At 37.3% G+C, this 130,941-nt stretch overlaps 2 protein-coding genes across 2 annotated transcripts; both read left to right on the top strand.

The window, feature by feature from the left end:
* The first annotated feature begins 13,055 nt into the window (after window positions 1–13,055).
* RAB32 (RAB32, member RAS oncogene family) lies at window positions 13,056–32,937 on the top strand. The gene is made up of 3 exons (XM_070952033.1): window positions 13,056–13,481; window positions 27,900–28,183; window positions 31,493–32,937. The coding sequence occupies exons 1-3, from the start codon at window positions 13,247–13,249 to the stop codon at window positions 31,640–31,642; spliced, it is 669 nt and encodes a 222-aa protein (XP_070808134.1). The 5' UTR covers window positions 13,056–13,246; the 3' UTR covers window positions 31,643–32,937.
* Window positions 32,938–38,059: 5,122 nt separating this feature from the next.
* On the top strand, window positions 38,060–126,945 carry ADGB (androglobin). The gene is made up of 35 exons (XM_070952022.1): window positions 38,060–38,133; window positions 44,811–44,988; window positions 47,213–47,305; window positions 47,885–47,956; window positions 52,750–52,968; window positions 55,068–55,207; window positions 56,480–56,566; window positions 57,560–57,759; window positions 59,520–59,648; window positions 61,408–61,502; window positions 62,144–62,318; window positions 64,506–64,596; window positions 67,048–67,177; window positions 72,890–72,935; window positions 77,841–78,009; window positions 79,149–79,212; window positions 79,564–79,666; window positions 86,451–86,595; window positions 92,292–92,406; window positions 92,881–93,048; window positions 94,735–94,870; window positions 96,602–96,733; window positions 98,298–98,391; window positions 98,656–98,790; window positions 99,479–99,632; window positions 99,974–100,161; window positions 101,644–101,828; window positions 106,615–106,808; window positions 107,673–107,784; window positions 112,653–112,837; window positions 115,283–115,438; window positions 121,143–121,245; window positions 123,972–124,050; window positions 124,780–124,963; window positions 126,706–126,945. The coding sequence occupies exons 1-35, from the start codon at window positions 38,060–38,062 to the stop codon at window positions 126,895–126,897; spliced, it is 4,722 nt and encodes a 1,573-aa protein (XP_070808123.1). The 3' UTR covers window positions 126,898–126,945.
* The last annotated feature ends 3,996 nt before the right edge of the window (window positions 126,946–130,941 follow it).

Raw genomic sequence — 130,941 nt, 5'->3', positions numbered from 1 at the left:
GCAGTGCTTTACAGACAATAGCAGCAGTTTACAGTCAACAAATTGGCCCCAACAATCTGGCTTATTTTACCAACCTTTGGAAGGATGGAAGGTTGAGTTGACCTTGAGTCGGTAGGTATCAAATCCCTGGCAGTTGGCAGAATTAGCCTGCAATACTGCATTCTAACCACCGCACCACCATGGCTCTAAGTGGATTGCCTTGATGATCTCTGGAAGGATAGATGCCGGACCAGCAGGTCCCCAGAAAAAGGAGATCACCTCACACTACTTCACAGGGCATTGCTTGCTGTTTCCTTCACTTCCTTACTGAAGATAAAAAAGAATGATTCCTAGTTCTGGAATACAGGCAACAGTATGGTGGCTTGCAAAACAGCCTCTAGATTAGAGATCTTATCTTGCACAGAATAGAGCAGGCATGATGGGGATAGAATTAGACTTTGGTTGCCCTTGTGGCAAAGGGAATGAGAAAGATCCAAGAAGTCCTGGTTGGATGTATGGATAGGTTCCTCATAAGAGAAAAGTGAGAAGTTTAAAGGATGTTTGTATGCACTAGAAAAGTCTAATGATTGATGATGGTTTAAACTAATTGTAACTATTTTTTTCCATCTCATGTCTTTAACATATTTCTATTACTCCGGTTTTGTATGCTGCATAACACCAAAGGGAATAGGATGATAAATATAAATGTCATATTCGTTTCAACAAAGCTAACTTTGAAGGAAGACAAATCTAGATATATTTTTTTCCTTCAAATTCCATGTTCAGTCCTTTGAATGGCATTCTGTATAGAATACAGCCATCCCTGCTTTCTTCAAAATGGGATGAAGCAGTCAAAATCCTTACGGGGACCCTGCAATGAAAGCCGAGATCTGATCCCTAGCATGCACTCAGACTTAAGACACTATCCTTTGGAGTCCAGTACAATTTTCCAGGTCTATAGTTATTCCAGACTTATACAAATAGAGCTCTTTATTAAAGACTTATCATCATCAGTTAAAACTATAATTGTGGAGTCCCAGAGTAATGCTTTGCATTGTGTTAAACATTCACAAAAGTGTGTCTGCTTTGGAATGTGTGTCTGCTTTGCTTTGGGGGGCACTTACCTTTCTTTTAGCTTCATCAATGCAGTAAATACTCCATGCTTACCTGAATGTGTGCAAAACATAGTTTTAAAATTCCAAATGAGGACACTTATTTCAAAATGTTGGGGTTTCATTGTCTAACTTGTGTTCATGCAGCCACATTACAAAGAGAAAAGTGAATCTCAAAATCACAAAAAGTTTTATATTTTTACCAAGGGTACGCAATTTTGAATGTTGTAAAAGCATTATCCCCCAGAAAAAAAACTGTTGAACAGATTGTAAACAGATTGTATGTTAAGATATTAATCATATTAATCTTCATCAATTTTTATGAAGAGACACTTATGATTTCAGATTACCAAGGAACCTTTATTTTATTTAATCAAAGTAAAATGTGGAATGTCTCAATTTGTCTTTTGATTCTGCCAGCATTTATTGTCCTATAGGAATTAAGAAAAGGAAATTGTTCATCATAGGATGATTTGGCAGTGTTCATTTGTGCCTTTTTTTGGTCATCAGAATTAATCAAATAAGACAGCCCTGACACGTTGCTTCTATCACATCCATCATGAAAGCTGAACAACTTAATAGGACATTATCTGATAGGCTTCCTGTGCTGAGCTACAGGAAATCCTCAGAAAGGCATCTTTGTAGACTTTCAGTATATTTAAGTTTTGTTTTTGTCCTAAATAAAATAGGAAAAGAAAAGGGCATGTTAGATGTTTAGTTCCAAAATACCCAGTAACAAAACTGACAATCAAAAACTGCAAAACATTAGCTTTCCAGACGGATTAAACTGAAGTGGTTGTAATCAAATTGAGGCATATCTGGTGGCAAATGTCAGTTTAGTTAACTGAAACATTAGAAAAGTTTTGAGGAAAATAGAAACATTTCAGAATATTCTTATATCACAATTCTGTTATTTGATCATTTTCCTCCAAGATGAATACAATGGTGCAGTGGGAAAAAAGTAATTCAATTTTTTGTTATGAACTATCAGATTTATTATAGCTGAGGTACATCTTTAGCTGGAATAGTGATATTTAAACAAATTGGAAACTGCACTCCTCCTCTTCTTCCTCCCAGGTTTCCTGCAAATGCAGGGTCCATTTTTTGGATCAGAAGCATCATCTTGTTGCAATCAAATGCAGCACCTGAAACCTGAGCTGGCAAAACAATTTAGAAAACAGTCCAGAATTGTAGTTAGGAATACGTTGATTTCATTTTAACTCAATTCAAAGAAGTTATATTAAAAACATAATGCATAATAGATCAATCCCATATTAGACAGAAATATTAAAAATGGATGTTCAGTATTTATTCTGTCTCCTTAAGTTTACCAATGTATTAACACACAATGTGGAGTTATTTTTTAAAAATTAATATTTGACAGACATGTGAAACATGTTGAGGGGAAAATATCACTGTGGCTTAATTAATGTATTCATTTTCAGATTAGCACCACATAAATTGTAATAGCATTGTGTGGTCTCTGCCCATCTGTCCTCTACTTGCAGCCTTATTTGCTCAGGGTTGAGATTTACTCTTATGATAAGGTGAAGTTCCTTGACTTTTAGGATTCAACAAAGTTTAATTCCCAACTTCGGACACCTTGAAAAGACTGAGATGCAAAACTGAAGGCTGCAGATTCCCTTTATTTGTGCTATGCTTTTCAAATCAAACAAGAAATGTGGCAATAACAGTTTGACATGGAAATTAGTTCACAACGTACCTGAAAACCAATTCCATGTCAATGTTTTTGCTACAATTCTTCTAATACGCCACATAGTTTTGAAACATATAAACATTAATTAGGTAAACTGTCTCATGCTTATGACAATTAATTTAATGAGAAGTAAACTATTTGTGAACCAATAGGTCTTAAACACTGAAGAAATTGTTTGGAGCAGCCCAAACTTTAGTTTTTATTATAATTTATGAAATCCACATTCTTTTGAGTCTGTACTATTTACCAAACAAAAACAGCTTTGGGGAACTTTAGAAAACTTGCAAAAAAAGGAAACTTGAACATAGGGGTATTTTTTATACAACTTTTATAATGTACATCAGTAGAAATTGGGAACTGTGCCCAATTTGGAGATCACTGAAAATGGCAAATGAGCTTTATCAACAGTAAATGACAATTCAGAAATACAAATTATGTTTCCCATTGATCTTCTCTGGTAATAACAATTATGATGTGTCACATTCAACTTTTGCATTGAGGGAATCTGTAGGAATCTCTTTGGGATAATATGAAGCCTGACACATTTTATATAAGTGAGTGGTTTTAGTCTTGGAATCAATTTCCCCCCCCCCCCATAAAATTGATAATAACTGGTCTATATTTTGACAGAAATGGAAAAACATCTATAATGATTGTTCATTCTTAATCGATCAAGTCTGCCATATTTCAACCTATAGGGTTTCTTTTACAATTAGTGGGTTTCTGAAAAAGGACACTATTATTATTATTATTATTTCATTGTTCATTAAATATGTCACAGAAGTGCATCTAAAGAAGCCTTGAACAATTTCAGAAGTGAGAAAGACGTGATTCATCAATTCCAATTTTCCATGTTTTTGTTTTTGTGGGGGAGGGAGTTTTATGAAAGTATCATAAAGTAAGAAATTGATAGCATCTCCTATGTATTGGAGCAGTTATGATGGATGGAATTAAGTTTCTGTTGATTTTAGCTAGCACAATAGGCAAAATATGTTCAGTTGCATAGAATGATTCTCGTTTCCTACTACTTTCTAAACAAAAAGGAAAGTTTAGAATGCTTCATTCTGCACAAGAATGGTTATAGAGGTTAAAAGATTAAAGTCAGTTTTAATTGATACTATATTACTTACTGGCCTACAAAGGAGGATCTGATACCTTAAGATGATGGAAGGCACATCTGGAATGGAGCCATTTCATTATATTGGAGTAGGATTTTATACTAAATATGTCCCCCAAACCAAGTTTCTTGCTTAAATAATTATTTACAAGATGTAATTACCCAGCAACCCATGCTGATTCTATGATAGCCATTCACTATTTGTGCCAGAGATGTTGAAATATTCTCCCAATTATCTTGAAAACAGCTCTTTCCCCCTCCCAATGCTGGGATTTAGGTTGACTTACAGGTGAAATTTTAACTCTAAGTGACAACACATAAACACTAGTTCATTTTCTCCTGTCTTTCTAGTTCCCTAAAATAAACATTTGCTAAGTCAATCACTGTAGAAGCAATGGGACTACATAGAGTGCAGAGCTGTTATTTTGGAGTTTACAAACAGGCCCGTTTTTCACAAAAACAGGATGTGCAGAGGGTTTGGGAGGCCTGCAGAGTGCTCCTGGGGACCGGGGAGCGCAAAAACATTTTTTTTCTTGTTTACCTCTTCAAAATCTTGGTGCGTCTTATACTCCAGTGTGTCTTATAGTCTGAAAAATATGGTAAATGACCCTGTCAAGTCATGTCCAACTCTATCGGGGGATGCTCATCTCTGTTTCTTGGCGAGGAAGGCACCACTGTCCGAAGATATTTCCTTGGTCATGTGGCCAGTATGACTATATACTGAGGCGTGCGTAATATTGTTACCTTCCCATCAAAATGGTACCTATTTATCTACTCATATTTGATGCTTTTGAACTGCTTAGGTGCATAGGAGCTGGAGCAAGAACTGGAACTCACATTGTCACCTGACATTCGGGTCTCAAACCTTGTCTGTCAGCTTTCCAACTGACAAACTCAGTGTCTTTAACTGCTATAGGGAAATATTCATGTAAGGGCTAGGATTGAAACACTACTATAAAAGTTTTCCTTAACTTTTATATCTCCCCAAAAGCACAAAAGTTGGAGAGGTTTGATAAATTCATTCACTGTGTACTTAGAAACTAGACTTGCCCCTCCTATCTCCTTATAGGCTTCTTTCACTGCAATCTGGACTGAAAAAAATTTACTCCAAAAATGAGATTATAAAGATTCAGTATTTATTGGAAGGAAGAATGCTCCATTGAATCCATTCAGATGAACTACCTACTCTGGTAATCCCTGACGTATGACCACAATTGGGACCAGAATTTCCACTGCTAAGCAAAGTGGTTGTTAAGTGAATGGTGTCCAATTTACCACCTTTTTGTCATAGTTAAGCAAATAACTAAAATTGTTTAGTGAATCATGTGGTCATTAAACAAATCCAGCTCTCCCCATTAACTTTGCTTGTTGGAAGCTAGCTGGGAAGATTGCAAATACAAACACATGACCCCAGGATGCTGCAACCATCATAAATACATGCTGGTTTCCAAGAGTTCAAATTTTGATCACATGACAGTGAGGATGCTGTGATGGTCATAAGCGCAAGGATCAGTCGTAAGTCATATTTTTCAGTGCTGTTGTAATTTTGAATAGTTGCTAAACGAATGGTTGTAAGTCAAGGACTCCCTATATACAGACAATTTAGTGGTGCAAAATTCAAGCCCATTTTTGCCTGTTATTTGTACAGAAAGGACTAGACATATGCATTCATTCATACATACATACATGCATACACAAACTCACTTTATGTGAAAGACAGCAGCCTCCATCTGCTCAGAGTTTTAATATCTGTCAGCTTTATTCATGTGACAAGTTATTTTCACACCTCCGTTCTTGTCCCACAGCTTCTACTGAGATGTGGGAAGACAATACTGATTTTTGAAGGCACACAGATTGCTTTTCTGTATCCCTTCACATCTTTACGCCACTGACATAACTTTGAGAAGAGTTCACATTTGATTCAATCTGCTTCAGATGAGCCCAGATTCAATTTGGATATGCTTCAAACTTTTCCAAATCATCAAAATTTTATTTTCCCAATTTGTTGGACTGATACACATTACTTATAATTGGATTCCTTCCCATCCTATGTTTTGCATCTGGCTCCACCCCAGGCAATATTTTGCACTCAACTGCTTTAGTTAAAACACAAAGTAGGTATCATAACCTTTCAATTTGCTTATATCCAATCTACAATTTATCAGTGATCCCTGAGCTTGTCAGTATGTTTTAAAGTCATTTCGAAGAATTAATCAAGTAAATTTACAGTGAAAACAAGGACAACTATTCTTCATGCAGCTTTTTTAAAAAACAGAAAAGATGGAAAGATCCTGCATCCCTGCATAATCCCAGGAATGGTTAAAATATTTTTCCACCTCCTCCTTCTCTAGTGCCTCATTATTTGCTATTAAGCCAATGTAAATTCTCAGCAACAAACAGCAGACTTCTCCAGAATTATCTATTCCGATTCTGGCTGTTCAGACCTTCAATGATACACTATCACCATTTTTGGATGCATCTACTTCACTGTGGATGCTCTTTTCCTTCTGTCTCTTTCCACCTTCCTCAATGCTATAGACTTCTCAAGAGAGCAGTGTCTAATAACGTATACAAAATATAATAATTTGAGCCTTATGTTTTATCTCTCACATGAGAACACTGGATTGATTTTTTCTAGAAGGCATTTGTTTGTTTTCTTGGCTATCCTATGAGATTTCTCTAACATAAAAGTTGGTGTTTTGAATAGATGTCAGTACTCTTATTATTTTTCAATAGCTTCAGTAGCTTCTGTAAAGCCAAAGAGGAAGTGAAGACACATCCTTTACAGTGGTGGGATCCAAAATTTTTTACTACCGGTTCTGTGGGCGTGGCTTGGTGGATGTGGCATGGCTTGGTGGGCGTGGCAGGGGAAGGATACTGTAAAAACTCCATTCGGTAAAATCTCCACACTCGGGAGGCAGAGAATAGATGGGGGTAGGGCCAGTCAGAGGTGGTATTTACCGGTTCTCCGAACTACTCAAAATTTCCGCTACAGGTTCTCCAGAACTGGTCAGAACCCTCAGAGTACTAATGACCAGATGACTGCAAAGAATATAAATCCTTCCATTCCCTACCAGTCAGTTAGAACTGAAGAAGCTTCTTGGATGAGAAGTGAAATGTTTTCAAAGAAAAAAAAAGAAAGTCCAGTTGCCTTTTGTAAAAAAAGGCATCTTTGGGACAACTATGACCCGGATGAATGAGAATTTCCAGACATTCCACATGGTTATTTTGTACGATATACGGAGAATGACATCCATAGTGCTTATTTTCTTACTCCTATTTATCCACTATATTATTTGTATCATTAAACTCAGGACACCTCTTATTTTTTTTTCGTGACACTTTCATGTTCCTGGGTAGCAAACTAAATGTACTACTGGTAGAATCTTCTGAAGTTCAGAATTAATTCTAAGAGCTTGGGAAATTGATATTCAGAACAGAACTTCAAAGCTTTTAAGTATTAGGAATGCAGCATATTAATCTCCAAAGTGACATAATCCATCTCACCTTATGTTATCAAGCAAATAGCTCTAATTAAGAATGCCAAGTTCTTTTTTTTTATTTCTTCTGAAGTATAGAACTTTACCACTGTGAAACCACTGTTTACCTTGCACAGAAATATGGTTGTTCTGCATTTAATTGTTAAAATCAATTGATGCTTTTTGACTCAGGATTTTAAGTTACTTTTTAAACATAGTCCTTGGAAGCTTGGAAATATTTCCAATGCCCTTCCTAATATTTCATCTGTCTTGCTTTCTTGAGTTCCAAGACCATCTAAGTATAGGTGGCTTCATAAAGTTAAAAAAAAAATAGCATTTTATATATAACAATCGTTATCTAAAAGGGAGCAACATACTATCTATCCTTCTACACCATACACACCAAAATTTAAAATGGCCCATCCAACCATCCCAATCCATGCTCTGAGGAAAAGCCTGGTTAGAAAGTGAGAACCATACCAATTTCTAAAATATGCTGTTCCAAAGAAAATTACAACAACATAGAGGCCCTACCTCCTGGGATGACACTACTTAATTGACAGAACCCAAAGCAAGCCAACTTCCGCAGAGGAGCACATAAGATGGGCAAGCACTTTGGAAGATGCATCCTCTAATTGTTAGGCCCTTGGCCATGTAAGAGTTTAGCAATTCAGCAGCTTGAAAGGTATCTATAACTATTTATTTTTATTTTATTTTATTTATTTTATTTCATCAAGCATGTATTTTATGACAGATACAAGTGTAAACATAATTATAAATACATGAAAAGAGTAAGAGTAAAAAGGAATATTAGGACAGGGACGGTAGGCACGCTGGTGTGCTTATGCACGCCTCTTACAGACCTCTTAGGAATTGGGTGAGGTCTATAGTAGACAGTCTAAGGTTAAAGTTTTGGGGATTTGGGGAAGAAACCACAGAGTCAGGTAGTGCATTCCAGGCGCTGACACTTCTGTTACTGAAGTCGTATTTTCTGCAGTCTAGTTTGGATCGGTTTACCATGAGTTTGTATTGTATTGTTTTGATTGAAGCTAACTGACAATTGGTGTCATTCACAGTGCAGAGGTATTTTATGGCCACAGGAAGGCTTGTGCTTCACTACTTCTGCCGCTGCATTCCAGCGGCAGAAGTAGTGAAGCACTACTATAGCTTCTGAGAGCTACAAGGGTCTTCAAGGGCAGCAATAAGGCCACCTCTTGCAAAGTGACCAGGGAATGAATGTCTATGAGAAGGACCTCATCCTAACCCTAACCCTAACCCTATTCATTCAGGCCCCAACAGCCTCAAGGAACTGGGAGAAGACCTTAGCTGCACTGGTTGGTCAGCTAGGCGTCAGGATGTACAACACAGTGTCATCCACATACTAGTCATACATGACCCTAAATATGACCAATAGATGATCTTCCCCAGAAGCCTCGTGTAGAGGAGAAATAAGAGATCAAATCCTAAGGAACCCCACAATTTTTTGAAATAATTAACACTTCCACATACTTCCTGCTTGTTTTTGGACTTAAGCCATGTTGTTCTCATCAATGCCATCTTCTTTACTTTTTATTTACTTTCATATCTCCTGACAGCATGCTTGATAGTGAAGGTAGACAGAAGACAGTTTACAGGATTACTTTATGTCTATTCTTTACAGACAGTCTAGAACTTAGTGGAATGGCCATGAAGGTCTTTTCTTTAATCAAATAAGTCAATTTCACTATCTCCCCCAACTCCATTAACTTCACCATCAATTCATCCACCTATGATTCTCATTGAGAGTTAGGTGACAGGTACAGACAGAATATTCCATAAAAAAGAACAACATATTTTACACTATTTGGATGGGTCTATCCAGTGCTTCCCGTGGTATCATGAAAAAAAGCAGGCTGCTCAGCAAATACAACCTCCACAAGGCAAAGGCAGCTGAACAATTGAAAGGAACAGCAATAAGTACCTGACCAAACTTTCCTGACAAAAGGGAAAACCACGAAATCTTTTTCAATTCTGTAATACTATCAAAAGTTGAGCTTAGTTTCAGGGCTTCTGTATTATCTTTTTCTATACCATACTTTATTTTGCAAGTAGTCCTCAACTTACCATTGCAATTGAGCTTGCAGTCATTAAACAGGTTATCATGTCACTGCATTGGATTTTACAATATCCTTTTTGCAGCAGTCAGAAAGCTAATTCACTGGTGTTTGCAGTTTACAGTTAAGTAAACCCATTGTTTGTTATGAATATTTTTTGTCAGAATACGGGTTCCCGGCAAAAACATCGTAAATTGTGTGACTGCAGGACTCTGCAAAAGGCCAGAAATGCAGGCCAACTGCCGAGCACCCAAAATGTAGTCACATGACCTGGGGGAGGTGGGCAACCGTAAGAACTTTGAATTTGGGCGATAAGTACCTTTTGGGGGGTAACTTTAAATGGTTGCTAAGTTTGAAAGGTTGTAAATCAAGGACTACCTGTACTTATAACTTTTTTTTAGGAATAAACAAAGCATTCCATGTACACACTATCTCCATACCCAGAACTGCCATAGAACACAGAATAAGGGTTGGAGGGGACCTTGGAGGTCTTCTAGTCCAACCGTCTGGCCTGTTTGAGCATGAGACCCCAGCGGTGAAATCCGGCCGGATCTATCCAGCTCACGCGAACCGGTAGCACCAGCGGCAGGAGGCTCTGCCCACCCACCAGGATGACATTACGTCTCATTTTTTAGCCTCTGCGCATGCGCAGAAGAGGCAAGCACGAACGTAGCATAGCGTGCGTGTGCTCATGATCCCAAACCAGTAGCGAAGATAAGTGCATTTCACCGCTGATGAGACCCCATACCAGGGGTAGGTTCTACTTACCTTTACTACCAGTTTGTAACAGGTTCACGCACGCACATGAGCAAAGTGAGCATGCGCACCTTGCTTCTGTGCATGCACAGCTTCTGCGCATGCGCAGATCGCTGATGACATCATCCGGGGCAATGGGCGGCCTCCCACCAGTTTTACTACCGGTTCTTGTGAACCAGTCTGAACCGGGGGCAACCCACCACTGCCCCATACCATTCCAGACAAATGGTTGTCCAATCTCCTCTTGAAAGCCAAGTTCAGGCAGCCTATATTCAGACCAACACTTACACATATGATCCAAGCACAGGCTCAGAATACATGCATTCCAGGCACACATTTCCTAGAGACAGAGACAGCAGTACAATGCCATCTGGCATGAGTGCAAGAAGGGAAAGGGGGAATTAGAACACAGGGGAAAAGGAACTGCACCAGATGAGTTATATCATTGCACTTGAATTTAAGCCGGAGGGGAAGGAAGAATTGAGAATATTAAATTTAGTTAATAATTAAATGGATGACACTAAAATGATCGTCTTGGTTACTCCCACAAGCAGAGGGAGTGCCAACTACACTATAGCAGATGGCCTTTCACTTGTTCGGCAAAGAGCATCTTCAGAAAGGCCTCTCCTGTAGATCCTTAATAGCTTCATAACAAGAACCCACCTGGTGCAAAAATGTAAACGAGAGGACTTGTGGAGTGTTTGGAAGCGTGGATTAAATTTGTAGTATTTCCTGGACGAAGAGTACATGCAGAAGCCCTTGTTTATTCCTTTCTCTTACTATTCACAGAAGCACCACCAGCAGCAGCAAAGTGTGTAATTTTGCACAGTGCCCATCAAAGAATAAGGGGGTAAATGGGAAGAAGTGACAATTAAAACTATGACAATGCCTCCAGTGCAGGGGCGTCAAACTCAATTTCATTGAGGGCCGCATCAGGATTCTGTTTGACTTTGGGGGGCCGGGGTGGACGTGGCCAGGCTGAGTGTGGCCAGCTCAACATCACTCGTGTTGGGGGCACCTGTGGTGGCCCGAGTGCTCTGCCAGCAAAAACAGGCTTCTGAGCTCCATTTTCGGCTGCGACAGCCTCCTGCAACCTTCTGCCAGCAAAAATGGAGCTTGGATGGTCCGCCCATGACCGTCGCGAGTTCCATTTTTGCCAGTCCTTTGCATGTTTTTTTCAGTGTGGCTGGAATCCAGCCACCACACCGAAAAAAACATGCAGCGGCTGCAGGCTTCTTGCAGCGAAAATTACCGAGCATCCACTCCACTTCTCTGACACAGTGCCGACCTGTTCTATGTGCCAGCCGTGCAGGTGCACCCCATTGCCTGCTGCCGCTGTGCTGGAGGGACTTGCCCAGCGGACCAAAAAACCCATGTGGCAGCTGCAGGCATCTTGCGATAAGGGAGGTAAGATGCGGGCTGGCGGGGAGCCCAGCAGCGATGACAGCTCAGCCCTGGCTTGCCTTACCTGGGACGCAGCCATGGGACAAGGAAAGAGACAGTCGTGGGGGAGGAAGTGGGGAGATTAAGGGCCAGGAGGGGAAAAGGGAGGAGAAACAGGGTGACATGGGCGACTGAGAGTGGACGGCATGCAGGATTAGGCTAGATCTTTGACAGATTAGACCAGGCCTGGGCAGAAAATGGGTAGATAGGTAGAAATTCAATTTTATTCCTACCGGGTTCTGTGGGCGTGGCTTGGCGGGGGGGGGGCATGTGACTGAGTGAGCATGAGTAACATCAAGTTGGACACCTCCAGTCACATGACCACCGCCCCCACCAAGCCACGTCCACAAAACCAGTAGGGGAAAAAATTGAATACCACCACTGGATTGGACAATCATTTGTCTGAAATGGCATAGGGTTTCCTACCTGAGCAGGGGGTTGGACTAGAAGACCTTAGAGACTTAGAATAACTTTATTGTCAATCTTAAATGGTACATTAATCAGCATAAATGGTACATTAATCAGGAAGAGCCAGAGGTGGCGCAGTGGTTAGAGTGCAACACTGCAGGCTACTTCAGCTGACTGCTAGCTGCAGTTCAACAGTTCAAATCTCACTGGCTCAAGGTTGACTCAGCCTTCCATCCTTCCGAGGTGGAAGCACTATGAAACCGTATATAAGTCTTAAGTGCTATTGCTATAGATTAAAATGGAATTTCGTTGCATACAGTTCTCAAAGGGTCACCATCTCCAATATACACTACATAAGCATGACTAAAATAAATAAATCAATAACAAAACTATGCGCATATATTATACGACACAGAGAAACAACACAGTCTGATTCGGATGTACACATACACGAACATGGCGAGGGACATCCAAGGTCCTTCCCAGCTCTGTTAATTCCCAATTCTGTTAATGCAAAAGGCGAATTTCCTAAGGCGGGCGATTCCATCCTACAGTGTAGCAACCGAGCTACTAGAGACAACCGCTCTTCCTTTCGTTTTCCTCCATCCGCCTCGCCGGAGGGATTTTTGCTCCATCCATACCTTCCGCCTACAGCGAACATCCGAGAGAAGGCGGCTCGCTACGCCTTTCTCCCGCTTGGCTGAGGTATCTCCGCGCAGAAAACGCAGCTCTCCCTCCCCCCCTTTTCCTTTCAAAATAAAAGCCGCCGAGAGAAATGCACTTTTTGCCTAAGTTTCCTCCCCTAGCGAAGAAGCGTCTCTGAAAGGCGGGGAGCGAACAGCCTCTCCGCCCCCTTTCACAAGTTTTATAACTCGCCGGGTTTCCGCGTCCTGTGACTCCAGTCAGGTGGTTCCCGCCTTCTTTTTTTTTTCCCCCTCCGTGTCTGCCGGCCGTCGGGAACGTCTCTTCCCGCCAAGGAAGCGGCGTTGGACAAAGAAAGCTCCCGGAGTCGGGGGCGGGTGGGAAATCCACGCGAGAGGGAGCGCTCCCGTCTTTCCTTTCGTGCTCCCGCCGCTGCTGGGTTTTCGCACGAGCGCGGGTCGTGGAAGGGTTGCAAGCCGGCTTAAGTTGGCGAAGCCGGAATGGCTGGAGCAGAGAGAGGCGGAGGCGTCGTCGGAGTGCCTGAGAACCGGGAACATCTCTTTAAGGTTTTAGTCATCGGGGAGCTGGGTGTCGGCAAAACAAGTATCATCAAGCGCTACGTCCACCAGCTCTTCTCTCAGCACTACCGGGCTACCATCGGGGTGGATTTCGCTCTCAAAGTCCTCAATTGGGACACCAGGACTCTGGTCAGGTTGCAGCTCTGGGACATCGCAGGTGAGAAGAGGGCAGGAGAAATTGGGCTTCTGGAAAATGGACAATCCGGCCAGACTGGATTTCTTCAGCTGGAAGGGGGGAAAGTCCCTTTGCCCCCCTTTTGCATATTCTGAGACCTTGTGAGCAAGTTGCAACTGGTTTCCTTCCATAAGATAAAAGACCACGGGGCATAGTGCCTTGAGTTTCCCTGAAAAGAATTGGGGAGGCTTCGACTTATTATTAGTTCGATTTATATGCCGGAGACTCAGGGCGGCTTACAATGCATTAAGCAACAGCCTTCATACTTTTGTATATACCTGCTTAGTAGGGCTTTCGGCCCCCCCTAAGCGGTGTTCTTTTTTATACAAAGTCAGCTTATTGCACCCACAATCCGGGTCCTCATTTTACCTACCTCGAAAGGATGGAAGGCTGAGTCAACCTTCAGCCTGGTGAGATTTGAACTTGCAGTAATTGCAGGCAGCTGGCAATTTCAGGTCCCTTACTCAATTTCTAAAATCCGTCTCTTGCTCCTTTCTATATAGCTCGAGAGAAAGTATGAGAATAAATTGTGCTAGGTTGAATTGTACTATACTGGAGGTGGGGGAAGCTTGTTAAGGATTCTGGGAGTATGTATGTTTGCTCTAACTTGGAAGAATCTTATTTGTTTTGAATATACTTACTAGTATCTTTGATCCTGTGTAAATTTACATCGTTATGTTCACTGGCATACATAGGAGTTTTCTTTTTTTAGTTTACCTACTTCCTTTTGTTCTATGAAGAAGGTGTAATTCATTCAGGAAAAATGCCAGAGGTTAATAAACCTTCACACAAATTTTAAAGACGGGCAAATATATAAGGTTTTTGTTACATTTCCAGCTTTAAACAACCCTCCTTCCCTCTGGCCAAGTGCTTTCTGAACAGCTGTTTGATAGCAGCATTTCAAAAGATTAAAACTTTTTTTTCATGCTGATGATGGGAAAGCTTCATCTGTTTGATGGTGACAGCTATGGCATGGCTTAGGGAAGCACACATACTTTGGTGTTGCATTTATAATTTTCAAGATAGTCTTGAGAAGAACTGGAAGAGATTTCTTTGTTTTACCGGTGGTCACTTTGAAAATAGTAAATATCTGAAAAGCAGTTGTGAGATTTATAACATTTGCTCTCCTAGTCAGTAAACAGTGAGACTTTTTTTCAGCTTGCTTTTTTTTCATTGCTTAAAGTTCTGGAAGTGGTAAATTGCAGAGAACTTTAGTATGAAGTTTTATATTGCTTTGTTTTGTGTGATCTTATGGATAAGTCAAATTAAATTACTTGTCTCTTAGATATTTGTCAGATTCTGCCTTTAAACCTTTTTACAGAGCTAAATGAAAGACATATTCTAGACTCTAATCTTGCTCCTAAAACTAGGTGTAAGTAGATTGTTTGGGACCTGTTTGGGATCGTTGGGGACAATGAGGGGGTTACAGCTAGATATTATTAGAGTTGATATTTTTTAGAGTAATGCATTTTATAAAAGGCATGTGCTTTTGTGAACTACTGATCATTATATAAGTGGAGTGGCTAAAGCAGCATTTCTCAATCTTGACTATTTTAAGATGTGAGGAATTCAACTCCTAGAATTCCCTAGCCAACATGCAACAAACATTTTGCAGCCTTTACAAATCCTCCTTTCAATTGAGGTTTTAATTTTTGAAGCTTAAAAATCTATTTAGTTAAACTATTAGATAATGTATCCCAATGGTAGGAAATAAACCTTTGAGGAAAAAATGGAAAATAATGCTATATCTTTTTACATCTATGAAATCTTTGTTCAAAGATGTGTTTGCATATTATGAGTATTGTTCTGGAAAACTTGGTATTGTTTGCAGATTGCTTGCAAAATCATTCATCAGATTTTGTAAGCAATAGAGAAATACTTCCCCATGATCCAGCTAGGCCCCTTCTACTCCTATTTCAATTTCAAGGGAATAAGAATGCTAATAGTTGCCACATGAATATATTTAATAGTTTAGTTATTGCTTTAATTTATCTGAATAACAATTGTGTGTATATATATATATGTAATATATAAAAAAGACAGTTGATGTAGCATAGGATTTACAGATGGCATTTTGTTAGCAGTATTGAATGTTATCATGAGCCAAATGTAGTTCTCCACAAATTGCTTTTTTTTTTCTTTTTTCTTTTGTAAAAGGGTGTGACTCCGGTTGCAACATGTGATAGTCATTCTGCACAACTCCTCTGTCTTTGTCAAACCCATATATTGCAATACTTGAGATACAAAGACAAATTTTCAGCTAGTACACCATCAAAACTTTGAGGCACATAGAAGAGTATGGTTAAGTATTGGAGAATAACTTGTTTAAAGCTGATTTCTAAAACATTAAAAATAAACTGTCCAGTGAAAGAAGCTGACTAAACTAGTTCAGACTATAATTCCCATTATAGAAATCAAGTAACATGAGATTGTTCATTTAAATCCTCTTTAATCCATATCAGGCCAATACATTTATTAAAGCAACTCAAAAGAGCATAATAGCGTGTAAGCCTTCTAGGTTCAACAAGAAGATACTAAATAAAACTGAAAAGTACTAGTAAAATTTTTCACTTCATGTGTCTATATGTAATTACAGTCTGCTTTATTTACAGCCTTAAACTATAAATCTTTTGAACTTAAAATTCTGCACAAATGAGAAATCTTTTTACTATCGTTAATAAATTTTAGGACATCACAAAAGCACATGAATTTGCTTTATTTTTCTTTAGATATGGTGTTAAAAATAGGATGAGACACTACAAGGAGAAAATATTTTAGCATGAAGTCTGCAGCCCAAAGTCCATCTTAAAGTCAGTGCCACAGGTAGTCCTTATTTAATGATCATTCAATGACCAAAATTATGAAGGTGCTGAACAAAGGAATTTCCAAACCCATGACCGAAAATATGGCCATTGCAGCACTCCATGGTTATGTGATTGGAATTTGGGCACCTGGCAACCCATTCACAATTATGGCTGAATTGCCAAATGCCATTGGCAATCTTTTCCTGCCAGCTTCCCCAGAAAGTCAATGGGGACGCTATCATGGAAGATTGCAAGCCAATGCCACCTGCTGAGAGGAGTCTCCCCCCTTTAAATGAAAAGGTCTGTCCCCAAATCCAAGCAACATTTTTCAGCCACAGAAGATTTACAACTCCAGAGCAGAGAGGCAGTGTGGTAAGGTAAGGTAAGAGTACAGAGAGCCTTAAGGCAGGGGAGGCCCGTGTGAGTGTTTCCCTGCTTAGGGACTGAAAATCCTGCTTGGGTTTTGGCAAGGAGGATTTACAGCTTCTGAGCGGAGTGGCAGCATAATAAAGTACAGCAAGCAATGTGGAGTGCCTTGCGGTGACGAAGACCCAACACAGGGCAAATGTGGGTATCTCTTTTTTCAGGGGTTGAAAACCCTGCTTGGAATCTGACAGGATTTTCAGCTCCTGAGCCAAGAGACACTCACATACAGTCTGTGCTGGGGCTCCTCCAATCCCTTGAGGCACCCCATGTCCCTTACTTGGGATTCCACTTAATGATCCATCAGATTGCTTTACAAGCACAACTAGGAGTGCTGAGTGTGGTTATTAAGTGAAATGGTCACATCGCATCTTGATTAATGACCACTTTGTTCCTTAAGCAGGGGCTACCTGAAGTATTATTAAAATGAGGTTACACCTAACCTTCAAAGTCAGAATGATTTCCTCTAGGATAGAAAATCACATTAGTTCTTCATTGACATGCTGGGATAATTGTATGGCAAAGAAAAGGACATGTTAGCATCCCCCACCTATTCATGAGTGATGCTTCCTATTTGTAAATGGGAGTAGAGATAATGTGATATATAGCACAACAGTTTTCCTGGAATATATAAGAATGTAAGAAATTAATTAGTCAGTGCCTAGTAGATGCTATGCTACTTTTTGTGGTTTGCTCGCTTCTTACAGAGTAGCCAATCCACAACAGGTTTAGTTGGTTTTATATTGGGTTTTCAGAAATGCCTTTCACACTTTTTTCAAACTTCACCAATGGCATCTTTTCAAAACTTCAACACAACTGAATTATTAGCGTGTTGGGTGCTTCCAGGCAATCTGCCAATAAAGCTTACCAGCAATACTGCTCCTTTAGGAGACCTCTGCCTTCTGTCTAATTACTTCTTGCTGGTGGCCTTTGGCTGGGATGGACTATAAATCCATCCTAACTTTTGGCCATGCTGGCTAAGCAGATTTATGCGGAAGGGGAAGAGACTAGGATTGGGAATTCCTTGTCTGCAAAACAGGCAAATTGAGGAGAGAGCTTGTTCGGTTTGGCTACATTCCTGAAACACATTTTACCTGGTTACTTAATTAACTGATTTTCTGTATTTGCACAGCTCAGCCATAAATTAGCCTAACAGGCTGGATCACACAACATCTTTGCACAAAATAGAAAATAAGTGCCCCTTAATCAAAGTTAACACATATCAACCTAGTACCTGTTGCTCAAATTCATCTGCTAGATTTTATTCAGGTTAAGAGATTGGGCATATACAGTGTATATATATTCTGTCTTGTGGTCTCAAAAAGTGCCCTTCTATAAGCTTTATTGCACTATTCTTGTTAGCCAACTTGAGTACTTATATAAGCAGAAATGAAAGGTTTATAAGCAGGGTGGATAAAAATCAATGATTTTTTTAAAAAAATCAAAAAAATCGGATTTTTTTTTATTTAAATTGGATTTTTTGATTTAAATCAGATTTTTTTGATTTTTATTGAATTTATTTTAATAAAAAACTTTTGGGGTAAAAATCTGTCGTAAGATAGTTTTCTATTTAAGATACATAAATAATTTAGTTTATTCAGCATGAAATGGAGCTTAAGTTATGTAGCACAAGGCTGTATATTCTGCAACACTGGGACTATTGGTGAGTCAACACCGGTCAAAGGAGTAGCAGAGATGACAGTTGCTCTTTAAAAATTATGATTTAAATCGAGTTGATTTAAATCAAGTCTTTTTACTAGTGATTTAAATCATGATTTAAATCATGATTTAAATCGACTCGATTTAAATCAAATCCACCCTGTTTATAAGTACATTACTGTTCAATATAAATCAAATTCCCTTAATTGAAATACTTGTATATTGTTCCAAGGTGGGGAAAGAACACATGTTTTCATTGTAACACATATGAGTGTGTTAGTGTGTGCAGTGTGTGTATAAGCCATAGTGGCCAAGGTTTATACAGTGTTAGGCCAGTTTTATAAACCATAAGTATAAGCCTTGATTTGTAGTTAAAGCTAAGGCAAAGAGAAGGAAACCATATTATGTCTATAGAGGTTGTCAATCATCCAGGTCATGGTTGTTCCAAAGATGCTTTTCCAAAAGGCAACTGGACTTTCTTGGTTTTTTTCTTTGAAAATGTTTTGCTTCTCATCCAAGTTAAATTGAAGAAGCTTCTTTGATGAGAAACAGTGTTTTCAAAAAGCAAACAAACAAACACCAAGAAAGTCTAGCTGCCTTTGTAAAAGCACCTTTGGGAAAACCATATCATGGTTTGTATAATGTACAGATTCTGCCAGTGGCTTTATTTTTAAATGATTGTGGAAAGCACTGCTAAAACAATGCTAATGTAACCAAACCCAGTTTCTTCCATTTTAAAGCTTGTAGAGAAAAATGGTACACACATGGGTGTACCATTTAAATATAAAGAGGAAAGTCATATGGGTGGGGGGGGTTAAAATAAACCCTAGATAGAAGTTAAAAGTGTATGCAGTAGGGAGATCATGATCTTTATAGAGGAACATTAGCCATCCCCAACCTAGTGTTTTCTAAATCTGTTAGATTTCTAGTTCTCCTAATCCCTGGCCAGTAAATTCAGTCACTTCTAACTGGCGATTATAAGTTTGAAAGATACTGTTTGGAGAAGATTGAGTTCACACTGCAGTTCAAAGAGTACAACTACCCCATACAAATGGAAAAGTACTGAAATTAAGGAGACATACTAATTCTTATGCAAATAGGGTCTTTTTTTCTTTTCCCCTGTTAACAAAGGCCTAGATTTTTAATCTAATTTGTACTATTTTTAATAGACATTACCAGTCTCTAACCTCCCAAATTTATAGTGGGTTGTAAATTAATACATCTTTGTTTACTGAAAAAATTACTTGGGAACGAGATTGATAATGGTGTTGAACCACATCTTTTAATCAATTTCTTGCTATAACACTTCAGCCTCCCCCCCCCTTGCTTCATCCAGTAAAATTCAGTGAATGCCTTTCTAAAGTGGGATCATGGTTCAGATCATGTTGGGCTCTATGCTTTGATACAACTTGAGAGTCAGCTGTTGAGAGAAGCTATTTCTGGGGACGTGCCAATACCCAAGTATGTCTAAAGTAGCTTTTTTGATCTTGGTCCAAATAATTTGCCTGCTTAACTTACATTAGTGGATTCTGCAAAAGCAGATTGTATTTGAGCTGCTCTCCCAATGGGGGCTGAGTACTACAGACGACCTCAGGAATACATGGCTAAGAAGTGCTTGATGCATGAAGGAATTCCTGTGGCTTGTTGCTTTAGTTTTATGTTGTGGAAGGACATAGTAAAATACGGAAGTGACTGCTCATTCCATTATCACATGAGGAAACCCTTGTGAATGGAAATCCTCTAGCCTTAATTTTAGCACATTTTCAGATTGCTTCTAAGGAAGCAAGTTTTTTTTTTTAAATAAAAACCTTTTTCTTTGTCAATGTACTAGAAATTTGAGTCCTTTAAAATAAAGAACAAATGTTCAATGTATGAGTAGAGAGGATTTTTCAGAAGTGAATTATACATCTGGGAAAATAAACTATAGACACTATAAATAAACAATAAAAGCCTATATTAAATCTTCATCCTGTGTGGAAAGGCTTTTTTCTGCATGCAGTGTATGTGATTTAACTAGGTTTGAAGATGATTTAACAGAGAAGATAGGGAGAGTTGTGTGGTTTTATAACAGCCTTGTTCATCTTGGCTTCTTCCAAAGTTCATCTTAACTCGTGATTGTAGGAATTTTAATGCAGTACATCTGGCAACAAATTCTGTTCTACAAAAATCCTGCCTTTTTCACCATCATACAGTTAGCTTTTGCAAATGCATCAGTGTCAGTTACTGGCTGCTGAGTAGAATTTTTCTGCTGCTTCAGCTTCAGATAATTTATACATTTGGTGGTTACTGAAAAATTGAAGCCATAGAAATGAGTTCTTGATGTGCAGTGTTTTTATCTGTTCATCTGTCATTATTTTCTCAGTTGTACAACAAAGCATGTTTCTTGTTTTCAGATCTGCGAAGAAATTTGGTGATCATATTATACACAATAAGGAAAAAGAAGCAAAATCAATAGTGCAATCAAAAAAATACAAAATAAAATAGCTTAATGTAAATTCTGAGTATTCTGTACAATGGAACTCAGATGCTTGGGCAAATAGAAAGATCACTTGGATCACAAAATAAGATTTTATCACACAAATATTCAGCAATAATAGCAAATGTAGGCTTGAGTAGATGCCAGTTGGTGGTGTGGTTAAGGCACCAGGCTACAAACTGGGACCCTGTGAGTTCTAGTCCCTCCTTAGGCACAAAGCCTTTGGACCAGTCACTCACTCTTTCAACCCTAGGAAGGAGTCAATGGGAAACCACTTCTGAAATTTTCCCAAGAAAACTGCAACAAAAGAGACATAGATGTCCAGGCATTCCATCAGAGTTAACACTGACTGGAAGAAACACAGACACAGGCTTGGAGACACTTAGGTGCAATTCCCCCATTTGGTTATAATGGCTGTCTGGTCATTTTACGCTACTGCTGTTAGAGGAATGAATATAAAATGGAATGAAATTTATTGTATACATTACCATTAATTTTTTTGGAAGAAAATACGCACAATATCAATCAAAGGCTACTACTTTCCTTAATTGCTGTTCTTTTTTCTTTAGAAAATAATTTAGTTCTTGGAAAGAAATTAAACAGCAGAAGCCAATATCTGAGAAGCTGCAATCCCAAAATGTAAATATAATGCTTTTGAATTACACTGGTGATACATAGATTTATACTGAAGACTAGGACATGTCATATAGAATTACTTTGTGGTTTTGATTCAGTTCTGAACATTTTTTTAATGCAAATGTTGTGAGTATGCAATTGCAAATTTGCATTATTTATTAAAACATTTTAAGCATTATGCAGCTGCTGCAAGTATAAACAGAATTCCAGAGAATCCTGGGATAATTTACAAGTAAAAGGTAAAGGTAAAGGTTCCCCTTGCACATATGTGCTAGTCATTCCCGACTCTAGGGGGCGGTGCTCATTTCCGTTTCAAAGCCAAAGACTGTCCAAAGACGTCTCCGTGGTCATGTGGTCATTTACTTGTAACTATGTTTACTTAAAACATATAGTTAAGTAAACTATGTTTACAAGTAAACATAGTTAAATCTAAGAATTATAATAATGCCACTGTATTATCTAAAAATTGTGAAAAATTCACTTATTCTGATAACTCAATGCCTTGAAATTTTACAACATGTTGCAACTGATATAAAGACATAAGTTTTTTCCCTCATAATTGTGCAATTTCCTGATGGATTGAATGCGGAAGCAGATGTGTAAGCTGCTTTGGCAAACAATTAAGTGACAGCTCTGATGCAGAAAATTATTTCCCCCCTTCTTCTTTCCTGTAACATGCAGGCATTCTAATAGCTTTTGGAATGGAGTAAAAAACTGTTCAATCTCTTTAAAGGAACTAGGAGGAAGCGCACACCAGAGGTTACAACTGCCTCTGCTATAAATTGGGTCATTCCTCTAACTGTTGTAGCTGGTCTTTCCCTGTTGCTTAAGAACTTCAATGTCATTTTACATTTCATAAAAGAAAAAGAGCTGTAGCAGATCCGTCACTTTGAGGCTTACGTTTTTAAACCTATCGTACCAGATATTTTATGGAAATCCTACTTTATAACGAACTAGAATAACAAGAATACTTCTTCACTATGGGTTCTAAAATCTCCCACATTATTGTATACAGATGTTAACTTCAGTTTGCAGTCTTTACCAAGGTAAATTTTGAAAGAGAATAGAATAGAATTCTTTATTGGCGAAGTGTGATAGGACACACAAGGAATTTGTCTTTGGTGTATATGCTCTCAGTGTATATAAGGAGAATAAAATACATTCATCGAGAATAAAAAGATACAACACTTAGTGATAGTCAAGATTACTAATAAGCTATCAAATCATACTAGGAAACAAATAAAAACAATATAAATTTAAAGATACAAGAAACATGGTTATAGCAATAAGTGGGAAGAGATAGATACTAATAAGGAAGAGAAGAAGAATAGTAGTACAGTCTTAGTAAATTATTTGACAGTGTTGTGGGAATTAATTTTTAAGCAGAGTAATGGCATTCGGGAAAAAACTGTCCTTGTGTCTAGTTGTTCTGGTGGGCAGCTGGAGAAAAGGAATATCATGGGAAGAAATGACACTAGAATCACCTAGACTTTATAAGTGTAGAGTTGTAACTTTGTTTTTAGGAATTAGCTATGAGAGTTCTGCAAATCATTTGAAAAAAAATGTGCTTTTGAACAGACAGGAACATGTACAAAGCATTCCTTTGGAACTGTTAAAGCTGCCGTGCTCTTTTCCAGGCTCACAAAACTACTATTTTCAGACATCGTTCAGCTGGAGCAGGTGATAAAGCAATATTACTATTTCATTAATTAGGTTCAACAAAACAAAATAGGTTACTCTCTCTTACAAAATGAAAGAAAATGTTCAGTATTTCAGGAGCATGCTTGTGTGTTTTTAAAGATCATGTAGACTACTGCTATTGTTGCTACAAGCATAAATACTGTGTGTGTAAATAGGAGAAGTGAAGCCACATAAAATTTGATATTGACACCAGTGCATAGATGTACAAGAGGCAAAATTAACACTGTTCACATATCAGTGTTAATATATGCATGGAGCAAAGAAACTGTTTGAAGGTTGAGCGCATATGCTTCAGGACCTTACAGCCATCTGTGTACATGTGTAGAAGATACTACTACAGGGATAGCTGGTGAAACTAGCTATTAAATAATTTACACTGCCCTTGGGGCCTCATGCCAAAAACCTAGAATTGGTTGTATTTTCAGGAAAGGAAAATGAATAAGTATGATTGTGAGGATCATTAAATAGATTCATACAGCATATGTACTATAGTTTATAAACTTTAATTAAGCCATCCAGTTTTATGTACCGAGTGATCCCTGCAGCGCCACTAAGCTTGGCAGTGGTTGCCACGGGCTTTTTAACATTTTTCTTTTTAAATTCTTATGTCATCTGGTGGCAACTTAATTATTAAATGGAGGATTCAGCTGTGGGTTCTCTTAGGTTTGTTTCTGTAGTTACTGTTTTTCAACGGGACAAAAAACATGTTCAAGTCTTTATTCAGGAAGGAATAAGTTGGCAGTAACTACTTATATCTGTACTTTACCTTGACTGAATTAGGGTTAAGAGATAGTTGCACAGAGACTTTTTACAAGTCGAGATTTGCCTTTTGCCTAAACAATCTCTTAATTATAGTCCATATTTGCTTTCTCAGCCTTGCATAGGTTTCTACTGTGGTTGTTTAGGCATTGAAACCTTGAGAATTCACTAAGTTCGCTTCACAGTTGCTGAACCTATGTATTATAATATTGCAACTCACGGTAAAACAGACAAATGGGGAGAAGGTTGGGTTGTCTGTTAAAATCAAATGTCCATTAAATGACAAATGGCTTTTTTCAGCTTCTCAAAACACTCTTGTATGAGGAAAATATGCTTTATTGATTATAATAATTGTAATAATCCCCCCAAACTGTAGATTGTTAGTGTGGACTCAGAATATATTAAATCTAAGTCAGAGGTACTGCTGAGTTTTTTCCCTCCCAATTCAATGGGTTTTAAAGAAAAAAGAGGATAATATAGAATAGTGAACATCTGATTTGAGGGAAACAGTGTCCAAACCTATTCATCAAACAATGGATTTTAACTGTTGTTTGGAGAAAATTCCATTGATTTCTGAAATGTGGACAAAATTCCAAAAGATTTTTTTTTATTGACTTTATGGCTCAATCTTTGTTGTGATTCATCTGTATTATTATGTAATCATACAGTGGTGTTTGTGACCAGAGCAGAGATGATATATTCTGTTTCAGCAGAAGCAGAAAACTGAGTACATTACAGGATATCTGTTGTTATAAAGTTGATCTTACAAACCCAGATGCCTGACATACATCCCATATACTTGTGACCCATAGGTATTCAAATCCTATCACTGTTTTTTCTGTTGTAAGAAATATAACACATTCTCAGTGTATCTTACAATTTGTTTACTTGAGCATGAACTATTACTATTGTAAATGAAGGCCCAGAGTAAAATTAATCCAATTATTTTGGATTCCAGAAAGAAATTCTTAGATTTCATTAATGAATATATGAAGAACATTTTATTTCCTTCTCATTTTTCTGGAAACATGAAGGGCTTAAATGGTTTCCTTTTATTGATACTCATGATACTGAACACTTAAAATATCTGGTTTAGCACCTCAACACATATATTTATTTCTCTGGTAATTTACTGAATTCAACCGTCGTAGTAAATATCTGGGTGTTAACGCAAGCAATCCAACTCTTTTTTATGAAGTATTACATGAAGATCATGACTATATAATTAAAATTATACGCAACTATAATTTTCTGTCATGAATGATTATATTTGTTTGGATTTATTCTCAACTGATTTTTCCATAAACAGTTACATTGTTGTTAAATTGACAGCAGATTTAAGTGGAACTAATTTTAGACCTGGCAAGGGATTTTTTAAATTCCACTTGGTTCTCAAATGTCAGGCATGAAAAACCAGATTCACATGTGAAAGTTTTACTTAATTGTTTATTACTATAGTCTATGCACAGGAATCTGCTCAGACTAATGTTTAGTACCTGGACAGAACTAGATAAGCATTAATGGCATTCAAAGGGGGATGATCTCTGGAGGGCTCGGGACAGGGGTTGTTCCTCTGTTCTGGTCCTATTAGATCTCTCAGCGGTTTTTGATACCATCCACCATGGTATCATGCTGCACCGGCTGGAGGGATTGGGGGTGGGAGGCACCGTGTTGCGGTGGTTCTCCTCCTATCTCTCTGACCGGTAGCAGTCTGTGTTGGCAGGGGGGCAGAGGTCGACCTCGAAGCGCCTTGTTTGTGGGGTGCCACAAGGGTCGGTCCTCTCACCACTCCTGTTCAACATTTATGTGAAGCCGCTGGGTGAGATCATCCGTGGATTTGGGGTGCGATGCCATCTGTACGCTGATGACACTCAGCTGTACATCTCCACCCCAAACCACCCCAAAGATGCCCTTGAAGTGATGTCCCAGTGTCTGGAGGCCGTGCGGGTCTGTTCGACTCAACCCTTCCAAGACCGAGTGGCTGTGGATGCCGGCATCCCGATATAGCCAGCTGGTGCCATCACTGGCTATTGGGGGCGAGTCATTGACCCCCACAGAGGGGGCTCGCAACTTGGGCATCCTCCTGGACACACGGCTGTCTTTAGAAGAGCACATGACAGCCGTGGCCAGGGGGGCTTTTTATCAGGTTCCCCTGATACGCCAGTTGCGCCCCTTTCTGAGTCAGGATTCCTTATGCACAGTCACTCATGCTCTCATCACTTCTCGCCTAGACTACGCCAACACTCTCTACATGGGGCTCCCCTTGAGGAGCACCCGGAGGCTCCAACTGGTCCAGAATGCGGCCACGCGGGTGATTACGGGAGCGACATGGCGCTCCCATATAACACCTCTCCTGCGCGAGCTGCACTGGCTCCCGGTGGTCTTCCGGGTGCGCTTCAAGGTGTTGGTTCTCACCTTTAAAGCGCTCCATGGCTTAGGGCCAGAGTATTTACGAGATCGCCTTCTGCTACCGATAACCTCCCACCGGCCAATACACTCTCACAGAGAGGGCCTTCTTAGGGTGCCGTCGGTCAAGCAATGTCGACTGGCTGCCCCCAGGGGGAGAGCCTTCTCTGTGGGAGTACCCGCCCTCTGGAATGAGCTACCTCCCGGAATACAGCTGATTCCGGATCTCCGCACTTTCCGTAAGGCCCAGAAGACGTTTTTATTTCAGCAAGCCGGCCTGGCCAGAATAGGTTTTATGGGTTAGTTTTTTATTGTATAGTTAGGGGTTTTAAATTGGGGTGGCCGTTTAATTTAATTTATTTTTAATTATCTTAACTTTTATATTGTATGTGATTTTAATTCTCGGCTGTTCACCGCCCTGAGTCCCTTCGGGGAGAAGGGCGGGATATAAATTTAATAAATAAATAAATAAATAAACAAACAAACTTCGTTCTTTTGTGGCTATGTAACAATTCTAAACTGATGCCTTGTTTAACTTTTCCCCCTGGCTCTGCCACGTCTCCTACAAAAATAGGTTTAATTTCATCCATAGATCTCTAAGACTGGTGGGTCCTAAATATATCAATGTTTTTTCTGTGTATATCTCTACCTTTGCATAATTGTGTACGTCACATGTCTAGGACAATGTACATATTCAAATTTAGACAGAACAAATTATATTCTATTCTTTTCTCAGTCCTTAAATGTGAATAAAATTTCATTTATATTTTGAACTGATAAACATTAAATATTTTACCTACTATTCACTCTTAATTTATAGTACTTACATTTAATCTTTGTTTTGCCATGCTTTGCCATAGTTATTTAGGAAAACTCCGATTTAGTGCCTTCCACTTCTCCAAGTATTTTGATTATTACAATTTCCAATATTCTGCTCAATTTCAAATATTCTCCCTCAGCCTCTTTAAGGAAGCAATATTTAATACTACCTGTGTTTCCCCGAAAATAAGACCCTGTGTTATTTTTTTTTTGCCACCAAAAAAGGCATCAGGTCTTATTTTCAGGGGGATGTCGTCCACTGACTCACCTCACTTGCGCATGTCGCCTCCGACCTCCTTTTTGCTGTCAGAGGCCTTCAGGAACGTCTTCGACCAGCAAGGCCAGCAAGGCTTTCCTGAAGGCCTCTGCAGCTGAAAACAGAGCTCCGGATTGATCCAGAGTTCTGTTATTGGCTACAGAAGCGTTCAGGAAAGCCTTGCCAGCTCAGAAGAAATGGGCCAAGCTATGCGAGGCCTGGCTGCAACTATCCGAAGGTAAGCAGTAGGGCAGCTCCGCCCCACTCACCCCTGTCCCCACCCTAGCTTAATTTTTATCTGTGCACCCTGGAGTGGGCGGGATCTTAATTAGGGCTTATTTTGGGAGTAGGGCTTATATTGGGCGCATGTGTAAAAATCAAACTAGGACTTACTTTCTGAGTAGGTCGTATTTTCGGGGAAACGCAGTATATTCTATAATACTTGCCCATTTATCTTTTAGGTCAAGAACGCTTTGGAAATATGACCAGAGTATACTATAAGGAAGCTGTGGGAGCTTTTGTAGTTTTCGATGTCACCAGAGGATCAACATTTGAGGCAGTTTCCAAGTGGAAACATGACTTGGACAGTAAAGTAGTGCTCCCCAATGGCAGCCCAATCCCAACCATTCTACTTGCCAATAAATGTGACCAGAAGAAAGACAGTAGCCAAAATCCTTCTCCTTCTCAGATGAATCAGTTCTGCAAAGAGGGGGGCTTTGCTGGATGGTTTGAAACTTCTGCTAAGGTAAGGCTATTCCTAAAAGAAGGACCTCTCTCTTTGTTCAGAACTGGCCTGCTGACCTAACCCAGTCTTGTAGTTTGGTTCTGCTAATTCAGAATTCCACAACTTGTTGCTTTCTGGATTTCTAGATACTATTGGTTACAATGATCTCAAAGAATCAAGAAGAACTTTAATGAAGAAATTAAAATGGTTTGGGCAAACGGATCAGTCGGCAGAGATTTGTAACTGGATATTGCCAGCAATATTTTCCTCCATTTTCCAGCAAAAGGAGAGCTAAAAAAAGAGCTAAAAACTTACACAGCTACATTCCTCCCCTGTTCTTTTGAAAACCTACATTTTCTGATAATGTAATAGCCCCAATGTTTGCAGTTATGTTGACCTGCACATGTATTATAATTCTTTTTCAGTCTTCATCCAGTGTAATTCATGTAATTCATGTAAACTTAAAAATGATAATGAGCTTGTAGAATTCTATATTTTCCATCTTCTATCTTTTATAACTTGATAGCTAACCATGAAATAGGAATAAATTCTCTATAAGGTCTATAACAACAATGAAAATAAATAATTAAGGGCTTGATAATCATTATATAATCCTTTTTTCTTTTCTTCAAATTTGTCAGAGTAGTTAGATCAAAGTGGTTTAAAAATGTTGCCAACATCAAATGATTTGTTATTGCCTATATTTATTTAATGATGTTTGGCATGCATGCAAAGAAAAATTTTGCCAGCTGCTGAACACAGCAGGATAATCCCTTCGAGTCATATTTTAACTTTGCATTCATTCATTTAGTTCTTTTATGGTGCACATAAATGATCTGGGTCCTTAATTTTTGGATTTTTAATGCTCATGGGAAGAAAGTAGAACAAAAGAAAACTCAAACTCAGGCTGGTCTTTTAATAAAAGAACACAACAACCTGGGACAGTGATTGCTGGCAGAAAGCTCAGATGCATATGGTCTAAAACAGCGGTCACCAACCAGTCGTTCATGGACCACTTGTGGTCCACAAGAAAATTTTGGTGGTCCGAAGAAAAATTATTTGCATTTTTTATATTGCACTAAATCAGAGACCCTCGAACTATGCCCCCTGGGACAGATACGTGCAATGAACATTTGTGTTGCTACAGAGAATCTCCCCCTTTGGGGTCTTTTTGTGTGGGTTGAAGGGGGGCAGAAATTCCAACTTGGGGTCTACTTCAGCCTCCTGGTGTGGGGCTTTGGGCGAAGGCTGGAAGGAAGTGCTGTTGGTGGCGAAGAGCCAGAGGGCCTTATTCCAGTGAGACTGCATCATGGCCTGGAACTGGCTGACCATCTCAGCCTGCTGAACTCCAGGGGCCGGTACCTGGCCATGCACTCCCGCAGGTCTTCCCTCTGCTTGGAAAGCCTATGCTTGTAGTCCTCAGTGAGGTGCTTCTGCTGAGCCTCCTTCTTGGCCAGATCCAATTTGAACTGAGCCAGCTTTAGCTGGCTGCTAAACTGGCTGCTTAGCTCCAACAACTGCTTCCTGTTGGGGCTGTAAGGAGCCTGGGAAGGTGAGGAGTGGCTGGGAGGGGAGGGGCAAGTAGAGGCTGGCAAGGCACCCCTCCATGTGAGTGACATCGAGTTGGCCATACCCACCCAATCAAATGACCACCTAGCCTGCCCATCCAGCCAGTCATTAGGCAGATCATATTAGTGGTCCGCAGGGTTTCGTGGGTCTGAAAGGTTGGTGACCCCTGGTCTAAAAAAGAAAGCAGCAGCCACCATTCCTTGCTCTGAACAAGCATTTAAATACCTACTTGTGAATCTGTTACTTATGATAAAACAAGTAAAAAGTATAAATTCAGAAATGGAAAATTTGATATTTGATTAAAATCTAGATATTCTTTCTGGGGTCTGTTCTTGAGAAAAGGTTGTAAAGTTCAGTGGCTAAATACTTCCTCAGTACAGTGAAGAGTTTTCTTTTGGGCTATGTTCTCACAACTTGGCAAGCAATAACATAATTTATTTCTTTGTGATTTAGTGGGCTGTATGAACATAACAGTTTTATTAACTGTACATTATTGGTTAATATATTGTATGAATCAAAACCATCATGGTTGATTGATTTAATGTATATTATGACTCTGTTTGTTGGCTGAATACGACCTTAAACCAGGGGTGAAATGCTCCCGGTTCGGACCGGATCACCCGATCTGGTAGTGATGGCGGCGGGTGGTTCGGAGAACTGGTAACAAAAATCCCTGCACCCTTCCCCCCATGCCCAGCTGAGCTGTGTGATCATCAGAGGCTGTTTTTTTTTTACTTTTAAAAGCATTTTTTCTACAATCTCTTCGACCGAAAAAATGCTTTTAAAAGTAAAAAAAAGCCTCTGATGATCACGCAGCTCAGCTGGGATCGTCAGAGGCTTTTAAAAGCATTTTTTCTACAACCTCTTCGGCCAAAGAAGTTGTAGAAAAAATGCTTTTAAAAGTTAAAAAAAAAAGTTGGCCACACCCACCCAGTCACATTACCCCCCACCGTGCCACACCCACAGAACCGGTAGTAACAAACTGCCTTAAACTCTAGTCTTCCAAGTGAAGAGAACTTGCATAATTTGGTCTGGAATGACTATATTTTTACTTCATCTATCCCAGCCGTGTCAAACCTTAGCAACTAAGATTTGTGGATTTCAACTCCCATGCTGGCACAAGTCTTAAAGTTGCCAAAGTTGGACACCCCTGATTTAGCCACAGCTTGCTACCTAATTAGGAGAAAATGTGCTTGAGGCATCACGTTTTCTTATTGAAAAGGATACATTCAGATTTGGACTCAGTAACACATTGTACATTCAGATCCAAATAGGCAATTTTATTCTGCCCCAATTTCTTTCATATACCAGTAGTTATATAAGCCAGGATGACTGTCTTCGCCTTTTACCATAGTGAATCAAGAAAGAAGTAGCCCAGCAGCTGTCAATTCTTTCTCTCAGTTCAAATAAACCACTTTATGGATCCCAATGTCATGTTTGAACATATACAATGTTTAGTGCCTGTTTGGCAGGGCTGATGCAATGAAGAAAATCTAAGAAAAGATGCTACACCAATACATAGTGTATGTTGAAAACATAAATTCAGTTTTCTCCAACTGTAAATTTGTTGCATTCCTACAAAGGTCGTCTACAATGTAAAATAAGACAAGTTCTAAGGACAGCAACATGTTTTATTAACAAATTATTTCCAACATTCTCTCTAAAAGCAGAGATCTAGATACCGTATTTATACTGAAGCATTATGTACCCTCTTGATCCTTGTATGCAGGAAAGCATTAACTTGTCTCCTGGTCTCCTTAGGATAACATCAACATTGATGAAGCTGCTCGGTTCTTGGTGGAAAACATCCTTGCCAACCTGAAAGCCTTCCCAAATGAAGAGAATGACGTTGATAAATTAAAACTGGACCTGGATCCCCTAAAAGCAGAAAGTAAATCCCAGTGCTGCTAGATATATGTCTTGCATCAATACATCATGAGAGCAGGATGTTTGTCTTTCTCATGTTGGACAGCTGCTGTGGTGCTTAATCACAACTATCTTGTGGGGTATTAAGTTCTTCACATTCCATGGTGTTTACATTTTTAAAAAATCAAATAAGACTTAAGAGTTACACGTATGCTATTTTCTTACTGGTAAGCTATTTAGTATAGTCACAAGCTGGCATCCCTCTTAAAAACAGGTAGGATCTGGGTGAAAGATTTGGCTTCAATTCCTGGTTAAAATGGTGTGATTGCAGAACTAGAGTAGAAAAGGCAGTTCAGTTGGAATTACTCATTTTATTAAGGACTATAAATTTCCTTTTTTTTTTTTAAATATAGGTCAGATTTCTTTATCTCCTTGCTCTAATGTTGCTTGTCTTCTGTTTAACACTAGGACTCTGAAACAAAAAGACTTCCAAGCCATAAAGTGCTTGGGAGCCATAAATAATTCTGAGGCAGGACTGAGCAGAGATTCCTCATTTATAATGTGCCTTAAAGTATGTAAGAATCTAATGCTTGGAATATAAGTGTAGTTGGCTAGTGTGAAAGAACTAAGAATATATTTGTGCAATCTGACAAATAAATGAATAACAATTCATTCTGAGTGTTTGGGAAGAGGCATTCTCTGGTATATTTTCACATGTTAACTAAAATTATGTACAATGAAATTTGAAAAATGAGTGATCCCTTACTGTACAAGGACAGTTCTTTTCAAAAAGATATCATGATGTCTGGGCTGAAAATGAATAATGTTTAAGCTTTATTTTTATGAAAACATTTGTTAACAAAAAACTATCTTTTAATTTAGAGATGATTTAACCTACATATAGTCTTTTTTAAAAGCAGGCTATTTTTTTTATAGATATAATATTTCGCCAATTAACTATTTAACACAGGGAATTAAGAATTGATAATGGGGCATACTTTCATGCACAAGAATAATTTGCAAATGTACAATACAATATACACTTGTGTCTTAAGAAACTCATTGTTATTCGTGATGATGTTTGTGAATGTTTGGAGAAAAGACTACAAAGAAATACTTTCACCAATTGCAGTTAATATTTACAACTGTGGGTTCTACTCTGTTTTCTGTATATTACAGTGGTCAAATGTAACCTGTTACCTGCTGCAAACTGTAAAGTACTTTGGACTACAGTAACACTCTTCAGATTTAGACTGGGTCATATATGTATTTTTGTGTATCTGATGCTGTATTTAATATTAATGCAAGCTATATAATAAAAGTACTTAAGATTTTTATAAGATAGTGTCAGGTACATTGCCACTTGTACAAACAGAAGAATGCAAAGGACATGTCTCAGGTTGAAAATCTTATATTCTAGGCCTATGCTAGCTTTGTGGAAATGTATATGAAGTCAGCTATGTTTTAAATCTTGGTTTGTCAAAATATTCTTTGTTCCTATAGTTTTCTACTTAAATGCTGAATGTTCTTGAATATATTAGATTCAAATTCTAAAACGAGCAAATCAGTTTAAACAAAAAGTCAATGTGCTCTATAAAGTATAATAGACACCGTAAAATTACAAAAAGTTCCAAAAGCCTTTTGTACAACTGATTTGGAAAATACATGTTCATTCATCTCAATCTTTGTTCTTGAAACCCAAATATAGTAACTTTATACAGAATGATTTTCAGCAGGCTTTCAAGATGTTACTTTAAGTATAACCCTCAGGACAGAAAACACCTGCACTTGCATAGATTCAAATAATGCTGAATATGAGATTTATAGTGTTTAGATAAGATAAGTTAAGATAATAGTTTTGTGTCCTTCACTTAGATCATCTTCAGTGAAAAAATATACCTTCTTTTTGTAATATGAAAATCAGCTGCTTTGCTAGAATAATATCACATCATTTTAAAAACCAGATTGTTTATTTTTTCAATTTTGTATTTCCCTTCTTTAAACACTAGCAACATGTTTAACTTTATTATGTTATATTATGTATCTTAATGGTTGACCAAGCATATTCTGAGAACTATGGAATTACTGACTTGAAGTGCTGAACAATTTAGTTTTGCATTACAAAGTTTAATAGGTCTGTGATTCAAGAAATAAATACGCTAAGAATTTTAGAAGGGGAGACAATGCTTGTTCCCAACTTTCAGATGACTGGGATCATTTCCCCATTTTATATCATCTAGTCCTGAACATTTTAATACTATTATACAAAACAAATGCAGTTGGCAGAATATTACATTAACAAAGAATGGACACATGATGTCATTTGTGTGTTTATATTATGAAATGTAATGTATTCATTTGAAATGCACCAAATGGGGAGCAAAGCAACTATTCTTTCAGTAATAACAAGATTACTAAGTCATATTCAGTCATTTGAGTAATTATTCAAAATACCTTTCTATGAGAACTTTTGAGATACATGAAAAGCATCTGGAAGCTCCAGTTGGTGCAAAATGCAGCAGCACGCATGGTTTTGTGCAGACCTCTCTACACATATGTCACTTCTCCTGGGAGAGCTGCATTAGTTGACAATTTGCTTCTGTATGCAATTCAGGGTGCTGGTTTTCACCTTTAAAGCCCTTCGTGGCTTGGGACCAGATTATGTGAGAGACCATCTGTTGCCGGTCACATCCACCTGACGTACTAGAGTGAGAAGGCAAGGAAAGTTGCAGGTCCCGTCCCCTAAGGAGGTACATCTGGCAGGACTCAGAAGAATGGCCTTCTCCATGGTGACTTCCTCCCTCTGGAACATCATCCCTCCAGAAAATAGACTGGCCCCTACTCTTGACATTCTTTCAGAAACCCTGAAGATATTCTGCCAGTGGGCCTGGGGAATCCAGAGAAGGATGGAGTCCATTAAATGGCTGGTATGAGTGTGTGTTGTCGCAGGAGTGGGGGGTTGTTATTTTATTATTTTTATTTCTTTGATAGTGTTTTTATTTCCTGTAAGCCGCCTTGAGTCACCATGAGCAAGTAGGTGGCAATATAAATTTCCAAAAATAAATAAGATCTCATGAGAAAACCATGTTGTTTTCAGACAAGCATGATAAAGATTGCCCTAATGGCCTATGCTGATAGACAAATCTCTTAATGTGAAAAATAGTTGCACAATTTAGCATAAGCTTAAAAACCGGAGATCTTAACAGTTCTACATTCTGTGCAACTTCTTATAACTAACAGAATAAGATAAGTAGTAGAGCTTTCCAGGGGGATAGGTGTGTTAGTCTATGCCAACAAAATGACAAATATTTGTGACTCCTTAACAGTATAATAATTTATTTTTATAGCTTTTATAAAAAAAAAAAGCTGTTATAGCTTTTACAAAATATTATAAAAATTACTTCAAAGCTTTTGTGCATCTGATGGATGTATATATAATGTAGTCCATAGAAATTTGAACCATAACGAATGTGTTAATCTAATATCCAAGAGACTCATTATTTATACTAGTTCAAGTTATCAACAGCAACATTCCTTTTTAGGGCCATTGTAAATCCTCATTTAGTGTATTTAAATCATATTTCCTGTCCTAGGTGAGGAACTGAAAAGAGAATAAAAAATACAGATCCTAAAAGTTGAAGATACACTTATTGCTAGAGGCAAATAATTTGTGAAACACTAAAATTGTTCCTCTGCAAATTTGACTGTTATGTGGTGGTGTATGACTTTAAACCAGTCTTCTTCCATCTGGATATATATCCATTATGGATATATTTTACTGTCAGATCATGAGAACAAGAGTACAATACACATGATAAGCAGTTTGGAGAAACTGATGAGTTCAGTGAAACATTTTTGTATTCAAGAAGTTAGCTATAGAATCATGGTAGGCTGACATTTTAAAAAGATGCCCGTGTTCTTTATTACTCTCGGTATTTATAAGGGGCATATATCAAATGGTTAAAAAGGGTACTAATATTTCATTTACATAAAACACTCCTGGAAAAAGTGAAGAAAATAATCCAGCAACGGAAAGTCTAGTTCAAGTCTAGATAATCTTATGACACTGGTTTGAGAGCAATTATTAAACTTGGAGGAATTAATTCCTAGGCAACATTCTTAAAATAACCCTGCAAAAGCTATGGTTAAGATGTAAGCAATGCATAGCAATAGAGTAATAGGAAACAAGTGGGGAGGCTAAGTTTAAATTTATCCTCGACAGAATTCATTTCATGTCTTTGTTTCAGTCATTTTCTATTAATAAAACCAATTGTTAATAGGGATTGTTGTGAGGATGAAATAAATGGAGATTCCCATGCAAGACATCTTGAATGTTTAGATAAAAGGTAGAATAGAAACATACAATCACAATTTTCAGATTTATCACTTGGTGCTTAATGTGGCGGTTTTTCAGAATTTATTCCAACAAGATGTTTTTTAAAAAAACCCAATATACATGTGAGCATATGTCAGGACATCATCTCCATGTAGGAATAGCTGTTTTTCTGTAAAGAATTTGCTTTCTGATTATTGGTCCTCACATAGATACAAAACCAATTTACCTATTTTTCCTTTGTTCATCTGACTCCATTTACATTTTAAACAACACATATCTCCACTAGTCTACTCAGAAGAAAGGCCCATGGAGTTCAGTTTGAGTTACAAATGTTTGTATAGATTGTACCAAAATTATACTTGGTGATGCTCAAAAATTTATAAGTGACTTACTGCTATTAAAAAGATTTTTTTTCCTCTAAATTACATAGATGTGTGAATAGAAAAAAATATATACAATGGGAATAGTTGAATTTTCTCTACCCTAGCTAGATTTTCTACATTGTATTTCCTACCTCATGCTGAATATTTCCTAGTTATCAAATCACACATTAGGGCTCAGTTTCTGAATAACTTCCTATGGTCATGATTATTCAGAAGCAAAATAATGTATTTCACATACTGTGGACATAATCCTAAATTTAATGATGATGTGAAAAACTCAACAGCACAATGCATCCTACAAATGCATGCCTGAAAAGTGCCCTTATGGGATTAAACTTCATTCAACCAAGTGTCTGCAAAAAAAAAAAAAAAAAAACCCAGGCTTATTGCACTCTTTACAAACACATCTGCATTTTCATCCCTCGCTGAAGATGTAAATGCTGGCAAATTGAACAGAAATTCGGCGAAATGTGTCACAATTCCTTTTGAAGTAATGCGATATCATTCCATCTTTGTCACTTATTCGGTTCAAAGCTCTCTGCTTCGCTTTGGAAGCGGCGGCAGTGCAGAGCAACGCACTCGGCTTCAGGTCCCGTCGGGTTCTATTGCTGCTAACTGTGGACGTGTCCAGCTAGGGTGGTTTTCTTGTCATTTCTTTTCGGCCCTGGCATTCACACCAAAATCGCGTTGCCAATGCCGCCTTCTGTGATGTTTTTCAGCTCCTTGGGACAAAATTGCAGTCTCGAGTTTGCTGGAGTCTCTGTCTGTCTGTGTGGGTAGGTGGGTGTCAGAGCGAGCGAGAGCGAAAGAGCTGGGGTGAGAGACGGGGGGCGGAGAAGGGTTGTTAGATAAGACAAAAGATATCCAGAGTTTAACTTGATTATTTTAATTGTTCGTTTGTGTTAATTTAGAGGGGGGAGGGGTTGTTAGATGGACAGACAAAGATACCCAGTTAAATTGGATTATTTTAATTGTTCGTTTGTGTTAATTGAGAGAGAGAGAGAGAGAGAGAGAGAGAGAGAGAGAGGAGTTATTAGATACCCAAAATTAAATTAGATTATTTTAATTGTTCGTTTGTGTTAATTTAGAGAGGGGGGGAAGTTATTAGATACCTAAAGTTAAATTAGATTATTTTAATTGTTCGTTTGTGTTAATTTAGAGGGGGGAGGAGTTATTAGATACCCAAAGTTAAATTAGATTATTTTAATTGTTCGTTTGTATTAATTTAGAGAGAGAGAGAGAGAGAGAGAGAGAGAGAGAGAGAGAGATGGAGGGTGGGAGGGTGGGAGAGAGAAGGGGAAGTTATTAGATACCCAAAATTAAATTGGATTAATTTAACTTAATTTAATTTAATTTAATTTAATTTAATTTTATATGCCGCCCCTCTCCGAAGACTCAGGGCGGCTCACAATACATTTAAAAAATCATTATAAAATGATTAATTAATTGTTTGTTTGTGTTAATTTAGAGAGAGAGAGAAAGGAGGGGAAGTTATTAAATACCCAAAGTTAAATTAGATTATTTTAATTGTTCGTTTGTGTTAATTTAGAGAGAGAGAGAGAGAGAGAGAGAGAGGGAGGGAGGAGAGGGAGAGGGAGAGGGAGAGGCAGAGAGAGAATCTATATGCGTAGCTCTACCTACCGGAAGTTGTTTCAGGTCTCTTTTCTTTCTTCCGGTGTAGAGCACAAGGCCGCGGGCGTCTCTTAGCAACCAAGCAGACGCTGAGGCAGCGCCGGGAGAGCCATGTCGAAGTTCGGCAAAAAGAAGGAGGGGGTGAAATCCAACAATGTTCTCCAGTCAAATCTGCCCGCGAAAGAGTAAGACCTGCCTTTTTCGCCGGAGGAACTTTCTCCCCTTCTTCAGTCCTCTCCGCCCCGCTTACCGCGGGCGAGACGAGGCAGTGTGTCACCTTAGAGAGGGGGAATCGTCTACTTCCCCCCACTCCACCCCCCTTTTCCTTGGGGAGACCCCCAGTTGCTCTTCCCTTTGAAATAAAGCGGGTTGTCAGTTACCCTCGATCGTGCGGAATAATAAGAACGACAAGGATGTCTGACTATCACCTTGGCTTACGTTTAGATCAGGGGTCTCCAACCTTGGCAACTTTAAGACTTGTGGACTTCAACTCCCAGAATTCCTCAGCCAGCTTTGCTGGCTGAGGAATTCTGGGAGTTGAAGTCCACAAGTTTTAAAGTTGCCAAGGTTGGAGACCCCTGGTTTAGATTGTTTTAAGTTATCAAAGTGCCCGGACTCTACATCAATTGGGATAGTATAAACAAACCATATTATGTTGCCTTGGGCTTCTTAGAGAAGGGATAGAGTAAATGACACACTGCATCTTCTTTAAAGATCCTTACTTTGGGGTGGTTGTGTGCAGCATGGACATTTGTGGTAGATTCTGCTGCTGCTGCTGCTCCCCCTTTTTATTATTTACTTATGAAGCCAGAAACGGATTAATTATTATTAAATGTTTATTTCACCCTTTTTTTTTTTTTGTATATAACTCAAAGCTGCAAGCCATACCTAATTCATCTGCTTCCTACTTTTCCCACAACAACCACCACCCTGTAAGGTAGGTAGGGCCGAGAAAACACCCACCTTAGCCATTGTACTAAACTGGCTCCTGGTGATGGCAGAAGCCTTCTATCCACTCCTCAGATCATTTCTGCCCATTTTCCGCAGCATCTGTCATGGAGATAGAAATGGGAAAACAGAGGCAGTGTTTGTAGGGACACCCTAAAATGAGGGATCCTTGGTGCTCTCTGAGCTGGCTTGTTTTCTTGCAGACGTTTCATTACCCGAATTAGGTTAACATCATCAGTACTAGTGATGATGTTACCTAGTCTGGGTAATGAAGCATCTGCAACAAAACAAGCAAGTTTAGAGAGCACCAAGAACTCTCATTTCAGCCTTGAGCTACAAATATTCTCTTTATTGGTAAAGTAAAGTATTGATCTGAGAAAAGGTAAAGATTAGTTCAGTATCTGGCCTCAGCTGACTAAGGTGGGTTGTTTTCACTCCAAATAAAACTGGTTCTTGATCTAACATCTTCAGAGTTCATTTGTTGTGAATCAAATAATTAACTCAAGATATAAAACAGGCTGTCCCCTGAGATGAGGGTCCTACGGTACCCATCTTGGACGTCCAGAAAGCTATGAAACCCTGCCTTTCTTGCCAGCACTGGACTGGGATGATGGATGATCCCAATATAGGTGTGGATTCTGTTGAGAGTTTGCTATATGATGCTCAGCTAGTAAACAATGATTATAATTCTGTTTTTTGTTTTGCTTGGAAGGGTGTTACTATATTTTTCTGTGTATGGATGAATGTTAGCTACCCAGATTTTGTACATAAAGAGAGGTGCCCATATAAGTTGTCTAAATAAATAAATAAGAGCTAAAGTATAAGAAAGTATTGTTGTAGAAACATGAATTAGCATGAAATAAAAGAGAAGTAAATAAACTAGTTGCCCGTGAAATGAAGAGAAAGGTGATTTTAATGGTATTAATGGATCAGATTGAAAGAAGTGGCTTGGGAGGTGACGCACAACTTGTTTAAAATGGGTGTGAAGATTGCATTTGCATCTGGCAGTTGGAACAATGCTGTAATTCTTTTCTAATCTAAGTGAAAGATAGCAAAATTGAATATAAAACCACAGGCAGTTAGCTTGCTAAATCAACTTAGGAAGCTGTTCGGCAGAATTCTGATCAAAAAAATACAGGAAATGATAAAGATCATACTTCTTCCCTGCTGACATTCTGCTCTGTGGTGCCTTCTATAGCCACTATCAAATCATCCTTTTCCTTTCAATCTTTTATCTACTTTGTTCTTCTCTGGATACTGTCATGACCTTTAAAGTGTCCAAAATATTTTAAAAGGATAAACATACTTGAAAAATTAGGGAAAGGAGTGGGCTCATCTTTTCACTTAAAACACAAAAAAATATGTATCTTCATGACAGCTTGTACAAAATACAAGAAAAAACAGATTTCTGAGCAGCCCCATGTCATGCTGCCTCAGCTGCCACAGCATCAAAGCCTGCTCTAAGAGAGAGGAAGAGCCTCACCCAGAAATAAAAAGAAACATATTTAGCCCTCCTTAACACCTCAGATTTTATTCAATAATAGAATAGAATAGAATTCTTTATTAGCCAAGTGTGATTGGACACAGAAGGAATTTGTCTTGGTGCATATGCTCTCAGTGTACATAAAAAAAAGATACTTCGTCAAGAATCATAAGGTACAACACTTAATGATAGCCATAGGGTACAAATAAGCAATCAAATCATATTAGGAAACAGTATTAATTGCACTGTTACCACAGTCATCTTTGTCCATTCATAATAAAAACATTATAGGAGATTCAGCTATTGGATAGGATGATAGTATTCCTTTCCCACTACCTAGACAAATTTGACAGCAAAATAATGGATTATCTTGCAAGATCAGAATGACTTACAGTTTTTTAACCATTAACCAACTTTTCACAGCAAGTATATAATGCGAGTATGATAGACTTTCTGCATTCATTCACAGGTTAACTTTGGGGGGAGGGGGAAATAAGTGTTCAGAAAATCAGAAAAAATAACAATTTTTAGAGGTAGATTCCAAGTATTACTATCTGTATTTGTGTCAGAAGCTAAACTAACCAAAGGGGGCTTCTGGATTGAAAGGATTTGCCAATAACAACACTGTTGCCCAGGGATGCCTGATTACCAAAAGTAATGCAACCTTCAGAGGGGCTCCTTTCATGTTCCCCACTATTACTGTAAACTTTTTTTTTGTCTTTGGTAGACAATCACAGCTATATACATGTATTCTGAATTTCTGATTTTTTTAATGACAGCAATCACTTGCCAGTTGTAGGTTTTTTTAAAACTGAATTTGGAGTTCATTTAGACAGAATATGTATCAATCATGTTTGTGATCTTTCTTTCATTAAAAATGCCAGAAAGCAGAAAAAGCAGAATATTAGACATGTGTTGCTTTATATCTTAGGTTCCAGAATGGCTGGAGATTAGCTAGTTTTAAAATAAAAACTGAATTTTTTTTTAAAAAAACCTCTACTGGGGCAACCGCAGGAAAAGCTGAATAAACTGATTGAACTCCACCAGTCAGAATTCTTTGGCTGATGGGGTCTTCAGCATATCTCCCCTGCCCAATTAGGTGGGACTGGGCGATGTGATAGAGCTAAGATGGTTCCATAGATAACCTACCCCCCTGCCATATATGGCTTTTAAAAGTCATAACCAAAACCTTGAATTGGACATGGAAACAAACTGGCACCCAATGCAGCTTGCACAGCAGCAGCAGCAGTATTACAGTTCCCATTCTTTGGGGACCCAAAATTGCCTCCATGGCCGCTTTCTGTACCAGCTGAAGCATCCCGATACTTTTCAAGGATAGTTCCATGTAGAGCACAATGCATCTCCAAACAGGAGATGACCAGGGCATGAAAGATTGAACAGAGAGCTTCTCTATTCCTAACTGGTGCAGAATATGATATTGAGCAAAGGTCCTCCTAGCAACAGCTGCTACCTGCTTTTTGAGCAGGAGCCATGATCCAGGAGGTCCTCCAGATTATTTGTTTGGGGTAGTGCAACCCCATCTAAGACCAAATATGATAAACTTCCAGATCCAGAGGGGTCCATCCACAGCCACCCCATCATATCAGTTGAAGCCTATTCTTGCCCATCCAGGCTCCCACAGCCTCCAGGGGCCACGAAAAAATATCCACAACATCACTTACTCACCTGGGATGAAGATATATAAATGGGTATCATCAGCATACTGGCGATAATTCATGCCATGGTGACTGTGATCTCACCCGGCCATTTCATGTAGATGTTTAAAAAGAGCAGAGAAAACACCATGCCCTGCAGCATCCTATAAAATAGGAACCATGAGCTGGACTTCTTGCTCCCTATTGACACTGATTGAGTCCAGCCTCAGAGGAAGGAGGTAAACCAGCACAGAACTGTGCCACCCACCCCCAACTCCCTAAGTCAGCCCCAAAAGATACCACCGTCAATGGTATCAAAAGCTGCCAAGAAATCAAGAAGAACAAGGATGGGTGCAGTGGCTAGATCCTTTTCTTATGTTTAATTATGACTATAGCCTACTGTAGTTGGTATATGAATTAAACTCATGTTTGGCATTTTGCATTTAAAATCAGATATATATATCTATATATCTACAGACAGACACACGCACACTACTTTTTAACATATAGAGTGAGTAAAAGCATTGCATAAGGCTTCAGTTTAGAAAATATCACAAGTGATCATTTTCTCATTCAGTGTCATTCATATACCCATCTTGCATGGGAAGTCCATTTAAAACATAAATTGTGATTTTCCTAACTTAAAAAAGCATGGCTTTTAGAACAAAATTAGATTTATTTGTCATACGGTTTGTTTTGGCATGACCTTTTCAAAAATCAAAAATGATGTTCAGATTGGGATTGCAATCTGGATGGAGATGGGCTATTAAATCCTTTACACTTACTATTGCACTTGGAGGAAAGCTCCCATTGGCACTAAACAGCTGTTTGCCTCCCTTTAATATTAAGTGCTGAGGGCCTTGATTCCCACTGGGCCCATTTCAAAAGCAAAATTCAAAAACCTTGACCCTTTTATATCATAGACAAGTTCAAATTACGGTATTCATTTTTAAAATTAATGCTAAGCTAATTCAAAAAATAAAAAATAGATATGTACCCTGTTTTCCCAAAAATAAGACATCCTCTGATAATAAGCCCAATCAGGCTTTTGAGCGCATGCACTAAAATAAGCCTTCCCTCCCCCCCCCGAAAATATTTAAACACAGAGCTGGAAATCAGGTAAATCGGCAAGAGGGGTCCCATCTTGCTCCATGTGCCTCAAAATAATAAGACCTCCCCAAAAGTAAAGCCAAGTGCTTATTTCGGGGTTCAAAAAAATATAAGACAGGGTCTTATTTTCGAGGAAACATGGTAATAGATATTTTGATGCCTGGATTTGATCAGATGGAAACACTTGTGTGTTTGCCTATGACAAAATAGTCACATTTGTCTTGAACAAAATAATCATGTTTTCCTACAAAATTAAAATGCAAAAAGAAAGTTTTATACATTTTGTTATGTTGCATGCCACCTGTTCTCATTTTCTTCATTCTCTCATTTGATGTATTATAAGTGATTCCTCTGCATTTAAAAGTCCCCATTTGTATCTCTTTTAGCAAAACCTATTACTAATAAGGACAAAGAATTGAAAAGGTTTAGCTACCATTATTTTTGCTCTCCAAATAATATATATTATCAACATCAATCAAATTAAAGTAATAAAAATTATGCTATCATTGTGATCATTTGAAATCTGTGCCTAGAAAATTGACTTGGAATAATAGGCTGGGAGTGCCAATTATACATTTCATAAGGATAAGCAATGTCATTTGGAGAGAGAAAAATATCAGAACTGTTTGATATTTTAGTTTTTTTAAAATCTTAATAAATGTGTATGCATATAGGATGTTACAAAATCTACTCATTATTTTGACAAAGAGCAAGTGTTAGCTAATTTATGACTCCAGAAATATTGTACTTTAATCTGAGAATGCAATGATGCAGACTTAATTTTTATACAACCCTATGCTACTCTGCTGCTTTTATAAAATTGAAGCACAGAATTATTTTTTGCTTCACATTTGCAGTGAACAACGTCTTGATAGGTTTTGTGCAACTCAGTTTGATTTTCTACCCCAGTGTCTGTGTAACCAGATACTGCTTCCTTTGCAGTCAGCCTTTACTGATTAATTGGGGAGGGGGCTTTCTCATGGATAAATTAAATGATATCAGGAATCCCAGTCTAATAACGAAACACAATACAGGTAATCCTCAACTTACAACCACAATGCAGCCCCAAATTTATGTTGCTAAGTGAAACATTTGTTAAATGAATTTTGCCCCATTTTACGATCTTTCTTGCCACAGTTGAAAAGTGAAACACTGCAGTTGTTAAGTAAGTATCTGTTGTTGTTAAGAAAATCTGGCTTCCCCATTGCTTTTGCTTGCCCAAAGGTCGCAAAAGTTGATCACATTACCCTGGGTCACTGGAACCGTCTTAAGCATGAGTCAGTTGCCAAGCTTCTGAATATTGATCACGTGACCATGGAGATGCTGCAACGGTCGTAAGAGTGAAAAAAGGTCATAAGCCCCTGTTTTCAGTGCCATTGTAACTTTGAACAGTGACTAAATAAACTGTTGTAAGTCGAGGGCTACCTGTATAACTGCATGATTTCAGGAAGCACTTTTTTTTTTGAATGTCATCCAATATGGCAGTTTGCTGAAGTGAAGTACAAATTAACAATATTCCCATTTTTCTGGTTAGTTTTACTTGTATTAGCAACTATTTGGACTTAGGAGCATCTTAAAAATTGAAAACAAATATGAAAATATTTGTCACGTAAAAATAAAATACCATGTTAGCAGAATATAGTAAACTTTTCGTATTATATTTCAGCACCTGGTTTCTTTCGGGATCAGCTTCTACTGTAAATCCTCAAGGTACTTCACCTGAGTCAAAGAAAGGAAGATTTCCTATCTGGCCAGAATGGAGTGAAGCAGACATCAATGTAGAAAAGTGGGATGCTGGAAAAGGTGGAAAGGAAAAAGATAAATCTGGAAGAAGCCCTATTCTGGTATGTTTCCTAAATTTATCTTTTTTTTCCTAATATATAGAAATTTATTCTTATTGCATTTTTCTTACCTATTAAACTTTGAAATTTAGTTGGGTGCTAATCTAGAATGTTGGCATCTCATCTGTGATACATGAGAAGAATTGGGGAGGGGGGAAATTGTTACTATGTTTATTTTGATATTTTAATCACTGTATGCAGTGCTGAAATCAAAGTGATTAAATCACCAATGATCTGTTTGCTGGCTAGTTGAACTAGCTGGTGTTTGAGTTATAAAAATACTCAGTTTCATCATAACTCATGGGAGAGAGGATATCATTGGGGAATGATGTTTCTGCCTTTTATTTTCAGTTTGATGATTGCAAGAGATGGGGAGACTTGTGGTAACTCTACGTTTTCCACATGTTGGTTGACAACAATGACTCGACTTTACCAATGTGATGTGGACCTTTGACTGTGCATATGTGTATTTCATGACCATTATTTCATTGTTTGCATATTTGGATTGCCGCACTAGTTTCAGTGTGTCATAGTTTTGACACACGGACCTGAATCTGCTCCTAAGATTTGAGGAGACAATTTGGAATTTGATCAGGGACAACTTTTTGTCTGTTTGTTCTATAAGTGAAAAAACAGCGAGTGAAGAACAGCAGAATGCTCCTTTCGACTCTCTGTTGCTTTTTTTAGCATTATAGTTGGGTTTCTCCCTGTGAAGCTTGCTAGACTGGTGGAGTTGCAACCTTGAAATTTCTCTGTCGATGGCTTCCTTGTTCTTTGCAATAGAGAGTTGTCAAGTGATAATGGTGAGAAAACTCTTCAGCAAGATTTAGATATGAGGAAAACCAAAAGTTTACCAGCATTACAAAAGACTAAGTATAGACCCTTTACAATAAATTTAAGATTTAAAGTTTCTGAAGTCGACTTTTCATTATTTAGAATATCTCAGGACTATAATTAAAAATTGTTGTTTGTGTTTTATATTAAAATAAAATCAGTAAGCATTAAAATCCAGTTTCCAAAAATTTGAGATAGCTCTTATTATCATGGACAAAGCCATAGTCATCAGAACAATATACATCCCCAATGGAGACTTGTCTCTCAGCTTTCTTTGCTTCTGAAACAGAATGGTCAGAAATGATTTTCTGCACTCCCCACGATCAGGTTTGCAGCAGAAAAGGGTGTGAGGAATTTTACACCATGCAACAAATTTAATCTTTTTTCCAATTCCAATGGAAATTTGCTTTGATTTTTCATATGAATAACAAAGCCATATATATCCAGCCCTACTCCAGATTGGGTTCTTTTCCATGTGAAATATGTGCAGAGCCAAAAGGGGGGGTGTAGAAAGGCTCCTCAGAACTTTGTTAATGGAAATTGTGAAATTTTGAATTTATTTGGATCATACATAGAATTTATCTCTGTGTTTTTCAATTACTCTGCTCATTTTACTGTAATATTAATAATACATTTTTTAAAAAAACTGCTATCTTTAGACTGTATTAAACAGTTTATATTCTTGAGTTTTTGAGAATTAGTTACATATAAAATAAGAGTCTTCATAGTAACATATGAAGAAAAAAATGCATTAACAACTTAAAATAATTATTCTGTGTATCCTGTTATTAAAAATGAGAGTGGTGGCAGAGGGCTGATAGATGGTGAAGAAGCTGTTTTGTCTTCTAACAACCTGCCTAATATGTAGATACTGTAGTATCTATACATGTAGTATGTCAGTGCCTTCATTGCCTGTCATGGACAACGAAGGTGTTCTCTACTTAAGATTTGTACTTGTTATGATATATTAGACATGGTTATAAAAAATAATCACATCACAATTCATCAAATTAATCCCAAAATTGTGTGTCATAATTAGGAAAAAAATATTTTTACAGAGTCAATATACAGAATAGTTTATATATTTTATTTTAAACTCCCACCCATAGGCCAAAAAGAAATAGATGCAAAATGTTGGGGCTATTTCCTCTGGTGACATTACTTACATTACTCAGAATCATAGAAATTTTACCAATTCTGCAAAAAAGAGTCAGCTATTAGGATTTGCTTTAAATATAATAATACTTAGATTAACTCAGATCAATTCATTAAATTAACAGTCAGACTCAACTGAACAGATAACATCAAAGTCCTACTACATTCAGTTAGTGTGGTCTAGATATAACTAAATAAGAATTCAACTAATTTTTCTTTCAATTAATGTTGCACACAGCATGTCTTTGAAGATCCAGAAGGAAAACTCGAACTTCCCTCTTCACTGAAAGTGAGTTTTTGGAAAAGGCCTCAAGAAATTTTAACCAATAAGGTAAGATGCACCTAATTTCTGTTTATCTATTTAAAATTTTGATGTTCTTTTTTTAAAAAGTTTATTTTTTAACTTGGATAATGCACAATAATATGCAAAAAAGAATTGGAGTATCCTTTATTGCAAAACCAATGTTTATTAGAAATGTGAAATGTATTTCTTATAATTTAAAAGCTCATATTGAGCTCCAGAATTGTGAAAATCAGAATTCAAGAATTTGGAATTTCTATTCATTCAATAGTTTTTATAGTTGTTCCATGGTCATCTTTGTTCAGAGATTTTGAAGGGTTTTCAGGTTTTTCTCAAATATACGAATAAGGAGAAAAACAGAATATGTCACCATGGAAGGCATTATTACCCCTTCATATGTTTTTGACCATTTCATATTAACAGTATTCTGGATACCTGATTTATTACCAACAAAGTATATATTGCTCAACATATTCTTAATCAGTGTACAAATCTTTTGAGATACATTTTGATATATAACTTTGAGCCATGAAATATATGGATTTTCATTCTAATATTAATAATTTATGTATATGTTAATAGAATAATTAAATTTCTTATTACTTTTAGGTTCCTGTAGTAGTAAAAAATGAAAGTTGGTTTGATCTTTTTTCACCAAATGAACATTTAATGGGCAGTGAGGTATGGAATAATCATCCTTTATAAGTTTAAATGCTTCCCATCTCCCCAACTGGGCAACTTCCATTAATTGTGTCTGATGGCATACTTAGTGTATGTTTATGAAAAGTCAGTATAGAGCTATTTAGTTAAAATATTATGTTTTCATTAGAAAATTGAAACAGGGTTTAGAATAGGGATGTTCTAGCATTTTGTTCATTTCACATTTTTAAGCAAACTACCAGATTCATAGTTTTGCAGGCTTTTACAGATAGAAACTTCATTCATATACATTCATTCTTAGTTGGAAATCTTTCAAAATTTCAAAAGTATTGGGCAAATAATAGAGCAAATCAGACTCTGCATAAGACCTGTCGAAATGACATAACCAAACATAGTCAAATCTACCTACTCTGGATGTTTGGATAAAAACCAAATTACTCAGTAGAGTTTCTTTCTTATGCTATATCTGCAATCCACATCTGACAACTTAATTATAATATAAGCACAACTCATTTAAGATCACAGTCATAAAAAAGAAAATGTATATATTTATGTGTAACTACAGCTCACAAACACCCCTTAAAATACCCCTTAATACTTCATAACTAAATTGAAAATATGTGATATGATTTCTATTGTAACCTTACTAGGAACTAGAAATGAATATCATTCTCTAAACACTTTATACTGTATATCAGAGCTGCTTGTTATGAAACTCAGTGAACATTTTGTTTAAAGCTATGGTTTTCATTCAGCCTGTATGAGTTATAGTATCTTCTTCTCTTCCATATAGGGATTATCAACATTTATTTCCAATTTGAAGGAAACTACAATTTTCATTAGTGTCCAAAATTAAGTAACTGTGATTTGTTTAAATAGTTGATTAACAAATTCCAGGATTGCATTTTCATTTGTTGTTATCCCCCAAGTTTAGGCATCAGAGGGTAAGTGGAACCCTGTATATTTTTTCCCTCTCAGGGCCATTTTTCTGTGGGGTTCCAACATTTGCAGTCTAGATACATAGCTTTACATAACTATAGCAGCTATCCAGATCAGCAATATTGCAGGAATATAAGATAGATAAGATAACCTTTATTGTCATTTTTTACTGTGGAGTAACTATTGGCACACATTAAAAATGAAATTCTATTGCCTGCTTTCAAAAGAAAGTATATATAACTTTCCATACACATAACATACATATACACATGCTATATACATACATACATACATATGTGTGTGTGTGTATATATATACAGGTGAAACTTGAAAAATTAGAATATCGTGCAAAAGTTCATTTATTTCAGTAATGCAACTTAAAAGGTGAAACTAATATATGAGATAGACTCATTACATGCAAAGCGAGATAGTTCAAGCCTTGATTTGCCATACTTTTGATGATTATGGCTTACAGCTCATAATTCACAATCTCAGAAAATTAGAATATTGTGAAAAGGTTCAATATTCTAGGCTCAAAGTGTCCCACTCTAATCAGTTGATTAAGCCATAACACCTGCAAAGGGTTCCTGAGCCTTTAAATGGTCTCTCAGTCTGGTTCAGTAGGAAGCACAATCATGGGAAACACTGCTGACCTGACAGTTGTGCAGAAAACCATCATTGACACCCTCCATAAGGAGGGAAAGCCTCAAAAGGTAATTGCAAAAGAAGTTGGATGTTCCCAAAGTGCTGTATTAAAGCACATTAATAGAAAGTTATGTGGAAGGGAAAAGTGTGGAAGAAAAAGGTGCAAAAGCAGCAGGGATGACCGCAGCCTGGAGAGGATTGTCAGGAAAAAGCCATTCAAAAGTGTTGGGGACTTTCACAAGGAGTGGACTGAGGCTGGAGTCAGTGCATCAAGAGCCACCACACACAGACGGATCCTGGACATGGACTTCAAATGTCGTATCCTTTTGTCAAGCTGCTCCTGAACAACAAACAACGTCAGAAGCGTCTTATCTGGGCTAAAGAAAAAAAGAACTGATCTGTTGCTCAGTGATCCAAAGTCCTCTTTTCTGATGAGAGCAACTTTTACATCTCATTTGGAAACCAAGGACCCAGAGTCTAGAGGAAGAATGGAGAGGCACACACTGCAAGATGCTTGAAGTCCAGTGTGAAGTTTCCACAGTCTGTGTTGATTTGGGGAGTCATGTCATCTGCTGGTGTTGGTCCACTGTGCTTCATTAAGTCCAGGGTCAACGCAGCCGTCTACCAGGAGATTTTGGAGCACTTCATGCTTCCTTCCACAGATGAGCTTTATGGGGATGCTGACTTCATTTTCCAGCAGGACTTGGCACCTGCCCACACTGCCAAAAGTACCAAAACCTGGTTCAATGACCATGGGATTACCAGAAAACTCACCTGACCTGAACCCCATAGAGAATCTATAGGGCATTGCCAAGAGAAAGATGAGAGACATGAGACCAAACAATGCAGAAGAGCTGAAGGCCGCTATTGAAGCATCCTGGTCTTCCATAACACCTCATCCATGCCACACTGCATTGAGGCAGTAATTGATGCAAAAGGGGCCCAAACCAAGTACTGAGTACATATGCATGCTTATACTTTTCAGAGGTCCGATATTGTTCTATGTACAATCCTTGTTTTATTGATTTCATGTAATATTCTAATTTTCTGAGATTGTGAATTTGGGGTTTTCATGAGCTGTAAGCCATAATCATCAAAAGTATGACAAATCAAGTCTTGAACTATCTCGCTTTGCATGTAATGAGTCTATCTCATATATTAGTTTCACCTCTTAAGTTGCATTACTGAAATAAATGACCTTTTGCACAATATTCTAATTTTTCGAGTTTCACTTGTATATATATAAAGAAACAGACATTCTGCGAACTCCGGAACTAAAATAATAATTATTTTTTTTTAATTTGATTTATATGCTGCCCTTCTCCGGAGATTCAGGGTGGCTTACAATGCGTTAAGCAATAGCCTTCATACTTTTGTATATTTTAAACAAAGTCAGCTTATTGCCCCCACAAACCGAGTCCTCATTTTACCTACCTTAGAAAGGATGGAAGGCTGAGTCAACCTTGAGCCTGGTGAGAATTGAACTCGAAGTAATTGCAGGCAGCTGGAAGCTAAATACTACCTTTAACAGTAGCATTAGTCTGCTGCGCCACTCAGGCTCCTGAGTGGCGCAGAATTTTATTCTACTAAGCTTTCGTCAGTCATCTGATGACATGGTCAGAGTATTAAACTACCATTTCAGAGATCTCTGCCTTGTAGTTTAATACTCTGACTCTGACAATATCAGCAGATGGCTGACAAAAGCTTAGTAGAATAAAATTTTAATTATTTTAGTTCCGGAATTCGCAGAATGTCTGTTTCTTTCTTTACAAGTATACCTGAAACTCCAGGGGTGAAATGCTCCCAGTTCAGACTGGATCACCCAATCCGGTAGCGATGGAGGCGGGTGGGTCGGAGAACCGGTAGCAAACATCCCTGCCCCCCCCATGCCCAGCTGAGCCGCACAATCATCAGAGGCTTTTTGTTTTACTTTTAAAAGCATTTTTTCTACAACCTCTTCAGCCAAAAAATGCTTTTAAAAGTAAAAAAAAAAAAAAGCCTCTCATGATCGTGCAGCTCAGCTGGGATTGTCAAAGGCTTTTAAAAGAAAAAAAAAACCTTTTTTTTTTCTTTTAAATGCTTCTGACGATCCAAACTGACTTGCCTGATTGGCAGAGGCTTTTTAAAAAACTCAGCTTGGATCGTCAGAGGCATTTAAAAGAAAAAAACCCTATTTTTCTTTTAAATGCCTCTGACGATCCCAGCTGAGTTGCCTGATCGGCAGCCTCTGCCGATCAGGCAACTCAGCTGGGATTGTCAGAGACTTTTGAAAGCATTTTTTAATAACCTCTTCGCCAAAGAGGTTGTAGAAAAAATGGTTTTAAAAGTAAAAAAAAAATAATTCCCCATGCCCACCCAGTCACATTACCCCCACCACCACCAAGCCACGCCCACAGAACCGGTAGTTACAAATTTTAGATTTCACCACTGTGGAACTCATATTTTTATAATAGTTTGTAATATACATACATACATACATACATACATACATACATATACACACACACATACATACATACATACATATGTGTACATATATGTATTAATCACTGTCCATTTTGAATACATAGAGGAAAGAGGAAGTGTGAGAGTTCACAAGGTTGATGCTATATGGAACAAAACTGTGACTGAATCTAGATGTTCTGCTTTGGGTACCATGAAGCCTCCTCCCAGAAGGTAACAAGGAAAATAGGTCATGAAGAGGATGTGTAGTGTAGATATAGTATAGATACTTATATTTATATAGTGTAGATACTATACTATAGTGTAAACAGAGGTGGGATTCAGCCGGTTTGGACCAGTTTGGGTGAATCAGTAGCTCCGATGATCAGCTGAGAGTGAACCGGTTTGCTCCGACGATCAGCTGGGCTTGCCCGCCCGCCCTGCGCTATACCAACCTATATTTCCTTTGTTTGAAGCCCAGCTGATAGGCGCGGCAGAGCGGATTGCCGCACCTCATCTGTTTTACTCACCGGGGCTGCAGTAGACGGTAAGTTTTAGAGCCGTTTTCAAATGCACTGTGCACGCGCAAAGCATGCACTCAGCGAACCAGTTGTTATACCGGTTGAATCCCACCACTGAGGATAGACACTATATACCTATAGTGTAGATACCTAAAGAATGTATCAGAATGGTTAGTCCACTTTCATTTATTCATGGAAAGAATTTGAATGCCAGAGCTCAGCTAACTTTCCTTATTTCCTCTATATCCTCTTCACATCTTGCTTCAGTTGATGAGATGGATAATAAGTGAAATATATGCAGTTTGGAAGTTGCAAAATACAACTGCTTTAAGTGTTGAAGCTAAAACTAATGCTAATGAAGTACCTCCAGTACCTCCAGTATTGTGGAAGCCATGGGAACATATCTACTCATTATGCAAAGCAATCAAAGGTCATATGCCATTGTATAATAGCTATGGAAAATATGTGGTAAAACTCTTCTGGATGGTAAGTGATCATCTATCTGTATATTATATATTATAATATACTTTTTCTAGTTTATTATAATATTTTTTTCTACAGTTTCTTAAATGAATTTTGTTGCTTATTTAACTATCCATAGAAAAGGAACAATTGGGAACAGGGACTGCTATTAAGAAATCACACTACTATTTAACTATTATTGTATATCTTACTGTGTATCTTTTATTGCATAAGAGCTGAATATAACACACAAAGTCTTTGTGTTATTACACATTCATATAATCCAGAATGAATGAAAATATCAAAGTCTAGATATACTGTATATTTTAGGTATGATTGTTTAACTTTGATCACTTTACAATAAACCTTAAATACATGCGTTTAAAAGTGTTACCTCAAATGCATGGCACAGCTGTCTTGTGGGTTTGAAAAGGCAGGAAGTATTCTTCCCTTCTGAATGTTTTGCACACCCCTACTTCACAGTGTTTGCTAGAATGCATCAGAGCCATACACATTTACATATTTCAGGAAATCATGAGGAGTCCAGTAGTCTGTTATCACACGTCCCTGTAATCAGAAAGATAGTTGTAGCATATTCAATATGGAAAAAGCATCACAGATATATTCAGTCTAAAACCCTAGAGTCTTTTGAAATAGTCTTCCACCTACAGCCTCCTTATTTTAGCCTCTCTTAAATGTTTTAACAATTATTTTTCTTATACTATTTTATTGTACTACATTTGGCGTAGGGAAATATCAACTGTGTAACATACCATTTCTCAATCTTTTTTTGTCCTGGAGAAACCACTGAAATAATTTTCAATCTTAGGGAACCCCCCTTCATAAACAATTATTATCTATTATATTATTATATTATATCAATTATTATATTATATAATATACAATTAATATATTATATTTTTCTCAAATATATGAAAACCTCACAGTATAATTCAATTCTCACACAATTCATGTTTTACAATGTATAGAACAATAGCAAATGAGCAGGCCACCTGAGTCCTGGTGCTCAAAAGTTTTTTATTATTATTATTTTTTAAATTTGATTTATATGCCGCCCTTCTCTGGAGATTCAGGGCGGCTTACAATGCGCTAAGCAATAAGCAATAGCCTTCATACTTTTGTATATTTTATACAAAGTCAGCTTATTGCCCCCACAATCTGGGTCCTCATTTTACCTACCTTAGAAAGGATGGAAGGCTGAGTCAACCTTGAGCCTGGTGAGATTTGAACTTGCAGTAATTGCAGGCAGCTGATGTTAATAACAGTGCTTTAGTCTGCTGCGCTACCAGGGCTCCATAGTTTCCACCACTATAAGCACTAACAATGTTCAAAAAATGCTAGTTATGTTTTCTTTAATCATGATCTCTTCTCTGGAACTTTGGTTGAGAAAAGCTTTGTTTAACATGTGGCAATGCCTGAATATAGTGAATGCAGATTCAGATTATTTCTTGCCATTGAGACATATTTGTGAAAATAATGTTGTTGTAAAAAAAGGATCTTATTGCCTAGAAATATAGGGAGAGGCTAAGTAGAAAGGGCAATTGTCACAATACCAGTAAGGTTGGGAAAAAGCCAGCACCGAGTTTGTTGAATAATGTTCACAAGTTGCACTCTTGGTAATTTTCCATCTACTTCCTTTAGCACACATACAAGTAATCGAGCAGTCATCTTGTGCTTTAGTCATCCATCATTGCCTTTCCTGTGTTCAGTTAAATTAATTTACACTGATAAATCCATGCTGCCACCATATTTCGGTTGTCATAAAAAATGATGGCAAGCTATTCGTTTGTTATGGTTTCTAACAAGAGAACGTGCTGTCTAGTAATATATAAAAGCATAAAAGCATATTTTTGCCCTGGTAAAATACACAAGAATATGACCAGTTGAGGATAGCTCATCAGTACCCTCCTAGAGACGATTTTTAAAAATTACTAGCTGTACTATACATCTGTTTTATACATGGATCTCACTGAATTTTCATATTGTTCTTTCTGTTTAATGAAATTATAATGAGTGTCAACCTTTGAGAAGGTCACACTGATTTTTATAATGAGTTAATTTCTCATTACCACCCCATAATGCTTGATTTCTTTTTTTTCTAGGGATGTTGGAGAAAGATCATTGTGGATGACAGCATACCCTTCAGCGAAGACAATATCATGCTGCTTCCCACCACAACATGTGAAATTGAACTTTGGCCACTGATATTATCCAAAGCCATCATTAAATTAGCAAACAATGAGTATGTTTTCCTGTTTTGCGATTTAAAAAAGAAGCAAAGCCAGAACCTAATACAGAGAGGATGCTTGTTTGTTCTGAATTAATCAACTAATTGTCTTCTTGAACCTTTTGTTAACCCCTGGAACCTTCCCAGCTTCAGTAGAAGGCTGCCTTCTACTGGCAGAAGGTATTTTAGTATTACTGTACAACAACATCAAAGTCTTAGAGGAACTCTTCAAATTTTCTATTCTATCACTGAAGCATATTTGGAGCACCCCTCAAATACTAGTACAGTCATACTTCAGCACTCGACTGCTTCAAAACTGGTTGAATTTGGTAATCAACATGTTTTGAAGCACGAATCTTGTCCCAGTGTTCATCTTTCTCCCAGCAATCAAGATGCAAGGTAGAAAGTGATGCAGATGTCAGCTGCCTTGTGACTTGCTATTTCTTCCAGCCAAAATAGCAGATCACGTGGTAAGTCACGTGGTTTTCTCGGTACCCATTGGTTTTAGTATCTGGCACATCTTGTAGAATGAATTACCAACAAGATAGTAAATTATCATCGAGGCAGTAAATTACCATCGAGGTAGTAAGTTTTTTGCAATGCACAGGATGATAAAGAAGGAGAAAATTTCTGTTCATCCAGTTGCAGTTTAAATTTCAAACCTTCTTCTAAAAGTACTAAAACAATGCTAGTGCAAGTTACGGTTATATCTGTATAACCCAAATTATGCTAGGTACTATAGTTACATAACAAGCATGTAAAAGAGTGTGATCCATACAAATGTAAAAGGCTCCAATGAAAAACAGTTGCTACATTGTCAGGGTGGTGGCATGTATGTTTACTTCGCAAAAAACTATTTTACATTCTAGCATATTTATTTACATGCATTTTTTAAAGCACAATTTATATGCCCAAAACAATTTGTTGTTTTGGTAAAAATAATAATTAGGTCATCTCCCAGATTTTTTTCTTAGCAACATGTGCTAAAATTTAATCTTAAATTTTAAGATTAAAGTTCCTTGTTCTTTTTTCTGTTCTGATTTATTTAGACCTATGAGAATCTGAGTTATTCAGCAATGTAGATGTGTGATATGTTAGAAGATTTAACCTAGATATTTAACTTTTTATAACTACAGTATGCAAGAAATAATTTTTTGTTGGTTGTAAATTTTCTGGGGCTAAAGATTGTATATGAAACATGGAAAATTGTGCTTGTCTCAGAACATGATGTGATACAGGCAGAATATAATATTCATATGTTTATAGTCATATTTTTATTTTTCATAGTATAAATGACATTGGAAAAAGAGAACTAGGAGAATTTACAGTTCTGCATGCACTTACTGGATGGATACCAGAAATTATTCCTCTTCAGTAAGTTCTACTTTTTATAACATATACTTTTTAATTATTGCACGTGCTGTCTATAGTTATTTTGTATTTGGATCATTGGGCCTTTGCGTAAAAATACCATCATCCCGCAAGTTTTGATAGAATTGGCATGTTCTGAGTCTCATAATTAAATAGTATCATTTTATAGGAGTCAGCAGACATACTTTCTCTGTTGCAGCAGCTGTCCTTGGGAACCATGCCCTTTCCCAAGAATCAGAGGATCTTGACACTGTGAGCCTTTAGAAGGCCTTAAAAACTGGTGTAGGTCCATTGTAATTATATAAGGTCTGTGTTTTATGCCCAGGATAGTGTGTTTTATTCTTTTATTTTATCTTATTTTTATATTGTGAGTTTTTAATATTTGTTAACCAACTTCGGTCACATGGCAGATGGGTGACCATATAAAAGGAATGAATGAATAAATGAATGAGAAAAAAGACAATATATAAAAGTCCATATTTTTAATATACGTTCCTCATATTTTGAAATTTGTAATATGAGTTCCTAAAAGTTAGAGAAGAACTATTGTTGTCAAATTATTCTGAGTATGACTAACTAGATTCCAGTCCTCCACAGTGTTTGTCTTCTCTGGAGTATAATGTGAAGCTTCACTATTGTTATTTATATAATATTTAATATATAAAAAAATTAAAAAATACATATGCACACATTTTATTTGTTAAATAATGGTAAGTTGAATCAATTTGAAATTAATTTATAGTTGTATGTAACTGTATTTATATGTAGAGAGAAACTATATTGTATGTATTGTTTATTTTATATATGTCTGAATTTTAATCAGTTCTGTTCATTTGATCATTTTCTTAATTTTTAGCTAAATAGAATGCTTTTCTTTTTTCAGTATTTAAAAACAGGTTATCAGATTCCCCAAGATCAAAAAGATCAAGCTGCCATGCATTTGTAACAATATTATTTCAATATTTCAAATATATATTGTATTTATTATTTTTAAAGATCTGGATATTTGGATAAAATTTGGGAATTCATAAGAGATATTGTGCCAGAATTTAAGTTACCAGAAGAATCACTTCCTGAACCCAAACTATCACTTCAAGATGCAAAAAAGGATTTGAAAGCATCTGACATAAAAAATGATACTACGCCTATTGTTAAGCAACAAGAAAAACCAGAAAAAGCCGAGAAAGCTGGGAAAGGTATGTTTTAAATTGTCCACACTATCAGACACACAATGAAAGAGTACCGGAAGAATAACAAGGTTATATTGCCAAGAGATAAAATAGGTACAACAGAATTACACTCATCTTTCCCACAAGTCACTCTTCAGGATTACCATAGCCAATTCTGTTCCTAATTCAAATCTGAATTGCAAAAGCTCAGGATAATCAGTGTTTTCCAAAATGCCAGGTATACATATGCCAGCCGTTCAATTATATTGCCCAAAACATTATCTAAACTATTTTGATGCCCCCAAAAATCTCATCTTTGTTGTTTGCCATCCTAGCTTTGGCCTTCCTGTCCTTTTGTATTGTGCTATTATTTTCTTTTCCATTTAAGAGCAGCAATATAATATTTTGCTAACAGCATAATGCATACATTTAGCTCTGGAGAAAAAAAATAGCTCATTCTTGTTTCTATCTACATTAAGCATATGCATGTATTTATGCCCAAAGATCATGGAAACTACCAGCTGTGCTCTTTCCTAGAGTAGAGGAAGCTTATCATCCCCTCAGCTGAATGTAGAGTTCTCTTTGAAAAATGTTTAGAATGCAAGAAGTGACATTTTCAATTGAAGATATCCCTTAAATTAAGGGATTTTGCAGATATATCATCTTCAGTTGCTTCTAACTTGTTTGTCATTCCAAAATATTTTTTACTTGTTATTTTTTTAAAACATTAAAGGGTTGAGACCTGGTACTTGAAATATAACTTTTTCCTTCATTTTTCTCTCTCATTCATTATCTCATTGAGATAATGAATGAGAGAGAGAAATGAAGGAAAAATACATTACATTGAGATAATGTAATGTATTTGGGTAGGGTATAGACAAATCTATCAGCAAAGATTTATTAACAATCTAATTGCTTGAAAACAGAATCTTGTTTTACTGTACTGAAAAAAATGACATATGGCTGTTTTTCATACTTATGACTGTTGCAGCATTCCCCATGGTTACCTGATCAAAATTTGGAGGTTGGCAACCAGCTCATAATTATGACAGTTTCAGTGTTCCAGGCTCATGTGATTACTTCTTGTGACCTTCTGACATGCAAAGTCAATGGGGAAACCAGATTCATTTAACAATTGTGTTATTAACTTAACAATTGTAGTGATTCACTTAACAACTGGGGCAAGAAATGTCATAAAATGGGGCAAAACTCACATAACAACTGTCTTGCTTAGCAACAGAAAGTTTGGGCTCCATTGTGGTCTTAGGTGAGGGCTACCTTAGGCAGGGTAGTCCTCACTTAACAAGCAGTTGATTAGCAACTGTTCAAAATTACGATGGACCCCCCACAAAAGCTACAGATTCCAATGGCTGCGCATATCTCCATGGTCATATGACTGCCTTTCAGGTACTTGGAAACCAGTTTCCGGTATAAAATGTCCATAGAAATAAAGGGATTCATTTAATGACCATGGCATTCATTTAACTGCTGCAAAAAAAAAAAAAAAAAAAAGACATGAAATCAGATCTGGTCACTTTGGAACCAGAATTTATGATCACCATGACTTAGGACAGAAATTCTGTCCTAACTGTAATTCCATTACAGTCATATGTTGAGGACTACCTGTATGTCCTTAACCCTTGGCTTTTCAGAAATAGGAACAGAATTTTGGGTAGCTGAGACCATTGTCTTCAATACTGTTGGTTGCTTGAGACAAGATCTGCTTTATAATCTGGGACAAAGTACTGTAGTATTTGTTAGTGTACTGATTTTTTTTTTTTTTTTAGAAAAGCCGGATCAAAAAGAAGTTGGAAAAAAGAGAAGCAAAGATGGTGAAAAGGATAAACTGAAGCCAGCTTCTCATTCTGCACGAATGTCTGCTGACTATCAAAGTTCTCTTCAGATATTTCTGGATGGTAAGATTATAAAAAATCTTAAGACATATGTGCATTGACCACCAAAGCTTTAGTGAGATCATTAAATATGTGATCTTATAAATTAGCAGGTGCATTTATAATTGAAATCTGAGCTCTAATTCCAAATCTCTACAAGTGTACTTTTCATAATTCTAACTCATATTCATGGTTAAAAGCCTTGGTTACTGGTTCCTTCTTAGCAATAATGATACCCTACCAATAAGATGCATTTATTTATTAGTTATTTGTTTATATCACAAGGATAAAATATGAAGAATTCTGTCACAAGAATATAATATGAAGACTCTCGCTCCATATTATCAGTCACGACAGCCACACCATTAGTGAGATTCTGTGGGCTGCACTGCTTTCTCTACATCACTGCAAAATCAATCAGCCAGAGTCCTAGCCTAACCGTTTCCTATCCTCAAACTAAAGCAGGGAAGGGGTTTTTGTTTTGTTTTGTTTTTTGTTTCTGTTTCGCATTTTGGGAGATTTTAAGGGGCAAAAGTGTTTCTGCCAGCTTTGCAGAGGCTGTAGACTACAAAAAAGGCACAGTGGTTTGCTCCTATCCTAAACTGTGGTAAATGGCTGGTTGATAATGGACTGGAATATTTTTTTCAAAATTATATCGGAGAAATGAATGTCAAAAGCCAAACAAAGGTACTTCACAGTTTGTTTCAACATTATACAATCTGATACTGACCCAGATTTCATTTTACATGGTGTTCTGAAGAATACTTCTACTTCAGAAATGCAGCAGGTCCACTGCACTTTTAAAACTGTCAATATAGTTTAGAATTTAGAATAGAATAGAGCTAGAAGTCCAGCTCCCTGCTCAAGCAGGAGATCCTATACCATTTCAAACAGGTGGCTGTCCAGTCTCTTCTTAAAAACCTCCAGTGATGAGTTAATTGCTGATTCACGTGCTATTCTTATGGTGAACATCTGTGAGGTTGGATCCTGTAGGCCGTAGGTCTCCAACCTTGGCAACTTTAAGACTTGTAGACTTCAACTTCCAGAGTTCCTCAGCCAGCTTTGCTTGGCTAACCCTAATCCTAACCCTAACCCTGCTGTAGGCCATCTCCTTTTTCAATATTGGAGATTTATTTTCCATTCAATCTTGTTCCTACTTAGCTAAGTTGTCTCCCCAGCATGGTCTCGCTTTGCTTGTTGTGATTAAAGTTGTTGGTTATTTGTTACTCTCTTTGTGTCACTTTTCTCTACTCTTCAGCCTTTGATCTGCTTAGAAAGTTATGAAGGAAACCAATGGTACTAGGTGTTTTAAATAGCCAATAATTTTCAATTATTCACAAAATATAATTTAATAGAAATTGGACAAAAATAAACAAAAAATTCTTTATACTGTATATTTCAGGAAATGCACATATTTTATTTTTAAAATCCCAAATAATATGTGTTGATTTTAGGTAGTTACATTAGGTCTAAATAATGTATGTGTATTGATTTTAGGTAGTTACGTTGGTCGATTACATCAGATAATTGTATCTCTCTTTGAATAAAGTAGAAACAATTTAAATATAAAACTCTAACAGATTATGTAGACTTTAAAACTACTTATTTTTAACTAGCTTCTTTGGTATTTTTCAGAATAAGTTACCTAATTGAAATCCCATTTCTTAAATTCTATTCTTGCATTTATAGCACCATGTTTAACATGGGATATTATCATATTGTTACCTACAGCTTTATTTCTTTTCTATTATACTGTTTAATAGATTCAATGGGTTCTTTGTAGGTTCTGCAACACCATTGCAGCCACAGATGGTGGTGTATGCTTGCTACATGCCTCTTTATGTACCTGAAAAAAAGATCTTCGTATTAGAGAAAATGGTAAGGATTTATATACTTTTCCTTTTATGAATAAATTAACAACAGTAATTCTAATAAACAACAAAATAACAGTTGGAACAGTTGGAGGTCTTCTAGTCTAACCCCCTGCTCAAGCAAGAGACCCTATACCATTTCAGACAAATGGCTGTCCAGTCTGTTCTTAAAAGCTTCCAGTGATGGAGCTCCCACTACTTCTGAAGGCAAGCTGTTCCACTGTTAGCAAATTTCTCCTTAGTTCAAGTTTGCTTCTCTCCTTGTTTAGTTTCCATCCATTGTTTCTTATCCTGTCTTCAGGTGTTTTGGAAAACAGGTTGTCACCCTCCTTCCTTGTGGCAGCCTCTCAAATGATGGAGAATTCACTGGAGGTTTTTAAGAAGAGAATTGACTGGAAAACCTCCAAGCTCCCTTCCAACCCTATTATTTTGTAATTCTATTATTCTGTTAATATTAATAAGATGTTACCTTGCTTCAGATTTAAATCTTAGCACAAATTTTTACTCGTTCTACAGAATATTCTACAGAATGTAAGTTCAGTCACTTTGTATCTAACAAAGTCTTATAACAGAATCAATATTAAAATGTTCCTTGTGAATATATATTTGTATTTTGCATATAACCCAGTTGCTTTTATCATATTGCAGGCTGATTCTTCTGAAAAGTTACGACAATATGGTCTTTCCCACATCTATAGCCATCCTGCACTGATAACTAGAACAAGGTCAGGTCCCTTAGTGGCCCCACCAAAACCACCACTTGTACCTCGGTGGAAACTTATACGCCAGAAAAAGGAAACAATTGTGACAGATGAACCCCAAGGTTTGTCATTTCAGCCTTTGAGTTTTATTTCTAATTAAGAATAAATCCAGATATATAGTATTTGGATTTTTTTTCTCATGGTTTCACAAAGATTTCCTTTTGAGAATCAAAATGGTTGTTTGTAAAAATGAAAAATGTATTTTGATTGCTGCTTTAGGGGTTTAAAAGTGATTTAAAACCATTCTATATTTTTCATTTAATGTTCTCCAAGGCCAGATCAATTGTCCTGAGCTAAAAAAAAAAACCAAATCTAACATGTGATACCCCCCCCCCCTTATATGTGTTGGGCCTTCTGTTATTTGGGACAGAGCAATGATTGCTGTGGAGGCCACGAACTCCTGAGTTACCCTAAATTCAATGTCAAAAGTAGCAGGTTAATGTCCACAAGAAACATCAGCCTTAGGAACTCTAGTACCTACCTACTAACCATGGAGTCCATCAGTTCAAAACAGGGATGATGCGAAGCTGCAAGGAGGACAGTAGCCTCAGTTCTGTTTCCATGGGCCCTACTTCACATTTATCTATCCATGGAGTAGATCCTCTAAAGCCCTCAATAACTCGTGAAGGACAATAACCGCCATCACCCCTTTTTCCTCTGGGATCTTGGCTGATACAAAGCCTGGAAACCAGGTAAGAATCTCCCTAGGATGACCCCCTCCCCCTCCAGGCCATCTAGGTTTAACTTATGCACACTAAGTCAGTGCCATCTTCTATAATCAAATTGTGGATGAGGGCAGATTTTGTACACACCAATCTGGCATTCAGAAGCAGTAACTGGAGGCTGGGGCCACTAGGGATCTATTGACCTGGCCCTAAGGGGGAACCCTGAGGTCAAAATAAATAGTAATAGAATGATTATATCATTAGATATAAATAACATATCTAAGAAGACATATCTGTCTTCTTTTAGTAACATTTAGTTCAAGAGAAAATATTATTTTTGTGTTTGCATTTTTCTGATCCCTTCATATGGCAGGCTGTGGAGCAGAAAGGGAATTGGAAAGAAAACATTAACCAATCAGTAACCTTGAGTTTGTTTCTACAAGCTTGGAAGAGGTTGAGCAACCAATGTGACAATTATATTACTAAGAAAGAAATCCCTACTGCAGTTCTTTTAATTCACATTGCCATTCTTATTCCACCCTCTACCACAGAGGATCAAATATGTTGAAGATTAGAAAATTGTTCACAAGAACAGTACTGATATAATACATAAGCATGCAAAAATGAGAAATATTTGACTTTGCATGATTGCTCCCATATGTGTGATTTGCATAGTAAATTTATTTGAAATATATTTCATGTGTATATATTAGGTAATGTACAGAGCAAGAAAAATTAATGGATCTCAAATAATAATAAATATATTATCATAAAGGCTCTGATGGGAAAAATCTAATTATGGGATTTCTACAAATATTCTAATTTGCCTACATTGTCCTTGAAAGCAGTTTAAAAATTACATTTAGTTCAGAATAGAACTGCTGCATTGCTAACTGGAATCAGTCATGACAGATGGTATTCAGTTAGGTGCTCCTGTTAATGGAATGGGTTTCCTAAAATGAGTGGACAGGTGAATAATTCCCTTCCCTGCCTGAAGTTTCCTTTCCACCATCAAAAATGAATTTTTAGGATTGAATGATTCTGTACAGATTAGCCTGCTGAAGTGGTGCTGTAAGAATGCTTCAACCATAGAAGCAGGTTTACGAACTTTGGCTTGAATCTGTAAATTTTATGCAGAATAGGTTTGTCCTTATGTAGCAGTTTTCCTCTTGAATCTATAAATTTACACAGCCTGCTCTAACTTCACTAGTCCCATAGTATATGGGTAGTCCTCAGCTTACAACATTTCGCTTAGTGACCATTTGAACGGTCATCCAATGCAAATGAAGTTTAAAGATAACAGTCATTTAGTAAATATGTACAGTAAAGAGTCTTGAAATTACCCATCAAAAGCCAAAACCTGAACAATAGACTGAAGATATGTTACAATATTTTGCAGTATGCTAATTATATGTTGTACTTGTATTGAATTTAAAGAAACAATTTCTTATACTCCTTAAATGAAATAGGAATGGCTGCCCTAATATTATAAAAGTATTGACCTTTCAGAGAACAGGTTTGAGTCTCTTGTCTTTGTATAGGATTCTTATTTCTTGCATTTCACTGGTTGTTGTTTCTTTTCAGAAATTGTAATTAAAAAACCCGAACAATTTATTGAGCTTGCTAGTCCTTTTCTGAACTTCAGAGTTCCTGCTATACCTATACCAAGAGACACGTAAGTAGATCGCTCAGTGAGCTTCACTGAGTATAACTCAGTACTGTGTAGTGGCAAGAAATACAATTAAAATTATTTTAATTATAGTACGCCACTGAGAAGCATGGGAACAAACTACAGAAATGAAAAGGGTCTGTTTCAGGGTAATTTTATTCTTATAAAAATGTAAACATTATTGTAAAAGTTAAATTTCAAAAATCTTATATAGAAATGTAAAATTTTCTAGATTTCCAAAATATTGAAGTGTGCTTGAACTAATGTTATGCTTCAGTATTATTTCAATATAGCAACATAATGCTGTCATAATATCATGAGTATATTTTTTTAAAATAGGTATGCTGTTGTAGCTGCTCCTATATGTGGAACTTTTCAATTTCTGTTACATATTGATATAATTTTTCATTTTTTAGCAATAGCAATAGCAGTAGCAATAGACTTATATTCCACTCCATAGTACTTTAGTGCACTCTCTGGCAGTTTATAATGTCAGCATATTGTACCCAACAATCTGGGTTCTCATTTTACCAACTTCGGAAGGATAGAAGGCTGAGTCAATTTTGAGCCCATCAGGATTGAACTCCAGGCTGTGGGCAGAGTTAGCCTGCAATACTGCATTCTAACCACTGTGCCACCAGGGCTTCTCGTTTTAAAAATGTATTTTTCAATAATATGCCGTTGGCTGGAAAAAATGCAAATGATATGCAGGCTCTAGTAATCCAAATCAAGGAACACAATGGAGACTAAGATTAAAGAAGAGTTTAATCTTAGGTACAGCAGCTAACCTTAGAATTGACATAAATATTGAAATGGTGGATAGCTTCTACTTTTTAGGATCGACTGTCAACAGTAAAGAAACCATCTGTCAAGAAATATGCTACATACTAGCACTTGGTAGGATAGCGATGAAGTCCTTGGAACAGCTAGCCAGATGCTTGAGATATATATAGCAATAGCACTTAGACTTATATACCACTTTACAGTGCCTTACAGCACTCTCTAAGTGATTTACAGAATCAACATATTGCCCCTAACAAAGATCAGTACAGGTAATCCTTGATTTACAACGGTTCATTTAGTGACTGTTCATAGTTACAACAGCACTGAAAAAATGACTTGTGATGATTTTTCACACTTATGAACATTGCAGCATCCCCATGGTCATGTGATCAAAATTCACATGCTTGGCAACTGACTCATATTTATGATGGTTGCAATGTCCTGGGATTCACCTTTTGCAACCTTCTAACAAGCAAAGTCACCAGATTAATTTAACAACCGTTTTATTTATTTAACAACTATAGTGCTTCACTTAACAACTGTGGCAAGAAGGTCATGAAATGGAGCAAAATTCACTTAACAACTGTCTCACTTAGGCTCAATTGTGTTTTGGGCTCAATTGTGGTCATAAGTCGAGTACTACCTCTACTAATCAGGCAGTGGTTTTACCTGTGATAACAGGATTCAAAGAATATTGATACTTTTAAATGTTGCTATTGAAAACTCTTGAGAATAGCCTGGAAAGCCAAGGAAACAAATGAATCATAAAACAAATCAATCCAGAGTTCTCATTTGACGTATGAATGATCAAGCTCAAATTATAGTATTATGCAAAGATCTAGCTTTCAAGAGAAGGCTCTAATGCTGGGAAATCTGAAAGGAAAGGAAAAAAGAGGATGATCACCAGCAAATGGATGGACTCAGTTAAGTTCTAAAAAACCTGAAGAGCCAGGTTGAGGACATACCATCCTGAAAAGGTCAATCTATGTGATTGCTGAGAGTTGACAAATAATCAATTTTCAACAAGACATCTCCAAAAGAAAGAACTATACCATGACATATATCAAAACTTCCCTTGGATTGACATTGCGTTAGAGTTTGAGGGATATTTTTGAAGCACAATAGAACATTATTTCTACAGTTAATTGTATTCAGGATGTTTTAATATTTTAAGGCCTTTTAATATTATGTGCTACACTCTTCTGTTATACTTTATGTACCATGGATCACATAATATATAAATAGAAATACAATTTCAAATCTTCCTTGTTTATAGAAAATCATTTCACTGATTGTGGGATACAGATCTTGCCAGATGTGTAGCAATTCCTATTAATTGTTTGGTTTAACATGAGGAACTAAGGGAACAGGGGGAGGGGAATTAACAAGTATAGAGTTATTGCAACAGGAGAAAGTTTGGGTGTATGATTGAAGACTAGAATTTGACAGCAATTTCCAGGGGAAAATGGATGTGTACATAAATATTTATTTATTTCATTTATATTCCAAGGCAGCGATTCAGTAGAGAAATCAAGGTTTCAGGATATCTGGAAATGGTGAGAGATATATTTAGTCCATGTATCAAAATTAGGGAGATAAAAATATTCAGAACAAGATGATGAGGATTTAGTTTGCTTTTATTTTTAAGAGAAATGTTTATTTGTATCTTTTTAGCCACTTTCCACCATCCACTTTTAAAAAGGGATCTCTTCCAGCATCCAGCCTTCCTTCTGTCACTGAAAGTGATGAAAGTGCATTTGACAGTTCTGGAGATACGAATATCAGTTTAGAAGAAAACTCTCAGGTTAAGATGTTATTATTTATTTATTTATTTATTTACTTATTTATTTATTTATTTATTTATTTATTTATTTAGTATTTATTTATCCATCCATTCCAATTTCTGTAGTTGCCCAACTCAGCTAAGTGACTCTGGGTGGCTTACAATTCTAAAATTCTAAAACATCCACAAAATAAATAACTATAAAGAGCAATCATGATGATTAATCAACTAATAGCTAGATTAAAGCTAACTAGCTTTAATCTTAATAGATTCAGAGCCCCAGGCCTGGACACATTGCCAAGTTTTTAAAGCTTTGCAAAAGGCCAACAAGGTTCCAATCATTCAAATCTCCAAGGGGAGAATATTCCATAGGGCAGGGGCTAAAAGCCTGTCTTCTAAAATCCTTGTTTGCTTTTTGGTTTATGAAGGATTTCCAAGGAACAAAAACAATCAAAGAGAGATATAGAGCAGCGGAAGAGAAAGACCTAAAGTAAATTTCGCAAACCTAAAAAGAGCTCACACTTGAATCTACACCATGACAATATGGGCAGCAAACCATCCAATTTTCTGTTCTTATTGCAACTGTGCTTCAATGGCCCTATCCCCTCTTATAAGGAATGAGGCAGTGGTGAAATCCAATTTTTTTTTTACTACTGGTTGTGTGGGCATGGCTTGTGGGCGTGGTGTGGCTTGGTGGGTGTGGCTTGGTGGGCATGGCAGGGAAAGGATACTGCAAAATTTCCATTCCCACCCTACTCCAGGGGAAGGATAGTGCAAAATCCCCATTCCCTCCCCACTCCTGGGGGAAGGATATTGCAAAATCTCCATTCCCACCCCACTCTGGGGCCAGCCAGAGGTGGTATTTGCCGGTTCTCCAAACTACTTAAAAATTCCACTACTGGTTCTCAGAACTGCTCAAAATTTCCGCTACTGGTTCTCCAGAACCTGTCAGAACCTGCTGGATTTCACCCCTGGAATGAGGGCAAGAAGGCTCTCATTTCACTAACATTAGGCTACATTTGTCTTACATTTCACTAGTACAGTTGTTCAGATAAAATCTTGTCTACATTCCGCATGGGCAAATATATAAAAAGATAACTGAGCTAGGGTTCTTAAAGATTATTTGGGAATAATTTTGGTTTGTTAGCTCTGAGAAAGTGGATATAAAATTATACGGTATTATTAGCCCTACCCCTTGTAAACTGCATCCTTACCCCAGCTGACTCTTTCAAGAGTCAGCTGGGGCATGATCAACTGGATCTGAGAGAGAGTCAGTGGGAAGAAGTAATGTTGGTTCTCTTGAAAATAACATCTTAAGTAACAATCAAAGACATTTCTTCCTCACGAAAAGGTTTTTCGTGGTTCCAGCTATTTTGGACCAGTTTCACTAAGTCTTTTACTTTCCCTTTTTAGGAAATATTGTTGAGAAAGTGGTGAGATTACAGTTAGAAAAAATAGTTTCTCTAGCTCACTTTCAGTTTGTTTCAGATCCTGGATGATTGTTGTAGTTGATAACTTTAATTAAGACTTGATTGGGGACAGGTTCTTCCTGATCTTTCCTGTCAGTAGTCTTTATTACCATTAATTATCATATTTGTATGGGCTCCTTATAAAAGTTGAAATTTGATGGCATTGGGTTTTTGTGTTTTCACTCCTGGAATGGACAGACCCATTCAGTAGTTGAGGAAAAGGAGAGATTAGTCTGGTGGCTGCTAACATATATCATGCTATAGGGTTCAGCTTTCTCTTTCTTGTGTTTTTAAACATTCATGTGAAGGCTCTGTAAAAGGTAAATCTGCCAATTTGTTCTGAAGTCTCATCAGTATGCATCTCCACTTGGAGCTAGTCTGGAGATCCTATGGAAGTCAATCTGGTATCGAAGCTCTGAGAGAGCTATCCTCAAATATCCAAACGGCACTCTCCCTGAGATCAAACTGTTGTATAAAGCTCTTAATCTATAATGTTTACTGTAAAGCTGTTGCCAGTTCACAGACACTGGGATAGATAGATAGTCTATGGATTTTATGTTACATACTGCTTTATTGTATACCATTGGGAATATATATTAATACCATAAATATCATAAGAAGCATTAAAAAGTAAAAAAGATTTACATTCCATGTAAAAGTAATGTATCCTTAAATAAGGAGGTTGTTACCAACTAATAAAAAGTCTACAGGAAAGCTAAAACTCTGTTTTCCAAAAGCTGAATTTAAGTGAGGCCATTAAGAAGGCAACTTGTCTTGTTATATCATTTGAAAGATAGTAAAGAGCATCTTTATTTGATTTTTGAATATAAAATTGAAGCCTTTTAATGCTTTAGGATCATCACTAATCCTATCATTGTAACCAGAAATGAATTAGTTATCATGCTGCCTATGAATAGCTATCATCAGAATGCCCATTCTAGACCAAATCTTTAGTCTTTAAAGATTCTTCAAACTTGTTGCAAATAAAACACATTGTATAATGCTATCTAGATTCAACTGGACTTTTGAAACCAAGGCATGTTTCAATATGGCTAAATCTAATTTATTTAGGAACAGAAACCATCACACCCCTGTTTGTTATAGATATCCAAACTGTTCTAAAAGAGGTTGTGTAAAACAATAAATATCTCTTCAAGTTCTGATTAGAGCACCCAGGTGGCTACATCTCTCAAATTGGCAAGACTGAACCTATTTGAACTTTGATCTCTGAAAGAGGCTTTGAACCGCTTTCCAACGGCATTTATCTTAGCACTCAGAATAGTACCGTAGTCTCAAAGCAGTGATTTGCATAGTTTTATTCTTTATATTGTGCCTCCAGGTACAAAGCTGAATCTAAAGCATACAGTATTTATGTGTAATTTATGTGTAAACCAGGGGTGGGTTCTAAAATTTTTTACTACTGGTTCTGTGGGCGTGGCTTATTTTGTGGGCATGGCTTGTGGGGGGTTAATGTGATGGTGGGTGTGGCCAAATTCCTTTTTTTTTTTTTACTTTTAAAAGCATTTTTTCTACAACCTTAAGAGGTTGCAGAAAAAAATGCTTTTAGAAGCCTCTGATGATCAGGCAACTCAGCTGGGATAGCCAGAGGCTCTTAAAGGCATTTTTTTTCCTACAACCTCTTCGGCTGAAGAGGTTGTAGAAAAAAATGCTTTTAGAAGCTTCTGACGATCAGGCAAGTCAGCGGGGATCTCCAGAGGCTCTTAAAGGCATTTTTTTCCCTACAACCTCTTCGGCCAAAGAGGTTGTAGAAAAAATGCTTTTAAAAGCCTCTGAGATCCCAGCTGAGCTGCGCGATCAGAGGCTTTTTTTTAACTTTTAAAAGCATTTTTTCAGCTGAAGAGGGTTGTAGAAAAAATGCTTTTAAAAGTTTTTTTTTTTTTTTTTAAAAAGCCTCTGATGAGGTGGGCCGGGTAAGCGAGCGGCGACCGGGCTGGAGACCGGTTCGGGGGCATGGCCAGCCAATGTTATTACTGGTTCTCTGAACTACTGAAAAATTTTACTACTGGTTCTTGCGAACCGGGAGCAACCCACCACTGGTGTAAACATATAGTTAAGATTAAACCTCAGTTTATTAGCACATTTGCAACCTCTTACTGCTATCAATTATTGGTTTAAAATATTAACTTCTCTAGTTGAAATCTAAATTTGATTTCTTTTTCAGAGGCAGATTCTGAACTTAATTACAACCATTAAAAATGGAGAATTTAATACAAAATCAGTTTCCATTCAAATATGTGCTTGCAATCTTGCAGAATATCTGAATAGTTTTAATATCTGTTAAAAATGAGTTTGGAGAGGATTTTCCTTACTACTCTTCTTTTTATATATTGATTTAAATGATTTATTGATAGCTTGAGAAAGGAAAAATGTCGTTCTCCTAAATTAGCCAAAATGGGCCTCCTTTTTATGCAGACATTGCTGCTTGCTGTCACAAACTGATTATGACTTTCAGTGACGGCACCATGAGCTAAATATCCTTGAAATAGCAGGGATGGCATTCATGGCAGAGATTGGCAGCTAGATGCTCAATTGTGGCTCACAAAATATCTCTGGAGAAAGAAGACATGTACTCTGGAACCTCATTTCTTAATCGCATTTGAAATTTTTTAAACTGCTTTTAAACTATTAACCTTTGGAATAGCAAGCTTTTATCACTGGGTGAGTCCCTTTCTCCTTAGCAAAAGCATTTTTAGTTCAAGAATCCCAAAAAACATTTTTTTTTAGAATAAACAGCAAAAGGTTTAATTAAGAGTATTGATTTTGGAAAGTTAAAAACAGGCTAAAGGTCCATATGGATTTGAAAGAAGACTTTGAAATTAATTGTAAGAATCCTTCCCATAGGAAATTGCTATTCTTTGGATTCCTTAAGGAAAAATATGATAGGATGGGACTTTAAGTGTTGGACATTAGAGCAGTGGCCCTCAATCTTTTGAGCTCTAGGGACCAGTTTTGTGGAGAGACATTTTTCCATGGACCAGAGGGGGGGGTGGTTTTATGTGCTGCCAGCATCCCACAGATGGGACTTCATTTGTTTGCATGGCCCAGTTTCTGGCATGCTGCAGCCCAGTGCCGGTCCATGGACTGTGGGTTGGGTACTAGAGGTACCCAGAAGAAACTAAAGGTACAGCTGGAGGAGAAATATATTTAAAATCAGTTATTTAATTCAGAATGGAGCAAAATACTTTTAGCATTGGATGTTTTCAAGGATATTTGTGAACAGTGGGCTCAGATGTTAATTTGTCTCATAATACATAGATGGTACCATATTTCCCCAAAAATAAGACCCTGTCTTATATTTTTTTGAACCCCAAAACCTTATTATTTTGGGGCTTGTAGATGATAAGATGAAACCAATTATATTGAAGAAGGTTGTGAATGATAATCATTCCTTATTTCCTATATATTCAGTTCTCAAAATGTTACTAATTTGGAATTTCAAATTACAAATAATGGTATAATATAAACATGTAAAGGGAAGTCTACTTATCTTTTAACTTGACAAGCATATACAAAAATCTGCTCTGGTTTTCTTTGCAAATCCATTTGAAGCTGCTTTTACTAGATTGTATTAAATCTATCAAGTTATATAAATAATGCAATTTTTCTTACATATAATAAAAAGAGTATTTAAAATGTTTTCAGACTAGCTTCATCATAATGAGAATCTTCTCTAATTAATGAGTTGATTCTCACACTGATAATGAGGCTAGGAGTTGTTCTGTAAACAATATTGGGAGTAGCTCACGGGAATATTTGTGTGTTGGGCTTAACCCTTTTCTTAATAAATCTTATTCAGCAAAATGCATAAATATCGAATGTTAGAGTTCTGGTATTAACAAAAGAGAGGAGCAGAATTAATTATATTGGAAGATGCCTATGGAGATTCTCAATCATCCAGGTCCTGGTTGTCCCAAAGGTGCTTTTTCAAAAGGCAACTGGACTTTTTTTTTTTGGTGTTTTTTTTTTCCTTGAAAGCATTGCATTTCTCATCCAAGAAGTTTCAATCAGAACTGAAGAAGCTTCTTGGATGAGAAGTGAAGCATTTTTAAGGAAAAAAACAAGAAAGTCCAATTGCTTTTTGAAAAAGCACATTGGAGACAATTGAATTGGAATTATTCACAAGTAAAATATGTGTAGTGCACAGAGTCTTGAGTTGCCACACACCTTATAACTTCTTAAATAATGTTACATGATTATATTGCTATAATAAAGTCATTTTAAATACGTGTTTTTTACTCTATAGGAATCTGGTGTAGTTGCACCACACACTGTTGAAGGATCCACTAAAGGTAAACATAGTGTCTGTGTGTGTATGTGAGTGTGTGTGTGAGTGTATCTATATCTATATGTCTATATCTCTATCTATCTATGTATCTATCTATCTATCTATCTATCTAGTCAGTTTAAAAATGAAAAAAACCATAATTTTACATCCAATTTATTTACCTTAGTTTCAAGCCTAAATTGTTAATTAAAAATGGGAGAAACAAAGATTATTGCAACGATTGCACAGAAAAACAGTATAAAAATAGACTAAATGCTGCTGATGAAAAAAGGATCCTTTTGATGAAACTCATTGTTATCCATTTATCAGCAAATTAGGACCTTTGGACCAAATTTAGGCATGAGAAGCGAAGATGTAAGATATGCTCTATTGTATGATTGGAAGTCCTGTAGCAGAATGTTAGGTGTCACCTGCTGATATTAAAAGCATAAAAGAACAGGACAGACTTCCAAAAGGTTTCAAGTACACATTTGAGCACAGAATTGCCATTTCCTACTATTATATAACACTTTTCTTAAGTGTCACAACATAACTATCAACAAATTCCCCATTCCAAATTTTACCTCTGCAGTGAGCTCACTAGGTGACATTAAGCAAACCAGTCTTAGTTTCAGTCTGCCATAGGGCTGATATGTAACTAGATCACACTTGTGAAGTTTTTGAGCACTACTTAGATGTTAGTAATAATTAATAATAATTATTATTATTAAAAACAAAATTCATAAGCAGCCATTGAACAAAGGAGTCTATAGAAGGAAAGCAAAAGGAACAAATGGTTCACATTGCTGTCCAGACTCCTCCCCTATGTAATTGTGTGCAATGTCACAATGTAAGTCCAAAAGATAGGACTAGTTGCATCATAATGTCACAATGCACACATTATCCCTTTGGATCTTCATGTCTTATTACAAACTACTGTTGACTACAGGAAGCTGAATGAGAAAGTTTCTTGAGATTTGAAAATTCACCACTGGATTAGTATATCTATAAACCATTATTTGGTGCTTTTGAAATTAACTCAGTATTTATGCTTCCCTTCTGCTTTTTTGTTCCATTTCCAGTGCAATATTTTAAAAAATGTAAGGCATACTTTAACAGCTTGGATACGTTAAATATTAATTATTATTAACAACCATTAAAGTCTAGCTATTCCAGTAGATCTTGGGGGTGGATATGATGTGAGCTTGTCTCGCCTGCAGTGAGAGTATCTTTTATAAGAGTTCTGTGGTTTTCTTGTACATGAAATGGATGTTGTTGTAAATTGATCTCTTCTTTAATTTCAGTTTTGATTGTTTTGCTTGCACATGTTAGACATATAAGCCGTTCAGATCGGAGTGGTCAGCCAAATAAAGTGAAGTAGAATTCACAAACAAAAGGAAATACTGTGTTTCCCTGAAAATAAGATCCTGCCTTAACTTTTTTGAACCCTGAAATAAGTGCTTGGCCTTATTTTCGGGGAGGTCATATTATTTTGTGGCGCGTAGAGCAAGATGGGGCTCCTCTTGCCGTCTTACCTGATTTCCAGCTCTGTCTACCTAACTCTAACCAGAAGAAATGGCGGGGACCGGCTGTGCATGCGTTTAAATATTTTCAGGGAGGGCTTATTGGGGGGGGGTATTTTAACGCATGCACTCAAAAGCCCGATTGGGCTTACCGTGTTTCCTCAAAAATAGGACATGTCCCAAAAATAAGGCCAAACCTGATTTTTGGGGTGGGCATAAATATACTCAGGCCCTCCCCTGAAAATAAGCCCTAGTGAAGGGGTGGGCATGGCCAGCACAGGAGGCAGCCCTTCCCTTCCCAGGTCACCACCTGGAGGTTCAGCCCCTTAATTGCTGCCCACTGATCAGCTGAGCCAGCGAGGGCTGTGCAACTCAGCCCAGATCTCCAGAGCACCTCCCCAGCTGCTGGCCTCCTCCCTCTTTTCCTGCCGATCTTTCTTTACTTGAGATTGCAGCACAGACACACATCCCCAAAATGCTCCATCTGAAGCCTTTAGCCTTGCGGTCTTGGAAGGGGCATCTGTGTTGCGATTCCAAAAAAAGAACTGTGTGTGTGTGTGTGTGTGTGTGTGTGTGAGAGAGAGAGAGAGAGAGAGAGAGAGAGAGAAAGAGAGAGAGAGATCCGATCCAACCTCAGAGTTATCCAGAGCTGGCAACAATGTTCTCTCCACCACCACCCCACTCTCTCTCTCACAAAAACACATAGAGGTCCCTCACCCTCCAACCCTCCCAAGGCAGCCACATCTCTTCATTAACCTGCTTTCCAGCTCCATTCTCCACTGTCACATGCAGGGCAAGAAAATTAGTCTGTGGGACTATAGTAAAAGCACCTTCCAACTTCGCGAAATTTTTTTTTCTTCACGATAAGTTGGAAAGTCTGAACTACTGGTATTATTTTTTTACCGTAGTCCAACAGACTAAGCGCAGCAGAGAACGGAGCTGAAAAGCAGGTTAGTGAAGGGATGCGGCTGCCCTGCGGGGGTGGGGAGGGTTTGGCATGGGTGGCCTGGCTGAAGGGCCTTCAGGTAAGCCAATACAGGGCCTTGGGGCAGCTCCACAGCCCCTGCCTTGCTTTGTCCTCCACCACCACCACCATCTTGCTTCATTATTCTTTACAACATGCAGCCTTGGGCCAGGTAGGCAGTGACCAAAAGCGGCGAGGCTCTGGATGGGTTCGGCTCGCTGCTGTGAGCAAATTTGTGCACGCCTCTTGGCCGGTTTAGCTCGAGGGGTGGAGAGGCTGTGCCAGCGGGGCGCTTGGAGAGGGGCGGCTGAAGGGGAGCGTGGGCAGGTAGGTGGGCTAGGGGAAGTGTCACGCTGGGCCTTTAAGTGGGACGAGCCTTCGGGGAGGAGGAGGATGAAGCCACCACTCTGCCTGCCAAGGACAGTCTCCCTGCTCGGAAGTGGAGGGCAGGGAGGGCCCGGTGTCCAGTGACCAGGAAAGGCTCGCACTCGGGAAACTATGCCCGCCTCGGCCAACCATGCGATGCAGGCTCAGCTGCCTCTGCACAGCAGGTAATTCCATCTGGTGCTTCACTTGTGGTAGGCAATGGCTGCCTCCCTCACCGCCTAGCATCTCATCTAACCAATCTTCCTGGTTCCCCTCCACCGTTTCTCTTTTTTTCTCTCTCTGTTGCTCATACACACAGACAGAGAGAGGGAGATGAAGCAGGTGAAAAGCACTATGATTCTTGCCGGCCCTTCTCTCGCTGGCATGGCAGGGCTTCCTGCCCCTTGCTTCTCCCCCTCCCCATCCTTCCCCACCTGCCACCCCCAAATTGTGCCCCAAAATAATAAGACCTCCCCAAAATAAGGCCAAGCCCTTATTTCGGGCTTCAAAAAAAAATAAGACAGGGTCTTATTTTCGGGGAAACACAGTATTATCAGGGATGTCTTATTTTCGGGGAAACAAGGTAAGTGTGTGAAATCGCAGAAATTCCATAAATACCAAACCATTTCATCTGATTTCTAGAATTCTATCCTACATAAAAATTCAATGAAAAAAATACCATATTATGTGAGAGAAAAGATGTTAGACAAACTACACGGACTACCAAATTTCAAATATCATTTTGATACAATGATATTTATATAACAGTTTCTTTTTTTTAATAGTTTATTTATACATTTTCACTTTACATGCATAAGTGCTTAGTGAATAGCGTATTGTCTGGATCATTTTGCTGATATAATAACACTTTTCCCGCTCCTAATTTCTACCTCTATTATCCAACCATTTGTAAAACAAGTCCCATGTTCGAAAATACTCAGTATCTTCTTTTTCTTTTATCTTTAATATCAATCAGTCAATTTCTGCACAATCTATTTTTTTAAAAATTACATCTTCTTCTGTAGGTGTTTCCTCATTTTTTCAGTACTGTGCAAATACAATTCTTGCTGCTGTCAATCCCTGTAATATTAAATATATATTCCTTTTATCATACTTTTCTGGTTCTATGCCTAAGAAAAATATTTCTGGCTTATAATCTATGTGCTGCTTTAACATTTTTTCTGCATGTCCACCACATGTGATAATATGTGCCTGGTGCCTGGTTACATTTCCAACATCTGGCAGACATGTTTTTAAACATTTTTGCTAATCTCGCCAGTGGTAACTGCCATCTATAAAACATTTTATATAGATTTTCCTTATAAGTAGTTGCCATTGTCAATTTACAGTTTTTTCCCCAATGTTTTTACCATTTGTCTAATTCTATAGTGTATCCAAAAAAATTTGCCCATTTATATTTATATAATAATTTCTTAATATTCCATTAATTAGATGCCTTAGAACAGTGCTTCCCTTGGCATACTACCCAAAATTGAGTAAAGCCCATTACCCACAGCAGGGATATTTAAATTAGGACTTTCTGGTAAGCAGTAAAAAAGACTTTATAATAAAGAAAAATGTTTGGGAAAGTTTTATTGAATATAGACAAGAAAAAGGATGGCTATTCTATCAATATTAATTACAGTGTTGGATAGTAATATTACAAACAATTATCTGGCTTTTTTCAAAATTAAATACAACATTGGAAATGAAATTTAAAAAATGAAGGAAGAGTATATATACCAAGGTATTTATTTTAGAATAAAGATTTTGATCTTAAACTAAATTGCTTGAGAATAAAATCTCCATTATATTTCCAGATGATGACATTGAGACAGATGTGATTACCACAAGAACATTTTTATCAGCTTGTTTTGAAGTTTTGAATTTGTACTTTGAATTGGATTATAGCTCAATCCAACAGATATACTGTCCTAACTTTATTAAGATAGTAGAAGCATCAAGAGTTGCCCTATACATATTTTCTAGTTCATCAGCAAACCATCATCTTTTCTTTTTCAGAAACATAGGCTTAATCTGAGGTAAAATTCTATATTTTTTTTTCTTATTCATATAGGTGAATCTACAGAAAAAGTAAGTAGTGAACTAGCTCAGGTACCAGAATCAGCAGATGCTGCTTTCAACAACCAATTAGTAAATAAATCTCTTGAAGAAATTGAACTTGAAAAGAACATTAATTCCAAGGAAATATGGATGGACTATGAAGATTTCTGTATTTGCTTTCAGTAAGAAGCAGTGAGGTTGTTTTTTTTAGTTGTAACCCTATATTTCTGAAAACATAATGTGTTCTTGTATTGAAAACATTGTTTTGAATATAGCAAATAAGTTGCATTTAGACCCAAACAAGAAGGCAAGCAGTTGCCAAGGTTACATGCACGATCATTGGAGTCCTTTTTGAAAGGGACATCATGAGAACTATACAGAAATTATTCTTTCTGTCAAGTTCTCCCATTTCTATGGTTCTGTATTCTCCAGAATTTTACCAATGATTTTAATTGCGAACCAGAACTACAGAATTCTTACATTTAAAGCAGTGGTGAAATCCGAACTGGTTTGCTACTGGTTCACTGGCCGTGCATGCGCGCTATGCCCCAAATGCGCGCTGTGTGCATGCACACACATATGCAGTACGTGCCAAAAGGAGGCTTGGGAAGGTAAGTAGAAGCAAGGAGGGATCAGCTGTGCTGCGCGATTTAGCTTCGCTACAAAGCAGGATTTCCTGCTTTCTAGCAAAGCTAAACCCTGCAGCACAGCTGATTCCCCCCCCCCATCTACTTATCTTCCCAAGCCTCCTTTTGGCACATGCACACATGTGTAGTACACACCAAAAAGAGGCTTGGGAAAGTAAGTAGAACAGTGGGGGGAATCAGCTGTGCTGCGCGATTTAGCTTTGCTAGAAAACAGGATTTCCTGCTTTCTAGCAAAGCTAAACCCCGTAGCACAGCTGATCGTCGGAAATACCGGTAGCTTTTTTTAACTTCTGGTTTGCCCGAATCGGTAGCTAACTACAGGTTCGCCCGAACTGGTAGCTTTTTAAACTGCCAATTCAACCGAACTGGTAGCCTTTTTTTTTCACCAGCAGTTTGCCCGAACCAGTAGTTTTTATCACTACCGGTTTGCGCAAACCGGAGCAAACCGGTAGCATGTCACCCTGATATAAAGGCTATAAATAATTTCTGTCAATCAATAGTAATATTTTTCAGTTTGGGCTCTACAAAATACTGGGAATGAATTTTTACTATTACTATTATTCTGTCTTCTTTAATTGAAAAGTTAAGAATATTTTTTAATTTAGTAAAGATTGACATCGCTTGAGGGATTTTTATATAACCTATGCTAAAATAATCACATTCATTTTTCTTAGGAATTTATATGTTTTCCACAAACCAAGTACCTATGCCTATAACTATCAGAAGTCAGATTTTAGGGTAAGTTTGTTGACAATATAATTTGTTTATATCTCAGTATGTTTCAGTTTGTATTGATGAAACATAGTTATCAAATAAAGTTTTAGATAGATAGATAGATAGATAGATAGATAGATAGATAGATAGATAGATAAAACCCTTCATACAAAACAGTGTAAACTCTTTGTCAGTTGGTTAAAACAGCACCAATAGTTATGGGAAAACAATATTCATGACTCTGATAAAACGGGTTGACACTTTCGGTTCTGTATCTAATACCATACTTCGAAATATAACAGAAATGCTATCAATTGTTAGTTGCTACAATATTTGATGATAGAATTTAAACAGAAAGATCTTTTCTCCTTGCAGATGGTAGATGATCGAGTCTTGTATTATATGTGTGTGGACAGCTTGAAGCCCATTGATATTCTAGTTAGCTTTTCCGCATTAGTACATTGGGGAGAGACTGGAGGTAAGATTAATACAAAGCACAAGAATAAGATTAATATTGTTCTCTTGGATTTTTTCTGAGAGATATTCAGAAATAGAAGTAAAGCAGCTAAATCAGTAATATTCACCCTGTATGCATTTTTCCTTATTTTTAGTGTTCTGTGAAAAGTACCATGTTAATAGTTTTAGGTCAAGGATATTCAGTTGAAATACATATGTAACTAAAGTCCATTTTGCAGCTTTTATTATTTATTTTTTATTATTGTAGCATGCTCATTATAAAAATGAAGAATGGTTAATAACATAAATCAACCAACAATAAAATATCAGTAAAATCAATAAAGTCAAGAGAAGAGGTACAGGGAAAACTACTGCAATGCTCTCTACATGGGGCTCCCCTTGGGGTGCACCCGGAGGCTCCAGCTGGTCCAGAATGCGGCCGCGCGGGGGATTATGGGAGCGACGGGGCGCTCCCATGTGACACCTCTCCTGCGCGAGCTGCACTGGCTCCCGGTGGTCTTCCGGGTGCGCTTCAAGGTGTCGGTGACCACCTTTAAAGCGCTACATGGCTTAGGGCCGGGGTATTTACGAGACCGCCTTCTGCCACCAATAGCCTCCCACCGGCCAGTACGCTCGCACAGAGAGGGCCTCCTCAGGGTGCTGTCCGCCAAACAGTGTCGGCTGGCAACCCCCAGGGGGAGAGCCTTCTCTGTGGTGGCGCCCGCCCTCTGGAACAACCTCCCCCCAGAGATACATACAATACCAGACCTCCAGACTTTTCGTCGGGCCCTAAAAACTTATTTATTTCACCTAGCCGGGCTGGCTTGACCCCATAGTTTTTGGTTAATTTTAAATTGATTTTAATTGGGTTTGTTTTAAATTGCGGCCAAAAATATTTAATTATTTTTAAACTGTTTTTAAATTTTGTATGTTCTGTTTTATTCTGGCTGTTCACCGCCCTGAGTCCTGTTGGAGAAGGGCGGTATACAAATTTAAATAATAAATAAATAAATAAATAAATAAATAAATAAATAAATAAATAAATAAATAAATAAATAAATAAATAAATAAATAAATAAAAATCCCTACTACTGTACTATGACTTACCTGTAATTTTTCAGAATAGCTCAGTGAAACAGGTCTATTAATAGTGACTTATTCAGACTTATATATATCCATACAACTGTCATTCAATACACTTTGCTAAAAAGGACATTTCACATTAAGAGTTCCAAACCCTCAAATTATATTAATGCACGAAGGGAATTAAAGTTCGATGTTGACAGAAGACAATCCATTGCAAGTGTTTGTATGTTAATATGCAATAAAAATATTATCTAGTCTACCATGTTTTGTAACTGAAAATCTGCAAGCTGAATTCAAACTGTGACAATTCAACTTTGTAAGGACAACCACTACCAAAATGTGGCCAACTTCATACTGTCCATCCTTTTCACAATCATGTTTGTTTGTTGTTTGTTTGGTTACTGTCCATCTTATATATATAACTCTAGGTGGTTTACAATAAAGTAGACAAAATAAAGAATAAAAATACATGGCAGCCAAGCATCATATAAACAACCATCAACAAAGCTCCATGATATATTGGGCCCCATGATATATCAGGGACCCCAGGTGTGGATAGAAGACCACGTTTTGAGGGCCTTATGTAGGGCTAACAGGATTGGGGCTAGACTAATCTCATATGGAATGATGAATGTAACTATCAGCATCTTGAATTATCCTCAGAAGCACATTGGAAACCAATGTATCACATGTGCTCAGTAACTGATGCCATTGGTTGCCCACACACTACATTTCCCAAAATCTTGCCATGTGTAGTAGTTTTTCATACTCTTCATTCTAATCACAATGTGTGCCCCCCAAAATTGAATTTCTACTTGTTAATCATTGTTTCGAAGAAGCAGTTAGATTTTATTAGTCTACAATTGACTGATTATTTTAGCCTCTGGTACTCTTAGTAACTCTCTCTAGATTAATTGAATTTAATGTTTATCCTTCCCCCTTCTTAAGTTTTTTCTTCTTCTGTTCAAGTCTGATCTTTGCAGGGTGCCTGAAGAAGAGCCTACAGTTTTCTTGGCAAGGTTTTTGAGAAATGTTTGCCATTGCCTCCTTCTGAGAGCTCAGAGATAGTGAGTGGTTCAAGGCCACCCAGCTGGCTTTGTGCCTAAGGCAGAATTAGAACTCACGGTCTCCCAGTTTTTAGCTTGATGCATTAACCACTACACCAAACTGGCTTTCTATTCTTATATTACTAATGGCGGGGGGGGGGGGGGAAATCCATATCTTTGGTATCATAAAAAAGTCCTTACCCTTCACTTTCTTATCTAAATCTATCATTCTCTTTTGCCTTCACATTGATCTTTTTATTTCTCCAGTGCGTTGTCCTACTTTACCCTTTCTTGAGCAAATAAAACTATTACTCCTCAATAAGTCTTCCCTAGATCCAGACTCACTTAATAACTATCGTCCCGTCTTCAACCTTCGCTTCATCGCGAAGGTTGTTGAGACTGTAGTGGCTCAACAGCTCCCACAATTCCTGGAGGAAACGGAATATCTTGACCCATACCAATCAGGCTTCCGACACAGTCACAGCACGGAAACGGCATTGGTCGCTCTGGTGAATGATCTCTGGCGGGCTCGGGATGGGGGTTGTTCCTCCATCCTGGTCCTACTTGACCTCTCAGCGGCTTTTGATACCATCGACCATGGTATCCTACTGCAGCGACTTGTGGGGTTAGGGGTGGGAGGCACTGTCTTACGGTGGTTTTCCTCCTACCTCTCGGGTCGCTTTCAGTTTGTATGGGCGGGAGGGCAGAGGTCCACCCCGAGGCCCCTTAATTGTGGGGTGCCTCAGGGGTCGGTTCTCTCCCCCCTGCTCTTTAACATCTATATGAAACCACTGTGTGAGATCATTCGTGGCTTTGGGGTGAGATATCATCAATATGCTGATGATACCCAATTATACATCTCCACCCCAAACCACCCCAGAGATGCCCTTTCCGTGATGTCCTGTTGCCTGGAGGAGGTACGAGCCTGGATGGGCAGAAATGGACTCAAACTCAATCCCTCTAAGACTGAGTGGCTGTGGATGCCGGCATCTCGGGTTTCAGAGGCTCCATTACTTTTGATAGATGGGGAAAAACTTGCACCCGTTGATAGGGCTCGCAACTTGGGTGTCCTCCTGGATGCTCGGCTATCCCTAGAGGACCATCTAACGGCCGTGACCAGGGGGGGCCTTCACACAGGTTCGCCTGGTGCGCCAGTTGCGCCCTTTCCTGGACCGAGATGACCTTCGCACAGTCACTCATGCCCTGGTTACTTCCCGCTTGGATTACTGCAATTCCCTCTACATGGGCCTGCCCCTGAGATGCACCCGGAGACTCCAGCTGATCCAGAATGCAGCTGCACGGGTTGTTATGGGAGCCCCTCATTACTCCCATATAACACCCCTCCTGCGTGAGCTGCACTGGTTACCAGTGGTTCTCTGGGTCCGCTTCAAGGTGCTAGTCCTCACCTATAAAGCCCTTCATGACTTAGGTCCGGGATATTTGCATGACCTTCTGCCTGCCTGCCTCTCACCGTCCTGTTCGCTCACATAGGGCCGCTCTCCTCAGGGTTCTGACGGCGCCAATGTCACCTTGCTGTGCCTAGGGGGAGGGCGTTCTCTGTGGGTGCTCCCACCCTCTGGAATGAATTACCTACTGAGCTCCGGACGGCTCCTGATCTCCGCTCCTTCCGTCGGGACTTGAAGATTTGGCTTTTCAAACAAATAGGCTGAGACTGATTCCAGGCTTTATTATTTACTACTATTTAATTATTTGGATTAAATTATGATTTTATTGTACTTGTTTCTTAACTTGTGTTCGCCGCCCTGAGTCCTTCGGGAGAATGGCGGCATATAAATACATGTAATAAATAAATAAATAAATAATATTAACTACCCTCACTTGCCATTCACTAAGCACAATGGTTGAAATTACCTTTGTCTTCTTAATATTTAACATTAATGTAGATATTCCTATATTAATTAAACATTAAAGCAAAATATTCCTTCAATAGTGACTCCATCAATAATCAGGTTTCCTTTATTTTTTAATAATTTTTAAGCTTTTAAGCAAGTAGACAAAATAAGACAAACTAACAGACAGTAAGCAGGGGAAAAGAAAAAGAAATCAAGAAAGTTGCCTGAAAGTTGCTGAGTTGCCTGATCGCCAGAGGCTTTTTTTCTTTTAAAATCCTCTGACGATCCCAGCTGAGTTGCCTGATCGTCAGAGGCATTTAAAAGAAAAAAAGCCTTTTTTTCTTTTAAATGCCTCTGATGATACAAGCTGAGTTGCCTGATCGTCAGAGGCTTTTTTTCTTTTAAAATCCTCTGACGATCCAAGCTGAATTACATGATCGTCAGAGGCATTTTGAACACATTTTTTTACAACCTCTTTGCGGAAGAGGTTGTAGAAAAAATGGTTTTAAACGTAAAAAAAAAAATTGGCCACGCTCACCAGTCACATTACCCACCACCACCAAGCCACACCCACAGAACCGGTAGTAACAAATTTTAGATTTCACCACTGTGTCAAACTCAATGTTACTGACCTTGGGGGCTGGGTGGGCATGGCCAGCTCGACATCACTTGTGTTGGGAGCGCCTCCTGCATGGCCCTCCCGAGCTCCGTTTTCACTGGCAGAGGGTTGCAGGAGGCCGTCTCAGCCTCCCGAGCTCTGTTTTTGCTGGCAGAGGCACCACGGGCAAGTCCTTTGCTGTTTCCAGGGTGGCCCCACGGGCCAGATCTAAGCACCTCGTGGGCTGGATCCAGCCTGCGGGCCTCAGTCTAGATGAAGCAGAAAGCATTTCAAAGAGAGTCACACTGGCTTTCAGTTTCCTTTGAAGAAATGTAAAGTTGGCACGCAAGAATTCATGACTAAATTCTCCTATGTCACAATGTTAAGAGTAATTATTAAATATGTATCAGTGTGCAGACTATCTAAGTAGTGTATGAATATAGGCAGCATGTGCACCAGACAGGCAAATTACCATGCGGTCTATGAGCACTTCAGAAAATGAAATGATTAATTCATTTAGTTCTTACTGCAAGAAGTTTCCTATTCATCATACTAGAAATGCATCACATCATTTTTCTTTTCTTTGGTGTAATATGCACCTCTAACCTAAAATATTATTTTCTATGCATAAAAAGGAGCTGTCATCTTGGCAATGGGAAGCTGTTATATTCCTCAAGACTTCATCTGCAAATTTTTCTATCTGAAAAATTGGATTCTCTGTGTTAGCAAACTTTGCTCTAGGGAAGACGCTTGATCCCCATGGAAATACAACCAGTGGCATCATGTGTACATCTGCAAATTCTATCTGATGGTTTTATGGTTTCCATTCTGCAAACTGCAAACCATGTTTAGCTATGTTTTGCCTCTTTTCTCCATAATAGCTTGAATGCATTTTTCTGCTTTCTAATTCCTGTTTTCAAATCAGGTTAACTGACTTTGCCCAAACCAATGAATGTTTTCACGATCGTATTTCCAGTTTCCATATTTCCTTGGTACATTTTCAGTTGTCTTATTTTTCTACCACATTTAAACTTTATGTAGAAAAATTAAAAATTAAGATGACTTAATAACCCATCTAGCAAAATAACTGGGCTGTAAATCAGATGTAAGTAGAAGCCAAAGAGAATGCACCCAATAAAATTGACAAATTCAAGAAGTGGCTGTCTGTCATCATCAGAATATTTAGGATTGTTGGAAATTTCAAGATAATTTACAACTTCTACTGAATTTTAATGTCAACATAATCACTGTCACTGCAATCCCATATCAACCTACTTAGGCATATACTGTAGTTCTAATGCATTCATACAGAAATGTGTACATGCACAAACACAGAGAGAGAGAGAGATAATAAGAGGACAGAGTTGAAAGGGACCTTGGAGGTCTTCTAGTCCAACCCCCTACACAAGCAGGAGACCCTATGCCATTCCAGACAAATATAATCTCAAACACAGTAGAAATTTATTCTCAAGCAAGTTGTTTCTGGGGTGTGCTGGTGGGCTGGATGAAGAAAAATTTTCCAAAGCATATATAGAAGTAAAACAGCACTTACAAAAAATAAATTTGCTCCCTTTTATGTGTCTGTGTCTAAGTTAAAATCTTTAACTCTGACTACATGAGATTTAATGTCTCTCTAGGAATATTTGCATGGGATAACCAAATTGGAAGTGTAAATGACTACAAGGTCATTTAAGGACAACCCCCCCCCCCCCAAAGCAAGTGTCTCTGTGTCATTCAATTGAAAAATGAAATTTCATTGAACAGGGAGGAAAAAGGGACATAAAAATATTACTGGCATTTTCATTATTTGAATTACACAGTACCTGTTCAAAGTAAGAAGAAATCGAAGAAAATATGTTCGGCCCCAATCTTATTCTTAGTTATGGAACAATTTGTTTCTTTTAAGCTCAGTGGGATTTCTCAGTAGTCATGTATAAGATTATATTGGATTACCCTTTTTTAGCTGAACGCAGTTCTGAATTCATGGCATATCCTGGTTTGATGCCTAAGTAAATTCAAACCACAAAAAAATGATGAGCCTTTTTTTCACTATAGCTTATTTGGTACAAAGATTGTTTGCTGGAATATATAAACTACATTTCCCTGATATTTTTAAATACAACAAATTTTGTGCTGTTTTTTTTTTTTTTTTTTTGGCATTTATAAAAAGAGGTATGGCTATAACTTATTTGTAAATATATGTCCTGTTTTCTACTTTTCTAGCCCTTGTACAGAAAGAAAACCAAGTTGTTCCCTTGGGGTTACTCATGGTTGAGAGTTTCTCATGGAAACATTTATCTCCAGGGCAGTTAATCCTGAAGATCCACACATATGCTACTAAAGCTGCTGTAATAAGTCTTCCTGCTGGGTATGTGCTGGTTTTTTTCTATGTCACTCATTAAAGAACAGAAACATTCTGAATCAGATCAAAGGTCTCACTGTTCCCATAGTAGCCAGGTAGGTATTATTAAAAGGGAATCCACATCAAGCAGAATCTGAATGCAATAACATCCTGCAGTTGCTGTTTTCTGCAGGTGATATTGGAGGTATAAAAGCTCTGTAACAGGAGATAATACATTATATAGCTATTGTATATATGTTGTGCACTGGGAAGCATCGATTTGTTATCTCTAAACATGATCTTATATTTGTTTACACTGACCCACATGCATTTTGTATGTTTATGCAACCATTTGAAAGCATGTCTTGAGAATTCTTCATTTTCCTTCTTCTTTTCTGTTTTGATTGTATAAACTTTGATGGATTATTTAAACAGAAATCAAAGAAGAATTACCCGCCACCCTTTTTTCAATCACTGTAAGAGCTTGAGAACCACAGTTTAGCGAGAAAGGTCAAGAAGAAAGACGGTTTATATTTTTTTGTCCTTTTTTCTTCTTTTCTCTTTTTATCCCTGTCTTCTTTCAGTCCAAAATAGTGCTTAACCAGAGAAGCACCTCTTGGCAGCTTGTAAAGAGAGTAAGAAAATAGGGGAAAACAGTATCCAAGTTTGTCCAAGGGAATAAGCAGAGAAGCTAAGAGCAATATAAATTCTGCGAGAAGCTTCGTTGGGACGAAGCTCTGCTCTGGCTGCAGAGTTTATCTTCTTGACTGAATGTTTATCTTCTTGACTGAATGTTTATCTTCTTGACTGAAGGAGACCCAAAATACTCTTGCTCAAATGCAAGAGTATTTTTCTCATTGGAGGAGAAAGTGTATGCAGTTGAGGAGAGATGCATCTGAGAAGATAAAAAGTTCCCAGGCAAGACAGTTGACTCTGTCCAGGAGAAAGCAGAGAAAGTAAGAGTATACCAAACCATAGCGGGGAAAACTCTTTGGCAGAGGCAAACACCTGATCCTGGAAGAATGTGACCAACTCAAGAAGCAACAAGATGAGAGGCAGTAGAACTGAGAAACTGGTATCAAGCTCTTCCTTTCAGCTACCTGAGCAAACAAAGCTTGATACCATAAATCATTGATACCATAAAACACTGTAGAAGACCCTTGAGCTTCAATAGACTGAAGAAATCCAAAAGCTATCCTGAGAAAGAAGCGGCATATCATGACTGAGTGATTCTCTGCTTAAGCAGAGTGGGTGCACAAACCCAATATGATATCTGTCTAGAGAAAACAGAAGTATTTAAAGAAACAAAATTTACCAAAGATTACAGAGAAGCAGAGACAAATTATGAATGGACCTATAACAATAAAGGAAGTTTCCGAAGCTATAAAAAGGATTAAATTTAAGAAAGTGGCTGGAGCAGATGGATTATCTGGATCTCATTATAAAAGTTTTAAGGATGAATTTTTATTACATTTATAAAGCATGATGAACTCTATCTTACAGGCAGAAAAGATGCCAGAAAGTTAGAAAGAGGCCAATATAGTATTAATATATAAAGAAGGACAAAATTTGACTTTAACAAGAAGTCAATATCATTATTGAATCATGACTACAAATTGTTCACAATTATTCTTGCTGGTACACTAAAATAATTTTGCAACTATTTATTCATGAGGATCAGTGTGAGTTTTTACTTAAAAGACAGTTAAAGAAGAATGTTAGAAATGTGTTGGATATTTTGGAACAACATAATGAAAAATAATCCACATTGGCTTTCTTAAATGCAGAGAAGACCTTGGACAATTTGAAGTGAGCTTTTTCGCTCAAGGTTCTGGGAGATATGAATTTTGGCAAGAACTTTATAAAATGGGCAAGATCAATTTGTACTTAACAGAAAGCAGAAATAATTATTAATGAAGAGCTAACAAAACCCTGTGATATAAAAAGGAGCAGGAAAGGCCCCATTCGCTTATTTTGGTTCTTAAAATACTGAATAGAGATATAAGACAATATGTTAAGATTGTAGGAGTAAAGATTAAAAACTAAACTTATATGTTAAGGACTTTTGTCAATAACAAAGAATTTGATGCATTAAGCAGGTTTCAGGATTAATAAATAGAAGATGATGTTAACAAAATATATGAAAATACAAGATTAAACAGAATTGATGAATAAAATGGGTGCTAAAATTGAGAAGAAGGTAAAATATATGAATTGTCTGTTATTTCAAAATAACTCTATTACAATGTGAAATTAAGTTTAAAAAGATATCTTAAAATGGGAAAAACTACCATCATCATTACTGGGGAGAATTTATGTGATAGAAATGATAGATGAGCCTTGGTAGTACAGGGGTTTAAGGCACCCTGTTATTAAGCTGGTTATTAAGACCAGCTGCCTGCAATTACTGCAGGGTTCGAATCTCGCCAAGGCTCAAGGTTGACTCAGCCTTCCATCCTTTCTAAGGTAGGTAAATTGAGGACCCAATTGTGGGGGCAATAAGCTGACTTTGTATAAATATACAAAAGGATGAAGGCTATTGCTGAGCACATTGTAAGCCACCCTGAGTCTTCGGAGAAGGGCGGCATATAAATCAAATTAAAAAAAAAAGAAAGAAATGAATATTCTGCCTAGAATAAAGTTTTCGTTTCAAATAGTACCTGTTTTGACAACTGATGCTCCATTTAAACAGTGGCAGAAGTATATATCTAAATTTGTGTGACAGAGAAAAAACATGAGTTAAATATAAAGTGTTACAACATGCAAAGGAAAGAGGAGGATTGGGTTTACCCGATTTGAAATGATGTTTTGCATCTTGCTGTTTGATTTGGATGGAAGAGTGGCATTGCTTTTGGAGTGAAGTCTCTTGGAATGAGAAGAACATGACCTAAGATTTGGGTGGCATGGATATTTGTATAAACTCAAGGTAAACATGGATTTTAAAGAACATTATGTTAGATGTACCACATTGAAAATATAGATATAAATCATGTTGTACCACAAAACACCCTTATGGCCCTTAGCCATAAAACATGGGAAATAATTTTTGTCAAGGACTACGTAAAGCGAAAAGAAGAATTGGTGTGGAGGGATGTAATTCCCAATGGTTCTCTTATTCATAATTATTATAAAGATTTAAAAAGATAAAATAATAATTTGAACATATAAAACTGAGTTTGAAATAGACTTGTGCACAAATGATAAATATGTAACTGCTAAAATGTATAAATTTCTATTGAAATTTGAAACAGAACAAGTGAAAGAATGTATGATAAAGTGGACTAAAACTGATTATACAGATAAAACGATAAGAAAATATGAAAGGATGGAAATTTATACTATGTTATAATCATAAAGAGACTTTTTACAAAAGGATATATCATTGGTATATGTCACTAGAGAAATTGTCTACAATGTATAAAAGCCCTTCAAATTTATATTTGAAATATGGCTAACAAGAAAAGATATTTACCATGTTTACATGTAATAGAGCTAGAAAATGCTGGATTCAAATACTGATTCAGAGGACATTAAACATTAATATACAATTGAAACCAAAGGTTTTTCTTCGGGGATTGATGGACAAGCAGTTGGAAAAAAGTTATGGAACTTGATTTTGTAGCAAGATTATTGCATGCACAAAGATGGAAAGATTTATTTAATAAAACACTATTTGTCTTGGCTCCTAGATAATTTTAGTACTTGCCTTCTCCAACCAAATTCAGTTGACCTAGAATGTGCATTTTAAAGAAAGCTGCTTGGAGTTTTCCACTTTTGTTAAGTGAAATAGAAATAGAATAACAGAGTTGGAAGGGACCTTGGAGGTCTTCTAGTCCAACCCCCTGCCTAGGCAGGAAACCCTATACCACTTCAGACAAATAGTTATCCAACATCTTCTTAAAAAATTACAGTGTTGGAGCATTCACAACTTCTGGAGGCAACTTGTTCTACTGATTAATTGTTTTAACTGTCAGGAAATTTTTCCTTAGTTCTAAGTTGCTTCTCTCCTTGATTAGTTTCTACCCATTGCTTCTTGTCCTACCCTCAGGTGCTTTGGAGAATAGCTTGACTCCCTCTTCTTTGTGGCAGCCTCTGAGATATTGGAACATTGCTATCATGTCTCCCCTAATCCTTCTTTTTATTAAACTAGACATACCCAGTTCCTGCAACCGTTCTTCATATGTTTTAGCCTCCAGTTCCCTAATCATCTTGGTTGCTCTTCTCTGCACTCTTTCTAGAGTCTCCACATCTTTTTTACATTGTGACGACCAAAACTGAATGCAGTATTCCAAGTGTGGCCTTACCAAGGCATTATAAAGTGGTATTAACACTTCACATGATCTTGATTCTATCCCTCTGTTTATGCAGCCTAGAACTGTGTTGGCTTTTTTGGCAGCTGCTGCACATTGCTGGCTCATATTTAAATGGTTGTCGACTAGGACTGCAAGATCCCTCTCACAGTTTACTACTGTTGAGCGAGGTACCACATATATGGTACCTGTGCATTTTGTTTTTCTTCCCTAAATGTAGAACCTTACTTTTTTCACCATTGAATTTCATTTTGTTAGATAGTGCCCAATGTTCTAGTCTGTCAAAATCCTTCTGTATCTTAAGCCTATCTTCTGGAGTGTTGACTATTCCTGCCAGCTTGGTGTCATCTGCAAATTTGATGAGTTCCCCATCTATCCCCTCGTCCAAGTGAGGGTAGCTGGAGCCTAGAAATATGATGATATACAAAATCAGTCAGTAAATGATTCCAATAAACTGTTATACTAGTCCTGGTTGGTTGGTTAAGTGCTATGATTAAGAGCACTTGCTTAGCCCAATTTATAAATTGATGAAAGAACTGATATTTGTACCAGGAATTGATTTGGTTTGCTTTTCTGAGCTATTATTAGAAGTAATTCCCATTGGGTTCCAATAAACTGATTCTTTTAAATGTATGTGTCAGGTTTCGATATCGTCTTCAAATAAAATAAATTGAATTTCCAAACAGATAGTCTTTGAAGAAATCTTTCATTTTATTAAGCACGACAATCTGGCCCCGATCGTGGCATAGCCAGCTCTGGCTTCCTGACCCCAAACCCTCCCTTTCCGTTCCCCAAATCTCTGCGTCTCATTGGCCTTCTTTCAAATCACTCTCCCCATATCTACTACCTAAGCTCCCAGGAATGCCCCCCCTCCCTCTCATCTCCTAGGGGATATTATCTTCAAGGAAAATAAGTAGGTGAAGTGTCAAGCATCCTCTTGCCAGCTGGCCCCTCTTCTTCTTATGTCAGCACTAAAGTAAATGCAGGTTGAAGTGCTGACATCATGCTTTAATTACAGCCTCAGTCACTAATCTACAGTACCTGGGAATAGTTAAATAACCTTGTAAGATCCAACAATATCACACTGTAAATTTTAAAAAATGAGATGAAGAAGAAAAGTGCATCTTGCTTAAACTGTAGTGCATAAGATTTGAATCCATCTCATAATGTTAGCTACTGCAGTTAACTACCAGAATGATTTTTGGATTAGGCATTATATCTGCATTGCTATGCATGTGTACTTTGCAACTTAGCCAATATTTTTGCAGGTTAAATAAAATGCAGATTTCCATGCATTGCTTATTTTAGTCCATAAATTTTTATATTCACTTTTTTCCTATTATGTGTAAATAAATTATGAATGTTATATTTGGAAAATGTAATTGCTTTCGTGTGTTGCTTTTTTAAATGTAGCCGCCACGTGTTACTTTTTACTGCAAGCTCTCCCATAGGACACAATATCCATCTGTGCAGTATGGTGCCATGTGTATTTGGTGAAGAGGATATAGTTCTACCAAATCTTGAAAAGGTATTTGTTACCATAGTAACTGGATTTCTGTTCTCATTGACTGTTATTTAATTGACAGTGGGTTTGTGTTTCCTTTTTCATTTCATTTTATTTACAGTCTCTATTTTTATTTTATACTTGGCTTTGAAAAATAAAGCTGCCAGGCAGGGCTTGCTTGAAAATATTGGCTTTTAGCAGCATTACATCCTAGGGTCACCATAGGTCAATGCAGTCAATGGAAGGATTATATTAATCATTAACTTTAGGTATGACATGCATCCTTTTCCTGATGAGATTAGATAATACATCATATCCATGGAGTCCTGATCTGATGACACTTGCACTACGTGGGTTTTGATGGTTTACTTTGATGATTAGAGGTATTGATAAGCATGATAAGTTAGTAATGCTACATCCACTTATACATTTGGCGTATGAATATACTTTGAATAGTGCTAGTTATTGGCAGGTAAAATATTTCTTTCCCTTCCCCAGGAAAGCTATCGTTTTATGGAACAAGCTGCTGCTATAATGAAAGCCATTGGAAATGTATTAATTAATTATGGGAATGCAGAAAATCTTCCCAAAGCTATGAAAGCCTTGGAATTAACACATTGCCCTCCTGGTCTTTATGGCACAGGAATAGCAAGAGAACATTCTAAGGTAAAAAAACAAAACAAAAACAGAAGACTACTAACTTGTACAGGTAGTCTTAGACCAGTGGTTCTCAACCTTCCTAATGCCGCAACCCTTTAATTCAGTTCGTCATGTTGTTACTACCAGTTCTGTGGGCATGGCTTGGTGTGTGTGTGGGGGGGAGGATAATGTGACTGGGTGGGCGTGGCCAACTTTTTTTTTTTTTTTTACTTTTAAAAGCATTTTTTCTACAACCTTAAGAGGTTGCAGAAAAAAATGCTTTTGGAAGCCTCTGACGATCCCAGCTGAGCCGCACGATCGGACCCGCCTGGAGACAGATAGAGGAGCGGTGTCTCGGTTCCTAAGACCATCGAAAATATGTATTTTCCAATGGTCTTAGGCGACCCCTGTGAAATGCTCATTCGACCCCCAAAGGGGTGGCGACCCACAGGTTGAGAACCCCTGTCCTAGACTTACAATAGTTTATTTAGTGACTGTTCCAAGTTATAACATCACTGAAAAAAGTGACTTATGACCGTTTTTCCCTCATACGACCATTGCAGCATCCCCATGGTCACGTGATCAAAATTTGGCTGTTTGGCAACTGACATATATTTATGATGGTTGCAGTGTCCTGAGATCATGTGATCCCCTTTTGCGACCTTCTGACAAGCACAGTCAATGGGGAAGCCAGATTCGCTTAACCGTGTTACTAATTTCAAAACTGCAATCATACACTTAACAACTGTGGCAAGAATGGTTGTAAAATGGGACAAGATTAACAACTTTCTCACTTGGCAACAGAAATTTTGGGCTCAGTTGTGATCATAAATTGAGGACTACCTGTATATGCTCTTTGGTTATTGTTTCCTAATGGGATTTTTCATCTAATATGTTTAAGAAAATATGCTATTAATTCATAATAATTTGAAAAGTCTTGGCGTTTTTGAAAGCTGACAAAAAGCCTAGCCCAGATACCACTTGCAAATCATCTACGAGGATCTAAGTCAAGTTTATCATGTTTTCTACGCAGGATGTAAATCCTGTCTTCTGAGGGGGTAGATCTGATTTTAGAATCCCATTCACAATAATTCCACAGAGTTTTGCAGCTGTTGCTTCTCAGATGATAAGACTTTTTACAAGCAGGGAATCTGTAGGATCCATAGCTGTCTTAATTCTAGATATGCTCCCAAAACACCACCTAATTTTTACAAATCTCTGAGATGGTGTGAATTTTATTTTTTTAAACAAATATATTATGATCAGATAAATACATCTAAGCTGTGAATAAATATTTTACAATGTCTTCTGAACACAACTGGATGATATCAAATCAAATCTCATCTAATAAGAAAATAACCCATTTATACGATAGTAATGAATCATTAGTAATGTAATAGTAATAGTAATGTAATGTAATATAAGTAATAATGTAATAGTAATAGTAATGATTCATTACTATCGTATAAATGGGTTATTTTCTGATTAGATGAGATTATTAGTTATTAGATTATTAGTTCCTAAATAAATAAACTCATCTATTTTCTTGACTTTGTTTTTTTCTTAGTTATATATATATATATAAAACTAAGATATATGCATATGCACATGTATAATATAATAATGGTCTCTTTTCTTAGATATAAAATAATATATCAAATGTATATGAATAGTGTATTTTTAAAAATTTGCTGTTTATTTTTATATATTTAGGCTTTTAATAATGCTTTTTGGCATCTGATGAAACAAATATTAGGGAATGTTCCTTCCAATTATGAATTTGCTTACAGAAGTTTCACACTGGATTTTAAACTCAGTGATGTTTCTGTTGAAGACACTGAATCCTCAGGTAAAATAAGAATGTCTGAAAAAATTTATCAGCAATATTTGTCTTTAAATATTCTATTAATAATAGAATTTGGGAGAAGATCCATGAATATTGTAAACCTAGTCATTCTAATATTGACAAACAAAAAGCACCATTGTTAAACATTCATTAAAATGGTAAATGTCCTTTTTATCCCTCATACATCTGAAATAAGATGGCTAATTAAATTGTCTTTATTATTAAGCCTATATGAGGAATTTAAAGTGTTTAATTTTTTTAATTTTTGGACATTCATCATTTCTTGATAATAGAAGGCAATAGTGAGTCTGAAGAATTTGCCCAGAAACCATGCCAAGATGGTGAGAGTGAATGAAGAGTACTGCTAACTGCATTTCCTTCTTTGTGTATGCTGTTGATGATTGAAAGCCAGTGAAGTGGTTATTTTGAAGTTTGGACATAACCATCAATATGTGTTGGGCACAGCTTCATTTCACATAGCCCTACCTAGTATTATACAAAGCTGAAAACATAAACATATTGTGAATATATAAACTGATTTCAAGTTTTTAAGTAAAACCTAAAAATACAGTCTTCATAATTTTTGGAGCTGCAGTCATTTCATTACCAATGCTACCAAATAATGGCAATAAAGATTAAAAATTTTCTTTAGCTCTTCCTTCCCTCTAGTGGTCTTTTGGATTTTTGCGATTAAGATCGAGTGGCACTAAACACTTGCACATACTTAGCAAGACCATTAAAAACTTTCAGTCATATATATGTTGTGAAACTTTAATTGGATTTCAGTTTTAATTAATTCCTGACAGACAAGAGAACAATGCCTCTCTTACCTAAAGTTGCAAGAACATTTGACTTTTTCCCTATGAAAATATTTAAAATATATCTAGCCTAGAATACTTCTAACTTGGTTAAATCATGTATATTAATTATATATATATTTAAAATGAATATCCTCTTGTATATTTTACAACTTCAGTTTTGTAGTTGATACTCATGCTTTGAATGGAATTAAATGACACTCAGCTTTTGAAGCTTTTCTTCATAAGGAAGATATTCATATGATGTGGCCATTTCAGTTTTTTGCAGTCATTTTCCAATATCCTTGTGAAATTACATTCAGTATTCTAGCAGTGGGCATGCTACACATTTATACGGTCAGGATATGGTGCTGTTTTATTTTCTGTCCCTTTCATATGAGCACTGAGTTTAAATTTTTTAATTATACCTCTGTAATCTTTGTGAGGTTTCTGTTGTTTAGGATTTTATCCTTAAATATACATATTTTTTTCTTGTGCATAGATATATACTTTGGGATACATAAAGATCAGTGCTTATGGAATAGAGTTCACTGTTAATACTTAGAACTCATCATAATACTATAAAAGTTACACGGTCATTTATTTTTAACTGCTTTTTCAGGCAAAAAGCACTCTCAAGGTTTTCACAAATAGGATCACAGAACAGTTTAAATAAAACACAGGCATCAAACTTGTGATGTCTCATCACCACATGATGTATCGCAACTTTCTCCCCCTTTGCTAAACCGGGGGTGGGAGTGGCCAGCGCATGACACATCCGGCCTGTGGGCCGCAAGTTTGACACCCCTCGTTTAAAAAAAAAAAGAAAGTTCATCATAAAACATTTCATTCCAAGTCACCCATTGTGTTTTATGAATTCTATGAATTTAATTTTTGTTGTGATGTATATATTATATATGTATTTATGTATTTTCAGATACAACAGACGTAAATGTTTTTATTTGGCAGAGTAGAGAGTCTACTCCTGAAGAAGAGGAAGCTGCAGTTAAACTGCAAGCTATATGGAGAGGAACCTATATCAGGCTATTGATGAACAGCAGAAAACCAGGTCAGGGTTCTCCAAATTAATCTATTCAGTATTTTTAAAACAGTGGGAGTTTTTAATGGGATGTATGGGGTGAAATTTATCAGGATAAATGTAAAATTATTTATTATTAATTCTTTCATGATGTGTCAGAGAGGCATCCAAGCAGCTTATTATTCGTAAAACTAAAAACAGAAACTAAAACGTAATCCCCTTGGGAAGAAGTCTTATGAGGAATAGAGAAAAGTATATTCACATGGAGACAGATTCAGAAGTCACCACACATCTGCCAAATTTAATTCCCATAAATATGCTTGTAGCACATTTTTAGTCAAAGCTCAGTTTACTTGAAACTGCATACAATCAGCTAATAAGGATCCAATTATTAAAATTTCCAGGTATAACTTTTTGATATACCACTAAATTTAAAAATGTGAGTAAAACATTTCTGTAAAACATCTGGGCAATTATTAGTTAGACAACAGAAAGTAATAAATGCTACTTAATTACTCTAATTACTAATAAATATTAAAACTACCCTTCTGAATAATCTATTAATTAGTTTGGAATGACTACTCGTGATTATTTTATCTATCCATTTTCATACATCATACATAAAAAAAGAAAAACAGATTTATTATATGTCACATAAAAAAATTTCAAAATACAAAATTAAGATTAACACATTTACTGCAGTTTAGTACAAAATTCTAGAAGAAACTTAAGAGAAAGAGATAAAATACATTATCATAAGAAGTAAAAAAAAATGTTCTACAAAGACTCCCAAAAAGGACACTGTAAATGCTGAAAAGGGACTTTTCTCCTCAATCAGAAGGTGTAATTCCAATTTAAGAAATTATAAAAATGTAAAAGTAAACAGACTACTGTTTATTGATCTTTTGATCCTGGGGGGAAAAATGTCAGCAGCTTCCAGAACTGAGAATTTATTTAACCTATATCTAGGCTGAAAATGTAGTTGGATATAGAATTATACTACTAAATGTGCCTCATTACACATCTTATGTTTCTTCACTATCCCACAAAATCATTATTTTCATACCTTTCAATTTGAAGTGAATAGTTTCACAATAGAAACTCATACTTTGTCTGGTATGGATTGAATCCTACCTATTGCTACCATTCCTTCTAGTTGCATAGGATTTTGTTAATTTCTTTTTTGAAGCTCTTCATCTCTGTCAAATAGTTTTTCCCCTTAAAGTATCATTCTGAAAAGTTGAACTGGTATGTGAATGTACTTTGAAAAATATTCAGGAAGTCACATGTCTGTTTTCTGTCCAATTCTTGAAAAAGACAGCTTTGGGGATACAACAAGTGATCATGAAAAACATGATCACCACCACTCAAGATTGTGAGGTCACACAAGCAGAGTCAGTTTGATTCATACGTGCATGGATAAAATATTCAGATATTTTAAAGTTTAGCCTAGACTCTTGACTTATTTATAGAATTAGATAGAAAGTAATGTAAATCTATACAATACTTAGATAATACAAATTATCACTGTACTACAAATATTCACCGTACATTACGTAATGGTTTATTTATTTTTTTCCTTTTGTAATTTTAGGCACAAGGGACAATGCTAAAGTCAAAGAAACACTTCAAAAGTTGTGGGCTGTAATTGAGCCAAATTTTGAACAATGTTCTTTGATGTTTTTGAGGTAATATATCTCTTGCAATATCATATTTGTCAAAGCCATGTGTCCCGTTGTGGGGAAAACAGCCTTTCATAATGTGGTAGCCACCCACAGTTTGATGTAAGATGAGTAGGTATGTAAATGTTTTAAACGAACAGATAAAATAGTCATTGTTATTTAATGTTGTATGTTTGCTTGGCCTGTGTTCATCTTATATAGCAGAGGTATAATTTGTTTCATCATTGTCTCTGTTAATATTTTGGTATTGTTTTGTGCTATCTTTTACAGAGATATATTTAAAAGTAAATGTAAGTCAGTTGAAAAATATCGTTGCTATGAAGATGAATGGACTAAGACAACTTTTGCTGATTATACTGTAACTTATGGGGATCAACAACCAAATGTTTGGTTTGTAGTCTTCAGGTGAGTTTATTATTGAGTTAGATATAACCCACCAGCAATCTGAAATGAAATTTATTTTACAGCTAAATCTCTTAATATGCCTGAGACCCAAATATTCACATACTGAAGTTTCCTATTATATGTTCCCCTGTCCTAATCTCAGATATATTAATATGCTGCCTTATAACTAAAAGTATGTCCTTTTAGGCAAATCTCTTTTTCTGTTAAGTATACTTTCAGTTTCTGCTTTCCATATTACAAACATGAAACAGTAAATTTCATTATAAACAAATTAAGTCTGAGATATGGAAAGAAATTTATTAAATGACTTCCTTGGTATTTTTTATTTGAAAAGTAAAGCAATACTTTCATTTTTTTCCCCATTGACCTGGAAAATGAACATTAATAAAAAAAAAAAATTAAAAGTCAAACTTCTTTCTAAATTGCTATACTCAATGGCTACTTCAAAACCTTTCAACCTAATGTACATTTCCTATGTCAACTTTCCAATGAACTGCAGGGCAATTCTTAGCAGTTTATATATACCAAAATGTTTATTTAAATAAATATTGGCTTGGTAGCAGAGTTTTACAGTATTTCAGTGTGAAAATTTAACAACATTACGGATATCCATGCAAACAAATTAGAAATAGACTTACTCAAAAAATCCTAATATAAAAGTTATTTTTAATTCTTCTTTTTATTGTAGGGAAATATTTCATGTTCCAGAAGACATGATTATTGTACCAAAAGTTTATTCAACAGTACCAACCTGTGTATTGCATGTTGTTGACAATGACACATTACAGGAAATTCCTCGAGTCTTTCTCAGAGTTGCACCATATCTTTATACAAAGAACAAGGTGAGATACATAAACATTGTGATACTAATCTTCATATTACTGTCATTCTTTTTTTTTTTTTGCTACACACAAGCACACACACACACACACACACACACACACACTAAGAGTGTGTGATACAATTCAAACTGAAGATTCAATATTAAAAGAGACTGATTCAATATGTGATGACAAATTGATTAGGCTAAAACTGCTTTGATCTTTAATTTAAATTTCTAATTTAAGAATCAGTTCAAAATAAATTCATTGGTAGTCTATTCTAGAAAAACTTTCCAATTCTTGAAAGCTTTCATTTTTAAGTATCATCTTAAACATTCCAATTAATTAACTTTTTATTTTAGAAAGGCTATACTTTCATGGCTGAAATTCAGACTGGTGAATCACCTGTGCCAGCTGGGAAAGTAAGGCTTCGGCTCATAAGTTCTTACATTCCTCTTCCATTTCTCTCTCGTGAAGCTGTAAACAACATGTTTGCTGTTAAAGAAGTTAAAGACTATTATCTACCAAATGATAAGCATATTATATTCAGGTAAAATATGAAAAAGATTAGTAGCAGTAGTAGTATACATTTTATGCACAGAAATTATTTTTAGTATGTAATATCAGAGGATTGAGCAGGTATTTGAAAAGGAGTATTTCACATGTAGAGACGCTCAGGAGCAGCTGACAAAGCAATTGTGCAAGTCTGGAAAAAGACACAATTTACACACCCTTTGTCTATTTGTGTTGGGTGGGTTTATAATAGTCAAATGCAGGTGATTCTACAATTAATAATGGAATGAAAGGTAATAAATATTAACAAATAGACTAAAAACTACTTCAGTTCAGTTTGTAATTCTTTCCACCATGGTCAGTGCATTTCATTACAGTATTTTTCTAATGAATAATATTAATTAAACTATTAAAGATTAAGGAAGATGATCTAATATTGCTAGATATTTGTTTAGAAATATTAGAGGCAGTATGAATAAAAGAATAGCTTTCCAGTTCCAGTTTTTGTTCTTGGCTAGATAATATAATGTATAATAAAAAGTAATGAATACATTACTCTACAGGTGTGAGTGTAAAGTTCACGCTGTAAATAAAAAGAGTGATGGCCTTATAAATTATTTACTTCTTTTCTGTGGAGATAATTCAAAAATTGTATTCCCTATCAGCAGACAGATTTTTCCAGCATAATTCCATCCTACATGTACAGATCATACCTAACATAAGAAAACTAAAGTGCTAACAAAGCAAAAGAATTAAAATTCTGCAAAGACCATGGAAGCTGTGGGTCAGCTTCAAGACTCCCTTGAGAACAGCTTATTCAGTAGACACTATTCATGACAACCTTCCTTAATCTGGTGTCCTTGGTGTTGAGCATCAGATTAGGGGAGGTTGGATTGGCTCTCATATCTCAGCCATTAGTTTTGCTTGGAGGGGGGGATTATTGGAGACATAGTACAAAATATAATATGGGGATAAAGTTGGGAAAAGTTATTCAGTGTACTTATTTATTCTGTTGTTCATTCTCACTGAGATGTTATTACTAATTTGTAAGAAATAACTTTCACTTTCTTTTGAGTCACTTTTAAATATTAAATGTTAACTCCATTTTCACTGTAATACTGTAACTTTGGTGTTCTACTTATTTGTGTAATAGCAAATATATATATATATATATATATGTATATATATATATATATATGTCTTTCTCTTTAGCCAGGTTCTACCTACGTAAGCCAAGATATTATACGTAGGTAGAACCTGGCTAAAGAGAAAGACACATAAAACCTACGAAAAAAGAAAGAAAAACATATTAATATACATATATATATATATATGTATGTATGTATGTATGTATGTATATGTATATGTATATGTATATATAATTTTCATATCAAACCTTATTTCACAGTGCTAAAAACTTTTCTTGAAAATGAATAAAATAAAATTTGACTTGCTGAAGAGAATTACATATGACATTATTATTTATTTATTTTCTGTCTTGATTTTTTTCCCCCTTTAGATATTTAGTAAAAGTTACAATGCCACTTATTGCTACTGTGCAGGTACAGACTTCTAAATTGGATACTATAATTAAACTACAAGTCCTGGATTCTGAAGAAGAGATGGCGAGCTCTACTGGGAAGGGTCATGTTATCATTCCTGCATTTCATTTCATATCTTCTGAAAGACCTTTAAGTAGTCTGTGTCAGTATTCCATGCTTTTGCTAGATGATAATGATGATTGTAATCATGGCGATCTTGAATGTATTTGTATGTATGTATATGTAGTAGCCATGCATTTGTCATGTATCCTGCTTGTCTCACATAGGACGTTAGTGCCTGATGCTATCACAGTCACCAAATATTTGACTCCTTTTTTTGCAGTCTTTTATATAATATACCCCTAATCAACTCCAGAAAGATGGAAGATTTTATTGAATATTGTAAGCCTCAGATCTGAACCATACATAACAAAACAGCTAAAACTATATTCTCCCTCTTTCAGTTAGCTGAAGCATCCTAACAATTCCCATTAATCAATCTTTTCACAGAATCCAATCCATAATATTGTGTCATCAAGCATTAAAAATTGAAGTGTGGTAGAGAAAGGGAAACTCCATGATGACTATTATCCAGGAATCCAGGGTTTCTCGAATGTTGCCATATTGCAACTCTCTAAAATTATAAATGAATTTGTGTGACACATCCCTACCTTTGAGGTTTGGATTCACAAGAAATAAATAAATATGTTCAATTTTAATCATTTTAATATATATCTGAAAGGTTCTCAAACTTTGTGATACCACAACTGGTCCTTGGGCATGTGTAAGCAAAAATGAGAACTAAAGGAGTTCTTGTTTTGACAACATTCTCATTCTTCTTGGGCAATGCTATTGAAATTGTTTAAAAATGTAATCCTTGCTCTAAATTGCTGGCATTTCCCTGACTTATAGTTTGATAACCCCAAAGTAATTGAAGCAGTACATTTTTTCAAGCATCTCTTCAAAGAAACATGTTTTGCTTGCCTTTGTTTGTTCCAGTAGAATAATTAGTTTTGAAGCATAAGTAAAGACCAGTGAATCACAACTCTTTAAAAAAGTGAATCATTGAAAATATATTTCTCTTGGGAAGGGACTCTCTTGTTTGAGAATGCTTGTCTTTATATAAGTAACTTACTTTATCAAGATCATTGTCAGAGACTATTCTTTACGTGTGGTGGCACAATATATATATGAATTCTCAACCCCACAGCCAGATATACAGAGGCCTGGAGACCGTGCACTTAGGCTGATATTTTTAAATGGCAGATTTGTCTGCAGTAAATCTATGACCAAATGGTAACAGATCTGGAAACATACAGGATAGAGTAAGACAATTACAAAAGGATGGAGGATTATTACAGAAAATATTTATTGCTGGGAAAGGCTACTATTGTACTGTCCTCCTGGTTGCATGAGAATATCCCTCCCAAGCTGCTTGATCCTATTTCAGAGGTGGATATCAATTTGCTTATAATATTAGCACTACTTTCCTTTAAGCTCTACTTTCTGGGATCAGCCATGAACTGTCTCTAACATTAGCCTGTGTACAAACCCAATGCTTACAGTTAGGCACACACTAGGTCTCACTATTACCTTGGAGCAGATGAAACATGATCTGGTGTTGGGAAATGCCTCTATCAGTACCAGTAGAAGAGAATATTTGTACATCAGGGAATCCTTGGTCCTCTCTGAGCATGGTTGTTTTCTTGCAAATACTGTATTTAATTAGCCAACTAAGTAACATCATCACTGCTAGAAGAGAGTAGAATTTGGTGTCTTTTCTATATACTAGACTAGAGGCTTGCCCTGACAGTGTTGGTGGGAGTGTTCTTGTGGTTCCTTGATTAGGCTATTGTTTACTGTTAGCTTGTTTGTCTGACTTGATAATTCCTTGACTAGGGGTATTGTTAACTTCTTGTTAGTCTAGTATTGTTTAGCTCACTGTTGGTCTATCTCTGCTTAGCTGGGTGTTGATTACTGGCAAGATATTTTGGCCTTTTGTTTCCGTTTTGGCTTTCTGATTGTCTCTGTTGCATGGTGCATAGAAGTTGTTTATCTTTGTATGTCTGTTGATGGCTGATTTATCTGAGTGCCAGGAATTCTCTAGTGTTTTTAGTCTTGGCTTGGTCTAGGATGCTCCCAGTTTCTCAATAATAATTTATAATTATGGTGAAGTCTGTCCATGTTGGAAATGAAAGAGTTTTCATGTCTTCTGGTTACTGGTTGATGTTCATGGATGTGCTCTGCTAGTCTTCTTCCTGTTTGTCCTACATAGTGTCTGTTATAGTCCTTATACTGTATGTTGTAGAGGTCTCCTGTTTATTCTTCTGGGGCTGCAGGTCTTTTGGTTTATTTAGGATGTTTTGGAGGACTTCGTTTGGTTTGTGTGCTATGGCGATGCCAGAAGCTTTTGCCACCCTTTTTCCTTTGGACTCAAACTTTGTTTATCAGACTATTGTCTAGGCTGCAGCTCTTTCTCCTGTCACCCAAGGTCATTCCCACATACTATTATATAAACCTCCTGCAATCTTCCGTACTTATGGTATCCTTCTGGACTACTAGTTTTAGAGCGTGTTGCTCAGGCAGGCAGGTCTCATCAGTGATGTTAGGGACAAGGGAAGTCAAGCCTTTGGGTACTCCTGTTACAGGGTTGCCTCAGAATTCAGTACTTCTATTGTGTTTAGCATCTACATTAAACCACTCTGAGAAGATTTCTGGTGATTCAGGATGAGGTACCATCAATATGGGTAACTCCACCCACCCCGGGCCCAATTCAAGATGTGATAGAAATCACTCAGTGCCTAAGAGCTATCAGAATTTGAGCGGGGAGAAACAGAAGCAAGGCTCAACCAAAACAAGACTGCTGTTAATTTAAAAGCTAGGACTAACTTTGCCTCTTGAATTGAATTGTTCATCCCCAGAGAGAACAGGCTTGCAATCTAAATTGAATAATTAAATATGTCATGGACTCAGAACTTCTATCAGAAAAGCAGATGGAAGTCAAGGCCATGTGGGCTTTAATCTGGTTCACCAGTTGCAGCCTTAGCTGGTACATGATGTATTGAGAATAGTTGCTTGTGCTTTTACCATCTCCCAGTTAGATAACTATATTTCATACTACATGGGAAATTGGGAATGCTTTTGAGTACCAACCAGAAACTTCTGATCCAAAATGCAAGAGTTATGTGCTCACTGGCAGTGGTGGTGCTACATTACTGCAGGAGTTTGCATAGTTACTAGTATGTTGCTGAGTACAATGAAGAATTCAATTGCTTTAAAACCCTATATGGTTCAGAACTTGAGTATTTAAGAAGTTCATTCTCCCAGATGGAGTTTGGCCACCTGATCAAGATGGCCATGAGCATTTGCTAAGGATCTCCAAATACCAGGAAGTGCAGCAAAGGGATCTTTTCTCTGTGAGGGATTCTTATGAAGCAGCCTTTTGCTGAGGTAAGAATGAACTTCATTTTCATGGTCTTCTAGAAACTGGTAAAAATCTAGTTCTTCTGGAAGGCCTTTAAGAATTTACTATGGAGTTATTGCCAGCAATATTAGTCTTAATTATGGGTACTTGGTGTTCTCTGAGCTTGGTTGTTTTTCTGCAGATGTTTCATTACCAGAATAGGTAATCTGAAGAAGTGGAATTTGTTGGTTGTTTATGTATAGTAGCTTTCCCACCAATCTTGGTTGGAGGTTTTTCTTGATGGTTCCTTGATTTGAGTATTGTTTCTTCCTTGATTGTTCCTGGTGCTGTTTGTTGCTTATCAGATGTTGCCTACTAAGGAAGATGTGCCTTGATTTTTGATTATATCTTTTAACTGGGATGTAGATGGAGTTATCTCTCTAGTCTACACATTTTTGTATTATTTGTTTTTATTTTGGTATCTAATAGTCTAGACTCCATCAGAAACAGCTAGTTATTTCTACTGGTAGACCTTTACACGTCATATATTTTGGTATGTATTTTCAAATTCCAAGTTAAAGTTTTAAAATATTTTCACACTAAATGAATTTTAACTTTCAAAAATATTTTTTGAATATTTTTGGCCACATTGTATAAGTCTTTTTGGGAAAGTTTGTGGCACGTCTAAATGTAAAGGATAAAAGGGATCAACCAACAGATCAGTAACAAAATGATGTTTATACAATATATATATATCTTCGAGACCGACTTCTGCCACCAATAGCCTCCCACCGGCCAGTTCGCTCCCACAGAGAGGGTCTGCTCAGGGTGCCATCAGCCAAGTTATGTCGGGTGGCGACACCCAGGGGGAGGGCCTTCTCTGTGGGAGCCCCTGCCCTGTGGAATGAACTGTCCCCGGAAATGCATAAGATCTCTGACCTCCGTGTATTTCGCTGTGCCCTCAAGACCCTGTTGTTCCACCAGGCCAGGCTATCAATGTAATGATTTTTAAATTGGGTGTTTTAAATTTTTGGGGTTTTAAATTTGAGCTGAAATTATTTAATAATTTTAATTATTTTTAACTGATGTCTGTCTTTGTGCTTTTAATAGGCTATACATCGCCCTGAGTCCTTCGGGAGAAGGGCGGTATAGAAATAAAATTATTTATTTATTTATTTATTTATTTATTTATTTATTTATTTATTTATTTATTTATTTATGATACAATATTATTTAAAAGAGCCTTGGTAGTACAGTGGTCTAAAGCACCCTGTTATTAAGACCAGCTGCCTGCAATTACTGCAGGTTCGAATCTCGCCAAGGCTCAAGGTTGACTCAGCCTTCCATCCTTTCTAAGGTAGGTAAATTGAGGACCCAGTTTGTGGGGGCAATAAGCTGACTTTGTATAAATATACAAAAGGATGAAGGCTATTGCTTAGCGCATTGTAAGCCGCCCTGAGTCTCCGGAGAAGGGTGGCATATAAATCAAATTTTTTAAAAAATGATACTTGTTTGAATCACTTTAAAGTTATTTTTCCTTTCTCAGCAACAGCAAGTAAAGGTGGTGTAGTTCAAAGCACACCCAAAAAAGAAGCTGAAGTTGTAGCCCCTAAGAAAAAAGGCACAGTCACAACTCAGAAGAACGTTAAGACTTCGGCTAAGGTATCACAGGAAGGCTCAGTTTCAACAGAAGAAGATATTCCTGCTCTTCCTATCATTGATGAGAATTTGCTTCAACAGGTGAAAGATCTGAATGGCTATTTAGAACCTTACTGTCTTTCATGAGGGAATAAACATCCTGTCCCAAATTTGTTATATGTGTTGTTTCACCAAGTTTTAAGATGACTCAATATTTTGTAAAACTTGGTGCCATGAGATTTTCTCACAAGCATGGTAAAATCTTGCTACAAAGAAATCGACCCTGATTTCCATGCATGAATTTTGCACACAGCTTTACAACTATACCTCCATTTTGATCCTTCCAATCTCTTTCTCTTTTCCCAAGGAATGGCTAAATCTTTTTGGTTATTTTAGTAATGTCATCTGATTTCATTTTCACATGATCTGCAAAAAAAGGTTTATTTTCAGAAATTATTCAAATGTATGAATATATATTAAATTATGGGCGTTATCAAAATGTTTAATCTGAAAAGCAATAAAGATTGAACTTTAACAAAATGCCATTTCTGTGTAATTAAGATATTGATGTGTGTGGTTTTAGTATGGTTATTAAATTAATAATTACCATGGATTTTTTTCTTTATTTTTATGTTATAGCCTAGATTCTCATTGCTTATATCTTAGCATAGAGGTTTTACAGTGAACTATGATGATACACAGTTGAACTACCCAAAATAATATTAACCTTAAAGAATAGCAAATTCAAATGAAATTTAAATGAAGCTAGAAATTACCACTAACAGATATGTTGTTTTTATATAACTATCATGGCTGAATTCATCAAACATCTTATTTTTAGCTCTTTTTCTTTCCATTTTCTGAAGCTACTACAATGGTTTAAAATAGCAGTCAAGGAGGATGTTATTGATTTAAACCAATAACTTTATATACGAAATTGTAATATATTGTTTTTCAATTTTACAGACCCACAAATATATTATACAAGCTTCCGTGTTATATAATAGTTGGCCACTTACTGAAAGTCAAATTGTATTTGTTCAGGCTCTAAAAGAATTAGAAAAAAATGAAATCAAAGGTAAGTCACTGTTTTAGGTATTTATTCTGTCTTGACTAAAAGTGTCATAGTGTTAAAACTAACTCTTAATAAGCTTTATTTATTCATTTATTTCCAATAAATCACGACCTTCCTGTGTGACTCTTAATACTTTATGTAAGAGTAACAAAAACACAGCTAACCATAAATAACAATAAAAGGAATAAACCACTTCAAACGACTACAAATGATATTCATTTGTGATGGAACTCCTGAAAAAATACTGTCCCACCTCATTCACCTCTTAAATGAGGGAGCAAAATTTAAAGCTTCCATTCTTGGAATGACCAGATTTTGTAAATGTATGTGAGTCAGTTTATGATAGTGTTAAGAGTGGATTTGCAAGGAAAATGGACATGGAAGAAAAGGAAAGGAGTAAAAGCACAAGTCCTGATCAAAATCATACTAAAATATAAATTAATCTCTCAATTAAAGAAATATTAAATAGACAGAAGAAAAGAGGGTGCATAAACTGCTTGGGGTAATATGAATTATGCCAATGGCAAAAATGAAAAAGAGGCTTGAGGAAATGATGAAATGAAAGAGGCTGTGGATTGCAGCAAAATGCAAACAAGAAAATACTTGCTACAAAAAAGAAGAGAAATATTTTCTACAAAGCATAGAGAAAAGGATATATTGCATAGAATAAACCAAATACAGCACAAAAAAAATGGCTGTTTTGTGGAACCATTCCCCCCCACACACAAAAAAATAGATGAAGATGGATAAACAATAGACTTCCAGCACTTTTGTGTGTATTGTTTTACAAAATAATTATCTTAAGAGAAACATAAAAATAAATTTAGGGCAACTAGAATATCTAAATGTGTATGATGAAAACAAAAAGAGATGGAAAATGAATGAGTACTGAATGAAAATGGATTGAATACAAATGTGAGAGATCAGCATAAAGGAAATACATTGAAGTGGTTTCTAAGGCAGAATGAATGATGCTCAGAACACAAAGTGAATATATGAAGAAAGAGCGAATAAGTGTAGAAGAAAAAAGCCAAGTTGTACAACTTTAACATGTGCATGTTATAAGCAGGGTAAACTAGAAAATTAAAGATAAATGTACACAAACATGCATTATAATGAAGCCAGATAATTTTAGAAAGTATGCACAGTTGGGATTAAATGTATTGAAAGCGATGGGTATATCTCTATTCATGTTGCAAAATATTTAAAATAATATAGAACAGAACTGAAACAAACTGTCAGGAAAATTAGAATGTGTTTGAAACTAAAACTGACAAATTCTGTTATGTCTACCCAAATGTACTTTACTGGTAATTTCCAGAACATTGTGCATTAATAAAATGTCTGCTTCAAATCTTAACATTTCGTATTTCATAATATAAGGCAACAGTGCCATCTGCAGTAAATTATTATTGTCTAGTTTAACTAGCTAGAACAGAGCACATAGACATCGTTTGGCATTTTTAAATTAATGGAGAAAAAATATAAATTTTAGAAGTTGTCTCCTGGTTTAATTCCAGTAGAAAATGTATGTATTTATGCTGGGAAATGAATGCTGAGGAGAAGACATCATTGTAGTTTAAAATATTGCCCTACAATGCCAGCAAAAGGCAAAGAAAACAAGGCATAATGAAACCATTCCCAATAGATGAGTTTCCAGCTCTATTTGCAAACTTCCAGCGAAGGGGAAGAAACCACTCCATGCAGTATGAATTCAATCAGTCCAATCAGTTCCACTGTTTGACAGCTCTTACTGTCAAGAAGTTCTTCTAATATCTAATCTGTATCTACATCCTTGAAGTTAGATTTCATTAATGGAATAACAGAGTTGAAGGAGACCTTGGAGGTCTTTTAGTCCAACCCCCTACTTACGCAGGAAACTCTATACCATTTCAGACAAATAGTTATCCAATCTGGTCTTAAAATCCTTCAGTAGTCCTCTTTTTCTCTGGAACAGAAGAGTTCCAAACCCTCTGCAGCAATGTTCCTCAACCATAGCAACTTCAGGATGAGTGGGCTTCCATTGTGCTGACTGGAAAATTCTAAGAGTTAAAATCCCAGGTTGCTAAGGTTAAAAAACATTCTCTACAGTGTGGCAATCCTTCATATCATTGAAGATAGCTGTCATGTCTTCTCTCCACCTTTTCTACAAGCTGAACGTACCTAGGTATTTTAACCATTCCTCTGGTTGGATAAACATACACAAATCATAGGGAATTATACTCTTACTGAAGAAAAACTATTGGAAAAAGAATAAGAATGACTGAGAATTTGCCTCCTGTTTGTGTATAGATTGAGATCATCCTTCAGAATTAAATTTCATCCAGTTTGAATTTCTTTGATGAAGGAACTTTGAATGATCTTTATGAAAAATCATTTACAAATGTAGAATTTGAACAGAAAAAGAGTGTGGAACAAACCCATTAATATCATCACAGTAGAATCCAAAAAATGATGTTTAAAACACCAATGATATTTTGAGGATTTATAAAAGGAAAGCTTCCTTCCAGTTTTCACCCATGCCTCCCCTCCCACCCTAGCTTCTTCATCAAGAGTTTGAGGATGAGTTTGCTTCCCCCCCCCCCCACCATGCTTCATCTTTGTTTTCTTGATATAGGCAGAATAAGGTTATCTTGTAGCTTGTGTGCTTGCAGCACAGTCTTGTGAGCAAAAAAAAAAATCCACACCTGGAATACTGCAACCAATTTTGGTCACCACACTACAAAAAAGACGTTGAGATTTTGGAAAAAGTTCAGAGAAGAGTAACTAAGATTATCAAAAGACCTGGAGACTAAAACATATGAAGTACAGTTGCAGGATTTGGATTTGGCTCGTCTAGAGAAAAGAAGGACTAGGGTGATATGATAGCAGTATTCCAATATTTGAGGTGGTCAAATTATTCTCCAAAGCAGCAGAGGGCAAAACAAGAAACAATGGATAGAAACTAATCAAGAAGAGAAGCAACCTGGAATTAAGGAGAAATTTCCTAACAGTGAGGACAATTAATCAGTAGAACAGCTTGCCTTCAGAAATTGTGGGTGCTTGGCTCGTACTATCATATGTGGTGGACATGCCTAAAAGCCAAAAAATATTGGACAAAAATACATACATGGCTGGAAAAAATGGTAAACAACATATTGATTTGAAACCAGAAGTATTCTTGTTGGGTATTTTACCAGATAAATATAATAAAAGGAATGCATATTTGATCTTACACGTACTGACTGCAGCTAGAATTGTATTTGCACAACAATGGAAAAGTGAAGAGACCCCAACAGATGAAAATGTGATTAAAAAAATACTAGAATGTGCAGACATGGATAGGCTAACACAATTAAGGAAAAGAAAGAAACTTAATACTTTTTGACCTGGGACTTATTTTATCAATGGTTAGCTGACAAAAACAGGAGCTAGAAACAGGGAAATATATGGAAAGGATCAATGATATAAGGAAGGTATGTTAAAATGGTTAAGTAAACATCATCATCATCATCATCATCATCATCATTATTATTATTATTATTATTATTATTATTCTGAATACTGTTGTAAACATTTTGATTATTATTTCCTAAAATTATTTGTGCCCAGACAACACACTGTTTAATTGAAAATGGAATTTTTATATGTTACAGAATAAAAAACTTGAAACAAAACAAAAAAAGAAATTGTGAGGGCTTCATCACTGGAGGTTTTTAAGAAGAGACTGGACAGCCACCTGTTTGGAATGGTTTAGGATCTCCTGCTTGAGCAGGGGGCTGGACTAGAAGATCTCCAAGGTCCCTTCCAGCTCTATTCTATTCTAAATTCTTGAACAAACAATAAATGTGCATTTGAGATACAACACATTTAAAAAGGAATACTTTTAAGAGAATATGCATCAACAAGAAAGATTGTCAATGTTGCTTAGTGCAAAAGAAGACAAGTCAAAGTGGGGAGCTGTCCCACTCATTGATGAACCATTTGGATGGAGAGTGAAAAATTGATGAAAGAAAGATTCTAAATGGAGCAGATTTCCATCTTTCTCAAACTTTAGTTTGACTGAACATCAAGAAACTCACTTCCATACATAGGGAAAATCATTTTAAGTGCCTCAGAATCATTATGGAAAATTGTTTGATACAATAATTTGTGTAGAAATGACTTTTCAGTCGTCAGTCTTTGGATATGCCTCCACTTCTATTAATGATGATCTCCTTCCAAACTGGTGCTGGGCCAAGTGCTCAACCCATTTCCCCCTAGTTTTATGAAAGAGGATAGGCCAGAAATTTCAAAGAGTTCACTATATTGCTTCAGTTGTGTCCAGCAGATTCCATAAAACTAAAAAAATCTAGATACATGATAAAGCTAAAAGAGAAGTAACTCTTAATAATTATTCCCAAATATGAGATATATTTTAGCCTCCTTTTCTGGATATTTAAGCCAAGAATCCCTGACCCTACTCAATTTTATTAATTAAATAGAAATTTTGAATGGAATACTGCCGCTTTTATGTTAGCTTTGTGGACTTGTCTCAATGTTAATTCTTTGAATGTATGTGGAATGTATTTTGTATATATGAATAGGTACCTCATCACATCAGCATAAGAGTACAGAATAGGAACTGTATTCCAAAGTTGTCTGTCTATCAGAAAGTTGCTTTTGCTTCAAATCTCCCTCTGTGCCACCCTAAACATCTCCCCGGTCTGCTCTGGAAAATTGGGTGGAAAGGGACAAGAAGTCACCCTGCATGAAAAGAACATTCACTTAATGTTGATTATAGCTCTGTGTACTTTTGGTATGCCAAATATGGATCTGAAAAAAGATATTCAAGCACAAATGTTTGAAATGATGAATGTTTAAAATTGTCATTTGAATAAAATTATATGCAGCTCGTCCTGTTGAGAAACATGAAGAGAATATATCTGTCTTAAGTCCAGACATCCACAGCAATTTGGAAAGTCAAAAGTCTGCAGGTTCTTCCAAAACCACTAGAAAAACAAAGGAAAAAACAACTGACAAAACAGAAAAGGCACCTAAAGAGAAACCAGTAACTGTTGTTAGACCAGAACCACAGGTAAGAATAAATTACTGTAAATTGTAAATGTCCAAAGCAAATGCAGATTTCTTAGGGTTTACTTGTTAGCCTGTTCCTGTCTTCCCCATATTAGACAGGAAAACGGAAACACACAATCACATGATTACTATTTGCAACCTTCCTAGCTAGCTTCCAAAAAGCAAAGTCAGTGAGGAAACCAGCAGATAATCTCAAGTTATGATCACATGATGATTTGCTTAAGGACCACTGGTGATTCATTTAACAACTGCAACTGGGACTGTTGTTGTTTCTCTTAATGACTGCTTCAGTAATTTAGCAGTAGACTTACCTGTCCTAATTAGGATTGTTAAGTGAGGACTACCTGTACCCATTTTTTCAATTGTATTGATGATCATATAAGAAACTGACAAATATGTTTTTAAAATTCATATTGCATAGCTTAGATTTTTTTTAAACTGAACATTGATGAGAGTCACGTTTTGTAAGATGGGTGAAAAGTTGGTGTTGATTCTCAGAGATGACATAGAAAGATTTTCAATCTTTACATGTTCCAACAGTGTACTCATCACTACTGTAACTTCATCCATCTTGCAATCTTCTCTTTTTCCCATTAAATTGCATCTAATATATGAATTCGTCCAGGTTGTATTTTAACATGGTTTGATTTCATGAAGGTCTTTTGCTCATTAGAGTTAAATCCCAGTTCACTGGCTCAACTTCATATTTAGCCATCCTTATTCTGTTATAAGACAGTTTAACTGCTAGTATTAGTTAAGACATGCATTTATCAAAAAACATCAATACACAGCATTTGTCAATACAGGTAGTCCTTGAGGTACAAACTGCCATTCAGAGTTATGAATGCATCCAAAAAGTGCACCTTAGTACAAAGGTTCAAAATTGCAGCCCACAAGATTCCTCTACAGTCATGTGAAGGTCGGCAGTTCGGTGGTTCGAATCTCTAGTACAGGTGGTCTGTGTGAGCAGGGGGTTGGACTAGATGACCTCCAAGGCCCCTTCCAACCCTGTTACTGTTACTGACCAGGAGTCAGTCACTCCTGAAGCAGTGGCTATTTTAGTCTAATGACTACCTTTTCTCGCCATGGTTCTGACAGGTAATTTCCAAGACCCATATGGTCAGCATGTTTTTTTTCCATTGTTCACATGACTTTTTTTTTTTTAATTTGATTTATATGCCACCCTTCTCCGAAGACTCAGGGTGGCTTACAATGCGTTAAGCAATAGCCTTCATACTTTTGTATATTTATACAAAGTCAGCTTATTGCCCCCACAAACTGGGTCTTCAATTTACCTACCTTAGAAATGATGGAAGGCTGAGTCAACCTTGAGCCTGGTAAGATTCGAACTTACAGTAATTGCAGACAGCTGGTGTTAATCACAATGCTATCAGTCTGCTGAGCCACCAGGCCCACTAACAATATTGGAGCCTTTACAGTCGGCCTACTCCTCATTGCTACCAAGTAGAGGACCAGACGAGTGAATCTCTTGTTGCTGTCCCACTTGCTTCTTTTGTTGCTGTAGCCTTGAGGACTACAGTTGCCTTTGTAAGTTTCTTTTTCGTTATAATGTTGCACTTGTTTGTCAATACAAACTGCTTTTCTTACTTGTAAGTACTTTGCAAACTTCTGTGCTTTGTTTGTAAGTACTTTATAAAGATATTTTTTAAAAAAATATATCATTGTATTTGTTTGCATTTGTTTTGGAATTCCTTCCAGAACTACAAGACAGTGTCTTCAGAAAGCAGATTTGGTATTGGAAAGTTCCTTTGCATTCTACTGTATTTTGTTGGCATGTAGTTTGAGATTGTTTGTGGAAAGACCACTTACACAGTACTGTACTCTATTGTGTACTGTGTTCGCTTTTGCTTTGAGTATTAGTGTGTACTACTATAGATTGCTTGTAGAACAGCTGATGGGAAGGCAGCAGTAGTTCCCTCCAGCGGCTTCATTAGAGCCCTGCAAATTAATTCCCCCACCCCAATTTAAGTCCAGGCACTTGCTTGGAGTTGCTGCAGACCTTCAGAGGTGAAGGGCAACCTGGCCTTTCCAAAACAATTGATGGGTGGACAGTAGCTTTCCCTCCTGAGAGGTTCCACCTGAGGAGCCCTGCAAATTCTCTAGCCTCTTGGTTCATTTAATGATGGCAGTAGTCACTTAACAACCAAAACAAACAACAAGCCCAATCTTCATTATTTAACAACCTGGTTGACTTGCTTAACAAGCAAGGTAAAAAATGTCATAAAAATGGCTCTGGTTCATTTTATGAAAATTTGATTTGCAGCCTAATGGGCAGGCTTCATTAGAGTCATATCTCGAGGACTACCTATATTTATCAATACAATTCTATCACAGTAGTTCTCTGGGAGACATTCTGAATTTGAAAGTCAGTGGATACAGAGCCACTTCTGCCTGTCTGCTTCTGCTCTGTGTACTTCTTTTCCAGCAATCTGATCCCAACAAACCCTTTTGGATTTTGCGCCTTGTTGTTGAGCAAAATGAGACAGATGCAGTTGATCTGAAGAAAGATACTGAGAGAGCAGATGAGATCAAGGCTATGAAGCAAGCTTGGGAGGCTGCAGAACCAGGGAGAGCTATCAAGGTAACAGAGTCATGCTTTTATTCAATATGTAACATGAAAACTACTGAGGAACAGCAATTTTTACCTGGTAAAAAAAACAATTCCCAAGTGTGATTTATCAGTACCAAATGCAGGAAATACATAGAAGATTTAGGATTAGGGAAATAATGAATATACCTCATTTTTCTGTCTTTGAATTCTATTGGTGCTGATAGCGGAAATAAAATCTAAATTTCAAATAAAGAAATTCCTGAATTCCACTATAGACTTTTGAGTTAGGAAGACACCATAGGCTGATCTTGACAGCTGTAATTGAAAACAAATATTTGTATACAACTTGGAGACAGTTGTCCTTACCTTATAGTAATACAGGTAGTCTTCAATTTCCTACCATAATTGAGCCCAAAATTTATGTTGCTATGTGAAATATTTGTTAAGTGAGTTTTTACGACCTTTTTTGCCACAGTTGTTAGGTGAATCATTGCAGATGTTAAGTTAGTAACGTTGTTAAGTGAATCTGGCTTCCCCATTGACTTTGCTTGTCAGAAGGTCACAAAAGCTGATCACATGACCTTGGGACATTGCAACTGTCATAAATATTAACCAGTTGCCAAGCATCTGAATTTTGATCACGTGACCAAAGGGATGCTGCAAAGGATATAAGTGTGAAAAACAGTCATTAGTAATTTTTTTCAATGTTCTGGAACCAGAGTCTGTGAGGCTGGATAGTCAGTTCCTAATTAGGAAAACAACCATGGCAAAGGAGAATTGGATGTCTTATTGACTAGGTTTCATCCTTTCCTGCCAGATTGAAATCTCAGTTTATGTGTTGGCTTGGGACCAAGGACTTCATAATTGCTGGCAAGACTACATATTCATGTCAAGATCTGATGTGGTTGTTCACTAATTTCGATTTACAATTCTTACTCCAATACTATGTTCAGCCTACTAATTATATCATCATTTTCTCCCTTCATCACTATTAGGCTATAATTCCATGGTTTACTTTAAACCCACTTTAATGTGAAATATTAATTGAGCTGTTATCAGTAAGTCTGCTTCCACCTGAAATCAGCTCATAATGACTATTAGACATATCTGTGTTTGGAATCAATATGAAAGTGTTTTGTCCCTGCCTTCTTCCAGGATTTTTTAAATATATATTTCCCAGCAAAGTCTTATCGCTTTAGCATTTCCTAGTGAGCTTCCATTTAAGTATTGAATAGATCTGACCCTGCTTAACTGTTTCAAGATCAGTGAAGGTCATCTAGTTCTACCACCGCCTATGATGCTATTCTCACTAGCAATGTATATTAAATCTAAAAAAAAAAAATCCTTTGTTAAATGTGATCATTTCCATGCATTCACTGAAAATAGAACATTCTACAGGTGGATTTTAGGTCCACTCCAGAAAAGCTCTTTTTAAGAGAACATTCTGCACCAAGCATCAAACTCATTACAAATGCAATATAATCTCAAATTACAAACGAGATCTTATAGTTTTCTGCTGAAAGTTACTCATCTGGTCTCATTTCCAATTGCTTTCAAAACTGCTTTATTGTGTGTGTTAGTTTAATGTACCCAAATTTTATTACTCAACTGCTAGCAGTTAAACAACTCTTGAGTTGTATAATCTAAAGGCAAAAATATTGATATTTTTGTTTCTGGTGCTGTCATTTCAAACACAGCAGCTGAATGTTGTGACATGAATCATTCATCCATGTGTTTGCTTTCATCCAATGACTCATATTTTCAGTTGCAAAGCAAATAATAATTAAACTACTCAGCCTAAAACCTAAGCTGTGTTATTTCTGGCCACATGCTAGTAATGTAAACCAAATCCTAATAGATTAATATCTTCAACACTGTCACAATTGCATATACTGTATACAGGCCAATATCAATAAAGGAGAATATAGCTCAGGATTGAAATAAGAGGTCCTTGGTGCTCTCTGAGCTTGGTTGTTTTCTTGCAGACATTTTATTACCTAAACTAGATAACATCAGCACTGAAGATGTTACCTATTTTGGGTATGTATGTATGTATGTATGTATGTATGTATTTATTTATTTATTTATTTATTTGTCATATTTCTATGCCGCCCACTCTCTGAGGACTCTGGGCGGCTTACATCAAAGACAGTATACTAAATAGCATATTGCCCCCAACAATCTGGGTCCTCATTTTACCCACCTCGGAAGGATGGAAGGCTGAGTCAACCTTGAGCCTGTGAGATTTGATCTGCTGATCTGCTGAACTAGCAGTCAGCTGAAGTAGCTGCAGTACTGCACCCTAACCACTGCGCCACTTCGGCTCAACATCTTCAAGAAAACAATCAAGCTCAGAGAGCACCAAGGACCCACCATAGGCCAATATAGTTAAAGGAGCATTATAAGGAACTTGCCATGCTCTGGAACCAGAGTCTGTGAGGCTGGATAGTCAGTTTCTAATTAGGAAAACAACCATGGCAAAGGAGAATTGGATGTCTTATTGACTAGATTTCATCCTTTCCTGCCAGATTGAAATCTGTGTTGGCTTGGGACCAAGGACTTCATAATTGCTGGCAAGACTACTAGCAAGAGAAGATCAGCCAAATCTGGATTGGATATGATGCCAGTTTATGGTTCACACATCTATTACAAAGCCATATTTTTCTTGTCACTGATGACTCTTTGTTGTTTCATTCTACATGTGCGCTACAACTTTTTACATTGGACAACTTTAGCTATGCTAATTGTGATTTCATATCCTCCTTAGTTTTGATACTCCCAATTAATAGTTAAAATTCAAAGTAGCAAGGAAATACAGAGGAGGAACAAGAAACTGAAAGTCATGTAAAAGTCATGGTAACGCCACACTTGGAATACTGCATCCAGTTTTGGTCGCCACAATATAAAAAAAGATGTGGAGATTTTAGAAAGAGTGCAGAGAAGAGCAACCAAGATGATTAGGGGACTGGAGGCTAAAACATATGAAGAACGGTTGCAGGAACTGAAAAGAAGGACTAGGGGAGACATGATAGCAGTGTTCCAATATCTCAGGGGCTGCCACAAAGAAGAGGGAGTCAAGCTATTCTCCAAAGCACCTGAGGGCAGGACAAGAAGCAATGGATGGAAACTAATCAAGGAGAGAAACAACCTAGAGTTAAGGAGAAGTTTCCTGATAGCTAGAACAATTAATCAGTGGAACAACTTGCCTCCAGAAGTTGTGACTGCTCCAACACTAGAAATTTTTAAGAAGATATTGGATAACCATTTGTCTGAAGTAGTATAGGGTTTCCTGCCTATGCAGGTGATTGGGCTAGAAGACCTCCTAGGTCCCTTCCAACTCTGTTACTCTGTATTCTAAAATATAGGCAGCCTTGTCTGAACTTGAAATATAAGCTATCAAATATTTACCAAATAATATATTAGCACGCTCCGAATATAACCTATCCAGCTGAAACTAATGTTTGCTTCCCCTCCCCTGCAAATTTCATGATGCTGGAAAGCTAGATATACTGAGACAGCATGAAACATTTTGTTATGTTATTTTTATTGTGTTTCAGAGAGAAAAGTCTGCCAGAGAAGTTGCACAGTAATGAGATCAGTAATAAATGAGTCCCAGCTCATATGTTTATAATCTAAACAACACAATACAAAAGGGAAAAAAAATAGTGCTTCCTTTCTTACTTTTATAACATTCTCATATTGATTAAGTAGAATGGAAATTGGTCCTCTGGCAGAATCATAGAATAAATCCTTCATTTTCTTCTCACCATCTTATATAACTTGATGGAATAGTTGGTATTAGATCACATTTCAGAGAAGAACTAGAACACATTGTCAGAATTTGATTGCATATTAAGCCTTCTTCATCTCTGTCTGATTTGAACTTTTGTTTTGCTTTCCCAAACAGCTGGATTGTACATCCCTCAACTGTGTTATATTTTGATAATTTTTTTTTTTTAATTGAGACATGTTTTATCACATCACATCATATGCTCTGATCTTCATTCTTCATTCCTGCTTAGTGATTGACCTTAACATTTATTTTCTGTTACTTGCCTTTTTATCAATCGGTTTGAAGAACTGTTCCATCTTTGAATTTTTAAGATGAAACATGAAGGAGTTTTATGCCTAGTGCTTGGATCTCCTGCTTGGATGGAGGGTTGGACTAGATGACGTACAAGATCCTTTCCAACTCTGTTAATCTGTTAATATGCAAGCATTATAAGTCGTTCATCCCTCAGCCTTTATGAGCCCTTAGCTATTTTGAAGTGAGAGGTAATTGGATTTAATTTTATCTGAAATAAGGCTGTGTAGAACTTAATTTTCAAAAGAGGAAAGTACTTTGGAGGGATTGACATAGCACCAGTCTGCAATTCCTTAAAACAGCTGCATCTTTTCTTAGAATAATGTTTGCAATGCAAATCCAGGAAAAAATCCCATTTGGTTTAAGAAACTGTAGAAAGATGCTCCATGCATATGTCTCCATATTCCAAGGCATCTTTCGTCTTCAGATCCAGAATGCTGCTGCTGCTATCCATTCAGGTGCATCTGATTCTCAGCTATGCTATAGACCAGCTCTCTCCACATTTTCCAAATCAATTTTCTTCCTGTCTAGTTTTTCATGGTACACCTGTCTCAACCTGTTATTGCAGGAAAGTGAATTCTTTTAACACATTCAATCTCTTCACCGTCAATTGTTATTTTGACATTTCCATTCCTCACAATGATCATAAACTTGGTCTTTGGTGTTCGGGTAGAGGCCAAATTTCTTGCTTTCTTTTTTAATCCTTTTGATCAGATGCTTCAGGCCTTCTTTGGTTTCTGAGAGGAGAATTGTGCTTATCAAAGACTGCTGATGTTCCTTTTGCCAATCTTTACTCCAATTTTTGATTCTTCAAAAATGCCAGCTTCTCGTAATCTCTTTGGCATACATGTTGAATAAGAACGGTGAAAAAATGCAACTTTGCTGTACGCCTTTCTCTTAACTTGTACCAATCAGTGTCTGCACAGTAATTTCCTGTCGAGTGTATAGCAACTGCATCAAGTCGACCAGTTATGTTGGCATCCCCAGGCTTTAAAGGACTTTGCAACAACTTGTCATGATCACAATCAAAGGCTTTCTTGTAGTCAATAAATCAGTTGCAGATGCTGCACATCCCTAATCTGAAAAGCAAATTCATGCTTAACTCCTATTAATGCTAGGGCACAGAATTGAAAACACTGTATCAAACTGCTCATTTGCAAACCATTTCTTGTTGCTTAAGGCCTGTTTTACATGGGAAATGAAGGTATATTTCTGTAATTTAAAAAATTACCAATTGCAGCTCTACTGTGTATTTTATGTTTCATAGCTATTCGTAAGAACAGTTCAAAAGGCAGTCATTCAGTTCCTGTTTATATGCCAGTGGACTGGCTATTGGAATCATGCAGATGCCTTTGACAGTATTATATAAAAACATATTTGGAGAAAAAACTATTTGAAAAATTTATGAAGTTCTTATTAGATTTGTATTGTATTTTATTTCCAAGTAGATTGTAGAAGCTCCCAAAGCAAGGATATACTGATACTTATGACTACATTAGGTATTTTAGGCCTATCCATCTATAAAATTAATTTGTTGTTCAATGTATATTCTGTAAATATTAAAATGTTTCTGTGTCAAAATGGCTTGATAGGTAACAGAACATGCAGGTTTGTTTTTCTAATTTTCTGCAACAAATCTCTGTTTCCCAGGCTGCTCAAGAACGTGTACGTTATATTAATGAGTGCATTAAAAAAAACCTGATGGAAGCTGAGACTGAGAATGCCAGTCCTTCTACAGGTTCAAGGGAAACAGGTATGCATGGGCAATACAAACATGATATTAAGCATTCATGAAAGAAAAGCTTTGTCATGGAGATTTCAAAATCATAGAAAGGAGAATGTTGCATGTCATTCAACTACAGAATTGAAAAACAAGAAACAATGGGTGCAAACTAACCAGGGAGAGAAGCAACCTAAAACTAAGGAGAAAATTCCTAACGGTGAGAGCAGTCAACCAATGGAATAGCTTGCCTTCAGAAGTTATGGGTGCTTCATCACTGGAGGTTTTCAAAAAGAGACTGGACAGCCCTTGGTTTGAAATGGAATGGGGCAGTGATGGCTAATCCTTTTGCCATTGTGTGCCAGGAGGGGGGATGGGGGTGGCATGTGCGCATGTCTATACCCATAATTCTATGTGCCACGCGCATGCATGCACAACCCCCCTCCCCCCGCTCTTGGCACACGATGGCCCGGTAGGCCCGTTTTTCTTTCTCACCTGGCTCCAGGGCCTCTCTAGGAGTCCGGGAAGGGCAAAAACGGCTTTCCCCACACCCCACACCCCCCGGAGGTCCTCCAGAGGCAGGAAACAGCTTGTTTCCTTACTTCTGGAAGGCCCAGAAGACCCGAAAATCAGCTGGAGCTGAGTTCACATGCCCACTGATATGGCTACACACGCCACCTGTGGCACGCGTGCCATAGGTTCACCATCATGGGTATAGCGTCTCCTGGAGACCCTTTGGACTAGAAGACCTCCATTTTCCAAGGTCCCTTCGAACTATTCTATGCTCTAGAAGTGGCGTGAGGGAATCAATATTTCCACTTATAATTTGTGGAAATGAGCAAAGTTAAAGTTGAGCTGATTTTTTTTTCTGTCAGTTATTGGCAGAGGTGAAAAAGCAACAATGTGCTCAACATACAAAGAAATGGGGAAACTTTTTTTTTTAGAGAATAAGCTCTGCAGGGTCACAGCAGTATAAGGCTTCACATCTGCTCCATTAACTCCTGTTCCACAATGTGTCATTCTCTATAACTTCCTGCAATCTACACTTTCTGAATTGCCTTGGGACTTGGCATACTTTCTAAAGCAGTATTTCTCAACCTTGGTAGCTTGAAGATGGGTGGACTTCAACTCCCAGAATCCCCCAGCCAGCGCTGCTGGCTGGGGGATTCTGGGAGTTGAAGTCCACCCATCTTCAAGCTACCAAGGTTGGGAAACACTGTTCTAAAGTATCAATAGAAGAGAATGTCTGTAGCACAAAGTTGAATTGAGGAGTTTCTGGTGCTCTCTGAACTTGGTTGGTTGCTTGCAGATGTTTTGTTATTCATGAGGTAATATCAGCAGTTCAAGTGAATGTGAGGTTTGCTGCCTGTTTATGTACAGTGGCTTGCCCTGCCAGTTTTGGTAGCAATATAGTTTCCTTCATGGTGGTTCCTTGATTACAGTATTGTTTTCAGCCTGATTGTGTGTTTGGTGTGTTGGCTGCCGGAGAGAATGTGTTCTAGTCTGTTTGTTTCCTTTCTAAGTCTTTTATTACCTCTTTTGAACAGTTCATAAATGTGGTTACCTCTATGTGACTATTGATGGCTGCTTTGTCTGAATGTCCAGGAATTCCCTAGCCGCTTTTTTTTATTTGGCTTGTTCTAAGAAGCTACGTAATAGTTTCCCAATTAAAACTACGGTCGAATCTTTCCATGTATTGTGAAATTAAGAAGTTTTCATTGTCTCTTCTCTCAGTTAAGTGATGTTTGCAGATGTGCTCTGCTAGTCTTCTGCCTGTCTGCTCTACATCATAGTCGTTACAGTTCTTGCACTGTGTATTGTAGATGGCCTCTGTTTTTATTTCTTTAGCTACTGGGATTTCTGTTTGCTTAAAATATTGTAAAGGACAAGTGTTGGTTTGAGTACTACAGTGATGCTGTGTGGTTGTAATAGTCAATTGGTTTTTTCTGGGATTTTTTGAAGTCTGGGTGTGTTATGCTTTTCATAGATTGTACTGATCATGTGACTATGTTGTCAGACATTTTTTGATAAAGTTGTGTGGATCCCATTATATTAAAAGATGTTGTATATTGACCTGTTTCCTCTTTCTAGTGTTCTGAGGTGCTGCAGTACGTTTGTGACTCAACAGTTCACAAAGAAAAAGCTTAGGTCACTTCCTCTGTGATCTCATATGTACAGAATTGGCCTGCAAACACAGATGCACTGCCAATCAAATAGCAGAAATCTGTCAGTTTTGATAATGGCAATAATCTGTTCAGAAATAAGGAAGAGATCTCAAAGTTAATCAAGGAGTTCATCGCAATCACAGCAAATTCAATTTAGTATGCCACTGTGCAATTATACTCACTGCTACGTACTTCTATTTCTAGATCAAAATTGTCATATAACAATATCAACATACTGGCAATTAAGGCAGGAGCCCAGTCAGTCTTTGCTTAGCTGTCTGTGGGTCTGCATAACATAGCAGACTGCTTTGCTTTTGAAGATATGAGCCACAATTGCTGGCAAAGTGATAGGAAATCAGACCACAGTCACTAAACCCTAAAGACCAGACTGCCAAATTGATACCAGCCACGAAAGACTGCACCACTATAATGCCAGTGTAAACTGCTGATAACATTTTGATGAAGTTTGAAGAATTCTCCCTGTAAAGTACTGGTGGTTTTAAATATTCTGTATTAGAAAACAGAATGTACATCTGCTGCAAGCTAATTCAGTTGTTGCTATCTTGATAAAAAATGTTTCTCCTCTTTCTGAAGTATTACCTACAATTCCTGAAGCAGGCTTAGCCATTCAGCGGAAGGAATGGGCCCCTATAGACCTTGCGCCCTATATTAAGTAAGTGGCACTACATTTTACATAGCTAGACCAAAGCACTGTTCGTTATTTTATTTTTATTTATTAATTAAATTTTTATGCTTCCCATCTCCCCTTCAAGGTGACTCTGGATGGGTAGGCTATTCTGTCAATAATTTTAACTTCTAACTCAGGGGTGTCAAACTCAAGGCCCGGTGGCTGAATTCGGCCTGCAGGGTGCTTAGATCTGGCCCACAGAGCCACCCTGGAAATAGTGAAGGACAGCTCGCAGTGCCTCTGCCAGTGAAAATGGAGCTTGGGAGGCTCTGGGCAGCACTCCTGAGCTCCATTTTCGCTGGAAGAGGGTTGCAGGAGGCCATTGCAGCCGAAAATGGAGCTCGGGAGCCTATTTTTGCTGGCAGAGAGCTTGGGCCATCACAGGTGCTCCCCCGACACGAGTGACGCCAAACTGGCCATGCCTATTCTGGCCACGCCCACCCCAGCCCCCTGAAGTCAAACACAACCCTGATGCGGCCCTCAATGAAATTGAGTTTGACACCCCTGTTCTAACTGTTAATTATTTTAAGTATTTAACTTATATTCTGTTGGTGCCGCTTCAATTAGCAACTCATGGTGCCTTCACTGGGTTTATAATTGAGGTGTTTCCTATTCATGTGGAAATATACCTGGATCTTGAAGCTGCACAAAAATTAAGATGCCTTATAAAGACAATATTGGTAGATATTGGTAGATATCTCTTTTTACCTTCAGAAAAACACTGGCCGTGCCCATCATGAAGAATGAGACCATTATCCAACAGCAAGAGATGCGTAAAACAGAGGAAATAAATACTTTTAGATATTTTCGAGAACTGGTTCTGGAACATAGGCAGCAAGAACGCATGGCAAGGAATCAGGTGAAGCAAAATGTCCTGGAAATGTATGAAGATTTACAAGTGAGTTTGCTTATTACTGACAACTTCTTTAATGTATCAATTCTTACTATTGTGGCTTTGTTAGGAATTCTGATCATCAGATATTTTACTCTACAAATTTCCAAACATACTTCTAAATTAACTCCTATTATCTTTCCAGTTTTGACATATTGGCTTGGGAGACAATTTAGAATAAGTGCTGGGTCTGAAAAAGCAGCTGTTAAACTCACGTTTAACTAATATTTAGTATAAAACAGTGTTTATTAAACATCTAATAATTCAGTATGAGAACATTTTACTGAGATAACAAAACTAAATTCATCTTGTCTGGTAATGAAGTTATTCAGTAGTGGTTTATGGGAATGGTATCTTATTATGTCCTAATTTTAAATGACGACAAATTATTTGCTTTTTAAATGAACAGACAAAACTACTTCAACACAAAGTAAAGAATTTAATATTAAAATAAACACAATAATAAGCATAAAAGCAACCAATCCTTTTTATGGGCAGCAAGAGTTTGGTGATGAATAACATTGTAATTAGAGTTCCTCATACTTTCCAAATAATCTGGAAGAGAGGCTTTGGATCTTGCGTGAGCATAGCACCTCTCTAATCTCATTTAAGCAGATCAGCTGTTTTTAGGCTTCTCCCCAAGAGTTTAAAGAGGATGCAGCAGCTTTTGATTCAATTATAGGTCAGTCTAACAAATATCAGGTAGATGCTGTCCTTGCATGAGGTCTCAAGCACTTCGTTCAAATAATTTCAAAGCATAGCCCTCTTGATTGATTAGCAAATACCATTTCAAGAAAACTAAAGAATATTTTACAATTGTGGAAGGAAGTAACAGATAATATAGAGCAGGCTATGCTAGTACTCTGAAGTGAGGAATAATACTGACGTCTTCACTAAATAATTGTAATCTTAACTTTCAAAGAAATGACATAAAATAAAATCATTTAAGGACTACAGGTAATCCTCAAGTACCAACCACGATTAGGACTGGCAATTCTGTCACTAAGTGACATGGTCCCAGAGTGAAATGTGGTGGGACTGCACCAAATTTATGACATCAGTTTCATGTGGTTGTTAATGAAATCACCACAGATGTTTAAGCACAATATCTCATGATCATGACTTGCTCCTTGGTGCTGGCTCCCCCATTGACTGGTGGTTGGAAATGGCTGTGAAGATCATAAATGGCGATCATGTGACTGCAGGGCAGCGCAACTGTTGTACACGCATGCCCATTGCAAAGCACTGGAATTGACATCACTTGACCGTGGGGACATTGCTGCAACAGCCACAACTTCAAAGACTGGTCATAAACTTACTTTTTCAGTCCTCATCATAACTTCAAACAGGGCATTCAGTAAGTGAAGGCTATCTATATATGTGTTCTTTTAAAAATATATACAGAATATGTACAAAAGGAAAATATTTTTTTTCTTAGTGTAAATAATTCTACAATATAGACAATTGGCTTAATAAAGAGACAAAAAGGAAAAGACATAAGTAATTTTAGAATACATGAACCCCTTCTGATGCCATAATTGCCAGAGGTGTCTGTGTATACATGTATATGGGCAGAGAGAGAAAGAGAGAGAAAGAGAGAAAAGTAGACATATTTCTGGTCATTATTTTATGAGAAGGCCTCATGTTTTACGCATACACTAGAGAGAGAGTGAGAGAGAGAAAGACATACATATATACATACATACGTACTGATTGCGCATGAAGCGTGTATATTTATTTTTGGACAGGCATCCTTAGATGAAGCACGAGGCAGGATCTTTGGAATCCGAGACGCATACAGAGCAAAACTACTGGAGGCTGAACGTTTAAAACTAGAAGCACAAGCAGCTGAAGAAGCCGCCCTTCGAGCAGAGCAAGAGAAGAAAAGCCCAGATGTGCAGAAAAAAAAGGGCGGGAAACCTCCAGGGAAGAAAAAATAATAGTATTTTCTGGAATAGTTTCTTAAATTCACTGATGAGAAAACAATATCTTTTTTACTAGACTGTGGTTTAGATATATAGAACAGAGTTTTTTTAAATGCTGTTTTTTAAAGTATTGTTTTGATCTCTATTTAGTATTGCATCAATGCCTTTTTAAGTGATGTCACTTATATAAAAATCGACTAGCTTTCCATTGACTTTTGCATTATGTTTGCATCTTAATTGCAATAAAGTTTTCTATTACAATTATTTGTACAAGCCTTTCACTATTTTTAGTCCATTCCTAGATTAAAGGTGCCAAAATGGCACAGATCAGGGATGAGATTTGGGGAGAAGAAAAACAATCCTATTATCTCATTGCCTGGCAAAGGAAAAACACATCCCTGCAATTTTAATTTTGCTGTTCATTAGAACAGAATGCCGTTCATAAACAAGCTATATGGGTTAATGTAACAATGAGAGATTCTGAATGTCAGAAATTGCTACAAGAGTTTTCAGACTAACGTCTTTTAAAAGTTGTTTCTTTTTAATGCATTTGGTTAGCACAATAATTGGGACCAGAAGTTCTGTCCCTAAGCTATGTGGCCATAAAGCACAATGTCCCATTCTGGATTTGGTGTTTGCTTGCAGACTTTTCATTGCCCAACTAGGTAAACATCATCATCAAGCGAACAACCAAGCTCAGAGAGCAACAAGGATTCCACAGGAGGTTTCTGCAACCCTTTCAGCTACAGATGTGGAGATGCTTTATTATAAATCATCGGTGGAAAGGGGTTTTTTTTCAGTCAATATAGTGTGATGATATCCCCCTATCAACCAGCACTACATCACAAGATTGACACATAGAAGCACAGTTAATAAAATAATACAGATAGTATTTGACTCAAGACCACAATTGGAACCAGAATTTCTGTTGTTAAGCAAGGCATTTGTTTATTTATTTATTTATTTGTCAAACATGAATGTACAAGATAGCAGATACAGGTATAAAAATAAACATAAACAAAGGAAGTTAGTACAAATAAATGGGGACAGTAGGACAGGGTTAGGCACGCTGGTGCGCTTATGCACCGCCCCCTTTATGGATCTCTTAGGAATGGGGTGAGGTCCACGGTAGACAGTTTGAGGTTGAAGCTGTAAGGGTTTGAGGCTGTAACAACGGAGTTAACGGAGTGTTAAGTGAACCACACTCACCTTTATGATTGTTTTGCCACAGTTGTTAAGCAAATCGCTGCAATTTAAGAGAATCACGTCATTAAACAAATCCCACTCCTCCCTTCCCCCCCCCCCCAACTTTGCTTGTTGGAAGCTGGTTGGGAAGGTTACAAATAGTGATGAAATAACTATAGGACATTGAAACCATCATAAATACATGCCGGTTGCTAAGGGCCCAAATGTGGATCACATGACTGAGGGGATGCTATAACAATTGTAAGAGTGAAGTCCGGTTGTAAGTCATTTTTTTCAGTGCCATTATAACTTCAAATGATCTCTAAACAAATGGTTGTGAGTTGAGGACTACCTCTATTAATGGAGTAAAAACTGTTGCTGCTGATTAGCCTATCTACACTCCATTTTTTAATTAGTTTGTTTGTTTGTTTATTTATTTATTTATTTATTTATTTATTTATTTATTTATTTATTAAATTTGTATACCGCCCTACTCCCGAAGGACTCAGGGCGGTGAACAGCCATAAAATAAAACATGTAAATACAAAATTTAAAATAGAGATAAAACAGATTAAATAAATTTGGCTGAATCATTTTAAAACCCCAATAATTTAAAACCAAATTTAAAATTCCCATTTAAAAGAGGAAAATTTAGGTCAGGCCAGCTTGATGAAATAGGAACGTCTTAAGCGCGCGACGGAAGGTACGCAGATCCGGGATCCTCCGTATCTCCGGGGGCAGCTCGTTCCGGATAGTAGGTGCCCCCACAGAGAAGGCTCTCCCCCTGGGGGCCGCCAGTCGATATTGTTTGGCCGACGGCACCCGGAGGAGCCCCTCTCTATGGGAGCTTACTGGTCGGTGGGAGGCTATTGGTGGTAGCAGGCAGTCCCGTAAATAACCAGGTCCTAAGCCATGGAGCTCTCTAAAGGTGATAACCAAAACCTTGAAGCGCACTCGGAAGACCACCGGGAGCCAGTGCAGCTCGTGCAGGAGAGGTGTTACATGGGAGCGCCACGTCGCTCCCATCACTACCCGCGCGGCCGCACTCTGCGCCAGTTGGAGCCTCCGAGTGCTCTTCAAGGGGAGCCCCATGTAGAGAGCGTTACAATAGTCCAGACGGGAGGTGACGAGGGCATGAGTAACCGTGCGTAACGAGCCCCGATCCAGAAAGGGACGCAACTGGTGGATCAGGCAAACCTGATGAAAAATCCTCCCGGTAACAGTCAATGACTCGCCCCCAATAGTCAGCGATGGCACCAGCTGGCTATATCGGGATGCCGGCATCCACAGCCACTCGGTCTTGGAAGGGTTGAGTCGAAGCCTGTTCCTCCCCATCCAGACCCACATGGCCTCCAGACACTGGGACATCACTTCAAGGGCATCGTTGGGGTGGTTTGGGGTGGAGATGTACAGTTGAGTGTCATCAGCGTACAGATGGCATTGCACCCCAAATCCACAGATGATCTCACCCAGCAGCTTCACATAAATGTTGAACAAAAGGGGCGAGAGGACCGATCCTTGTGGCACCCCACATATAAGGGGCCTCGGGGTCGACCTCTGCCCCCCTGTCAACACAGACTGCGACCGGTCGGAGAGAAAGGAGGAGAACCACCGTAGTACGGTGCCTCCCACCCCCAACCCTTCCAACTGGTGCAGCATGATACCATGGTCAATGGTATCAAAAGCCGCTGAGAGATCTAATAGGACCAGGACAGAGGAACAACCTCTGTCCCGAGCCCTCCAGAGATCATCAACCAATGCGACCAATGCCGTTTCCATGCTGTACCCAGGCCTGAAGCCCGACTGGAATGGATCTAGATACGTCGCTTCATCCAGGTACTGGGGGAGCTGTCACGCAACCACACTCTCGACAACCTTTGCAACAAAGCGAAGGTTGGAGACTGGACGATAATTAGCCAATATTGCCGGGTCCAGGGAAGGCTTCTTGAGGAGAGGTCTCACCACCGCGTCTTTCAAGGCAGCGGGAAAGACACCCTCGCCCAATGAGGCATTTATAATCCCCTGGAGCCAGCCTCGCGTCACCTCCCGGGAAGCCAGCACTAACCAGGAGGGGCACGGGTCCAACAAACGTGGTCGCATTCAGTCTACCCAGAATCGTGTCCACGTCCTCAGGGGTCACAGGATCAAACTCATCCCAGATAACATTCTCAGGACCTGCCTCCATCATCCCCGCTGGATCTACCCAGTCGGAGTCCAGATCTTCCCGAATCTGAGTGATTTTGTCATACAGATACTGAACAAAATCCTCGATTCTACCCTCCAAAGGGGCCTCCCTCGCTTCCTGGTGGAGCAGGGAGCGGGTCACCCTAAACAGGGCGGCCGGGCGGTTATCTGATGACGCAATAAGAGCAGCGAAATGAGTGCATTTCGCTGCTTTTATCGCTACTAGGTAATTCTTAATATGAGATCTTACCAGTGTCCGGTCAGATTCAGTACAACTGGCCCTCCAACTACTCTCTAGGCATCTTTTCCGGCGCTTCATCTCCCTCAGCTCCTCGGTAAATCAAGGAGCCAGGTGAGATCGGCGCTGGGTCAGAGACCACAAAGGCACGACTCGATCTAGAGCTCCAGCGGCCGCTCTATCCCAGGCAGCCACTAGGTCTCCAGTCGAGGCGTGAGCCAGAACCTCGGGAATTGGCCCAAGCTCCATCTGGAACCTATCCGGTTCCATCAGGTGCCTGGGGCGGTACCATCTTATCGGTTCTGCCTCTCTGTGGCTGGGTGCAGCGGTTCGGAGGTCAAGGCGAAGGAGAGAGTGATCCGACCATGACAAGGGCTCGATGACTATGTCCCCTATCTCGAGATCACTCAGCCACTGTCCAGAGACAAAAATCAGGTCCAGTGTGTTTCCCC

This window comes from Pituophis catenifer, unplaced genomic scaffold (genome assembly GCF_029215685.1).
Source record: "Pituophis catenifer annectens isolate HBS135680 unplaced genomic scaffold, rPitCat1.0.hap2 SCAF_1, whole genome shotgun sequence".
NCBI classification, from domain to species: domain Eukaryota; kingdom Metazoa; phylum Chordata; class Lepidosauria; order Squamata; family Colubridae; genus Pituophis; species Pituophis catenifer.
Note: the sequence above shows the minus strand (reverse complement) of the source record. Positions and strands in the feature narration are given on the sequence as shown.

Excerpts from the sequence above, each read along its gene's own strand:
- ADGB (XM_070952022.1), top strand. The coding sequence starts at position 38,060 with ATGTCGAAGTTCGGCAAAAAGAAGGAGGGGGTGAAATCCAACAATGTT. Across the intron at positions 47,957-52,749 it reads AACATTTAATGGGCAGTGAG|TTGATGAGATGGATAATAAG; the intron begins GTATGGAATAAT and ends ATCTTGCTTCAG. Across the intron at positions 124,964-126,705 it reads AAATGTATGAAGATTTACAA|GCATCCTTAGATGAAGCACG; the intron begins GTGAGTTTGCTT and ends ATTTTTGGACAG.
- RAB32 (XM_070952033.1), top strand. The coding sequence starts at position 13,247 with ATGGCTGGAGCAGAGAGAGGCGGAGGCGTCGTCGGAGTGCCTGAGAAC. Across the intron at positions 13,482-27,899 it reads GCAGCTCTGGGACATCGCAG|GTCAAGAACGCTTTGGAAAT; the intron begins GTGAGAAGAGGG and ends TTTATCTTTTAG. Across the intron at positions 28,184-31,492 it reads GGTTTGAAACTTCTGCTAAG|GATAACATCAACATTGATGA; the intron begins GTAAGGCTATTC and ends TGGTCTCCTTAG.